Source organism: Sorex fumeus, unplaced genomic scaffold, assembly GCF_029834395.1.
Source record: "Sorex fumeus unplaced genomic scaffold, SorFum_2.1 ptg000111l, whole genome shotgun sequence".
Classification (NCBI taxonomy): Eukaryota; Metazoa; Chordata; class Mammalia; order Eulipotyphla; family Soricidae; genus Sorex; species Sorex fumeus.
In genome coordinates, this window is record NW_026606168.1 from 9,665,979 (window position 1) to 9,810,157 (window position 144,179).

The following is a 144,179-nucleotide window of genomic DNA, read 5'->3' on the forward strand; positions in this document are numbered from 1 at the left end:
TTAGTGCTTCCAAAATCTAACTTTTCGCATTGTTTTTCTACTGGGAGAAGGAAGGAGACTTGTAAGTTACCGGGTCCAATTCCTCCTGGCCCTAGTGCCAGATCTGCATCCTGGCTTCTTGGGGGATGAGGGGGCAGGTGTACTGTGGAAACCACAGCTTTTCCCTTCTTCATCTGCATTCTCCTGCCAGCCAGACAGGAAATCTGACTAAGCAAAATCAGTTTCCCATCACTCATGCCTCAGAATCACTAGGCTGTTGTTTGCTGCGAATTTTTGGAGGGAGGCAGCAGAACTTTCTGGAAGTAAAATGCTGTACCTTATTGGAGGATGCTTTTTTTTAAAAAATCTTTTTCCTCTTTCATATTTTCCAAGTATTATTAACATTGTCCCCTTTTTTACATGGCTGTTCTGAGAAATAAACGTCTATCAGACTAGAGGAGTTAATTACTCCAACCCTGTAACATGACGATGCTTCTGTATCTCGAGAAAAAACTTCAGTGGGGGGGGTGGGGGGCTATGGGAGGGAACCCGGGGACACTGGTGCTGGGAAATGTACACTGGGTCGAGGGGTGGTTGTTGGAATACTGTATGACTGAAATCGAATCATGAACAGTTTTGCAAGGGTTTATCTCACAGTGATCAATTAAAAAAGTTAAAAAAAAAACCACTTCATCATCCAGGTTCAGAAGCAAAAATTCTTTTTTTTTTTTTAAAGAAGCATGACCAGAACTGTATGAGGTGAGTTTTATGATTCCCTTTCAAAATGCAGAGACTTCTGCTCCCTAAGCAGCTGCTGCTTTTCCTTGCAATGTAGAACACTGCCCTCCCAATCTCCTAGTGAACACCAGCCCCAAATGTGTGCTACAGGAAAATCTGGTTTAGATAGAGTCTGAGAGTAGGTTTGTAGGCCATGTCCCATGTCAGATGACTAGGAGAAGCCCGGCAAACAGGGAGGGTGAAGACTCTTGCGTTTATCTCAAAAGGGGCCTGTGGGACAGTGATAGGATAGTGGGTAGGGTGCTTGCCTTGTACACGTTGATCAAGATTTGATCCCCCGCACCATATACAGTTCCCCTTAGCCCTGTCAGGATTGAGCCCAGAGTGCAAGCCAGGAATAAGCCCTGATAACTGCTAGGTATGACCATCTTGGGGGGGCGGGGAGTTTGTCTCAAAAGACAATTCAGAGAGTGAGACTCAGACGTGCTGTTCTACTCTCCCAAGCTGCCTCCACACCCCCATCAGATATGCGGAGGCTGACAACTTCCCCATGCCCCCACTTTCCTTCTGCTGAGCCTCCCATTCATGGATGGGCTTTTACTGGCCCTCATGATTGGAGGACAGATGTGGAACCCACAGACCCCAGCCGCAAGACGTGGAGCTACATGGAGAGTCCCTCCCACCCCAGTCTGTCCAGAGCCAAGCAGAGGTCAATGTAGGGGGCCAGAGAACTCTCAAAGTTTGCTTGACAGGAACTAGGACAGGATGGAACAGCAGAGGCAGGACGGGGGCAGCAAATTGATGAACCAGGTTCTGGGGGTGCAGAGAGGAAAGTGTGTGTGTGGGGGGTGGTCCCTGGCTCAGGCATGAAGAAGAGCACTATATGGAACCTATTATGGCAAATTATCCAAGGGAAGGCTGAGCCTGTCTTCCCCACTGGTCCAGGACACACAGGTGTGGGAGGTAGAATGGGCCCCCATATCCCAGCCCTCGGGGACCCACACCTAGATCTCCCCATCTCCCATGGAGAGTGAGCAGAACTCATGAGTGTGATATAGTCTCCCACAGCAGAGGGCTCTCAAATGATGCCATCAGCTTCCAGAGCAGTTGGCTTGGTGGCTTTAAAAGGGAGATTATGGGACAGAGACATAGAACAGTGGGGAAGGCACTTCCGTGATTACAATCAACCCTGGTTCAATCCCTGGCACCCCACATGGTTCCCGAAGACCCCCCCCTGCACTGCCAAGAGTGATGATCCCTGAGCACTGGGCCCAAAGTGAGCCCTGAACACTGCCTGGTATGCCCCCCAAACCAAAACTCAGTTTTTTGAAGGCAGTTACACTTGTTTGATCTAAACAGTTGAGGACCCAGCACGTTCCCTGGAAGTTAGGGTCACACACACAGACACACACACACACACACACACACACACACACACACCCTGACCCCTGCTAGCAATACACACGCAATACTGTCCCTCATGGACCCTGAAGGAAGCACACTGTGGGGACAAAAGACTGGGCACTGTAGGGAGCCTTGGGAGCAGCCACTAAGTTGTGTGCAGAGTGTTCTTGGGAAGAGCATCTCACACCTTGGAGGTTGCAGCCCCGATTGACACCCTGATTTCTACTTAAGAAAGCCCTGAAGAGAGGACACAGTCGTCAGGGGCCTGCAGCCCTGTGTGCGTGACCCAGGGTGTTGTTTCAGGGTCCTGCCTGAGTGCTCAGGTGTGCACGAAGCAAGAGAACCAGCCTTGCGGGCAGAGAAGTGCGTGGAAAGGCGCAAGGAGGAGATACGGCGTGCAGAGGGCCTGGGGAAGGTGGGAGTGCAGCTGGCATGGAGTTGACGAGGGTCCTGCCAGGAGAGGAAGAAGCGCAGGCCCTCCAGTGAAGCAGCCTTCCTAGGAGGGAACCACCACATCTGCACTCTCCTCGAGGGCTGCTTTGTCTGTCAGGTGTGCAGCTCCAAACTCAGACCAGCAGAGAGAGGCCGGGACAGACGGGGAGACCATGGCGTTGAGACCCCAGGAGGCATCACCATGATTTCAAAGGCAAGTACTTGACTTCTGTGCCATGCACTGTCGCACGTGTTTCTTCTCTGCAATTTAACCTTTTCCTGGAACCTCATTTCATCATGTGTTACTTGCTACCAGAGACCCCAAACCAAGCACTCCCCCTTGGGGGGTCAGCTTCAAGTCTGCAATGACTTCAGTAAAAGCACTGTCAGCTTCCTTAACGCCGTCAGAGAGCCGTTATTTGGATTTTATTTCTTCTCTTTGGTTAAAAAAATTTTTTTGGAAGGGTCACCCCAGTTTTTCAACTGGTGAATCACTTCCATGTTTGAATCATTTTTATAAGATTCAGAGGGACTATTTTCGCCTTGGAGATAATTAGCAGTTATATAATAAACACAGGAAGAACAACTAGCTTTATAAAGAAAATTCTACATTTCTTTTTCTTCTCCCATCTCCAGGGCCCTTTAAGCACCATGGGAAATAATAAAACATGTTTCACGACAAGGTTATCGTTATAGAAAATGTTAAATCCCTAGTACATTGTGCAATAAAGTATTGAGTCCTTGTTTTGTGAGAGGAATAAAAGAAGTGTGGCAGAATGCTGTTGGCACATCCAAATGTGGAAACAATTTGCGGCCCTCTAAAGACAATTAGCAATATTGGGAGATTCTGTGAGGTCTGGTGGAGGAGGCTGGGGGGTTGGGGACTAGGGGGTCTTGACAAAGGTGCCTCTGCAGAGGAGTGGGTACATTGCTCGGGGCTCAAGCCCCTGGCCTTGAGCCCTCCTTTGGAAGGAAGAGTAAATTTCCATGAGTAGTGAGATCTGAGCAGAGGAAGGCTGGCAAGGGGCAAGAGAAAGCTGGCATGAGAACCTAGCAGATTCGGACAGCCTCATGGGAACCAGCTGGGCTGAAAGTGGGACTCACAGCAGGAAGCAGGGGAGAGAATGGTCAGGAAAGCAAACCCTGGGGAAAGGTTTGGGTTTCTGATCCCCTGCCCATTGGCTAAACCAGGGAAAGTCACATGCGTCCTTCAAATGCCAGGAGCATGAGCACGACAGGAAGGATTCCCGGTGAGTTGTGTTAGTTAGCATTGGTATGAGGAGCTTGTTTGGGACAAAAGCAAGTCAGGAACTGCCCAGGGCAGTGCCAAGGTGAAGGAGAGAAGGTGGCCTTCGAAGCACAAAGAGCCCGTTGAAAAGATGGGTACAAGGGTTAAAGCACGTGCCTTGCATGCAGCAGACCCCAGTTCAGTTCCCTGGTATCATATATGGTCCCCCCAAATGCTGGTAGGAGCCATCCCCGAGCACCACCAGGTGTGACCCAAAGAAACAGACAAACTTAAAAAGCCCCGACAAAATACAAAGAAAAAAAATCAAATGGATGTCATTCCTCTCTGCCAAGCTACCAAAAGTTCTGGCAGGCACTCTGCTTGTTTGGTGGGGGCAAGTGGTCTCAGGTAACCTTTCTCTTGGCAGAAAATGTAATTGGATGTGGGCACACGCTGACATTTTAAAAGAATTAGTTCGTGACTAATGGAGAACCCCGGAGATTAAAAATTAGTCACATCTGGAACAGCATGTAATAATGGTGTGAAAAGGCTGCTCTCTGGGGACTCGTTGGAGCCAGCTTTTAAAGCGGCTCTCCAGGAGCAGATTCAGGCCAAAGAGAAGCTGCTGGAACTCTAAAGTTTGCACAGGTTTCCCTGTATCTTCTCACTGAGCGAGACGAAAAATCTTAAGCACCCATGTGGATCGAGTACTGGAAACCCACATATGTCAATGCTTAGCACAGTGACTGGTTGAGTCCTTGCCACTGGTCCTGCTGTTGGATTAGGAGGAAGAGACGATGATGAGAACAGAAGAGCCGGGAAGGGGGTGGGGTGGGAGATGGACTAGCTCTGTCTGCTTAGACTGCGTTGGCAGACATCCCAAGAAGGAGAAGACTCGGGGCTCCCAGCTCCCCTCCATGCAGGGACCAACTTGGAGGCTGAGGTTGGAGGAAAGGAGTGGGGTGGAGTGGCTAGGAGGGATGACCCTGCAATTCTGCCATTTCTGGTTTCCTGCCAGGCAGCCAGCCTGGGCCCACTCAGCTTCTTGGTCAGAGAAAACTCTCCTGAGAAAAATGCCCCCTCTCTTACTTCACCTTTTACTGCTTGGTCTCATGGTCAGTTCCTGGAAGTTTCTTAAAATTACTATTATTGAGAGAGCAAGTTATGCTCTTGCTTGAATCATGCTCGCAAGGAGAGACTGGTCTGGAAAATCTGAGATCTGGTTTCCCCGGGGGCTGGGGGTGGGTGGGCGGGTGCTCCTCCTGCTCCCAGGTCTCGTTGGGGATGGATGGGCGTCACTTCCACCACCTTCCCTGGGTGTCACTCATCACACACAGGACGCCAGGCATCTCTTCAGACCCACAGAGGCTGGTGTCACAGCGAGAGCAGAGGCCACGCCCAGGAGACGAGGCTCCAGCCCAGCATGTTGTTCCTTAATAATTTTGAGCAAAATCATGTCATCCGTTGAGTCTGGATCTACTTGCCAGCCATATTGGAACAGTGGTGCTTTTCCCCAAGGCCTTGCCATATTGTCCTGAGACTGGAAGGAAGGAGCATTCCCAGAGCATCCTTGCTGACCATGTGACATCTGCTTCTGCTAGCTTAAAGTCTGACCCACCAGCTCTGATCTTCCTTCTGCATTTTTTTGTTTTGCTTTTTGGGTCACACCCAGCTATGCACAGGGGTTAGAATTGCTCCTGGCAGTGCTCAGAGGACCGTAAGCGATGCTGGAAATCGAACCTGGGTTGGCTGTGTGCAAGGTAAATGCCCTACCTGCTGTGCTATATGCAGCCCCTTCCTTCTGCATATTATATCCTCTCCTAGAGTTAATGGTTCACTGTGGAAGAAGAAATTAAGTGTTGCCAAGGAACAAAGGCATTTGGGTAGCTAGAGTGAAAGTTCATCTTCCCCCTGAAGGAAGGTTTCCCCCTTGGCAGAAGCCTCTGCTTTTTCTACTTGGTTTAAAAAAAAAAAACAGCAGATTCTGCCCTTTCCCACATCAAATGCCACTCTGGCCACTGTGGAGCGTCTTCTCTTCCCTATGGAGTCCTGGCCTTAAACCAAACTGTGCTTCTCTTACTGTGTTCTGTAGCATGAAGGCGTTACCCAGAGAGCTCAGCATTGTGTAGCACTCACGAGATTGGACTGTACAGGCTGCTTCATACAGTACTTTGCTACTGGTCATCCTCAGAAGAAAGACACAGACTTTTTTTTTCTCCCTATGAAGGCAAAGCCTTCAGGCTGGAGATATTATGCTGTGATTTGGATAGGAAATGAAATCACCTTTGCTAACTGGCTCTGAAAAAAAATTAAGACTAAGAAATGCTCTCTGAAAATGTGTCTGGTTTGAGGGTACAGGGGAGGCCTTGAAAAATATTTTGAAATTGGATCCTAAATTTTTAATCCAAAATCTTGTTATTCCATTTGGACTGTGAATTCCTTGGAGGCAGGGATGGCCCATGTTTTAGTTTTTGTTTGTTTTGGGGCCACATGCAGCAGTGATCAGGACTTAATCCTGGTCCTGCACTCAGGAATCACTTCTGTCTGACAGGACTTGGTGGACCATATGTGGTCCCAGGGAATAATCCTGGGTTGACTTTGTGCAAGACCAGTGCCCTACCTACCCATTGTACTATCACTATGGTTCCATTTTAGCCATTTTTGTATCCCCCTGATGTAACAGAGAAGGAGCACATCCCCACAATGAACACAAAGGTGGAATAGATCCTTGTTAAATATGTATCAGTATCAAATAGAACGGGCTGGAGCGATAGCACAGCGGTAGGGCGTTTGCCTTGCACGCAGCTAACATGACCGACCCGAGTTCAATTCCTCCGCCCCTCTCGGAGAGCCCGGCAAGCTACCGAGAGTATCTCGCCCGCACGGCAGAGCCTGGCAAGCTCCCCATGACGTATTCGATATGCCAAACACAGTAACAACAAAGTCTCAATGGAGACGTTACTGGGCCCGCTCGAGCAAATCGATGATCAATGGGAAGGCCTTTACCTTTACCTTTTACTTATCAAATAGAAAACTTGGTTGTCTCAACCCCTGGGACCGGGCCCCACCAGGCCAGAAAATATTGGATCCCCAAATACAGGTATGTGAAGCTCTGCCAGGTTTTGGATAATATTGAGTTGTCCTTGCTCCTCCCGTAGGGAGTTTAGTTTTATTGAGTTACTCCCACAACACTGCTCCTGAGGCACACCCAATTCCATCAAGCACTAATAATCCTATAATGCTTTTCTCTATATGTCATTTACATGGTTTAGCAAAGTCCTTTTTGTATAGATGCAGGAATACATTGATGCTATGCTTTTGTAGCATGCGAGTTAATTGACTCCAAATAATATTTAATCCTGGTCATCTGTCATATTTAAGTGACTTAAGCCTCAGTTGTCCTTACTTCCTAACACCCCCAAAAGAAGGGTCCCAATGAAGGACAAGGATGGACTCATGGCAAGCTGTAAGCTACCCTGGCATCGAAAGAGGACAAGCTAAGCACCATAAGTATAATAAGTCAAGAGCATGGTCATGGAACAAACTCTGTCATGACCCAGAAAGAAATAACTGAATCAGGATCCTGCTGGGGTTAGGAAAGACTAACCTGGCCTGAGAACTGTAGTCTGGGATATATAGCAAGATGTTCCCAGGAAGAGTCAACCTTTAAGCTTAATATATCTCTTACTGTGTTCATACAAAATGACTAGAAATATTATAAGAAGTAAATTTACTATGATTGTTTAAATGGATTACTAGCTGAGGAAAGGAGAAAGCAATACACCCTGGATGTAATCCCACCCTTGAGTTAATCTCCTAGTAGTCTAGAGTGCTGAACCCTCAGATGAGATCTTGTCCTTGAGTTAATCTAGAACTTCCCATGAAGGGGTATCTTTACCTTGGTTTGTTGTTATGACAATGTTAAACCCCACCTATGTGTACCCCAATCCTTCATGATTTCTATATAACTATGCTGTGAAGGGAAAGAGGGAACTAGAAAGAACTAGACCATGAGTAAGAAGATAAGGAGATAAGGACTATGAGGATGAGGATGAGGGAACTATGATTACTGATACTATGACCAAAACTATGATAAGATTGTGCAGTAAGGGAGAGATCGGGCTACGGTGGGGAGGAGAGAGAAATAAACTTACTACTAACAAGCCTAGGGCCCTGTTTCTTCATTCCCTGGTTCTTCGTCTGTCTGTCACTGTGGGCTGGCCAGGGGAATGGTTCTCAGCCACTGAATGCTTGAGTCCCATGCGTGCTCATGCCTTACTTTTGAAACTCACAGCCAGGAAGTCTTAGGGGAATACCAACTCAAAGAGATGGATTCCAAGTATGTTCCTGGACACCCCACTGCCACCATCTGGAGGGAGCCCACTGTTCACTCTTCCACAGATCATAGCTAAACACTATGAGCAAAACACAGAATCGCAGTTAACTCAGAACTCTGAGAAGTAAGTCAAAGCAGATGGATTGTGCAGAAGAAACTGAAGCTTAATGAACTACCAAGCATGAATTCCCTGGACTCTGTCCTGGCTTTGTCCAGCGAGTGAGCTGAGATGCAGAACTACTCAGAAGCAGTTCCTGAGGACTGGAGGAAACAGCCCAGAGTCAGGGGAGATGGTAAAGGAAGTAAGGCATTTACCTTCCTCACAGCTAAAGCCAGACAGATCTTCAGCATCACCTAAGGCCCCAGTACCACCAGAAATGATCCCTGAGCACAGTAAGGAGTAGTCCCTGACCACTGCTGGGTATGTTCTCTTTTCCCCAACACAAAACAAGAGACACCCCTTTTCCTAGCCAGAAAATCCAAGTCTCTGCAAGCCGGACAGTTGGGGAAATGCTTACTTTTTTGGGGTTTTATTTATTTATTTATTTATTTATTTTTATGTAGGAGTACTGATATTTATTCAGCCACTGATTAGCTGATTGAATTGTGCATGAACTCCACCTTTTTTTTCCATTTTTTATAATTTTATTTATTGAATCACCGTGAGAGCAGTTACAAAGCTTTCGGATCTAAGTCTCGGTCATACAATGAAACACCCGTCCCTTCACCAGTGCCCATTCTCCACCACCCAAAACCCCAGTATACCCCCATCCCACACCCTCCCCCTACCTGTGGGGCAGATGATTTCCACATTACTATCTCTCTACTTTGATCACATTCAATATTTTGGCACCAGACCCACCATTATTATTTGAGATTTTACCCCAACACTCAGATCTGCTGAAAAGGCAACAGTAGACAATTTGTGTTCTATTACTGGTTATGAATAACATATGATGTCGGGTGGCTGCAGTAGTGGCCGCGTGATTTTGAAATTCCAAAATTTTAACACTTGAATCTGGAGGGATTTCTGCCCAAACCTGCTGGTTTCTGAGATTTGCTCCTGAGTCTCTGGGATCATGGCCATTGAGCACCTTGATCAGGAGCCAGAAAGGCCATTCGTGGGCAATGACTTGGGGTCTCGTTGGGGTGGGGAGGACAGAACCGGCTCCACCCCCATCCCATGAGGCCCAACATGTCTCGTCACCGTGGGCCCAAACCTGACTGTCCAGTGGCCTCTGGAGGACGACGGCCACTGAGCCACCAGGGGGAAGTAGGTGGAGGGACAACACCCTTTCCCCCCTGGGGTGGCCTGGTGACAGTAACCTACTGCGTGGTCCAGACACATTTCTGCCAAAAGCCGCTGGGTTTCGAGATTTGTTTCTGCGTCTCTGGGATCATGGCCATTAAAGAGTTCAATCAGGAACCAGAGAGGCCAGGCCTCCAATTATATAGTTGAGCTGGAGGTGGTTTGTGTGTGTGCTTCCCACATACCTAACTTTTGGCCGTTTACTTTCTTGGTAAACTTTGCCTCAAGTTTTTGGGGTCTGGTCAAAGACACAGCAGCAATTTTGGGGTATCTGGAAGTCTGAAGGTGCCATCAAGCTGCTGATGCACACGCCTCACAGCTACAGATTGACCTGCTGGCGGCACCATACCCCCTGGGTCTTATTTTTCTTCATTTTTTTTCCATTGGGCTGGAGCGATAGCACAGTGGTAGGGCATTTGCCTTGCACACGGCCGACTTGGCAGACCCAGGTTCGATTCCTCAACCCCTCTTGGAGAGCCCGGCAAGCTACTGAGAGTATCTCGCCCGCATGGCAGAGCCTGGCAAGCTACCTGTGACATATTCGATATACCAAACACAGTACACAGTAACAATAAGTCTCACAATGGAGACGTTACTAGGTCCGCCAAGCAAATCGATGAACAACGGGAGGACAATGCTACAGTGCTTTTTCCTGTCAGCTCAGTTCAAAGACAAAATGCACCCCCCAAACCACACTTCCACCACCACATGGGCACCTTAAATCCACAGGAGAAATCCTGAACCTCTGTTTTTCAGAAGTTTAGAAAAGGGGCCCTAATATGTGAGAGAATGAAGGGAATCAGGCCCTCAGGGTTTTCTCCCCTCTTGCTGCATTGCCCTGGGGGCTGACCTGCTGACATGACTATTTAGGGACATCCTAACAGCACTTGACAGAGCCCCCCATCTTTCTAGAATCTTCAACCTTTCAGGAAAGAGTTTCTGGGAGCTGAAGAATTTGAACAAACCTGCACAAATGAGAGCAGGTAAAGGGAATTACAAGCCTGAGCTTGGTGTATTTCCTAGGTTCCTAGGAATGGAACACACCAAACAGCACACCAAAGGCTTTGAAAACGGAAGTGACCCAGAACTAGTACCAACCGAAACTGAGACAGAACTTTGAGCTTAAAATTATCAGGCTTGATTTTCTGCCCAAATGAAACAAACAAAATCAGTATGTCCTGATTTTAACAAGACACAGAGCCTCAAAACAGACAGACCGTCCCAAGTATCCAATGTCTAATATGAAATTACTCAGCAGGATAACAAGCAGGAAGGAAAAAAAACAAAAACCCTGACTAATTCTCAAAGAAAAAGATAAGACAGAATTATTAGGGAAGAAATATTTTAAAGCAGCTATTCTAATCATCCTTCACAATAGAAAGGTAAATGCTCTCGAATGGAAAGATAGAAGTTTTCGATTTCAGGGATTATTTTTTAAAAGAACAACATGGAAATTGAAGAGCTGAGAAATATGAAAAGCTTCACTGGATGGGCGTGAGAGCAGCATGCAACAGCTGAGCAGACTGATCCAGAAGACAGAGCATTGAATGAATCCAACCTGGAGAAAAGAGAGGGGGGAAAAATGATGGTAGAGCAAGCGTCAGGTGGTCTGTGAGAGAGTTAGCTTCATGTTCTTGTCAGCGGAGTTCTTAAAGGAGAGGAAGAAGCAATCAGAGAGAAGCATGTTAGGAAAATAAAATAATAATGACTGAAGGCTTCCTACATTCAGTGAAAGACGTACATTTTCAGAGTCAAGCAGTTGAGCCAACTCCGAAGGGGATACAAGTGAAGAAAGGGCAATTGAACATCCCAACATTTCCTAAATCCGAACTTCACCTGTTCTGATGCTGCAGACAAGGAGCTTATACCACCGAGCAAGGGAAGGAGAGAGAAGGGATCTCAGCATACTAACTCCCAGGGTCATAAGTGCCACTGCCTGAGCCTTAGTTCTGGAAAATTCTCAGGACTGAACTGGTCTTTTCATCTTTATGCATCTCTAAGTAACAAGCGTTATCATCTCCTGTGTTTCCCCTTTCTGTTAAAAAATTACTTTAAAAAAATCACACTGCAGGGCCAGAGCAGTACTACATTGGGTAGGGCACTTGCCTTGCACTCGGCTGATCTGGGTTTGATCCCTGGCATCCCATATGGTCCCCCAAGCACTGCCAGGAATGATTCCTGTGTGCAGAGCCAGTAGTAACCCCTGAGCATTGCTGGGTGTGACCCAAGAAGAAAAAAAAAAGAAAATTTAAAAATAGTACAATTGAAGAATCAACCACATTCCTGCCAAGATCTGTTTCAATACTTATAATGATGAAAGTAACTGAAAGGGAGATAATAGTGCAAGTAACTAAAAGGGAGATTCTCACCAAATGGAACCCAAAACCGAAGCTTTGTAGCGATAAGATTCTGGAGAGCCCTTAGAGCACACGGGAAGCCTGGAATTCATTACAATGGAAAAGGAAGCTGTGCGTAAATCTTTTCCCACCCCCAATACGTGCATTTTCAATGTCATCAAGTTCTTTGGCATCCCAAGAAATGGAGTGGCGACCACCACCACCTCAGATCCTGAGAGAGACAGAAAGTCTGTCAGAATCTGCTCGTGGTCCCACACGTGTAAGCTCAGTCTGAGCTACCATTCATGTACACCTAGCAGCTCACAGCAGCTTCCACTTCCTGAATTATCTCATTTCATCTTCCTTGCCAGTATCCTAAGAGCTAGCAGTCATCTCCTCTTTCCTCAGAGGAGAACAAATCTGGGAGAGGTTAAGAGTTTTACACCAGATCCTCCCATGCTAGGGTAGAGGAAAAGCTACTCTGCTGGTTTCTAATTCAGTCCTCTTCCCCCGTCAACCACCCCAGGGGGTTCCACCATACACACACCCACACCACAAACCAGGGATATAAGCGGTACAGATCCAAGCTGGGCGCTACTGGGCAGAGGTCCAGTTACCTCATGTTGGAAAGGCAGGCTGTGATAGATTAGATCCTTCAGCTTCTCCCTTCTGAAAGGAACATGGTGTTGAGACTCTGGCTCCAAGACGCTCTGTCCCTCTTCCAGTGCCTCTTTGCCCCAGGCAGGCTGCTTGGCGTGGAAAGGTCTCTGGTGTTAGACACACAAAGTTCTCCAGCCCCAAACCCTGCATCTGAAGGTTCTCTAGAAACAGTCCTTCCTCCCTTCTACCCCGCCCCCCACCTCACCCCCCTCAGATGTCTGTGAACATGCTTGGTTCGCTTCAAGTGGGCTGCAGGGTTTGGTGGTGGTTCCCACAGGTCTGCCTCGAGCAGTGGCCCTCGATCATTGGCTCTCCTGGGCGTTCCTCTCAGCACCAGGAACAGGGCGGGACTCACACCACTGCTGTCCTGGTCACTTGGTGGCCTTTGTTCTGCTCTGCTGTGCCCCGAGGTCATCCTTCCCTCCCTTTGGAAGCTGTGTCCAGCTCATTTATTCACACATTGCCTTTTCCATTTTTGAGAGAAGCACAAAGTAGTCTGTTTCCATCTGATAATCCTGAGTCATGGCATAGACTGTTGGCATGTCAGAGCAGCAGGAAAAAAGACAACAATGTCCTAAAGGTGGGTGGGCACTAGGCTTTCTCATCTGTGTTTCATCCTTACTGACTCAACTGGAAGCAAAATGCAGTGACCTTGGCCTGGAAACAGGATGGACATGGGCAGGAGTCACTTGTGTGGGGTCTGGAAGGACAATGGATGGCTGGGCAGCCTGGTGCCATCAGGAGCCATCACCCCTCTCTGGATCTCCATTTCCTTCTGTATAAAGATGTCAAGAGTGGCCTGGGGGCACCTGAGTCTCCCATTCATGGGTAGAAGAGAGAACAGTGGAGTTATCCCCAGAAGGATCTTGGAAAAAGTATAGCTGGTCCACACCCTAGATCCCAGACTTGCCCCGCTCCACCTCACGCACAAGTCAGTGGGTTGGTGGATGGCATGGCCTTGCCCCACCCCCCCACCCCTCATGGGCTCTCCCCTATCTTGCTCTTTGGTGGAAAGGCTTACTTTGTGCCGTATTATTAGAGCATCACTCAAGGTGCATGAGTCCAGGAGTCCAGCTGAGCTCAGACACTGCGGATGCTGCCAGTGGATTTGAGGCTGGGATCATTGAGTAGCACTGAGCAATTCTTTTTGTTGTTGATTTTTTTCCTCCTGATTGGTTGGTTGGTTGGTTGTTGGTTGTTGGTTGGTTTTAGAGCCACACCCAGCAGTGCTGACTCCTGACTCTGTAAACAGGAATTACTTCTGGTGGGAGTCGGGGGACCACAGGGGTGCCAAGACCTAACTGCCACATGTAGGGCAGCAGCCCTCCCTCGCCCTGCTGTCTCCAATGCCTGCAGCAATTCTTGACGTGTGTGTGTGTGTGTGTGTGTGTGTGTGTGTGTGTGTGTGTGTTTTCTGTGGGCGAGGGGGAGGGTTGCAGGGAGCATAGGAAAGGATGCAAGTTAGGCCAACGTCAGGAATCCTGGGGAGTTTGGAGTTAGAGAAGGGACCCAGATGCCCCTTGCACTCAAGCCAAGGCCAGGTCCAGAGGTGTGGCCCAGAGGAGTTGCCTCACTGTCTGCTCCTTGGCTGGGTTTCTGCAGTCTGGTCTGCTGAAGGTCCCAGTCACAGGCCGGCTGCAGGACACAGCCCAGGATGGCTCTCACCAGGGGCTCCTGATCTCTGCAGGACACCTTCAAGCCCAAAAGCATTCCTCTGGGGGAAAGGGCAAGTGTGTTTACCCTTCTCCCGTAGAACACTGAGACCTGTGGGCTTTAGACTGATCTTAGCTGTGTAATGGTCTACAGACCCCTGGAGACTCCAACACAGGAAGGCCTCAGGGTACACACAGAACTCAGCCTCCTGGGGTGGGGTGGAGGGGGACAGACTCATCGCCCCAGTGCCTCCTGTCAACTGGCGTTTCCCTTGCTTCCCTGGGAGAACCAGCTCTTTGTGCCTCTCCCAGAAAATGAGCAAAATGAGGTTGGCGTGGGGCGCGAGGGAGGTAAAACCATCTGCAAAACAAACCCCACTCTGTTCTGCCTCTTGCATCAGAGCCTCTCCTCGCCTCATTGTTTAGCCTGGAATGTCCTCTCCACGCCCCCAAGTCCTACTCATGTATGAGGCTCAGCTCCAAGCCCAGCTCTTCCAGGAAGCCCTCCAACATGCTTCCACCCCCGCTGTCATCCCTCCCTCCCAAGTCCAGGCATGCATGCTGCCGTTTTCTTTCTGGACAGTGCTGCCTCTATAGTTGTATTTGTTAGCATCCATCTTGATTGGGGTTTGGTGTGGGGGCCACACCCAGCTGTGCTCAAAGAGTGATCCCCAGCAGCAGCTCAGGGGACCATGTGAGATGCCAAAAATCCGAAGCATTCTGTAGTTTCCCATATTCCTGGCCTCTTCCCACAGCCTAGAAGCAATTTTCGATCAGGCGCCATAGCTGCAGGAGTCCAAGTTGTTTGCCCAAAGTCATGCCCACTGTCTGTCTTCAGTAGATGCTTGAGAAACAATTTGCGAAGGAATGTTTGGGGGGTGAAGGGGTGGTTGAATCTAAGCACCGAGACCTTCCAGGGCTGCAACCATTTCTTAGGGTGCTCTCTGTTTTTCTTCTTGTGCTTTGGGGTCTCGTGCTTTCTTGTTGACAAGAAGGAAATGACTGCCGGTAGCAGAAAGGGCCCATTATGGTTTGCTCCGCTATTAATGTTTCCCCCTCTCTCTCCAGGCTCAAGGCATGTTTGACCTTCGAGTGTGGCAGATAACCAGCGACTATCTGGAACCACCTCTGGGTGGACTGGTGAGGTCTCTGGCCAGGAAGGGCAAAGCTATGCCATTCGAGATTTCTAGAAGCTGGAAAGTCTGCTCCTCAGAGAGAGTCCCGGCATGCAGGATCTAGTTCCGGTTCCCCTTGGCTCATCAGGCAGGAGACTGAGGGCTCAGTCATCTCACCTCAGGAGAGCTGTTTTTCTCAGAGAACTGTGGTGAGGGAAGATCTCTCTGCCCTAGAACCTGGACTTATCCCTGAGGAAAGAGGCACAGAGGGGAAGACGCGTGTCCTCTCAGCATTGTGCCCAGCGGAGGGGACGTTTGAGATGACAGATGATGTGTTCCCAACTTCAAATCCCCATGTTAGCCCCGCATGCTAACATCTACCCCCACCCTGCCCACTCCTCTGGCAGCTGAGACTTACCTTGGCGATGGTTGGTGGGTGCTTGGGAAATCACGCACACGTGGGAGCCAGAGATTCCTCCAGGAGTCACATCACCCACCCACGCCCTGTGCTTGTGTGATTCCCCAGGGCACGAGGGAGTGGGGCTGACGGACACCCATACCGCCCATGGCCTTAGGCCTCCTGGGTGGTCCCCAGCTACACTGTTCCCATCAGGCCCAACCGCCTCGCCCCTGGACCAAACTGACTCCGTGCCTCTCCCGGCTCAGTTTGTGGCTCGCACTCTCCTACCTTTTCTCCTCAGATCAGGCTGAATCCAGAATGTATTGTCCGCATTTAACTGAAGCAAGATAAAGGCTTTGCCGTAGCCTAGCCAATCATCATAGCTCTTAACTATTAATAGGATGGTTCATGATTAACTGCTCATCCCTTCCTCGCAAACATGGCAGTCAGCATTCCCATCCTCCGGAGGACCAGATGTGGCATCGGGAATCCAACAGAAAGATTTATGCATGACAGAGTGTTCTGGAGAGAGAGGGGCAGATTCCCCCACAGAAGCACGCAATACAAATGCTTATGCTTCTGTGCCATGTAACTTGGTTGGAGTAAGCTGGGCAGAACTTGTTGTCACCCCTTGTACACAGCTCTGCCATAAACACCCTCATAAGTTCCTCGGTCCCCACTGTTGCCATCTGAAGGGGCAGCCAGTTCAGTAGCTGCATCCTGCTGTGTTCCCATGCTGACGTGTCCTGAGCCTTTCATATTTCATATCCCATCCCCCCATCCCCACACTGTAAGAATCAAGAGTTGGACTTTGAAGTCCTAGATGCCACGAGCCATGTGTCACTGGTCTTTCATACCGTCTGCAAAGGATGGTGGCCAAAGTCAAGATGGGCTCTGGGCCCAGGTCTAGCTCGTGCCAGGCCTTCTCTCCAAACCTCAGGAGTTTGGACTGAGGACTGGGACAGAGAGCACCAGCCTGGGCGAGGTCCAACCTGAGGTCAGCACAGGTCAAGGAAGGGAAAGCTATTTCAGAGCCCTGAAGCCTCTCCCCACTGTCGGCATGCCCAGAGGTGGTTTCTACCAGCCAAGAGGTAGACACTTTCTCCTCATCTTTTTCTTTTCTTTTTAAAAACTTTTTTTAAACGTTCCCCTCTTCACCCTTCTATGTTGGGGCCTATACCCAGGAGCTGCTCCAGGCTCTGAGCTGGGGACCATGCGGTGCCAGGAATCAAATACAGGTCTTCTTCAAGCATGCATGCCACCATGTCAGGCTATTTCTCAGGGCCCTCCTCTGACAGAATTGGACACTGTGAAAAAGCACTGTGGGGTGGACTGAAAGGAGGTGGGAGAGCTGAGGTCCCAAGCCCCCATCTCCCATCTCATACACTTCACCGGGGCTGAGATTCCGACCATGGATGGCCCCATCCCTCCTCTCAAAGGGGCCTGTCTGTCCCCAGAAGAGCGCTCTTAACTCATTCCTAGAGAGAGCCACCTTCCTCTCAGTGCCTGCGCTGAGGATGCTCTGAGGGAAAGCCAAGGGCATTCAAAGACTCTGGCCAAAGAGACTTGTGGTCCAGCTAAGGCACAAGCTCAGAGGCGTGGCTCTGCACAGCTGGGCACAGACTAGCATGTGGCCAGGCGCCCGGTGACTGGGACAATGGGCCTTCTCCAAGAGCTCCGTTTTTTGGCACTGACCTTCCTATGGTCCCCTGACAATTTCAGGAGGTAGCTCACCTTGTTGAGACAACACACTGACATCATTCTGCCTCTTTTTCTCAGCCATATTCTGGAGCTGCCCCTAAACCCTATTCCTTCCTGTCCCCAGAGCGACCTCAACCCCTTTGCCTCTGCCCCAATGGCAACAGAGGTGGAATGTGAGTTCTCTGTGTGATTGTAAGTTTTCTAGGATCCATATTTTACAAAAGAAACACATGCAGTACTGGGAGAAAGATCCAATTTATTTCACATCTTCCTTTTCTTTCCTGTTTTTGTTCTGGGGTCACGCCCATTGGTGCTGGGGACATGCATTTGCATCCAGCAGAGTGCCCTGGGGTTGTTTTCCGGGGGTGCTTGGGGGACCAGATTGTGCCCAGGTTCAGACAGAGGTTCCAGAAGAGGAAGATTGTCTGTCCCAAGCTCCTTTCCCAGAAATTACTGTCTGCAAGATGTGTATCAAATCATTCCTGCTTTTAATGTGTGTGTGTGTGTGTGTGTCTGTGTGTCTGTGTGTGTGTATAAAGAGGGGGGTCACTCCAGCACTGTCCTCCTATTGGTCATCGATTTGCTCGAGCGGGCACCAGTAACGTCTCCATTGTGAGACTTGTTGTTACTGTTTTTGGCATATCGATTATGCCACGGGTAGCTTGCCAGGCTCTGCCGTGCGTGCAGGATACCCTCGGTAGCTTGCCAGGCTCTTCGAGAGGGGCAGAGGAATCGAACCTGGGTCAGCCATGTGCAAAGCAAAACACCCTACCCGCTGTGCTTAGTTGGTTAAAGTGCCTGTCTGATAAAGAGGAGATCCTGGGTTCGAATCCCAGCGGTGCCTTGACCGAGCAGCCCGGCTCACTTCTTTTGGGCTGGAACAAGATATAGATATAGATATATAGATATCGTATTCAATATGCCAAACACAGTAACAAGTCTCACAATGTTACTGGGCCTGCTTGAGCAAACTGATGAACAATGGGAGGACAGCGACAGTGACAGTGATACATATATGTGTATGTATATGCATGTATATATACATATAACTTTATTTAAACACTGACTTACAAAGTTTATGATTAGTTACAGGCATTCCCACCACCTCTGTCACCTTCCCTCCATTGTTGTCACCATTTTCCCAACCACCCCTCAAGCTTGCCCTCATACCAGGCCCACGATAGTTTATTTTTATATTGCTTATTACCACTAATAGCTAATGGAATGATCAAAAATATTTCTGTAGAAGAAAATTTGTGAAAATTGTTGCATCTCACCATGGGGCATTAAGTCCTTTTCTGAGGCTTCACTGTGTTGTTGCAAGCGAAGCCTTCTGTGTTAATGCTTTTGTGAGTAGAAATTGGTTGGCTTCTGTGTTATCCCATCCAATCTGGTGTGCTACTACTGGGACGTCAGTGTTGCAGAGTTTGGAGATGTTGTTCCAGAAAATCCAGAATATTTTACTGGGCAGGCTAGAGGCATGGTGGCAGCTTTGGGGTGTGGGAGCAACAGCTGGGGCCTAGTTAGGATAAGAGCTGGCCCTCCCCTCCTCCTGAGATTGCCCTGGAGATCTCAGCCAGGAATGGGTGTCTGAGAAATTTCTGCAACTAGTTGATCTCTCTTCAATAATTATTTATGAGTGAATTGCTTTATTTGTTTGTTTGTTTGTTTATTGGTTTGGGAGGCACACCCTCTGGTGCTCAGGTCTTACTCTTGGCTCTGCACTCAGGAATCACTCCTGATGGGCTGAGGGAATCACATGTGGAGTTGGAAATTGGAACTAGGTCAGCTCTGTGCAAGTCAAGTGACCTGACTGCCAGCTATTCTTTCACTACAGTGATAGAAGAGTTGGAAAGGGAAGAAATTGCTTTTAGGCTTTACAGCATTGGAGCTCGTGAAAGAGTCCCAAGAAATGTTCTGAAGATAGGAGAGGAAACTATAGAGCCCAATGCCTTCTTTTATCTGCTGATTAATATTAAAGGTGACTGGGAAATCTTGTGTTTCTTATATTTTTTTTTATCCCAAATTTTGAAATCGGGTGTTCAAGATTCAATCCTCAGGGCTGGAGTGATAGCATAGCAGGTAGGATTTGCCTTGCATGCGGCCAAACAGGGTTCAGTTCCCAGCATCCCATATGGTCCCCTGAGCACCACCAGGAGTAATTCCTGAGTGCAGAGCCAGAAATAACCCCTGTGCATTTCCGGGTGTGACCCAAAAAGGAAAAAAAAAGATTCAATCCTCCATTCTACCTAGTTGTGCATGGTTCATGACCTCCTTGGACATGGAGGGCAGCTGGATCCCGACGGGCTGAATCATTCCACCTCTCCATCAGCCCCCCGCCCCACCTTGACTCTGAACTCCAGATGACTCTTGCTCACCTCAAAGAAATAGTCTATCCATCTATAGGCAAATTTCATGACTTCATTTTTCCTGACAACTGCATAGTAATCGATTGTGTAGATGTGCCGTATTATCCATTCGTCTGTTCTTGGGCACTCAGGTTGTTTCCAGATTCTGGCGATGGTGAATACTGCTGCAGTGCACATAGGAGTGCAGATGGTGTTTCTGCTGTGTGTTTTTGGGACCCCAGGACATATGCCCAGAAGTGGTAATGTTGGGTCAAATGGGAGCTCAATTTCTAGGAACTAACCACAAGTGGGTGGGGGGCTGAGGGTAGGTGAGATAGAGAAGAGACCGTTATGACAATAATAGCTAGGAATGGTCACACTGGACAAGATCTGAGGGTTAAAAGTAGGTAAGGGATATTCTTGATAACCTTTCAGTATCAATATTGCAAACCACAATGCCGAGGAGAGGAAGAGAGAGGAGAGGAAGAGAGAGGAGAGGAAGAGAGAGGAGAGGAGGGGAGAGGAGGGGAGGAGGGAGGAGGGAGGAGGGAGAAGGGAGAAGGGAGAAGGGAGAAGGGAGAAGAAGGGAGGGAGGAGAATTTGTGCCTGCCATAAAGGCAGGCAGGGGCTGGGGAATAAGGTTGATGGGAGGGAACCTGAGGACACTGGGGCTGGGAAATACACTGGTGGAGGGATGGGTATTGGGATACTGTATTACTGAAATCCAATCATGAACAGCTTCGTAAGGGTCTATCTCACAGTGATTACACAAATAAGTTATATATATATACATATCACTGTATCACTGTCATCCCGTTGTTCATTGATTTACTCAAGCGGGCACCAGTAATGTTTCCATTTGTTCCAGCCCTGAGATTTTACAGCCTCTCCTTACTCATCTTTCCCAACGCTGCCATATTGGAGGCTGTTTCAGGGTCAGGGGAATGAGAATTGTAATATATATACATATATATATATACACTACAATATATACTCCAGTTCAAAGATGTATATATGTATATACATATATGTATATACATATATACATATATAGATGTATATATGTGTGTATGTGTGTATTTGTGTATGTATATGTATGTACATATGTATATATATGTACGTATATATACGCATCTTTGAACTGGAAACTCCTCTTCCCTTTCCAATCCACCCTCCATACTGTCACACCCAGGACCCAACCTGTCCCCACAGCCCAGTCATGCTGCTCCTGCTCTTGACTTCAGAATGCAGTTCATCTCACCCTCAGTCCCCTGTCTCACCGCTCCCAGCTCCAGAACTCCTATTCCAGGTGCTGCTCCCCACACCTGGGACTGGAAATCAGCTGTGAGGCCAGAGAACTGGTACGGCTGGTAAGATGCTTGCCCTGCACGCTGCCAGCCTGGGTTCCATCTCCAGCACCCCATATGGTTTCTCGAGCACCACCGGGTTGATTCTTGAGTGCGAGCTAGGAATTAGCCCTGAGCATTGCTGGGTTCCCAAAAGAAGGGAAGGGAAAGGAGATGGAGGGGGAGGAAGGGGTGGGAAGGTACAACTCAAAGTGTGCCCACCCACAGTTCCCAGAGCTACTCACCTCCTCCTCTTTGCCTTGTTTCTTCTGGGAGACAAGTCAGAGAAGGATCCCGAGGGTCACTCAGTCTCATCTGTCTCCATCTTCAAGGAGATTTTTATGGGTCCCTTGGGTCTCCTTTCACCCCCAGCCAGTGTCCAGGTCCCTTGAGGTGAGCCTGACACAGCCCCACAGCTGCTGCAGGACCAGCACAAAACACTCAAGTCGAGGGGCTGGAACGATAGCACAGCGAGTAGGGTGTTTGCCTTGCACGCGGCCGACCTGGGTTCGATTCCCAGTATCCCATATGTTCCCCTGAGCACCGCCAGAAGTAATTTCTGAGTGCAGAGCCAGGACTAACCTCTGAGCATCGCCATGTGTGACCCAAAAAGCAAAGAAAACAAAAAAAACAAACAAACAAAACACTCAAGTCATCCTCCAGCATCATCCTCTGACCCAGAGGCCCATGACACAAGGCTGGGCTGGGCTTGACCCCCAGGAAAGGGGCCCAGGGGCCCACCTGGAAAGGGGAGGAGCTCACAGGAGCTCCCTGGAAGGAAAGGCATAGAAATGCATGGACATCCTAAGAACTCATTAGAAAAGAACTCTTCTCTGTGCACTGTAGAAAAGAAATTGAGGAGGTTCAGCAAAATAGCATAAGGGTTAAGGTGCTTGCTTTGCATACCCCAACCTGAGTTTGATGCCCGGCATCACATGGTCCCCACAGGCCCCCTTGGGTATAGCCCTGGAGGACCCTTGAGCACTACAGGACTCAAGCAGCAACCTACCTCTGGGGCCCTAGCACTGAACAACTGCCAGGAGTGGCCTTTGGGCTGTGAGCACCAATGAGGAGCTCTCCCGGATATGAAAGGAAGGGGTTCCATCCCCATCACCAGCCCCATCCCACCCCAAAATTTATAGTACTGGAGGGATAGGACAGGGGTGAAGGTTCTTGCCCTGCCTGGAGCCAACCCCGGTTCCATCCCCAGCACCACATACAGGCTCTAGAGCACGGGCAGGAGCAATCCCTAAAGCACAGAGGCAAAAAGCAAAATAAAATGAAATCATCGCCTTCGAACTGAGTCCCAGGCCTGTACCCCAGCTCCCCAAGGGAATCCTTCCTGCCCTGCACTGAGCTGCATCTCTGAGGTCAAGGGCTAATCCGTGAACCTCAGGGTGGGGAGAGAAGCTGCAGCAAGTGTAGAAAGGCCCAGAGCTTCAGAGGGGAGTGGGGGGGGGCGGGAGGGGGAGCTTCCCCTCCCGCCCCCCCCCACCTTGCCCTGCCCCCAGGTCTCTTCAGAGCTGGAGGGAGGAAGGTGCGGGGCTTCCTGCTCTCGCCCAGGCCTCTCCTTGGCTTTCTGTCTCAGCGTGGAGAATTCGCAGGGACGGCTGGTGTTCCAGACAGGTTTTCTGTGTGGGTTTGTTGTTGCTGCTGTTAACCACGGCTGCAACCATCCCAATGCCAGGGCCGCCACCGAAGCACTAAGGCGTCCGCCCCGCGGCCCCTGCAGCTGTCACACGAGAAAATTAAATGTTTTAGAGAATGCTCTGCCAGAGAACTTGTCCTAATCCAGTGCATGACAAACGGGTCCCCACCCACTTGGCTGCTGCACCTCCCGCCAAGGGCATTTGCAGATGTGTTTGACTGCAACAACTGGTGTGTGTGTGTGTAGGGGTGGGGTGGGGGTGCGTAGAGGGGTTTAATTCATCCTATGACCTGGGGCCTGGGGCCTGTCCTTCTCCTGGTAAGTCTCTAGGCTTTGCTCTTGCCTGGGACCCAGGGGTGGAGGTGAGGATGTCTCTTCCTGTTGCCATGGTAACGGGTGTCCTACTGGGGTCTAGAGGAGCCCCTTGGACTTCAGGCTGCAGGGGGCCCACACTTCAGCTAACACGGGCCTCCTCAGCTTGCCCTCACAAGGGCTCCAGGGAGCTCAGGATTTACTTTTGTGCCAAAGAACTACCCAGAGCCACCTGTGCCCTGAAACGGCCCTGTTGGCACCGTGGAAATGGAAGACAGCTGACCTTTGTCCCCTTGCCTTCCCTTCCAGTGGCTGCCTGGGCCACTGCCTCCGAGTTCCTCCTTACCCCCTGCCTGCATCCACCCCTCCCAACTGCCCCCACAGGCCCAGTCCCCTTTTCTGAGAAGCCTCTCCCAGCGGCACGCCCTGACTCCCCCACCCTTGGTGCTCAGGCCTCCCCTCGGGGTCAGGGTGCCGATGTCCGGGTGGTGGAAACCAATCTGTCCAGTCCCCAAAGAAACAGGCTTTGAAACAAAGACGTTGAGGGACGGAGGGCAGTTTTGTGGCGGGGGAACCTTTCAGTGCCAGATTTGGGGCTTTGGGTGTAGCTCTAGCCTTTAATCTGCATCAACAAACAAGCCAAAGACTGTGGGCTCTGGGGAATGGATTGACTCATACTGAGCCCCAAGGACTGTGTCACAGCCCTGAAGCCACGGAGCTGCCACCGGGAGACAATGTGAGGGATGTTCGCAGGCTGGGGAGCTCAGCGCAGACCTCTGCGTGCACGGGTGTGCCCCTGCATCCCTCTGCCGGCTGACCCTGGAGCCATGTGAGAACACGGTGTGGGGGAGGGGGCGGGGGGAGCAAGGAGGATGTAATGAGGGGTGAGGTCTGTCCAGCCTTCCCCATCTTCAGCCCCGCCCCTCCTCCCAGTCCCCAGCGGGATTCCCAGTGTTCTCTCTGTGTGTGGGGATTGCATCCCCCCCACCCCGCTCCAAGAGAACAATCCAAATCCCTGAAACGCCCAGGCTGGATCTCACTGAGAGGGGCGGGGCGTGCCTGGCAGAAAGGGAGGAGGGCCAGTGTGGAGCCTGTTGTCATGCTGGGGAAAACCAGGAGACCAGGGGTTTTGCCTCAGAAACAAACCAGCAGGGGTTCCAGAGGTTGCAGACCCGTAGCACAGTGGGCACAGTGGGCACTTGTCTTATACATGTCTGCCCAGGTTCAGGCCCCGGCACCCCAGATGGCCCCCTGAGTCCTCCAGGAGTGATCCCTGATTGCAGAGCCAGGAGGAAGCTCTGAGCACCACCAGGTGTGGCCCTAAAGCAAGCAATCAAATCAGGGCCCAAAGTGATAGTACCAGGGTTGACCCCAGGATCAGTCCCCAGCAGTACCTGAGCATCCGCCTCAGACTGAACCACTGGTTTCATTGGTGGAGCATCCCTGGGGGACGCCCTGTGTCTTCTGAGCATGGCTTACAAGCCACTCACCATCACCATCACCCTGCCACCAAAACAAGAGGGGAAAAAAAGACTACATGTGCCCCTTCTGCGAGTGCTCACAGCATCTCTCAGCTTCCTGGAAGACACAACACAATTTTTTAAATTCCCATAGCACATGGTATAATGCTATTCCCACAAAGCCCTACAAACGTAGGGCAACCCTCATCCCCCACCCCCACCCAGCCCCCCTCAGAGCACAGAACCCCGTCGCGTGCATATAGGCATTTCGGGTCATTTCCCAAGATTCATGTTTTCCTGTTTCAGAGCCTTAACTTACTGGAAGTGGTGTTAAGTGTTCCTAATTACCATCGGGCTCCTCGGACAACAGTTTGTTCCCAAATACATTTGGGGGACTTTTCTTAAAAAGCACTAACCCAGAAACAAGAGCGAGTCAGACAGAGCCAGTTTGTAGGCTCTGAAACACTCCCAAGAGAGGGACCTTTATGAGGCACCCGTCGGAAGCAAGTGAGTGATCCGTGCCGGGGGACGAGGCCACGCAGTGCCCAGAGCGGGATGAGAACCCCAGCGGAGAAGGAAAGCGCTGTCAAGATAATGCGGACTGAAAGAGAATTAAGAAGTGGGAAAATGAAAGGCAAATTCAAAGGCAGTTCAAAACAAAATAGCCAATTAAACCCAACTAACAAATACACTTGGAAATTAAATTTGACTTTGGAAAGGCGTAAATGGAAAATGCCAGTGCAACGAGGTGGGGTCAGTGCTAACAGGAAATCCATCTCAGCGGCCCACCAACTCTCGTAGCTTAGCGGGGATCTGAGTGGGTCAAAGTGCTGCGGGTCTAAGTGAGTCTGTATGGGGTAGGCAAAGGTCAGAGGAAACAATAACAAAATGCTGGAGCTTGCAGGTCAGCCACATGCAAGGCCAACAGCCTCCCCACTGTCCTATCACTCCAGCCCCATTCTCTATATTTAAAATGAAGTATAAAAGCTGCGGACAGGGTGATACCATTTCACCGAAACTCTTCAGTGCCACCCTCGAGAACGTCATGCAACGACCGGAATGGGAAGGAATGGGAGTGAAGATAGACGGTCAGCAACTACACCACCTCCGCTTTGCTGATGACATTGTTCTAATAACAACAAACATTAGCCAAGCGGCACAAATGATGGCCAACTTCAACCGTGAGTGCGGAAATGTCATACTGCAGCTGAATCTCATGAAGACAATGTTTATGAGAAACGATCTTGTTCCTGACGTTCCATTCGCTCTCAACAGAACAAACATCTCCGAATGCAACAGTTATGTGTACCTAGGTCAAGAAGTCAACATGACAAATGACCTGGCACCTGAGTTGCGCAGGAGGAAGAGAGCGGCTTGGAATGCCTTCAAGAGCATCAAAGAAATAGCTAAGAGGACGAGAACCTCCGTTCTGGGTACATCTCTTCGATTCCACTATTCTTCCTGCATTAACATATGCCTCAGAGACCTGGGCCCTACAAAAACAGGATGAGAACGCTATTTGGGTCTCCCAAAGAGAAATCAAAAGAGCTATGCTTGGAGTATCATGCTTCACTCAAGTGAGAGAAAGAATCCAGAGTTCCGACCTCTGTCGATGATCAAGAATCAGGGACGCTGTTTCATTTGGCAAGATGTTGTAAATCAGATGGGCTGAACACATAATGAGATTTGGAGACGACTGCTGGACTAGAGCCATTACTGACTGGATTCCACGGGACATCAAAAGATCGCATGGCTGCCCACCTAGACTTTACTGGTGCCTGCTCGAGCAAATCGATGAGTAACAGGATGTCAAGTGATCAAGTGATGAAGCTGCAGTAATCAAAACATTGTGGAATTGATTCTATTTGCTAATATCAATTCCATAATGTTTTGATGGGTACTTGAACATTGTTTGACTGAAATGCCATCATGAAAGACTATAAGTCTGTAAATGTATCTCATGATGATTCATTAAAATAAAAAAATAAAAATAATAATTAAAAAACACTGTGGAATCAAAATAAACCATGTGAACTTCTGGACTAGAGTTGAGATTTCGGGGCTGAGGAGAGAGCACAGTGAGTAGAGCATTTGCCTTGTACCCATCCTACCCAGGTTCAATCCCCGGAATTCTGTATAGTCCCTCAAGCCCTGCCAGGAATGATCCCTGAGCACCCCTGGGTGTGGTCCCATAACAAACAAAACATAGTTGAAAGTCCAGAAATTAATCTCTGTCATATGAGTAGTAAGTTTATAGCAAAAAAGTCAACAGTATAAAAAATGAAGAAAAGACTCTTTGACAAATGATATTGAGAAAATGAACTGCTTCATGCAAAAAAGAATGAAACCTTTGCTTGTCTCACACCATGCAAAGGTTAACTCAAAATAGATGAAAAACTTAGTTCTAAATCCATAAAATGCATCAAAGAAAATGTAGGCAAGACAATCTATGGTGTTTGTTTAGGTGGTTTCTTTAATAATTCTATCACCGTGAAAAACAAAAGCAAAAGTAAACAAATGGGATAACATCAAACTAAAAAGCTTTTTCATTGCTCATAAAAAATCACAAAACAAAAAGATATCTTATTGAATGAAAGAAAATATCACACCAAACATGGGATCACTGTATCACTTACATCATCTGTTAATCTTCGATTTGCTCGAGCGGGTGCCAGTAAAGTCTCCATTCATTCCTGTCACGTGCTAGTGTAGCCCAATGGCGTCTGCTCACTCCAGGAACACGAAAAGCCTCAAACCAATTGTTCAGGGTCTTGACGAAGAAGTCTGACTGTCTCGTAGGTGGACAGTCGCAAATCCTTTTAACATTCTGTGGAATCCAGTCGGTAACAGCTCCAGTCCAGCGGTCATTTCTAAATTGCATTATGTGTCCGACCCATCTGATTTTCTATGCCTTAGCAAATGAGACAGCATCCCTGATTCTTGATCGTCGACGGAGGTCAGAACTCCAGATTTCTTCTCTAAACATGTGATAAAGTGATAATATTTAAGATATATGAATTACGCATAAACACCAACAATTAAAACAATTTAAAAAATTGTTAGGATCCGAAAGATGGTGAACTATGCCTGGGCAGGGCAAAACCAGAGGAAACTCTGGTGGAGGTCCATAGTGGTCCTGACATGCAAATCGGTCGTCTGACCTGGGCATAGGGGCAAAAGACTAAGAACCATCTAGTAGCTGCTTCCCTCCAAAGTTCCCCTCAGGATAAAATTTTAAAAGAACAAAACAATTTTTAAATGGGGATAATTACTTCAAAGGCATACAGATGGGAAGAGACACATAAAAATTTTTTTTCATTACTGATTATATAATTGTTTCTCTGTAAAAAAAATCATGCATACTGCTAATAACTTTATTTTACTTTTCTCACATGTAACTTGTTTTTAGGTTTTATGTTGTTGGGTTTTGATTTTTTGTTGTTGTTGTTGTTGTTGTTTTTGCTACCGGCAGAGGGACAAAGTAACGCGGGTTCCGGGGCCGAGATCTCCAAGCCTACTCAGATTTGGGCCGAGCATCCTCCACCCAGATCCTCCAAATTCCAGTAGGCGGGGGTCACACCCACCAACTGGCCCCCTGGCGCTGTGTAATCCCATCAACGGCCAAGACTCAGAGACTATAAAAACCAGCTCCCTGAACCGCGCGACATCCTATTATGACATCTTATTATCTCATTCCTACTTTGGACAAACTGGCAGGCTACCGAATGTAGCCTGCCCACACGGCAGAGTCTGGCAAACTCCCTGTGGCATACCCAATATGCCAAATACCAGTAACAATGATGGGTCTCATTCTCCTAAAGAGCCTTGAATATAATCTCAGGGCTAGGATGAAGGAGATGCTACTGGGACCTGCTCGAGGCAATCGACGATTAACAGGATGATTTGTGATTTGTGATTTTGTTGTTGTTGTTTTTTTTTGCTACTCAGGGCTTATTCCTGATTCTGCACTCAGGGATAATTCCTGACAGTGCTCAGGAGACCAAATGGGGTGCACATGGTCAGCCATGTGCAAGGTAAGAGAATTACTACACTGATACCTCTCAGACCCCTGCAATTTATTTTTGAGACTAAGAGTCTTCTTGGATATATAGCACAGCAGGTAGGGCTTTTGCCTTGCACGCGGCTGACCCAGGTTCAATTCCTCCATCCCTCTCAGAGATCCCGACAAACTAATGATAATATCCCACCCACACAGCAGAGCCTGGCAAGCACCCTGTGGCGTATTCGATATGCCAAAAACAGTAACAAGTCTCACAATGGAAATGTTACTGGCGCCTGCTCGAGAAAATCAATGAACAAAAGGAAGACAGTGCTACAGTGCTACTGATTATCAGGGAAATGTATATAAAAATGACAATGAGATATCAATTTATACTAGTGAAATGACTATATTAAAAGAATAGAAACAATAATACTGTGGGGATGTGGAAGTAAAAGGAACCCTAATTCCATATTGGTGGAAATATAAATTGTTTTAGCAAACACTTTAGCAAACTTTAGCAAACCATAAGGTTTAGCAAACCTTATGGCAAACACTAAGATGATTTGTCAAAAACTTCAAAAGAACACTACTACATAATTCAGACTTTCCACTCCTAGGTATCTCTCCAAAGAACACAAAGACACTAATTCAAAAACAAATGCAGACTTATTTATACCACAATTTATAATAACCAAGATAGAAAACAACTCAAGGGCCCCATGAAAGATGAGTGGAGAAAGATGCTGAAGTGATACCTATACTATGGAATACAACACAGCTCTAAAGAAGAGTGAAATATAGCCTTCGACTGCAACATTGATGGAACTTTATGAAATATGTTAGAGAAAGACATATACCTGCTGATCTCATTTATGGGACGTAGAGAAACAAAGATGACAATGTCCAGTGAAAACAGATACTGAGACTCTGACCACAATTCTGAGGGCTGAAGTGGGTCCAGAAAGTGAAGTGGACTGAACAGTCCCTGTGGACAGTGAGGGAGGGATGTTGGCACTTTGGTGCTAGACATGGGTAGTAACATGGTGACCCGCACCCCCTGCCTCCATAAACACATACACACATGTATACTCATGAAAACCAATGTTGGGTGGAACAATAGTACAGCAGGTAGGATGCTGCCTTGTATGGAGCCAGCCTGGATTTCATTCGATCCCACACTATGCCCTAAGTCTGTCAGGAATGATCCCTCCCTGAGTGCAGTGCTAGGAGTAACCTGAGCATCAATGGGTGTGGCCCAAAACAAAATAATAATGATGATGATGATGATGGTGATGGTGATGGTGATGATGATGATGATAAACCAATGTTGCCTCAGTAAGAAGAGAAAAAGGAGGTAATGACAAGGAAGCAAGAGAGGAGGAAATGTCCAGGAGGAGGGAATGATGAGGGCTGCCAATGGTGAGAGGTCAGCTAAATTACTCATCACACCAGCAGGTCATCAGTGACTTGCTTCTGCTGCTTTCCTTGATGTTTATTCATTCACCCCTCTCTGCTGCTGTGGTTGCCTCAAGTCAGGATTCTTCTCTTTCCCTTGTTAGTGTGGGCGGTCTTCTCCTCTTCCTCCTTTAGTTGCTCCTAGTCAAACTGACATTTTTTTTCCAGCAGCAGAAGATGAGCAAGTTCTCTGTTCTGCAGGCGGGCGTTGTTCTTCCTCCCTGCAGGGTGAGGCCTCTGCCGCGCTTTCACATCCTACTCCTCCACAGCAACCAGAGACCTGCCAGGAACTTTCGCTGCCCTTCTTTCTACTTTGGTACTTTTGGTTCCAGACTATTATTAACATTTCCCCCCCTTGAAATATGTCTCTCCTAGTTGGTGCACCTCTAGTACACATTCCCAACCTATAATTATTCATCCAAAAGTAACTAATTATGTACTGTAAAGACTCTTTGTTCATCACAATTTTTTCCTTTATCCTTTTTACCGTGCAGCCTTCCTCCCCCTTCCCCCTTCCCTGAATCATTTAAATAGATTCATGTATTGTTTGGTGAGATCTTTTGTTTTATTTTGTTTTGTTTCAAGGCTACAACTGACGGTACTTAGAGCTTACTCCTGGCTCTGCACTCAGAAATCACTCCTGGCAGTACTCCAGGGACCCTTTGGGATTCCAAGGTTGAAACTTGTGTCAGCCACATGCAAGACAAATGCTCTACCTACTATACTATTGCTCCAGTCCCTGATAACTTTTCTTGACATCTTTTACTAGGATGGAATATGTAGATGCCATGTCCTTTGAATTCTTAGCTAGTCCTCAAATATAATTCCTCTACATTGGCAGGGTCTTGCTCCAGGTCCTGTTCCAGGGTTCTTCCATGGGATGTTGCTAAGTGGTCTGTGTTCTCAGTAATCATGGCTCACTTCTTCCATCTCCTTCTCCTCTGCTCTAAGCACTCACAAAGAAAAAGGTGATGATCCCACTCTCTTCCCCCTCTGAACTTGTACTTACTTTCTGGAAACCTTAAGAACTCCCCTTCTTGAGACTTGATGCACTTATCCAACTGTGTTTCCTTTAGCCTTCACAGAGCTGACAGAAACCTTCCAACTCCAGACTAAGGCATTTTCCTTTGGGAAATTCTCTTCCTACCAACCCCTCACTCTTGGCCATCCACGTACTTTGACTTGCAAATCTTGCCTTTGGGTTTCAGATGTCTCTGCTGTTCTTGTTCGTAAAGTTGTGATTGTATTGTGTTATTGAGTCTCTTCAGGAGTGTTGTGGTGACTTCTGCCTGCCCTCTGGGCACAGCCTCCATACCACCAGGTAAGGAAGGAAACCCACACGTAATGGATGGTAGCTTTCTCTCAGTGCCCCAGGAAAAAGATTATAATTCCCATTTTTCTTACACCTCCCAATTTCAGAGAGACCAAACTCAACATCCCAACTTCACTTCCTTTTTGTCCTTTTGCTGGGATACACACTGGCGGCCTTATTCCATTGCCTTCTTGAGGTAACAGAAGAAGAGTCCGTTTGGAGACCAGATGCTGGTGCAAAGAGAGCAGTCTGTGATTTCTCTCAGACTGGCTCAACAAGGTATTAATGAAGGAGTTCTGGGCTCTCCTCCAAACACACACACACACACACACACACACACACACACACACACACACACATATCAATTCAGCAACAAGCCACGGGCTACTGCCCTTTGAGAGAAATCCAGAAACCTCTCAACAGGTGTTCTCACCCCAGGTAAACATGAATTCAGGTTCATGGAAGCCAGTAAGGAAATTTAGGGGCTTGTTCTAGATTTAGGACAGGCTTGTTCTAGAGTTCCCACCCGTTCAACATCACTGGTGAACAGGGAGGAGGCTCACTTGCTCCCTGCTTCTCCCGGGAACAGGAAACACTGGGTTTACACATCCAGGGCCCCAGCTTTTCTGAGAGCTCCCCACAAACTGACCTGTGTCGTGTTGGTCTTAGAGTTCTGATAGATCCAGTGTAATCTGGCTACCCGAGGAGGCCAGAGAGGGCAGTGTGACTTTGTTGACCCTCTGCTCAGCTCAGAAACCATAGCTGCCTGCCTTTCCTGTTCAGCTGAGTCGGCCACACATAAATGTACAAAATAAGGAACTGAACCTCATCCTTATGCCATACAGGAAAAACAACTCAAAGTAGGACCCGGAAGCATATGTCTCTTAGAAGAAGACATAGTAGCAAAGCTTTATGACATCTGTTTTGATGGCCACTTTATGGATCAGAGAACAAAGGCATAGGCACCAAGCAAAAATAGACAAAGGGCTGAAGAACACCTTACTAAAAAGTTTCTGGAGAAGGCCAGAGCCATAGTACATTGGGTAGAGTGCTTGCCTTGCACACAGCCAACCCAGTTCAATTCCTAGCACCTCATATGGTCCCCTGAGTCCCATCAGAAGTGATCCTTGAGCATAGAGCCAGGAGTAAGTCCTGAGCACCGCTGAGTGTGTCCCAGAAAAACAAACAAAATGTTTATGGATAAAGAAATTAGCAATCCCATCAAAAAGAAGTGAGTGGCTAGAAATAAGTTTAACAAATGAAGTGAAAGATTTGTACATTAAGAACTACAAGTCATGGGGCTGGAGTGATAGTACAGTGGGTAGGGCATTTGCCTTGCATGCGGCCGACCCGGGTTTGATTCCCAGCATCCCATATGGTCCGCTGAGCACCGCCAGATGTAATTCCTGAGTGCAGAGCCAGGAGTAACCCTTGAGCATCGCCAGGTATGACCCAAAAATAAATTAAAAAAAAAAAAGAACTACAAGTCACTGTTGAAAAAAATGGAAGTCACAAGAAGAAATTCTGTGATATTCTATTGCCTGGTTTGTAAGAATGAGTATTGTTCAAATGGTCTTTCGACCCCAAGCTTATATAAATTCAATAAAATCCCAATCAGAATTCTAATATCTTTCTTCAAAGAAATAGAGAATTACTGAAATTGATGTGGAACCGCAAAAGACCCTGTTAACCACATAATGCTGAGGATTAAAAGATGAGAGGTAGCACTTTCTCCAACTTAAAACAATGTACTGTGTGTATGTATATAGATATATTACATTATATAACATATTATCACTTAATCACTTAATCCCCGTTATTCATCGATTTACTCGAGTGGGTGCCAGTAACGTCTCCATTCATCCCGGTTGCGTGCTAGCGTAGCCCAATGGTATCTGTTCATTCTAGGAACATGCAGAGCCTCAAACCGATCATTCAGGGTCTTGACGAAGAAGTCTGACCATCTTGTAGGTGGGCGTCCACGTGATCTTTTGATGTCCCGTGGAATCCAATCAGTAATGGCTCTAGTCCAGCGGTTGTCTGTAAACCTCATTATGTGTCCAGCCCATCTGATTTTTGATGTCTTGGCAAATGAGACAGCGTCCCTGATTCTTGAGCGTTGACGAAGATCAGATCTCTGGATTCTATCTCTCATTTGAGTGAATCGTGATATTCCAAGCATAGCTCTTTCGATTCCTCTTTGAGAGACCTGAATAGCGTTCTCATCCTGTTTTCGTAGGTTCCAGGTCTCTGAGGCATATGTTAATGCAGGAAGAACAGTGGAATCAAAGAGACGTGCTCGTAGCTGGAGGTTCTTTGTCCTTTTAGTTATTTCTTCAACACTCTTGAAGGCATTCCAAGCCGCTCTCTTCCTCCTGTGCAACTCAGGTGCCAGGTCATTCATCATGTTGATTTCTCGACCTAGGTATATATAACTGTTGCATTCGGAGATGGTGGTTCCGTTGAGAGCAAATGGAGCGTCAGGAAAAAGGCTGTTTCTCATAAACATTGTCTTCGTAAGATTCAGCTGTAGTCCGACCTTTCCACATTCACGGTCAAAGTCGTTCAGCATTTGTGCCGCTTGGCTGATGTTTGGTGTTATTAGAACGATGTCATCAGCAAAGCGGAGGTGGTGTAGTTGCCGACCATCTATCTTCACTCCCATGCTTTCCCATTCCAGTCGTCGCATGATGTTCTCGAGGGTGGCACTGAAGAGTTTTGGTGAAATGGTATCACCCTGCCGAACCCCTCTCTTGATATGGATGATTACTTCTTTGTAGAATGGTGAGATCTTGGTAGTGAATCCGCAATAGAGCTCACGAAGGATCCTGATGTATTGAGTTTGTACGCCCTGATTGGCTAGGGCTTCCATGACCGCTTCTGTCTCAACAGAATCAAAGGCCTTCTTTAAATCAATGAACGTTAGACAGAGCGGCATCTTGAACTCCCGAGAAACCTCAATGAGCTTAGTAATCGTGTGGATATGGTCGATGGTACTGAATCCTTTTCGGAATCCGGCTTATTCACATGGTTGTCCTTCATCTAGTGTTCTGCTAATCCTATTCAGGATGACTCAAGTGAACAGTTTGTAGATGACAGACAATAGGCAGATTGGGCGATAGTTGCCAATGTCGTGGATGTCTCCCTTCTTGTATAGTAGTACAGTCCTGCTGGTTTTCCATTGGGATGGAACCTTGCATTCAGACAGGTAGCGTGTGAAGAGCCGAGCCAATGTATTGATGAGTACTGATGGTAAGTTCTTCAGGTGTTCAGGTCTGATCTTGTCTGGGCCAGGTGCTCTTTGTTTCTTTACCGACGAGATGACATGTTGGATTTCGGAAGGGAGAACATTGGGAATGACATATCCATCATGTGGTATGTGGTATGTGGGCAAGTGGACGTGGCTATTAAAGAGATCTGAGTAGAAGTCATGAATAATCTTCTCCATTGCCCTTCTGAAAGATGTGATAGATCCATCATGATGTCGGAGGGCAGTCATCTTGGTTTTGTAGTTGGTGAAGGACAGGCGGGCATTACGAATGCTTTTCCCAGCTTCTGCCGCATCTACCAGTACTGCTGCTCTCCTGTTTTTGAGGTCATCCTCATCAAAGACCTCCAGGCCCCAGCCAAGGCCATACTGGGGCCACTCTCCACACACTTGTATAAGCCTCAGGCATAACAGAACTGGCAGAGGAACCCAGGTGTGTGGGACCCGGGGCTGAGATCTCCAAGCCTGCACGGTTTGGGACTGGACCTGTCAGTAGCTAGACAGTTAAACCCTCCAACTGCCGTGTAACCCCAACAACGGCCAGGATCCAGAGATTATCACAACAAGCTCCCGGGAGCACGCAGCTATTTATTTACTTTTCTCTAAGTTTTCCGAGTACCTTTAAATATCCCACCCTCACAGCAGAGCCAGGCAAGCTATCCGTGGTCTATGCCAAATAGACCAAATTGATATGCCAAATCCAGTAATAAATGGATCTCATCTCGTTCCCCTAACCCTGAATACGGCAGAGTTGAGAAGGATATGGAAGGAAAGGCTGATAAAATACCAAGGCAGAAATAGGCTGCCAAAACAAAGAAAAACAAAAATGATTGTCTGTACTTTTAATGCTCGTATGCTGGCATCTGCTGCATCCATTGAAGACCTTATGGTACAAGCACAAAAGATCAAGTACGACATCATTGGTCTGACCGAAACGAGAAGACATCAATCACATCATGCCATTTTCGACACTGGAGAAGAACTGTTCCTTGGAACATGTGATAAAAGAGGCGTCGATGGTGTCGGTATCCTTGTCAACACAAACTTAGCCACGAGCATTGATTCATTCGAATGCCTAACAACCCGAATCAGACTATTACACTTGAATAGATGTGGCTCACTACCGGCAGTTTCTATCTTTGTTGTCTATGCACCAACATCCAATTATGGTGAAAGAGAAACTGAGAAGTTCTACATGGAGCTGGAGAAGTTCTATAAAGAAGATCACACCTTCTACAAGATCATTGTTGGTGATTTTAATGCCAAGATAGGACCAAGAAGATCAGTCAATGAACTCCACATCGGGACCCATGGCCTAGAATGGAACGAACAAGGTGACAGACTGTCTGAGTTCATCATGTCAACCAAAACCTTCCATGGCAACTCACAGTTCCAAAAGGCTGAATCTAAACGTTGGACATGGGAATCTCCCGATGGACGGTTCCACAATGAAATAGACCACATCATATTCAATCAGGGCTGGAGGGATAGCACAGCGGTAAGGGCGTTTGCCTTGCACATATTCAATCGGCGGTTTTGCCTAACCGATGTTGCTGTTGTCCCAAAATTCCAAACGGGATCAGACCACCGTCTTCTTCGTGCAAAATTCTACCTCACAGAACGAGGAGAAAAGAATGCAAGGTTTAAGAAGAGGACTCCCAGAACGACGACCAACTGGGAGCTCTTTGGCTCTGTTGCGGCAACATGGGAAGATGTCATCATTGACAACATTGATGAGGAATACGATTGAATGATTCAGCACCTCCATGATCGTGCGAGGAATGCCAAGAGAGAGATAACCACAAAAAAACCGCCTTTCTTCGAACACTCTTGAACTTATTCGCCAATGTGGCTTGGCACATGCCTCAGGCAACCACAAGCGAACATCCGAACTGGAAAACCAGTGCAGAGAAGCCATCAAGGATAACATATTATATGTGTGTTATATATAATATGATATATTACAGTATGTGCACAAAGTTACAGATATATCCAGTACTACTTAGCTCTTAGAAAAGATGAGAACTTGCCTTTGCCACAGTATGGCTTGTTGCAGAGTTGGTGTGTATGTGCGGGGCAGGGAGGGTAGGGGTGGGGTGGTCACACTAAGTGAAATAAGTCAGGAGAAGAAAAACAAATACCCAGTGATCTTACTTTTGCATGTGAGATAAAGAAAAAAAACAAGGGTATAGACAAAAACAGAAGAAAGCAAACCTTATACTCTGACCACATAATTAAGGAGAAGAGATGAAAACAAGGAGGGGACAAAGGGTGTTGGTTGGAAAATATTGATACTGGGTGATTGGCATAGTATGGAAACATACTTTTTTTTTGATGAGGAATCAAATTGAGTCCCTAAAACATATAGTCTTGTTAACCAAAGTTTCCTCAATTAAAAAATAAGAATAAAATACTTATGCACAACAAAACAAACTAACCTCAGAGGGAAAGGGCAACATGGAGAATGGAGAAAATGTTTTTTTGCGAATTATTTATTTGACAAAAGGGCTAATCTTCAAAATATATAATAAATTCCTACAACTCAATAGAAGAAAATGTAATAACTCGACTTTAAAAATAGACTAAAAACTTATAGACATCTCTCCAAAGCAGATACAAAGGGCCAACAAATATATTATTTTAAATGCTTATGTACAGAAAAACTACAAAGAAATACCGCCTCCCATTTGTCCAGATGGTAATGGTTATTGTATATATAGATATGTAAAAAAACAACAGCAAAAATAAATAACCAAGTGGTTGGGAAAAATGGGGAAGCTTGTACATTATTGACAGCCTCTATGAAAAGAGTAAAAAGTTATCCAAAAAAAAAAAACCTATCACATCCTCCACCCAGATCCTCCAAATTCCAGTAGGCGGGGGTCACACCCACCAACTGGCCCCCTGGCGCCATGTAATCCCATCAACGGCCAAGACTCAGAGACTATAAAAACCAGCTCCCAGAAGAGAACAGTGCAGTCTCCTGCCCCTGGGCCTGACTGTCCTCGCCGGGGCCCCTTGGAGGGGAGCGGGTTGAGCTTTCCTCCCCGCCCCAACCAGGGCTCCGGCAGCCAAAGACCTCCAGGACCAGCCACCACCGTGCTGAGACCACTCTCCGCACACATGGAGGTACCGGCAGAGGGACAAAGTCACGCAGGTTCCGGGGCCGAGATCTCCAAGCCTACTCAGATTTGGGCCGAGCATCCTCCACCCAGATCCTCCAAATTCCAGTAGGCGGGGGTCACACCCACCAACTGGCCCCCTGGCGCTGTGTAGTCCCATCAATGGCCAAGACTCACAGACTATAAAAACCAGCTCCCGGAACCGCCCGACATCCTATTATGACATCTTATTATCTCATTTCTACTTTGGACAAACTAGCAGGCTACCGAATGTAGCCTGCCCACACGGCAGAGTCTGGCAAACTCCCCGTGGCGTACCCAATATGCCAAATACCTGTAACAATGATGGGTCTCATTCTCCTAAAGAGCCTTGAATATAATCTCAGGGCTAGGATGAAGGAGATGTTACTGGGGCCTGCTCGAGGCAATCGACGATTAACAGGATGATTTGTGATTTGTGATTTTTGTGATCACATAATGAAGCAATCTTCTTTCTCTTTGAAAGCAGGGTCTCAACCGCCTCTATGAAAGCAGTAAAAAGTTATCTAAAAAAAAAAAACTATTGATGGGGCAACTGCAACCTCATGGGATAGAAGGCATTCCCGGCTCATTCTTCACGCCCTACCGAGGTCACAAGTTGCCCCCCACAAGCGGCTCTCCCGCATGGCCATGGCTCCAGAGCCGCAGAAACCAATCTCGTAATGATCTGGCTCTTGGCAGAAATTTCTCCAGGCTTAATAAGTAAAATATCAGAAATCCAAAATCACACGGCCACAACTGCGGCCACGCAACATCACGTGGTTCTCATAACCAGCTGTAGAAAACAAATTATTTCACAATGCCTTTTCAACAGTGCTGATTGTTGGGTGTAAACTCTAAACAATAATGGTGCGTTTTTTGTCAATATAATGAATGTAATCAAAGTAGATAGAAAGTTATGTAGAATTCATCTGTCTCACAGGCATTGGGAAGGGGGGGTATACTGGGGTTCTTGGTGGTGAAAAATAAGTACTGGTTAAGGGAAAGGTGTTTGATCATTGCATGACCGAGACTTAAACCTGAAAGCTTTGTAACTTTTCCCACGGTGATTCAATAAATAAATATTTTTAAAAAACCTTTTGGGGTGACCTCTAATCACCCTTGTAGGTGTTACCATATTTGAACCCTATCAAATATGGTAGGACAATTCCAGAGGACGGGTATTTAGTGTCTTATGATGTGTCACTAGGGGGTCCGGAAAGCGTCCTGGAGTGTGGCGACGGCTGGGTAGTGGAAGTAGTGTCGAGAGTGGAAGTCTGCCAGTGGGGTATTTATCTGGGTAGGGTGGGTCTCCTGTGCACAATTCGATCCCTGGGTGGTTGATGGAAGCAGACAGGGCAGGGTAGGGTGGGGCTCCTGATTAGAATCCCTTTGTCACCTTGTTCTGTGGGTCTTCAGTTGTGCGTGGGTCTCGGCCGGAGCTGCCGCGCGGGTCCGGAAAGCGTCCTGGAGTGTGGCGATGGCTGGGTAGTGGAAGTAGTGTCGAGAGTGGAAGTCTGCCAGTGGGGTATTTATCTGGGTAGGGTGGGTCTCCTGTGCACAATTCGATCCCTGGGTGGTTGATGGAAGCAGACAGGGCAGGGTAGGGTGGGGCTCCTGATTAGAATCCCTTTGTCACCTGTGGTTGTGGGAGCAAGCAGAGAAGCTCTGTCCCTGGGTCCGCCGAGCCTGGAGTCCAAGGTCTCAGAGAGTTCTGCTTACCTTGTTCTGTGGGTCTTCAGTTGTGCGTGGGTCTCGGCCGGAGCTGCCGCGCGGGTCCGGAAAGCGTCCTGGAGTGTGGCGACGGCTGGGTAGTGGAAGTAGTGTCTATACCTCTCGGAAAGACTGGCAAGCTACCGAGAGTATTCCGCCCGCACGGAAGAGCCTGGCAAGCTATCCGCTGTGTATTCGATATGCCAAAACCAGTAACTACAACTGGTCTCATTCACCTGACCCTGAAGGCTTCACCGACATGGCAGCACTGAGAAGGATGAGAAAGGAGAGGCCGACAAAATCTCAAGGCCGACCTAGGCTGCCACAACGAAGGAAGACAAAAATGATCGTCTGTACTTTCAATGCACGTACGCTAGCATCAGATGCATCCATCAAGGACCTGATGGTACAAGCGCGAATGATCAAGTACGACATCATTGGTCTGACCGAGACAAGAAGACACGAATCTCACCATGCCGTTTTCGACACTGGAGAAGAATTGTTCCTCGGAACATGCGATAAAAGAGGTGTTGGAGGCGTCGGTGTCCTTATCAACACAAACTTGGCCAAGAGCATTGATTCATTCGAATGCCTAACAACCCGAATCGGACGTTTACATTTGAATAGATGTGGCTCACTGCCTGCAGTTTCTATCTTCGTTGTCTATGCACCAACATCTCATTATGATGAAAGAGAAATCGAGAAGTTCTACATGGAGCTAGAGAAGTTCTATAAAGAAGACCACACCTTCTACAAGATCATTGTGGGTGATTTTAATGCCAAGATAGGACCGAGAAGATCAGCTGAAGAACTTCACATCGGAACCCATGGCCTAGAATGGAATGAACAGGGTGAGAGACTGTCTGAGTTCATCATGTCGACCAAGACCATTCATGGTAACTCACAGTTCCAGAAGGCAGAATCTAAACGATGGACATGGGAGTCTCCCGGTGGACGATTCCACAACGAAATAGACCACATCATATTCAATCGACGGTTTTGCCTGACTGATGTCGCTGTTGTCCCAAAATTTCGAACGGGATCGGACCACCGTCTCCTTCGTGCAAAATTCTACTTCACAGAGCGGGGAGAAAGGGCTGCAAAGTTCAAAAAGAGAACTCCCAGAACGACCACCAACTGGGAACTCTTTGGTACTATTGCGGCAACATGGGAAGATGCCATTGTTGACAACATTGACGAGGAATACGATCGACTGGTTCAGCACCTCCATGAATGTGCGAGGAACGCCAAGAGAGAGATAGCCACAAAAAGTCGCCTATCTTCGAAAACTCTTGAGCTAATTCGCCAGCGAGGTTTGGCGCATGCCTCAGGCAACCGCAAGCTAACGTCCGAGCTTGCAAAGCAGTGCAGAGATGCGATCAAGGAAGACCTCAAAGAGAGAAGAGCAGAAGTACTGGTAGATGCGGCAGAATCCGGGAAAAGTATTCGTAACGCCCGCCTGTCCTTCGCCAACTATAAGACCAAGATGACTGCCCTCCGACGTCCTGATGGATCCATCACATCCTCCAGAACGGCAATGGAGAAGATTATCCATGACTTCTACTCAAATCTCTTCGATAGCCATGTCCACTTGCCGACATACCAAATTCCACAGGATGGGTATGTCGTTCCCAACGTTCTCCCTTCCGAAATCCGACACGCCATTTCGTCAGTAAAGAAGCAAACAGTACCCGGCCCAGACAAGGTCAGACCTGAACACCTGAAGAACCTGCCGTCAGTACTCATCAATACACTGGCTCGGCTCTTCACTCGCTACCTGTCTGAATGCAAGGTTCCATCTCAATGGAAAACCAGCAGGACCGTACTACTGTTCAAGAAGGGAGACATCCATGACATTGGCAACTATCGCCCGATCTGCCTATTGTCTGTCATCTACAAGTTGTTCACTCGAGTCATCCTGAATAGGATTGGCAGAACACTAGATGAAGGACAACCATGTGAGCAAGCAGGGTTCCGCAAAGGATTCAGCACCATCGACCATATCCACACGATAACCAAACTCATTGAGGTTTCTCGGGAGTTCAAGATGCCGCTCTGCTTAACGTTCATTGATTTAAAGAAGGCCTTTGATTCTGTTGAGACGGAAGCGGTCATTGAAGCCCTAGCCAATCAGGGCATTCAAGCCCAATACATCAGGATCCTCCGTGAGCTGTATTGCGGATTCACTACCAGGATCTCACCATTCTACAAAGAAGTGATCGTTGATGTCAAGAGAGGGGTGCGGCAGGGTGATACCATTTCACCAAAACTCTTCAGTGCCACCCTCGAGAACATCATGCGACGACTGGAATGGGAAGGAATGGGAGTGAAGATAGATGGTCGGCAACTACACCACCTCCGCTTTGCTGATGACATTGTTTTAATAACACCAAACATCAGCCAAGCGGCACAAATGCTGGCCGACTTTGACCGTGAGTGTGGAAAGGTAGGACTACAGCTGAATCTTACGAAGACAATGTTTATCAGAAACAGCCTTGTTCCTGACGCCCCATTCGCTCTCAATGGAACGACCATCTCCGAATGCAACAGCTATGTGTACCTAGGTCGAGAGGTCAACATGACAAATGACCTGGCACCCGAGCTGCGCAGGAGGAAGAGAGCGGCTTGGAACGCCTTCAAGAACGTCGAAGAAATAGCTAAGAGGACGAAGAACCTCCGGCTCCGGGCACATCTCTTTGATTCCACTGTTCTTCCTGCATTAACATATGCCTCAGAGACCTGGGCCCTACGCAAACAAGATGAGAACACCATTCAGGTCTCCCAAAGAAGAATAGAAAGAGTTATGCTTGGAATATCACGTTTCACTCAAATGAGAGAACGAATCCGGAGTTCTGACATCCGTCGACGATCAAGGATCAGGGACGCTGTCTCATTTGCCAAGGTGTCGAAAATCAGATGGGCTGGTCACGTAATGAGATTTAAAGACGACCGTTGGACTAGAGCTGTTACTGATTGGATTCCACGGGATGTCAAGAGACCGCGTGGCCGCCCACCTACCAGATGGTCAGACTTCTTTGTCAAGGTCATGAACGATCGGTTTGAGGCCCTCCATGTTCCCGGAGCGAAGAGATGCCATTGGGCTACACTAGCACGCGACAGGGACAAATGGAGACGTTACTGGCGCCCGCTCGAGCAAATCGACGACTAACGGGAAGTTAAGTGATTAAGTGAAAAAACCTATCACATAATGTAGTGATCTTACTTCTCTTTGAAACCAGGGTCTCAATGCAGTACCATTCACAATAGCCAAGATGTGAAAACCACCTAAATGCTCACTGACAGGTGTATTGCTAGGAAATAAGGTGGGAGAGCTATAGATGCAGAGATATGTATGGAATGTTATTCAATGTTGAGAAAGAAAGAAATTCTGTAACATGAGCCAACATAGATTTACCTTAAGGGTACTATGCTAAGAGAAATAGATCTAGTATAGATAAACACTGTATGATTTCATTTATCTGAGACACCCAGAATGGTCCACGTCACAGAACCAAAAGGCAACAGGGCCTGGAGGTGTTGGGGAAATGCAAAGTTAGGAATCAGAGGACAAAATGTTGCCATCAAGAAAACTAAATACATTCAGGAGAGCTGCTTTCCAGTTGGAAAACCAGTAGCCAGAAATACTATAAACATTCACGAGGGTGGACCTCACACTTTGCAATCTTACCGCATAACCTTTATTTTCCTGAGAAGAAGATATAAATAACACATAAGCAGGTATTCAATTTATTCCTAACAGTTTTGTGAGGTGACAAAAAGAAAAACAAGAGAAAGAGCCAAAGAAGGAAACAAGAAGGAAAGAAGGAGGAAGGGAGGTTGGGGGCATGGCGAAAGAAAGAGAAATTCAACCCAGCACCACAGCTGTAAACCTCTCTTGAAACAAACAGAAAAAAAAATAATGAAGTCATTTGAGCCTGGTTCTGTGGGGTGACCTGGCTGGGGACAGGACTCCAGTGTGACATTCAGTTCTGGCATCTCTGCCCTGCCAAGACAGACCATTCTTTTCAGGCATGGTGTTGGCAGAAATCCCTTTTGGTCCCTTCCACTGGGCCTCAGGAGAGGCCAGCCATATGGAATCTTGCTTTCCCTCTGGCTTCTGACGCCAAAGAGGAATGGTCTAACATCTTGGCCTCACATCAACCCCTCTTTGAGGTTCTGTGTTCATCTCTGAGAGGCAGAAATGGAACTTTGCTGTCCAGAAAGTCATGTTCTGACACATTTACTCACTCTGAGCCCTCACTAAACTGCACAAGACTGAAATGTTCTCTGTCTATCTCTATCTCTGTCTCTATCTCTGTCTGTCTCTGTCTGTCTCTCTCTCTTTCTCTCTCTCTCTCTCTCTCTCTCTCTCTCTCTCTCTCTCTCTCTCTCTCTCTCCACTCTCTTGTTGCTATTGTGTTGGATTGGTTGGTTGGTTTGGGGGTGACACCCAGTGATGCTAGATGAGGGGCAGGGTCATTCCTGGCTCAGAGGACCATGTACTGAAGACCCAACCCAGGCCTCCTGCATGCAGAGGAATGCTTTCCTTTGCATTTGCATCCCTCCCCTTTGTTTTTAAGCCTTGGAGTCCAATGCTGCTCTAAGTCTTTTTGTCATTTTATCAGTTTGAATCTTTTCTCTGCCCTGTCCATGTCCTTGAATACTCCTGACTCTCAATGATTTAGGCCAAGAATTCCTTTTTCTGATGAAGACCACAGATTCCATGCTAGGAATTTTTCAACTGCAGCAACTTAGACAAGTTCCTTAACTGTCCTAAGTGCTGCTTGCTCAACTGTGAACTGGCTACAGGAACATTGCCTTGCTCACTTACCAGGCTTATCCCAGGGCTCAAATGACATGAGAAAGCACCTTGAGAGCCTAAGTGCTCCATACTTGTATGCATTTCTTTTGTCTAAAACACAGTGGCTCAAGTTCCTTAAGTAGACTTTGTGGTATTAACTTACTTCCATGGATTCAGCCATTTCAGACACAAGTGGAATTTTTCTTCATATATCCATTCTGTTTCTGAAAACAGTCCCATTTCTTTTGTTGTCATTGTTCTTGGACCACACTCAGTGGTGCTGGAAGACTATTCCCAGCTCTGTGTTTGGGATTTTCTTGCAGCGGTGTTGGCAATTTGGGGAATCCAATCCAGGTCGCTACCATGGAGCCTGTGTCTCTGGGGGGGGGGGGGTGCTCAAGCATCACGTTGGGTGGTTCTTGGGGGGAACTATATGTGATGTCAGGATTCGAACCAGTGATCTGACACAGCTATGTATGAGGCAAGTGCTTTAACCTTTGAGTCATCTCTGGCTCTCCAAATCACTTTTTTTATTTATTGAAAGTTCATTACACCAGGCAGGAAAGGCTCCTGTACAGTCTGGCATGGTTACAATAGAAAGCCTGCTGCTTTTGGAATTTTTAACCCATACTGACTCTAATTGGTGGTTTGCATGATAGACATGCAGAGGCCTTCTAGGTCCCCCTTAGAAGAAAAGCTTATTGCCCAGCTCCAGGGAGTTGAGTCTTGGTGTGCCCAAGCTTCAGGAGCTGCCTGACATGGGCCATGCTGATGGGCAGTCCTCAATCTAGAATTCCCCAAGAGGTTTTCCATGACCCAATATCCTGCACGTAGGACACTCTTCCAGTGTTGATGTTGTCCCAGAATCAAGCCATTTCCCTTCAGTGCATTTGTAGCATTATTTCATTTGGGATTTTGCTCCTGTGTCTGTGCTCACTTGCTATTTTGGCTTTGTCCATATCAAGACAGGGGCTTCAGGGGCTGGAGCAATAAAGGCTACAGCAGGTAGGGTGCTTGCCATGCATGTGGTCAACCTGGGTTCAATCCCTGGCACCCCATATGGCCCCCTGAGCTCTGCTAGGAGTGATCCCTGAGCACAGAGCCAGGAATAAGCCCTGAGCACCACCAGGTGTGCCCCAAGTCCACTCTTTCCCCTCAAAATTCAGGGGCCTCAGGAAGACAGGAATGGTGTCTAGTTTTGTTCTCCATCCTATGCCTCGCTTTTAGCATGATCCCTGGAAGATAGTAGGCCCCTGGTTACCATTTGTTGAATAAATTTATAGATGAGTGGACAGAGGGGTGAGTGATTGAATAAATTAAGACAAACGAAAAAGAATTATTGGTGTTAATTGGTGAACTTGAAGTTTTCTGGGAATTAAAATCAATTCCCAGAAACATTAAAATATTGTTAAAACCAACAGTGGCTGGGCAGATGTCCACAATAGCAACTACTGGAGACACTTTCTCCCTAACCATTGGAAAGAGGAAGGTGGCAGGATGGAAAGCAACAAAACATCAACAGGAGCCAGCGTTCAAGGGACTAAGCACATACTTTGCATGCATGAAGTTCAGGTTCAGTCCTTGGCACCCCTGTTCCCCTCAGCAATGGCAGAGTGGTCCCCAAGCACAGAGTGGGAAGCAGCCCCTGAGCACTGCCGGGTGCAGATCCCAAACAAACCAAATAAAAGTTGGAGAATATTCTTGTATTGGATGCTATTCTCGAGTGTCCTAAAGTTAAGCAGCTGGAATTCTTTCTTAAGGACCAATCTATTTAACTTTTGGGAAGGAAGCATCTGCACGTTAATGGAAAAACTACTTCTCATTATAAGGCTAGCACACAATGTTCTTGGCTTATCTGATCCGCTGAAAAAGAAGCTCAGATTGCTCCTGCTGTCCTCACTCTAGAAATCTCTCTGTCAACAAAACAGGGCAGACTAATAGCTTTTTTTTTCAATCATAAAGAATTTTTAAATTTATTTAGCCACATTCAGAGAAGACTTTATCTTAGGAAAGGGAAAGAAAAAAAAAAGGAGTGCAAGGAAGCTTCCAGATTATGGAAAGCGTCTCCTAAAGGGGGATTCCTAACTCAAAAAAAAAAAAAAAGAAAAAGAAAAAAGGAAGTTAAAAGTATTGGCCCATCCTGAGAAATATCAATTGTCAGCAAAGCCTGCAGAGCCACATTGGTGTCTCAGATGAGGTTTAGGAGGCCAGAGATGGAAAGACTCCACATGACCACATGCTAAGCCACTAAGTTCAGATGAGAGGTCAAGTCTTCCAGCTATTCAGAAGTTCTGTTTTCGTGGAACAGGTCAGAGAGGTAGCTCAAAGGACTGAAGCTACAAGCTATACATGTTGGGTTAGATCCCCCAACACTTTGTGGCCCCCAAAGTGGGGATGCCCACCCCCCAACTAAACAAAAATTCTAATACTCAGAAAGCAGCAACAAAGTGCAATTAGCTAATCAGTGGATTAGTCAAAGATTTCTAACTGGCACAGGGCCTCACCGTAAGGAATACAGGGAGGAGGTCCCTGCCTTAAGCTCACTCTAGCAATCCAACTGGAAAATTAAGGTCTAGAAAAGCTGATCTCTTGGCCGGGTATGGCATCAGATTTCAGATAGCTTGTGGTTGGTCCAAGCCCTCCCATGTATTTTCTCCATGAATCTTCATAAGTCTATGAGATGCCATATTACAGTCTCCTGAGAAAAGTTGGACCCAAGACGCCTCTTAAAAAAAGAAGTCTCAGTTCTGTCTGACTTCAAAGCTCATAATCTCTGAGTTTCTGAGGCTCACTGAGCCCAGGTGGAAGGAAAGCTTGAGGCCACGCACAGAAAAATGAGGCCAATTGAGGAAGGGAGCTTGGCACTGAGCCTCAAAGGGGGGTACCACTGAGATGGATGGAAGAGGCAGGAGTGAAAGGACAGCACAGTCAGCTCCTTGGTAGGGTGGCAGGCAGTGAGGGTTGGATGGAGGCATCTGCCTTGCCCACCAGAGCAACATGCCCACATTTTTTGCCAAATCCCATCACCCCGCAGGAAGGCTTTAAGAGGAAATAGGAAAATGGACCGAGTGGACAAGAATTCTGGGTCTTTGCTTCCTCTCTGTGATTCTCTGATCCCTAGTGCAAGATCCCAGGCACTACCCCTCCCAGGTCTCCTCTGTGCCATAAGCCCCTGAAACCTACATCCCAAGGGGGGCACCGTGTTGGCTCCAGGGGAGCTCCAGGCCTGTTGGTTCTGGGATCAATAGAAAGGTGTGTGGGTGGGGGAGGGGAGGCGGGCGGGGACAGTGTGGCAGGAGGGTGAGGGGGGCTACACTCCCACCCCCAACCATTTAAGCAAGAGGCCTTCCAAGGAGGAGAGTGTCAGTTCTGGGGGCATATGCAGGATTTTTAACTCTTTGTTGTTACCGTTGGGCTATTTTTAGGGTTGGTGCTCAGGAGACGCACCCCAGAATGACTCCAGGTGATTTTCCCGCCAAACCGGCAGGCGGTTCGACGCGCCCGCCAAGGATGTGGCTCTGCTGGGGCCCTGTGAAGTTGGAGATCACCCTGCGGGTCTCCAGCGCCACAGCCCGCGGTGGTCTTCACGCTCCCACACAACCTTCTCAGCCCAGGAGCCACGGCAGGGAGGAGGGATGGGCAGCCCGGGGACCTGCCAATCACTAGGGCCTCCAGGTCCCCTCCAGGGCACGGGCCATGCTGAGCCTCTCCAGCGGAGCGGACAGAGTCGGGGTGCGGGGCGGTGGGGACAGACGCACCGACTCCTCGGGCTCTTGCCGCTCTCCCCCTCCGCTGACGCGCAGTGCCCAGGCCACCGGCTGGGCTGGTGCCGGGAGCGGGCGCCCGGCCCTCCCCCGCGCATCTCCGCTCGCTTCTCTGCCCGCGTCTGCCCGCAGCCCCCGCCCTGTCCTCCGGGCAGCTCGGGCGCCGCCACCAACTGCCCGCCGCGTCCCCAGGCGGGTGACTCAGAGCGCCGCCGCCAGCAGCCCACGGCTGGTCCCGGGCGGGCATATAAAGGCGCCCCGAGCGGGACGCGGCGCGCTCCGAGCATGGCCCGCGGTGGCGGCGGCGGCGGCGGCCCGGGAGGCGCGGGCTGGGGGCTGCGCGGGGCGCTGGCGGCGCTGGCCCTGCTGGCGGCGCTCAACGCGGCGGGCACCGTGTTCGCGCTGTGCCAGTGGCGCGGGCTGAGCGCGGCGCTGCGGGCGCTCGAGGCGGAGCGGGGCCGCGAGCAGCGCCAGGACAGCGCCCTGCGCGCCTTCCTGGCCGAGCTGAGCCGCGCGCCGCACCGGGCGCCCGCACCCGCCCCGGAGCCCGCGGGCGCCGCCGCGCGCAGCAGGCGCAGCCACGCCGGGGAGCCCGCGCCGCACGTCCGCGCCGAGAGCCACGACATGCTGATGATGATGACCTACTCCATGGTGCCGGTAGGCGGGGGGCTGGAGGGCGGGGAGCCCAGAAGGCCCCCTCCCTGCCCCACGGGGCCCCTCCGCACCCGCCGCGCTGCGAGGGCAGCGGACAGAGGTCTTCGCCCGGGCAACTCTCCGGGGCTAGCCCCTGAGCCTGGAGCCAGCCCGCCCCCCCCTCTGTGACACGGGGCGGGAGGCTTTGCAAGTGGGCCCCACCTTCGGGGCTGCACGTGAATGAAGGGCATATGCAGCGAGTTTGGTCTTTTTTAAACTTCGTTGGCATTTTGGTGGTGGTGGCAAAAGAGTTGACTTGGTGTGTGTTAAGGGGCTGCGTAGGCCCGTGTGAAATCCGCTGGCGGCTCCGGCTGCAAACTCAGGTAGGAGCTGAGCCTGATGTGCGCAGGAAGGATTTCTTTTCCCTTATTGGTTTTGGGGGCCACACCCCAAAGTGTTAGGGGCTACTCCGAGCTCGGTGCTCCGGGGAGAAAAGACTATGCTGCGGATAGACGAGCCAAGCATCTCCCCCTCTGCCTACGGCAGAACGCCTTTAAATCTCCTTTCCTCCTAGCATCCGGCAGCCCCAGAACTCAGCCCCATCCAGAGACAGAAAGAGCAATCCTGAAAGAGCAAAGACTTTCTCCTTGGACGCCTAAGTCCGTGGTCTGGCTTTTCACAGCATAGGATCTCCATCCCGAGATGGCCCATCTCGTTGATACCGTTACCTGTAGACAATCAGCCCTCATTTTTATTACCTGGGACCCGGGTACTGAGAAGGCTGTTCCTGCATCCGGTGTTGTTGAGAATGGGAGCCCTACAAAGCTATTTTCCTACCATCCCAAGTTAAAGCTGAGACTCTGATGCAATGGGCTCTATGAAGCTGCTGCACCCAGGGCCACTAATCTAGCACTTGCATGTAGGGAGAATCCATAGTTTCTTACATCCTGGAAGGACCTTGGCTGCATTGCCCCCACCCCCCACTCTCCCAAAGAAAGCAAAAAATGATCTTTAAAGCGACAATTAAAATATCTTCTTTCCTGGTTTAAGTTGTTTGCCTTTGATAAGTTTACTCCGTAATTATCTTGCAGTTACGTTTAGACTGAAGCTCTCCATTGCACTGCCCCGATCTTTCACTTCATTACAAGGGAGATGCCAGTGCTGTCCCTATGAGCAAACTGCAGGATCCTGGCCATTCAGACACAGATTCCCTTAAGGCTTCTGCAATTGAAGCTTTTTGATTCTTATTTGGGCTGAAATGTCTTTTAAAGTGGTAATGAAGGACTATCCATTTCAGACACCTTCTGACAGAGATCTAATTTTACAGTCCTGGCTTCATTTTCACTCTTGTTGTCATTTGAAAAATCTTGGCTTAAGCAAAAATTTAAGCAAACAAACAACAATGATAGCAGAAGACTTCTGGGCTGGAGAGAGAGTACAGCAGGGAGGGCACTAGCCTTGTTCACGGCGGACTCAGGTTCAATCCCTTGCACCCCATAAAGTCCACCCTACTCTGACTAGGAGTGATTCCTGAGACTAGCCTGGCATGGCTCAAAACCCAAAAACAACACAAAAAGACTTGTATAAATTGTAGACATCTTAGAGGAACTAGCTTTCTCTTTTGTTTTCTTACTGTGTCTGTTGAGGGTTTTTTTTTTGAGAAACTTCTCTAGACGTACCTCTGAACATTGACATTTCATTTTTGTTTTTGTAGGAGTTTTGCAAGAGGTGCTCATGGATCGGGGGGCACAACAGTGTGTGCCCTGGTGCTCGGGCAAGGAAGGGCATTCTCAGCAGTGCTTGCTGGCCACCAGAGCCCAACTCAGGTGTTGGGGACCATGCAGTTCTGGGCATTAAACTCTGAGCCTTGGGCATGCAACGCATAGACTCCATTCCAGGGAGCCAACTCCCTGATCTTTAAGCTCTAAGATTTACTTTTTAATCTAATTTTGTTCCTTAATTAAATTTTTAATCTAATATTATTTCTAAGGAGAGACTTTTATGTGCAAATTACCTAACTCAGGAGAATTGAGAAACTCATATTTCAGTCACGGTGAGCTTCCACTGCCTGCCCCGTCAGAAGACAGATGCAGCCCTGCCAGGCTTAAGCATTTATAGGTTCCCACTGACTCACGTCCATGTGAGGGAGTGGGGTGAAGGGGTGGAAGGTGAGGGGGTCTGTGCATGCAGACCAGGAGAAGACAATCATTAAATTGCTGCCTTTCCCCCCCACCCCCCGCCCCGGGTATTTTCTCAAACAACAGAATTAGAGATGTTCCCCTAGGAACACCTTAAAATGCAGATTCCAGGGCCCCACCCAGAGAATTAGGGGATCTGTAGCCTCTAAACTCTGCAGTCCTAAGAAACCCCTGTTATAGGCTAAGCAGACACACACCCCCACCCAAATATTCCACAGAATCAGAGTTTTGTCTCAAATTAAGGAGCATTTATTAGCTGGCCAGCACTGCTCTTTCTTAAACCCAGTCTGGATGAGATAGGCAATCCTGAGAGCAAAAGGCTATATATATATATATATATATATATATATATATATATATATCCTGAATTTCACTAAGCAAGCAAGTAAGCAGGTTACAGAAGCAAGAAAGAATAGCAGTCAGTGAAGCGTGCATCCTGACCCAAGCCGCAACTCAGACATGGCAAAGACATGGCAAACCCTATCCCGAAAACAGACGCTACAAGTTCCTTTGTTCTGGGAACAGGGCACAGTAAATCCCATTCTTCTTTGTGTTATGTTCCCCCTTGTGTTTTTCGGGTAATTTCCTGATTTTAACGTCCCCCCAACCCCCATTTCCACCCGTTCCCACGGTCCAGCCCTGCCTTTGGTGAGTCTGAAGCAATGCTGTGGAGGAACCTCTCAATCACCGTCCTCGTGAGTGCTTGAGGCCTCTGTGGAGGGGTTCTGAAGCCTGAGACTCTGCGTTTTCTTTGCCTCCAGGGCTACCTACTCTGTCATCACTAGATCAGCACTTTGAGCTGCATGCTCCTGGTATGTGCACCCTAAAGGTGTCAAGGGGGCATCAGAGGGGAGCTTTGAGCATCCATCGCTGCTGCCTCAGTTACACCCCCATGTCCCCCTCCACAGCAGGCTCCGCTAGGTTCTTGCTTCATACCCCCGGGGTGTGCTTTGGGCCGAGCAGCCACTTTTCTTGCTGAAAGGCCTTTCCCTTTCTTCTAACGGCCTTCACAGAGTTTCTTCTTTATAGTCTTGGTGTACCCATAAGGAAACCCATTTTCAGCAAGAAAATTTCTGTGGAGCCTCTCTAGCAGAAAGTCCCATAGGAAAAGGGACATGGCGCTCTCCTTACAAGTGGCCAAACTGGGTTTGATCCCAGGCATCCCTGAGACCTCCAGGAGTAACTCTTAAGCTCAGAGCCAGGAGTAATCTCTGAGCATTGCTGGCTGTGTCCCCCAAACAAACAAACAAACAAACGGGCCACTAAGAGAAACTGTCTGGTTAGAAACGTGGAAGGTACTATCACCCCAGTTATGGATAAAGCCTCTGACCCCTCCACTCTCCAGAGACTGCTGGAGTAAGTGGAAGGGGAGAGGGGTGCAGGAACCCTCCTATCCCCAGGTCTTATTATGTCTGTAGACATCTGGGAACAAAGAAATAAGCTGTATGTCAACTTATGTCTGCTTTTCATACCCCTGAGCACCAAACTGGGAGTAGCCCCTGAACACCACTGGGGATGGGCCCAAGATAGATGCCCTCCCCCCTTGCCTCCAAATGGTTCGTTTCTTCAAGATGAGCCTTCTCTGGCTAACAGACACTTCCAGGTTCCGAACAACCCGAACAACCCGTCGGTATGGCCATTCTGGCTAGCAGCTCCTGAGCAGAAAATGCTTGTCAGCCAACTGTGAATGTAAGTCATTAAGGACTGAGGAAGCGAGTTGTTAAGTGCAGAGAGCTCGGTATGTCCCAAGCACATAATTCTTTCCAAGCAAGTCAGTGCCTTGAAGGAAAGTAATAAAAGGGCCCCTGGGCTCCAGTGAGTTAAAACAGTATAGCGCGAGTCTTCTGCCAGGAAACCCCCGCAAGAGATGCTGCTTCTGTTCTGGCTTAGCCCTGCTGCTTCTCCTGCTCTCTCGCCGCTTTCTTCAGGTTCCCACCCCCATCCCTCCACCCCAGTCTACGCTCACTTCTCACCATGCACCCCTTGAGGAACTCCAAAGGGTGCCAGGAGTTAAGCAAGGAAAGGAAGGAAGGAAGGAAGGAAGGAAGGAAGGAAGGAAGGAAGGAGGAAGGAAGGAAGGAAGGAAGGAGGAAGGAAGAAAAGAAAGAAGGAAGGAAGGAAGGAAGGAAGGAAGGAAGGAAGGAAGGAAGGAAGGAAGGAGGGAGGAAGGAAGAAAAGAAGGAAGGAAGGAAGGAAGGAAGGAAGGAAGGAAGGAGGAAGGAGGGAGGGAGGGAGGGAAGGAAGGAAGGAAGGAAGGAAGGAAGGAAGGAAGGAAGGAGGAAGGAAGAAAAGAAGGAAGGAAGGAAGGAAGGAAGGAAGGAAGGAAGGAAGGAAGGAGGAAGGAGGGAGGGAGGGAGGGAGGGAGGGAAGGAAGGAAGGAAGGAAGGAAGGAAGGAAGGAAGGAAGGAAGGAAGGCAGGCTAGACTTGCTAGATGAATACATGAGTGAATTCAGTTTTAATCTTTATAATGGGGGATGCCTTTCTGTCAAGTTATAGCAGAGAAGCCAACAGTCAGAATATTTGGATGCTATATTTGCACCTTATGGCTATGTGCCTTATTTCAACTTTGGAACTGAAATGTGTGACTGTGAGTGGAAATTCCACGTGCTGAGGGTCACAGGCAGTTTTCCAACAGTAGGGGGTGGGGGCTGTGTCCCTGAGGTCCAGAGCTCACAGTGCTCTGAGGAGTTAGCTCGTGTGGATTGTTGCTGTAAAGAGTTCAGTGGGCAGAAGTCTGTGCTCTACTTTAAGAGAAGTCAAAGATTGGCTATTTCGTGTTATCTCCGGGCTTTTATTTATTTATTTATTTAGGCTTTTTGGGTCACACCCGGCGATGCACAGGGGTTACTTCTGACTTTGCACTCAGGAATTACTCCTGGCAGTGCTCAGGGGATCATATGGGATGCTGGGGATCAAACCCAGGTCGGCCGCATGCAAGGCAAATGCCCTACTCGCTGTACTATCACTCCAGCCCCCATCTGTGGGCTTTTAAATTGACAACAGAATTTTCCTTTTTAAATGTGTAGATGGGCTGCCACAGTGTGGGGGGAAAACAACACTGAGATTTTCAGGGCTAACCTACATCCATACTCAGGTGGAGGCAATCTCCTCAGAAAATCTGAGTGCTTCAGAACACAAATGGCATCATTCTACTGGCCTGAAACCCCAGAGTGCTGGACCGCCTTTGGCATTGATGATTGAGTAGGGCTTCTTCCCTCGTGTTTGGTTTGAGTTTGGGTTTTGTTTGGCTTTTATTTATTTGAAGGTGGGAGAGTCACACCTGGCAATGCTCAGTGGTTAGTCCTGGTGGTGCTTGGGAGAACAGGTGGGATGCTGGGGGTCCAACTTGAGTTGGCCACGTGCAAATGCCTTCCCCGCCAGACTATCTCTCGAGCCCCCCGGGGCTTGGTTTTGTTGGCTGCTTCTGAGAGTCATCTCCACCTTAGTGAAGGAAGAGCTCCCATCCCTGGCTTTGGAAGCCTGTGTGCCCATTCTGTGGGCTGCTCTCAAAGAGGGGAGTCTGGATCTGCTTGGCATCAGGGTGCTACCACTGCCAACAATGCAATCTCCCAGGATGCAGCAGTGAGTGAGATGGAAATGAGTGTGGAGCTCTAAATGATCCTCTGGGATGATGGGGGCAGGGGTGGGGTAGACTAGACTACCAACAGCCATTGCGTCTGTCGCCTTGAATGCTCTGCTTTTCATGGAACCCCTGAAATGCCTGGGGTCAGGGCTGACCTCCTTCTCCCTCCCTCCGGGCTGAGTTACTTACACAGATGGAATGGAAGCGAGGGTCAGCAACAAAGGGCCCCAGCTAGTCTGCGCCATGTTTTCATGTGACCCATGGGTAGAGAATGATTTTCACCTGCACACACATTTAGAAGAGAGTGTCGGGGGCAGGGAGGGGGGATGGGGATCCGTGTGCCGTGCCACGTGGAAATGAGGTCGAACTTCAGTAGCCATAAATAAATCCTCGTGGGCTCCATGGATGTCCCTTTGCTTTCCCAGCCCCCCATGGCTGCTCTCACCAGGTAACTGCGCAGCTGGGTAGCTGCCACAAGTGCCACCCAAGCCAGCCTCATGGCCATATCGATCATTCCCTTTCTTTCAGACCATATCTGTAATCTTTCCTTAATCCCCTTTTGTACCTACCCATTAGACAGCTTTTATTTTTAATTTTTAAATTTTATTTTCACAAGGTTTTTCACATGAATTGATTACATTCAATATTTCAACACCAATCTTACCACCATTACACCATCCCACTGCCATTATTTCGAATTTTCCCACCACCACTCAAGCCTGCCTGATACAGGCAGATGCTAGATACTTTATTTTTTATTGCTTATTATGAATATCTCGGAGAGCCTGGCAAGCTACTGAGAGTATCTCGTCCGCAACGTATTTGATATGCCAAACACAGTAACAACAAAGTCTCCAATGGAGATGTTACTGGGCCCGCTCGAGCAAATCGATGATCAACGGGAGGGCCTTTACTTTACTTTATTATGAATATCATGAGAGGTCATGCGGCTGCTTTTGCGGCTGCATGCTCCTGGAATTCTAAAATTGTAAATGATTGGGGTCCAGAGGCATCTCTATAGGGAGCTAGTCCATTTTGATTGAAGATTTATTGTGAATCTCTGGATCAAGGCTATTAATGCACTGAGATGGTGCCCAGAGGCAGTTTGTGGGTGTGACAGCCAGGACCCCCAAGCAGTCAGGGAGATGGGAAGAGGTGGCCTGTCCCCGCTGCCACCACGTGGCATGGAGTCTTCAGTCCCTGCTCCCACGTACCTGGGTTTTGCTTCTGGAAGTTTGTAGCCACTGGGGGTTCATTTGGAGTGGGCGGAGAGGGAACACCCACTCCATCTGAGGTGCCCTGGTGGAATCAGCTCAGCACGGGGTCCGGAGAGATCTCCAGCAAGCTATTGTCTTCCGGGATTCATTACTGAGTCTCTCCCATTAGATAGCTTTTAACCCAAACCAGATCTTGTTGCAGACTCCGTCTGTTCTGGGCTAAAGAGACAGCTTAAGACTTAAGATACTTACCTTGCAAGCATGCTGCCCCTGTCCCATCCCAGGCATAATACCTTGACATTGTTGGGAGTAGTCTCTGAGCACTGCAGGGTGTGGTCCCCAAAACAACAACAAAATGTGATCCCTTGAGCTTCATCTATTCCTTTCAGTGAAGAGAGACATTCCCCTTAAGACTTACACCGCGTGGTCCCCCCACTGCTTATTCTAGAGCAGGCTTTGATGAGAAGTCAAGCCAGGAAAACAGGAAGTGGGAGATACACTATGGAAGCCTTGCCCCCCTGCCCCCCTCCATGCAGAGCTGGTGGAAGTGAATGGATTCATATCCACAATTGTAGACAGACACTGGGGTGTCACACCCCACACCCTGTGGCTGGTTTGCATGCAGAAGTCCTTTTTAGCTGACAGTGAAAGGTAGAGCGCAAACTTGAACTTGAAGAACAACTTCCTCTAAGGTGACATCTAGTGTGGCCAGGAGGGAGGCACCCCAAAACCCAGCTCGGGCCCTGTCCCAGGACACTGAGGAAGCCAGGGTGAGCCGACCCCCTAGAACAGCATTTGGACACTACTTCATCAGCCCACACTGTTCACATGTGTCAGATGGTGGGCAGGGAGGGAGAGCTCTCGAGGCCCATATGGCTCTGACAGGGAAACAGGAGCCAAGCCTGAGCTTCGGGACCTAGGAGAACAGGTGCTTGTGTTGACCGCACTAACAGTGGGGGACCACTGCCGCTGGCTCTGACACTATGATACAGCTTCAAGTCTTGGCTAAAAGCAGCAGAGGAGAGGGTCATGGGGAGCCGCCCACTGAGCTCGCCGGGTGCAGTGCCCATTTCCTCTGAGCCTTCCACTTTCACTCTCATAATGCAAGGGATAAAATGGATTTCTTTGCAAGTGGGTGAGGGTTTGGGTTATATCCAGCAGTGCTCAGGGCTTACTCCTGGCAGTACCTGGAGGCCCAAACTCTCCAAGTTCCTCTTCTATAGGGTCACTGATGTTAAGGTTTACAGACCAGCAAGATAGATTGTCTGCACTCCTCTGATGGGTCTGTGTTAGCTTCTGAGTAATCCTGTAATTCTGGTAGTCCTGAAAACACTATTCAAATGCTTTCATTTGGGGAAATTGAGATGATTTGACAAACCCCACTCATCACTTTTTTTAAATTTTTATTAGTGAAACACCATGAGGTACAGTTGTAGACTTACAAATTTTTGTGCTTGGGTTTCAATTATACAATGTTTGAGTACCCATCCCTCCACCAGTGCCCATTTTCCACCACCACTAATTCCAGTGTCCCTCCCGCACTCATCTTAAAGAAAAATAGACATTTCTTTTCTCTCCACATTCCTCAACTCCCCTCCCTACTTCCTCCCCACCCCCAACCCCCCTTAAGAAATCCTTGGCCAAAGCTCTGTTGACATTCAAGCTTAATTTACATGCATTTTATCTCCACACTAAAGGTCACTTTGTGTGAAACAAACTGCACTTTGCGGTGGTGATTTGACCACAAAGGGAGCATTTGTCAACCCATCCTTTGCTTTTATGAGGCCCTTTGGGTCTTAGCAATGCCAGGGTTTTTTTTTTTTAATTTTTATTAGTGAAACACCATGAGGTACTGTTGTAGACTTACAGATTTTTGTGCTTGGCTTTCAGTTATACAATGATCCAGTACCCATCACTCCACCAGTGCCCATTTTCCACCACCACTGATCCCAGTATCCCTCCCACCCCCATTCCCCTCATCCCACCCTGCCTCTGTAGTAGGGCATACCCTTTTGTTCTCTCTCTCCTTTTGGGTGCTGTGGTTTGCAAAAGAGATATTGAGTGGCAGTCATGTTCAGTCTATAGTCTACTTTCAGGATGCATCTCCCATCCTGGGAGGATCCTCCCAACACCCTTTATTTGGTGCTCCCTTCTCTATCTCAGCTGCCTTTTCCCCTAGCATGTGCAGCTGGCACTTTACTCCAAGCCATGGAGTAAACCTCCTGGTACTTGTCTCGGCTATTCTTGGGTGTTAGTCTCCTATTTTGTTACTTTATGTTCCCCAGATGAATGCAATCTTTCTATGTCTGTCCCTCTCTTTCTGACTCATTTCTCTTAAGCAATGCCAAGTTTTAAGTAGATACAATTTACTTCTAGTTTAACAAGAGACACAGAGTAATCAGAATCTGTACCCAAAGGTAGAGTTAAAACTAGAGACCCTTGGAAGACCACTGAAGATACAATTTGTGGGGTTTGTTCTGAATGCACATAGAGTCATCTCATCTGCCTCTCAAAGTGGTAGATGAAAATATCATGTTCACCAAAGTGCTTGGGAGTATTGGGGGCTCTACCGGGGCTGTATGTAGAAACTAAACAGCTGTGCAGTGCATTGTGAATGACTGTACCCAAATTAACCATGAAGAATTTAACAGAAACAAACTAATCCCCCAGGTTTCCACTACCTTCATGGTGAGTCTAGGCTTTGTCTCTTTAGAAGGCAGGAAATGCCCTCCTAATCTAACAAATGCTGCGGACCTGAAATCAGTTCCTCTGAAAGAAAAGAAGCTCTTTAGAGCATCACTTCTCAATTTGGGGCTACATGAACATAGATATAGCGGGTGGGCCACAGCTAAAGTCAAGTAGGTGAGTGATTACAGTAGAGAAACAGGGACGGAAGGGGACCCCAGGTGGCAGAAGTTTGAGAACCGCTGCTTTAGAGGTCCAAACTCACCCCTCCACCCCCAGGTCGTGGGAGGCACTTCTGGCAGTGTTCAAGGCTTATTCCTGACTCTGCTCAGGGCTCATCCCTGGTGGGCATAGGGGAACCATGCGTGGTGCCAGGAAGCATACCCAGGTCAGACGTGTGTAAGACAAAGGCCCTACCCATTGTATCATCACTCTGGCCCCTAGAAGACCAATCTTTGCAGTGAGGTGTATGAGGAGCATCAAGGCAGTTGAGAGGAGAAACACCAGTCCACAGTGAAGTGGTGAAGGACAGTTTCATGAGGAGACAGAACTTGGAACGGGCCATGGAGGGCTAGTGAGATCTGGGAGGACAAGTGTCCCCAGCATGGGTAGTAACTTGAGGTCTAGGATCAGGAATGAAGGTGGTAGCACGAGGAAGCTGGGAAAGCAGGAAGCTGAGTGACCCTTTCCACAGCGAGTTTGGATGAGAAGGGAGCCCAGGGGAATTAGGTCAGAGAGAGTCTTGAATTTCCATTTTGGGAAGTTGAGTATGAATCTGCCAGGCCTGGTGGTCTGGTAGAAGAGGGCCTGGCCGGGCAGTGCAGGAAACCCTGGGCAGCAGAGCCCCCAGGGCGAGAAGAAAGTGAGGAACTTACTGCATTTGTTTGGGCAAGAAAGTAGTCCATTCTGTGTGGTCGTGAGGTGGCATCACAAATGAATAGTGAGGTCTACACCCTAGAAATAACAGCAGGTCAGAATGGACTTACTTGGTGAGCTGGAGAGATGGTACAGAGTGCTTGCCTTGCTTGTAGCCCACCCAGATGGTGCTTAACTTGCATGTAGCCCACCCAGATGCTGCTTGCCTTGCTTGTAGCCCACCCAGATTTGATTCCCAGCATATAGTCTCCGAGCCCACCAGGGGTAATTCTGAACACAGAGCCAAGAGTAAGCCCTGAACATCCATTGAATGTAACCCCAAAAACAAAAACAAAAAAAAAAGAGAACTTGTGCTTTGTACTTAGTAACTATTGGTTATAAGAGAAAGGGTGCTGTTCCAGATCCTTCCAACACTGCGACTCTGAGAAAGACCCTGGCATCATGAACAGAAATGAGGAAGCCCCGAAGTGGGTCAGCTGAGGAGTGAATAGACTGAATTTGTGTTGGCACAGAATAAGAGCTAAAATAGAAGGGGGATTAGGGAAGGGAAACTGAGGGAGGAAGAAGTATTCCAGAAAAGGAAAGCATTCTGTTTCCCAGAACTTGTCTTCTCCAGGAGAGAGTTCTTCACGGGCCTGCATAGTAGAAGCCAGGCCCCAGATCTTGTATAATAAGCACAGAATCATCCTGTCTGTTCTCGTGGCTCTCCCTTAGCTGTACGGCCTCTGACACACCACTCGACCTTCCTGTGTCTCAGTTCCTTCCTCAAGAAATAGTGGTAGCCTTACAACTAAAGGATTCACTTTAATATTTTTGTCAGGTTCTTTGCATGGTGCCTAAAATTTGATATATGTTGGCCTATTCTGGATACTTTAGAAATTTCTAGATGCTTTCTTTCTGAACTTCAGGGAATGTTGATGCCTTGTAAATACAATGGAAATAGAATGAGAATGAACCTACCAAAGTAAGGACAGGTTTTAAGATGACTCTAAGTTTAGGATTCCCCCCCCCTTTTTTTTTTGGTTCTTGGGTCACATCCAGCAGTTCTCAGGGCTTACTCCTGACTCTGAGCTTAGGGTTCATATCTGGCAATTCTTTTTTTTTTTTTTTTTGCTTTTTGGGTCACACTCGGCGATGCTCAGGGGTTACTCCTGACTCTGCATTCAGGAATCACTCCAGGCAGTGCATATGGGATGCTGGGAATCGAACCTGGGTCGGCTGCATGCAAGGCAAATGCCCTACGCACTGTGCTATCGCTCCAGCCCCACATCTGACAATTCTTGAGGAATTATATGGGGTGCCTTGATCAAAGTAGGTCAGCCACATGCAAGGCTAGAGTTCTCCCTACTACACTATTGCTCCAGCCCATTAGTTTAAAATCTTTTATGACTGAGCCAAATATAAATACTTCTGGACAAGTATCTCCAAGAGCTATACATCTGGTTGATGAGTTCCCAAAGAAAGAACTGTATTTTGCTTATTGGCTCTGGAAAGGTTAATGATACTTTAGTTTCCAAAGATTTTCACTCACCTCCAATGGGAACTCAGGTGAATTCATTCTTTCACTGACCACCTCTTCCTCAGCCCCATCAGAAGGGAATATTTGTCAGAGCGGGTCCCATCCAGCCAATGTTCTGAAAACATTAAGTTGTTTTGTTGTGTGAGTAACTCCCTGATTCCAAAGGACCTTGTCCAGACAGCTTCTGGAGTAATTAGTGCCCTGGCGGAAAGGGTTGAGCAGAGAGGAGGATGACAAAACATCTTCACAAATTGTTTTTGCTGTGTGTCTCCCCAGAGAGTGCCCCCAGACAGAGTTTCAGGATAATGGTTTTGTTCTTCGTCCGTTCCCCCAGCATCGGACAAATTACTTTAGCCATGGTTTTTGTGTAGTACTTTTCTGATTAATAGGGTGAAGAGAACACTAAGATTTTAAAATATATATATCTAAAATTATCTGAAGACACTTGTCAAAGGGAACAATGTGAACTCACAATGTGTTACTAAGGGTTAGTGGGAGACTATGCTGTCTGCATTCCCTTTTCAGAAAGCTCCATTAGAGGCCTAAGAGAGACAAGTGGCTCTCAGCCCACTTCAGAGCACTCAACTCTCCCTCCCCAAGCCCCTTTCTGCATCACATACAAAAACTTTGTTTCTGTACAGTTATGGTCTTGAATGTGTTACCTTGTCTCTTCAAATCTCCCAGGGTTCTTTGCTGTACCTCAAGAAAGGTATTCAAATTTCTCCTCAGCTCAGTGAGTCAAGCTTAAGACTTTGCCATCTGCCCATTTCTCAAGTGGAGTTTGGGAGGTTGAGTTCTGGAGCATGCTGAAAAATATAACCCTTCCTGGGAATTCATGTCTCCACCAATGAGGAGCTGGGGCCAGGCCTTGGAAAGATGAATTCAGAGGTCCGCACCCCCACCATGTCCCCGCCCCCCGCACCCCTGTCAGAGTCACTCATTCATTTGAGCTGCAGTCACTCACTTCCAGCTACATCCCAGGCACTGTGTAGTGCCTGTGAGGCAGAATCCAAGGGAGCGTGTAAATCTCTGTCCTCATGGGCAGGCCAAAACAAAAGCAAGTAAATGAGGCCTGAGAGAGATGAGTAGTATAGTACATCATATATCACTTAAACTTGGGGTTATCATCTGAGAAAAGTGGGTCATGACATCATGGAAATTATTTCAAAGTTGTGTGAACATCATAGAGTTTGATTTCCCAAATCTAAAAGATATCACTTAGCATATCTCCAGGCTATTGAAGGTAGAATTTATTGGGACCAGACAGCTGTGTAGTCCGTGAATCAATGCATGATTCTTTGAGAAGGTGATAAGAGCACCGGTGTAAATCAGATTTCTGTTCTTTCCCTGACCATCTATCTCTTCCTTTGCCTTATCAGTATAGGCTGTTTGTTCAATCAGGCAAACAAGACAGTGTTCTGGAAACATGAACCATTTAGAGAACACTGAACTAGGTATGAGGATGAGGGTGGGGGAAACAGATGATGTGTTTAGTTATATTGGGGAGCGGGGCTCCCTGTGAGGAGGTGACATGGAGCAAAAGTTTGAAGGAGATGAGGGAGACCCTGTGGGTAGCTCAAGAAGGGCTGAGGACCGTCTGCAGAGCCTGGAGGAGTAGTGAGAAAGAAGGTCAGAGGTTGGAGGATCACTAGGTGAGGAAGAGCAAGGGAACCAGTTCTTGTAGGGCTTTGAAAGCAACCATCATTGGGACACTGGCTTTTGTGGTGGGGGGGCGCTGAGGAGCCCCACGATCTGACCTGCCTTTTCAGTGATTCACTATGATGAGACTAGACTGCGTGGGGTGGGCAGAGTGGGCCATGGAGACCTGGGAGGCCATTGAGATAAGGATGCTGGTGTCTTGGGCTGGGTAAGTGGACAGAGTCTCGACTTTGTAGGATGGTAGGGCTGAAGAAACTTGCAACATCCCAAAGTAGCAACGGAAGGGTAAGAGGGAATGAAGTGACACCCAGTGTTGTGGGTGAGCCTTGGAGAGAGCAGGGTGCTCATCGGAGAGTTCACGACTGTAGACAAGGCTGATTGGAGGGACATGTTGGGAGTTCCATTTGGGGCATGCCAATCTCAGCTTTCCACTGGATGGCCAAGAATCAAGTCTGGGACTGGGTCAGAGGCCAACCCAGGGAATAGTGAGGTGCTCTTCATGATGATAACAGTCACTTCCTGGATTCCAGAAGGCTCTAATCCAGAGTCTTTCTAATCCTTATCAAATCCAGACTAAATTCCTAAAGCTCTTTTATAAAATGGCCAAATTAAATTAGCTGATTATTGATCAGCCAAATTAAATCAGTCAACAATCAATCACAAGCCTTTTGTGCCCCAGAGATTTTTGTCTCACGTCTCGTAAATGCAGGCCCCCAGCGAATCAACTGTTTGCTGATGAATAAAGGTACTTGTAAGTCGGTCAGAAACATCTCAGAAAGAGATTTAAAAGAAATCTTAAAGCAACTGAGTAATGCAAGAGTCAGTTTAACGAAGGCTCGAATGCTCCAGGCCTGCCTCGGGTGGGTGGCCTGGGTGCGCCTGGTGGGTGAGAAGGAGGGGAAAGGAACCCTCAAGGAATTTCTTGGCCAGTGGGTGGAAGAAGACAAATCCTCACTCAGGACCAAAGCAAGGGATGAAAGGATGCTAAGAGAAGTGAACATTAAAATCCAGTGGGTGAAGAGGAAAAGGGTCTGAGAAGGAAGTGGCATTTGCACCTCGCCTGGAGGGACAAGTTGTACTTCTGCAGACCCTTGGAGGGCCAGTGGCTCATTTTAGTTGTCTCACAATACTGGTGGGCATAAAAGTGTCTGGAAAGTATCTATGTTGCCTTTATCCCTGAAAACTAATTTGGACACCGAGTTGAGAGTGTTTTCTTTCCTCTATCTACTTGGTCCTTTCCACCCTTGAGTCTTCTTTTTTGAGTCACTTCCATTGAAAAACCTGCTGCTTTTCTTCTCTGCGTTGGACACCTCCCTCCATCCCCTACCTCTTGGTGACCCTAAGATTGTCCTCATAATTTCATGTGTTAAGTGATTTTGTTATGATGTGACTTGCTTCCTGTCTCATGTGTTTGGGTTTCTTTCTTTCTTTCTTTCTCTCTCTCTCTCTCTCTCTCTCTCTCTCTCTCTCTCTCTCTCTCTCTCGTTGTTATTTTTGTAGTTTGGGGACCACACTTAGTGGTGCTCAGGCTTACTTACTCCTTACTCAGGGATTCCTTACAGTGAGATTTGGGGAACTATAAGTGGTGCCAGCCATTGAACCCCGGTCTCTGCATGTAAGGCAAGTGCCCTAGCTGGTATACTATAACTCTGGCCCACATTTGGATTTCATTAGTTTGTTGGAGACAGGTGTTAAAATTTTCACTAAATTTTGGAGATTTAGCTGCTATTATTTCTTCAATTATTTTTTCTACCAGCCAGGCCACTTAAAGTTAACTCACTCACTAAGGATGTGTTCATATTTGGTGGTGGTGGTGGGGGGGGGGGTTGCGCCACACCCAGTTGTGCTCAGAGATTACTTCTGGCTCTGTGCTCAGGGATCATTTCTGGTCATGCCCAGGGAAAAGGTATGGTGCTGAGGATGGAGGGGGAGGTCTGCCATGTGAAAAGCAACCATCCTATCCACTGTACTCTCTCTTCAGCCCCATCTATTCACTTTTTGCTAATTGTTTTTGTTTGGGGGCTATACCTGGCTATACTCCTGGCAGAGATCAGGAACCATATGGGATAGTGGGGATGCAACCTCGCTCAGCCGCATGTAAGGAAAGTGTTTTACCCACAGTACTGTGTTCCAGCCCCTTTAGTGCTTGGATTTTAAGGTCTTATCATATTTCATTCTCAAAGTCTAATCTGTTCTTTTTATTTTTGCTTTTTGGGTCACACCCAGCGATGCACAGGGGTTACTTCTGGCTCATGCACTCAGGAATTACCCCTAGTGGTGCTCAATCGACCATAGGGGATGCATGGAATCGAACCCGGGTTGGCTGCATGCAAGGCAAACTCCCTACCTGCTGTGCTATTGCTCTAGTCCCTCTAATCTGTTCTTAGTCTTGTCCCAATCCCTTTTCTCAGACATGGTAGTCTTTATTTCCAGAAGTTTGAGTTGAGCATTTTTCTGTATTTTTTTGTTGACTAACTTCTAACTTCTTGAACATTTAGAATACAGTAGAAAAGCAATTTCATGGTCTTTGGTACTTCCTTCAATTATGTTATTTCAGGGTACATCTCCATTGATTGACTCCCCCGCAACACCATGATTGTGGCTTGTATTTCCTTTTTCTTTGCAGGCTTGGCAATTCTTTACTAGAGGTTAGACTCTGTGACTTTTATCTCGTCTGGTAGTTTTGTACAATTCGGCACCCCTGATTGCTCAGAAGAATGATCACACAGACTTTGCATAACTTCCACATGACTGGACCTCCCGGAAACTGCACATTATGAACTTAAGCCAAAATTTTTTACTGTCTGTTTAACACACAAATTAGGAATCTAAGGTAACTCCCCCCCCCAACCAGAGGGACAGGAGATATATTTTGTTTTTTTTGGGTTTTTTTCCTTAAATTTTTATTAGTGAAACACCATGAGGTACAGTGTAGACTTATACATTTTTGTGCTTGGGTTTCAGTTATACAATAATTGAATACCCATTCCTCCACCAGTGCCCATTCTCCACCACCACCAGTCCCAGTATCCCTCCCACCCCCTTCCCCCCATCCCACCCTACCTCTTGGCAGGGCATTCCCTTTTGTTATCTCTCTCCTTTAGAGTGCTGTGGTTTGCAAAAGAGACATTGAGTGGCAATCTTGTTCTGACTATAGTTACTCTCATTACGCATTTCCCATCCTGAGAGGAACCTCCCAACACCTTTTATTTGGTGCTCCCTTCTCTATCTGAGCTGTCTTTTCCCCTAGCATGTGTGGCTGTCCTCAAAGCCATGGAGTAATCCTCCCGGTACTGATATCAGCTATTCTTGGGTGTTAGTCTCCTATTTTGTTACTTTATGTTCCCCAGATGAATGCAATCTTTCTATGTCTGTCCCTCTTTTTCTGACTCATTTCACTTAGCATGATACTTTCCATGTAGTACCACTTGTATGTAAATTTCATGACTTCATCCCTTTCTGACAGCTACATAGTGTTCCATTGTGTAGATGTACCAAAGCTTCTTTAATCAGTCATCTGTTCTCGGGCACTCAGGTTTTTTCCAGATTCTAGCTATTATAAACAGTGCTGCAATGAACAAACAACTGCAGATGTCGCTTCGACTATACTTTTTTGCCTCTCTGGGGTATATTCCCAGGAGTGGAATTGCTAGGTCAAATGAGAGCTCAATTTCTAGTTTTTTGAGAATCGTCCATACTGTTTTCCAGAAGGACTGAACCAGTCGGCATTCCCACCAGCAGTGAAGGAAGGTCCCTTTCTCGCCACATCTGCGCCAGCACCGGTTGTTTTTGTTCTTTTGGATGTGGGCCAATCTCTGTGGTGTGAAATGATATTTCATTATAGTTTTGATCTGCATCTCCCTGATGATTAATGATGTAGAGAATTTTCTCATGTGTCTTTTAGCCATTCAGATTTCATCTTTGAGGAAGTTTCTGTTCATTTTGTTTTCCCATTTTCTGATAGGGTTGGATGTTTTCTTCTTGTGGAGTTCAACCAGTACTTTGTATATCCTTGATATCAACCCCTTGTTGGATGTGTATTTGGTGAATATCCTTTCCCATTTTGTGTACTGTCTTTGTATGTTGGTCACTGTTTCTTTTGAGGTGCAGAAGCTTCTTAGTTTAAGATAGTCCCATTTGTCTATCTCTGTTTTCACTTGCTTAGCCAGTGGCGTGACATCTTTGAAGACACCATTAGCTTCAGTGTCATGGAGGGTTTTGCCGACTTTGTCTTCAATGTACCTTATGGATTCCGGTCTGATGTTGAGGTCATTAATCCATTTTGATCTTACTTTTGTACATGGTGTTAGGCAGAGATAGGAAATATATTTTGAAGCCAGAAGCCTCATTAGATGCCGAGAAAGGGAAAATAGCCATTTTGTCATTTTCAGTGAAGGCTTAATCAGTGCATATTGGGATTTTAGAAATAAACAAGTTATATGCTTCCCTACCCCTCAAATGCTTGCAACTTGGAGGGAACTAACCCATGAGTAGGCCATGGGGAAGCATCCTGATGTAAAACTTGATGGGGTCTCTGAGACCACTCAGGTGGGGACAGGTGTCAGGGTTTCCTGGGAAAATGATATTGAAGCTACAACTAGAGTAAGACAAGGGCTGAGAGAATGGGAGTTGTGTAAGTTTTTTCTGATGATTAAATTAGTATGTTCATGATAGGAAGTTGGAAAATACCGAAAGATGGAGAAATAGGAAATCAGGTAGGGCACTTGCCTTTCATGCAGCCAACCCTGATGGGTCCCCAGAAACCATGGTCCTCCCTGAGCAACACCAGGTGCCCCTACTTTAATAAAAAATGGAAAAATGTAGAAAATATAGAAAGATGCAGAGACTGCACTAATAAGTAATCTAATAAGTTAATGTAGTGCGGGGACCCTGTGGTCCTATTTTGGCTTTTCTTCTTTTTTAACAGATGAAGGATTATGGTGCAAAGAGCAGAAAGGCGCCCCTTTCCCACAGAAGGCAGGGCTGTGTCCTCAAAGTAGGGGAGGGTAGCTTTCAGGAAGTGGGGCAAGGGGGCAATTTGGTGACCTGGAAAATAGAGGCCAAGATGCAAAGTGAGTAAATTCATTTTGGCTTCCTTTTTCTTGACTGACCAGGGAGCACTGTCTGCAGGAGGAGAGGCAGCACAGAACCAGGAAGCAGAGCCTGTCCTGTGCAGGGTCCAAGTCTCTTCCCAGCAGAGGGACAGATGGAAGTCAAGGGATGCTGGGAAGGAGTCTTGGAGAGAGGCACAGTCTTCCTGGCGCAGAACTGGCTCAGCAAGTTAGGAGCCTTATGCGCCCATCCCCCCAACACACAGTACACACACACACACACACACACACACACTCACACACTCACAAACACACACCACATATATACAACATACACAAAACATACAACACACACATGTACACTACACACACTATCCTCTCAGATAACACATACACAACGCACAGACTCACTCACTTGTACAAACACAACACATATACTACACAGTCTCACACACAACACATACATGCACTATATTCTCACACTAATTAGGGCTGGAGAGATAGCACAGTGGTAGGGCGTTTGCCTTGCGCGCAGCCAACCCGGCCGATCTGGGTTCGATTCCTCCGCCCCTCTCAGAGAGCCCAGCAAGCTACCGAGAGTATATTCAATATGCCAAACACAGCAACAACGAGTCTCAAAATGGAGACGTTACTGGGCCCGCTCGAGCAAATCGATGAACAACAGGAGGACAGTTTAATACAACATACACTCACATATGCACACATATACAGCACACACATTCTACAGACACACACCTACAATGCACACTCCCACACTCACAGAAGCACTCACCAGACACAACACACTCACACACCAGACACGTAATGCACACACTCACACATACTTACCCATTCGCATACACTTTTACACACACACACACACACACACACACACACAGAGCGAGCAGGAGGAAAACAGTGAAGGATCTGTGGCAGCCTGCTCAGCAGACAGGGGGTCTGAGAACCTGGGACTTGTCTCTTGAGAGACTCTTCGGGGAGGCTGGGGAAGCTCAGAAGGGGTTCGAGTGGCCAGGCTGACTGATAACTGTGGGGGGAGGTGCTGATTGTGTTGTACCAGCCCCTGCCTGGTGTCCTCCTGCTGTCCCCCTGCATCTCATTTAGGATCAGTTATAAGTTGTGCTGTGATGAGTCACGTTACTCTGGTTAAGATGGAGTGGACTGAGGATTTCTCAGGAAGAATCAACTGGTTTATGCTCGAACCAGGAAACTGTAGGTTTCCATAACACCAGTATCAAAGACACCTACTCAGCTCAGTCACACTTTGGGGGTCTGGGGAGCCTGTGTGGGGTCCCCACAGCCATAAGGAACAAGGCAATTACCCCCAGCCCTTCACTCCCTCCATCTGACTGGGGTTCTGAGGCTCTGGGAGGCCTGGAGACACACCTGGGGCGGGGAAAGAAATGCTTCTTGGAGGGTTTCCTTCCTGCATTTCAGACCCCATATTAGAGCCAGGGCTTTGGGGAAAGGCTGGGTAGGGGTCAGCTATGCCCTGAGGCCCACAGACAGAAGAGCTGTCCAGGGTTGTGGATGTGGGAACTCAGGGCTTCCTCACTGCCTAGACCTTGACTGATCTTTCTGGGGCTTGGGGACCTTGGAGGAAGAAGAGGCCTCAGCTTCCCCCTCCCCCCCAACCCAGCCCCTTTCCTTCCTCTGTGTTCAGTGGTACACTTTCTGTACCATTGTGATCCCAGCCCCTTCCCTTACTCCAAGGACACCCTGTGAGACGTTGGACTTGCATGTGCACAGTCACCTGTTCAGGGAAGAGTTTCAGAATCATCTGTCTAATCAATTCTACCTTCATTTTATAAGGAAGTAACTAAAGCCAACTCCAGCCCAGGGTTTTCTGATTCATTGTGGGTCACAGGTCGCCACCCCCAATGTTTACTTCCCCTGGGCCCTGGGTTAGTGCCTGGTGCTCACAGGGATGAGCCCAGAGCATCCCCTCCTCCCCTGCGGGCTAAGCCTTCTGTAGAAGCAGCTGCCCCTCCCCCCTGCACCCCCCCCCCACCCCCCCCCCCCCCCCGCCCGCAGCCTTCTCTGCATCTCTGTCTCTGTGTCCGTGGACTCTCAATGGCAGGCTGATTATTCAGCCCTCTTGAGCTGTTTCTAAAGAATCATCTGCATGCACATAATAACAGCAATCTGCATAATTAAGGAGCCTCATAAAGAGTATTCAATTGTCTACCGGAAAATGGAATTTAAGTTGCAAGAGAATAGGTCAGGTCTGAAAGGTGACTCAGAATTGGAAAGTGTTCCAGGCAGCCAAGCGGAGCCTTCAAAGAAGCCCTAAGAGGACACAGTGGCTTAGCCACGTGCACTGCAGAGCTAGTGGGCGATGACAGGCAAGTCTGAGCTCTAGCTTTTTCCATGAGTCCATCCCGGGAGCCAAAGGTGAGAGGAAGGCGGCCAAGAGGGTTTGGGGGAGGCAGCCAGCAACCAAGGTCCCGTTCTATGCTCTGGCGTGCGTTGGCTGCTCCCTGCTTTTAACTCTGTTTATGCTGATGAGAAACAAACACTTTTGATGAAACCTTCCATTTTGGCACTGGTTTGAAATAGATGCATTTTCACTGAGTCCAAACTGCCTCTTCTGTTCATATTCTAAGGAGGCTGAAGCTCAAACTTGCATGTCAAGTGCACTGTCTGCACTGTAGCACAGTCCTCCCATTGTTCATCAATTTGCTCGAGCAGGTACCAGTAACGTCTCCATTGTGAGGACTTGTTGCTACTGTTTTTGGCATATCCGCTACACCATGGGGAGCTTGCCAGGCTGTGCCGTGCAGGTGGGATACTCTCGGTAGCTTGCTGGGCTCTCCGAGAGGGGCGGAAGAATCGAACCTGGGTTGGCCGCACGCAATGCAAACGCCCTACCAGCTGTGCTATTACTCCAGCGCAGTCCTGATAATTCCCTTTGCCAAGGCTAGGCAGGACGTAGAAGTAGGTGTGAAGGGGCAAGCACTCAGCTCTGGCAGCTGGTTCACCCACTTTCTGTGCCTTTATGATCCCAGCCCCTTCCCTTACTCCAAGGATGCTCTGAGATGTTGGACTTTCATGTGCACAGTCACCTGGCTAGGGAAGCGTCTGAGAATCATCTGTCTAATCAATCTTAATGTCATTTTAAGAGGAAGTAACTAAGGCCAACTCCAGCCCAGTTCCTCAAGAGCTGTACCAGTGTTCCTTGTTTAACACTGGGGTGGTGGGGGGCATTGGCAATTTAAAGTGGAAAAGACTACAGCTAGTAAACAATTTAAAAATCACTGAACTTGAAAACTGCCCTAGTTCATTCTCTGTTCGTCTGCCTAGAAGCAGGGAAATCAGTCTAATTTACTCCCAGTTGATGGAGTCACTGTGAAAGTGTGATTTAGGGGTTCCTAGGGAAATCTAGGTCATGAGACCCATCTTTTGTTTTCACATAATGCTGACTCTTGTCTTTCTGAACCCCCAGCTACAACAAAGGGACAGTTGCCCAATTATCTCAACATATCAACATAACAGAAAACCTAAAAAATAATAATAATAAAAAAATCCTGCCAAAGAGATAGTACAGTGGGTAAGGTGCTTGCTTTGGGCCAACCTGGGTTTGATCCCCAGCAGCCTATCTGGTTCCCTGAATCCCACCAGTAGTGATCCCTGAGCAGAGTCAGGAGTAAGCCCTGAGCACTGCTGGATGTGCAACCCAATCTCCCCACCCCCAAAAGTATTTTGTTCCCTATTCTCAATCTCTTGGAGGGAAAAAAAGATTTATGTGAACCATTTCGTTTATGACTCTTCCAGCTATGATGTTTGTTTGGACAAAATGGCAACCAGGACCAAATGGCAACCAGCTGATGAGATGGCAACATTCCCAGAATCAGGAATTACCCTGTCCCCAGCGAGGAAGACAGGACTTATGGCCCACCTGGAGCCAGGAAGCCACCATACTGTATTCCATGCCTCCTCACCATTGCCCCCCTCCCCCAGATAACGGGAGCCAGACCAAGCACACTAATTCCTCTAGTCATGGTTCCCTTTTCCCACCCAAGACAACTTAAAAATCTCACTTAGTCTTTCCTAGGGTGGGGCTCTACTTCAGCCTCGACCACGGTTCGTAGAGTCCAGCCGGAAGGACCCCCCCAAGTAAACTTCTCCTATTTCCTTCATTTACTTATCTGTGTCTGTGCCTGCTGAGGGCATGGACCTATCACCAACTACTCTCTCTGCTTCTCAGGACATATGGAGATAGACTTTCTCAACAAAAAAGCTGTAGTAGTCTTTTGTGGCCACGCTTGCACCTTGCTTTGACCACCTCATGGCTTGCCCAGCTATCAGTTTTTCCATATTAGTTTGTCGAGACTGATCCCCTCATTTTTCATCCTTCATCCTTCACCGAATACCTTCCCCTGAGCGTTCAGTTTGAGTGCAGGAGAGTTGCGTGACTGTCACTATTGGAAATTCTTATTTTCATTCAGATTCTTATTATCAGAAGAATTTTTTTTAATTTTTGCCACACCTGGCAGTTTTTAAGGCTTATTTCTGCCTCTGAGCTCAGGTATCACTCCTGGCTGGGCTCTGGGACCAGCTGAGGTACCAGGGATCAAACCCAGGTCTCCCACATACAAGGCGAGCACCCTTCCTTCCCACTGTGCTCTTTCTCTGTCCCAGGGAAATGTTTTTTCTCCATTTCTTTTATTTCTTCTGTATTTTTGCTGAGTGTTTGCAGAGGTGCTGCAATACTAGGCTGATGCGCAAGGTAGCTGGGACAATTCCTTGTAGCAAGTTCAATTCCTTGCTCCAAAAATCCATTTCCGGAACCAGGGAGACAATACAGTGGTAAAGCATTTGCTTTGCACCTGGCCTACTCTGCTTCAGTCTCTCGTTACTACATAAGACAACCCCAGGGTACCACCAGGAGTAATAGTCTGAACACAGAACCAGGAATAAGCCCTGAACATTGCTAAATGTGGCCCATTTATTGTCCTGGGAGAGAGGATGGACCTGGATGTTAAGCTGATATGTGTGAGGCCCTGTATTTAATCTACTGTACTGCATGCCTCCCCCAAACACTGCTGGAAGTGGCCCCCATCACAGTGGGGGGGGGGGGGGGCGGGGAGAAAACTCTATTAGCCAAAAAGCTGAGCAGCATTTCTGACTTTCTTATGGCCACTTCTTTTCATTCTGTGTATTTCACCGACGTACAATGGTCGCTAGCCCATTTGTTAAAGGACTATTCCGGAGTGAAGATTAACACAATTTCCTGGTAAATGTCTAAATTGACCCTTAGCAGATAAATGCAGCCCATAGGTCACGAGATGAAAGCTCCTTTTTCATCTTTTTTTTGGTGGTTGTTATGAGAGTAGGGGGTTGGCGGGAGGGGGGGGGGGGGCGGGGGCACCTCAGACCACTGGCAAGGAGGCTAGAGAAAAGCTCATTTTCCTGATTGATGCTCCTGTTGTTTCCAAGTCCTCTTTCTGTGGGGATCCCCCAGGCAACAAATGAAGTATTGTGCAGTCTTTCCTGGCCCTGTCAATGGGCAATTAGACATTTTTTTTAAAGACAATACATTTTTGTCCATAGTGTAGTTGATTACATTCATTTATAAAAATGATGGGGAACTGTAGATGTGATTTTTTTCCTATTTGGTGTCATTAAAGATCATCATCTGGAGGCCATAATGGAAAGTGTTAGCACACCTGGAGCGGGGGCAGGGTTGGGTTTGAGCACCCCCTCCCCAAGGAGGCTGTGTGGCCTTGAGCAAATGACCTCATCCAGCTGCTCTGAGCTTCCCTGCTAAAAGTCAGAGAAAGACTGAGCACCCCACTTGGGGAATACTGAGCACCCCACTTGCATTCAGAGACCTGGTGGGGTGGGAAGGGAAGGGGTACTTCAGAGGGAGGAGTGCCTGGGTTGTTCCAAGGCATGACCAAGTGTCTAGGTCATTACTAGACAGGGGATCAATGTGTCTGCTTCATTACTTGTCCTCAAATGGTTTGTGCACTTCTTAAAATGCCTGTTATGTGAAATATATTTCACAATAAAATTGGGGAGGGGCACACCCGGTGATGTTCAGGTGTTACTCCCAGGTCCATACTCAGGAATCACTCCTGGCAATATTCAGGGGACCACATGGGATGCCAGGGCTCTCAGCTGTGTGCAAGGCAATCAATAGCCCTATGCACTATACTATTGCTCTGACCACTTATATTTTACAACAAAATTTTAAATAAGCACCTATTAGTGAATAGACAGCATTAGCAACTCTCGTACAATGCTCATCGGAAAAATAATAGAGGGGAAAAAATAATGTAAGGACCAGAGAAATAGCAGAGCAGGCAGGGGGTTTGCCTTTATGTGACTGAACCTTAGTTCAATCCCCACACAGGGTCCCCTGTGTCCCACCAAGAGTAATCCCAGAGTGCAAAGTCAGGGGTAAGCCCTGAGCACCACCAGGTGTGACCCCCAAACCAACAGGAGATTCTGTTGAATAACTGTTCTCAAAGACCTTTAGCTATTTGAAGGGTTTCCTTGACATTTTAGGTCGACGTTAACTCGAACTTCTGCATTTGTTATTAAAGTCCCCAAGTGAATTTTTTTAAATCACCGCTCCCCATGTCTGATTGGGGTGAGTTCAGGGCCACTGTCAGTGTGGGACTGTCCATGACTAACAGCGCTCTCTCCCCGCAGGTCCGGGTGATGGTGGATCTGTGTAACAGCACCAAGGGCATCTGCCTGACAGGTAAGCCCTGCCTCCGGCACCCACAGGGTGGAAACCAGGTTACCCTGGGGCTAGCAGCAGAATGAACAGCACCCCAAAGTCTTTCTGTTATAAAAACATGTTGATTTATTTTTACCAGATGTTGTTAATGGGCTGAAAATTAATTATAATGTTATTATGAGAAAATAATATTTTTGATATTGCTATAGAAACAGAGCTTTGGAAAATAACTGAGTCTTGGGTAATTAGAAACGCGTGCTACCTTGAAGTGGGGCCATAGATGCGAACTCCTTATTTTCATTAAGTTTTGAAGGAGGGAAGAAGCAGGGAAAGATTGATGCGTGGTGGTAGGTTTCCCTTCTGAGAGGAGGGCGTTGGGCATCTGGAGGGACGGGTGGCCTTGGAACAGGGTGAGTTTGCACATTGTGCATCACTTTGGCTGGTGTCCTTCAATATAGTCCAATGGTGTAAGTGTATTCCCCTCCTTATGATTTTCTTCATGCTCTTTCTATTTGTATCATAAGAATGCTGTCTGTAATACATGCGTTGTTTGCATGCTCACGGAGGCCTCTGGTGCACAGCAACAATGCATACTTAGTAGTTACCTTTCTGAAATAATCAAAGTTAGATGCAGATAGATGTTTGACCATACAGGTTTTTAAGGACCAGCTATAACTGTTCCCCTACCTGGCACCGGGCATGAGTGGAAAACTCTAGCTGCTTCCTTGGAAACCCATTCTGTGTGCCAGGAGAGAAGGGAAGCTGGATACCTGCCATCTCTCGGTGAAACTAGGACAGATGGACAGGGAGGAAGGACCTCCCGTTATGACTAAGAGGGGCAGCCAGCCTTGAGACAGGAAGTGGAACGGACACAGAAAGAAGGTCAGGCCTGGATCAGAGAGAAGAGCCCTAAAGAGATTGGCCCCAACTCCTGCCTTCAGAAGTTGGCAGTTCCTAGAAAGGGCAGTTCCTAGAGATATTGCCCCCTTCCCTGTGCACTGTGCCCGCCCAGACTCTTTTTTGCTGTTCTTGGTGATGTTCGGGGATCGTAGGGGGTGCTGGGGAATCGAACCCGGGTCAGCCACATGCAAGGCAACTGGTGTCCCTGTTGTGCTGTGGCTCCATCCCCACCCATGGCATGTCTGGCCTCACCAAGGGCCTGCAGAGGCTGACTTCACAACGCTGCATGCCCAGCCCTTTAGAGGAAGCCTTGAGCTCCAAGGAAACAGAGAAATTGCATTTGTGTACAAATGCTCTTATGGGGTGAACAAACACACAGTCCTTGTGGAGTTTAGAAACAACCCCGAGTCTTTTTTAAACATCTGATGCTTGGTCAAGCCTCCTCAGACCGGAGCCCAGGCTCTGAGGCAAGGCCTGTCTACACCTCCGGAGTGCGAGCTCTGAGGAGAAGCCTGGTGTGTGGGGGGGGTGCCAGAACCCCTCACAGAGTCCCCCATGAGTGTGGCACATGTCAAACCATGGGGTGTTGGGATGGGGGGTGAGACCCTTCCTAGAGGCGCCCCAAGTCCTAATCTGATTCTCATTTCGGCCCTTTTGGCCACAGAGAAGAAGCACAAATCCTTTGACTTCTTGGGAAATGCTGATTGAATTTTTCAAGTCACACTTCACCCTCACAGAAAATTAAACATCTCCAGCCTGGTCCTTTATTCTCTGTCTCCCGTGGCTGAGCACCTTCCTGCCAGCTCTGGAAGCACCCCCCCACCCCCCGCCTTGCAAAGCCCCACATGTGGCAGTAATGAGAGCTGGAGAAATGCGCAGATGGATGGAATTATAGGCACAAAAGCCTTGTGAAAGCCCAGGGAAAGCCTATTCCTCTTTTTTTCTTTAACTTTTATAGTGACACAAGTAGAGCCGGTGGCCCCGAGAATGTGAGGGAGGGAGCTATTGAGACCACTTAGGGGAGATTGCCAGGGAACCATGGTCACCGTGACCGCACGGGAAACCAGATGAGGAGGTTATTTATTGGCACCTCAGAATGCTTTTCAAAAGCCAGCACCTTCCTCCTTTCATGCCTGCTTGAAATTGCACCTCCTTTTACACAGAAGGCTCTTCAGTCAAAACTTTGTGGAATGGGGGGAATGGGGAGTGGGAGGGATACTGGGACCTGTGGTGGTGGAAAATGGGCACTGGTGGAGGGATGGGTATTTGGTCATTTTATAATTGAAATCCAAGCACAAAAATGTGTAAGTCTGCAACTGTACTTCATGGTGTTTCACTCATAAAAATTTTTTTAAAAGAAGGGAAAATGACCAAAAGAAAAAAAAAATAAACAGAAGGTACCTAGCCAAAAAAAAAAAAACAAAACAAAACCTTGGTGTGAAAAGTACGATTTGCAGGTGGTTCCTTGGGAAAGACCAAACTGCAGGGGTGGGGGTAGGGGGGCGAGAGGAGCCAGGACAGACTAGGGTAGCATCTAGGACAGGGCAGAGAGCAGCGGCCCCTCGCCTCCTGCCAGGGCTCCGCTCTGCCTTTGTTCTGAAGTCCTCTTTGAAGGATCAGTCCCAGGAGGCTGGCCCAGCTGTGACCCGGAAACACCATGACTGCTCCTTTCCCTGGAGTTGGCTCTCGTTACCAAGGGGACATGGACAGATGCTGGGTTGTCCTGTGCCGCCTGGGTGATGCTGACCCTGTCTCAGAGCCCAGATTTCCTCGGGACCCTGAAAAGAGGCCTGCTGAAAGAGCGGCTATTTGGGGCCAGAGCGATAGCACAGTGGCTACCTAGGGTACTTGCCTTGCATGCGGCCAGCCTGAGTCTGAATCCCGGCACCCCATTTGGCTCCCTGAGCACAGAGCCAAAAGTAAGCCCTGAGGGTGACTGGGTGTGGTCTAAAAAATCAAAACCAGAGTGGGTGCCTTAGGAAAGGCAGCGTCCTGGGTTATACTCCACTCCCAGTCGCCTGCTCGTCGGGACATACAGGAGATCTCTGACCTGCCCTATGGCTGTGGTCCTGTTCCAGAGCCCGTGCTCCCATCCCAATATCCATGTTCCCATCCCAGCACCTGTGCTCCCATCCTAATAACCATCCTCCTATTCCGGCATCTGTGCTCCCGTTCCCATCCCAGTATCTGTGTTCTCATCCAGCACCTGCTTCCATCCCAGCATCTGTGCTCCTATCCTGGCACCTGTGCTCCGGTCCCAGCATCTGCGCTCCTGGCCCATTAATCATGCTCCTGTTCCAGTGTCTGTGCTCGCACCCCAGCACCTGTGCTCCTGCACCAGAACCTGTGCTCCCTTCCTACCACCTGTGCTCCAGTTGCATCCATACCCGCAGCCCCCCAGGCACCCCGCAGCAGTGTGGTTTTTCAGCCAGAGGACCCCCCCCCCCCCGCGGGACCTGGGGCAGCCCTAGCATGGAACAGACTGCAAGCCCAGGCTTTTGCCCTAAAGTTACCTGGTGGCACCTTTTCTGCAGTTATTGAGTGCGATGGTCAAGTCTGGGACCCACAAGGGCTCCTGGCATGCTTTAGCATGGCAGTGGCATCTGCCATTGGCCGTTCTTCTCAGACGGTAGGGGCTGGAGCTTGTCCAGGTTGTAAGGAGCCCTCACCCGACTTCAAGAGGTCCCAGGTGAGGCTGGAGCGATAGCACAGTGGGTAGGGCATTTGCCTTGCATGTGGCCGACCCGGGTTCGATTCCCAGCATCCCATATGGTCCCTCGAGCACCGGGAGGAATAATTCCTGAGTGTAGAGCCAGGAGTAACCCCTGTGCATCGCTGAGTGTGACCCAAAGAGCAAAAATAAGTAAATAAAATAAAATAAAGAGGCCCCAGGCATGCTTTAGCTCTAACTCTGCTTCTGAGTTTTGGACACAAAATTCTATCATCCCCTTGGACACAAAATTATTTTCTGGAGGAGCTTCAGGACACAGTCCCACAGATCCCCTCCACGGCTGTGGGTCTCCCTGTTCCTTTTCTGCTGTCTCATCTATCCCCTGCCCACTCCAGATGTGGCGGTGACCCCACTTCCTCTCCACATCCTAAAATTTGGCCCATTTTTCTCTTGCCTTAAGCCTATTAACTCTTATCCTGTTAGGGACCCTCTAGGGGTAACTGATCCTCTTCCCAGAAAATAATCTTGTGGTATGTATATGGGATAGAGGTGTGGGACTATTCCCGGGACCCTGGCATTCCATAAACCTGCGGTGGGTGGTTTCTAAGGTTTCCAAGTCTCTAAGTTCAACTGAACTTCAGGTTCCTTGCATTTGACCAGCATTCCAGATGATTTTGTGGACTCACATGGCTCTGAACTGTAGCCACTGAGTGTCAACAGACTCTCTCAGGAAACCCTAAGGTAAGCATTTCACTCCTGGCCACAGCTAAGATGTCCTAAATAATCACTACTGCCAGGATTTGGAAATGGTTATTGGATAGTCCTGGGATTTTTTTTTTTTTGGTGAGGGGGGATGAGGAAGGGTGAACCTGGAGGTCCTCAGGGGACACTCCCAGTTCTGTATTCCCTGCGGTGCTTGGGAGACCCATGCAGTGTGCGCACTCAGCCAGGGTCAGTCACATGCAAGGCAGATGTCTTAATCCCTGTACTTTCTCTCGGGTTTCTGTCCTGGGAATTTTTGAAACGACAGTTTGGTTGATTCTTACTAATTCACCTTTTTGGGTGTTGAATCCACATGTCTGAGTTTGGTTTCGTCTGTGTCAGGAATAATTGATTTTTTTCAGGCTTGTGTCAGCTGTCCACATCACCTTCTTCAGAGAGAGAGAGAAAGAAAGAGAGAGAGAGAGAGAGAGAGAGAGAGTGCACGTGTGCATGCGTGCCCGTTGTATGTGTATGTTGGGCCTGTCTGCAGGTGCACATGTGCGCACACACACCATCTGGTGGTAAAGTCATGTATCCACAGGCGACACAGATCCTAGGAAATGTGGTGCCGCGTCCAGGAAATTCTTTTTGTGCTCTGGGGGGCCTCTGTATTAAGAGCAGACCAGCAAACATGGACTCTGAGATGCCCCATCCCTGTAAACTCGCTTCTCAGCAGTAACGCACCCTCTCCAAGGAGCCTGCTTTTTGTCACCCGCCCCTTAGTTCTCAGAGGCTATTCTGGTCTCTGTGTTCAGGCGTGACCCCTGGCACTGCTCGGGGGACCCTAGATGGTACCAGAGATCCATCTGGGGGCTGGACTCACACAAGGCAAGCACCTTCATCCCTGTGCCATCTTTTCAGGGAGGGGATTTCTGACCCATGGTGATTTATAGCCTTATTTCCCCACTTAACACCCTTTGACAAATTAAACCACATTCCAGTGTCAGCATGTTAAAAGTCCATGCCCCAGGCAAGCAATAGCACAGCAAGTGGGATGTTTGCTTGGATTTGATCCCTGACATCCCAGATGGTCCCCTGAGGCTAGGAGTGGTTCCTGAGCACTGAGCCAGGAGCAGTCCCCTGAGCATAACAAAACAGGTGTGACCCAAAACCAAACAAGAGAGGTGATCCCACTGAAGCGATGGCACAGCAGGCAGGGCACTTGCCTTACCTATAGCTGACCCTGGTTCGACTCCCAGACTTTTTTTTTTTTTGCTTTTTGGGTCACACCCGGCGATGCACAGGGGTTACTCCTGGCTCTGAACTCAGGAGTTACTCCTGGTGGTGCTCAGGGGACCATATGGGATGCTGGGAATCAAACCCAGGTTGGCCGCGTGTAAGGCAAATGCCCTACCCACTGTGCTATCTCTCCAGCCCCTGACCCCCAGACTTCTACGTGGACTCTTGAGCATTGCCAGAAGTAATTCCTGAGTGCAAAGCCAGGGGCAACCCTGAGCACCACCAGATGTGGCCCCAAACCCCAAAACATAAACAAAAAAGGTCAACCCCCGATTCCCTGCAACCTCACAGGAATCATCCACAGCTCTGGGTGTAGCTTTCAGGGACACCCCTCCCCACCACCACCACCACACATACACCCATGGCTCCCCGCTGCACCCATCAGCCTGCTTGCTCTTTTTTTCTCTCTCGGTCTGAATCCTGCATATTCCCCTCTGTAGCTTTGCCCCTTGAAGGGATGATGCCCAGCCCTCAGCCCCAGCATCTCCAGTTTCGGGCGCGGGGGGTAGGGGGAGGGGCAGGCATTGTTAGTTCCCCACCATCTCCCCCACCCCACACCCCAGATCCCAGGGAGCCCTGCTGTACCTATTTGAGGGATAACTACTCTCTAGTCCTCTCCCAGACCTGCCCCGTGGCCAGAAAGTCCCGACTCTTGGTATTCTTGAGTGCTCACACTGGGTGGTTAAGTCAGTGATGGTTTTCTGAGTGTTCGGGGTCTTGGGTTCAGGGGAAATTTTTTCCACTCCAGCTTGGGTAGCCAGCATCTGAGGGGAGCAGCCACCAGGGGTCTTCTCCAGGACTCCTCATCAGCTGATCCGTGCACGCAAGTACCATCAGCAGTGAGACTCTTGTTAGGGGCAGCAAAACATTAGGCTGGTAGCTTAAGCGTGGACGCTCATCGGAACGCATCCATGGCTTGGGTCATTAGGCACTAAGGAAGGTGTTGGTTACCCGATCTGGGCCTGCGATCTTTCCCAGGCTGCCGGATGAGAGGAAGCAGAGACCCAGCCAACAGCTTCTTCTGTCAAGTCCCCCAGGTCCAGCTGACAGACTGGGGTTCAGGAAGCCCGCCTCAGCCGTGCAGGGCCAAATGAGAGCCAAACCTCATTTAAGGACATTGACTTCAAGATGTCTGATCTCTGAACTTCAGAAATTATCTTTGTCCCATAGACATACTCATGATTAGCAGATCTCCTATGTCAGGAACTTTTGGGCTAACATGTTAAGTTCTAAGTAGGAAGCAGGGGGCAGCCCCGTGGGACCAGTGGGTGGTTGGTATACTTTTTGTTGGTTGGTTTGGTTTCGGGAGCTTTGGAGCCACACCCAGCAGTGCTCAGAGGCTCTGCCTGGCTGTGTGCTCAGGGATTGCTCTTAGTAGTGCTCAGGGGACAATCTGTGATGCCAGGGATCAGTCACCCACAAGTCAAGCACCTTAAACCCTGGCACCATCTCTCTAGCCCTGGATTGGTACATTTAAATATATTTTAATAGGCTAATATGGGTTAATTAAGCTACATGTCAGCGTGAGCCACCAATGGTCTGTGCACGGGTAAGGGCTTGTGAAGGTGCCTTTGTTTTGGTGGGTGTTGGCTTTGCCTTCTTCCAACCATGACTTACCATGTCTATTTCTCTTTTTTCCCCTCGTAGGCCCACCCGGCCCACCAGGTAAGAGGAGCTGTGACTTTCCTTGGGGAAGGTGTGGGAGGGGGCATCAGCCTCAGGAAGCGGGTCTCAGCACCACCCCTCTATGCTTCGATGCAGGTCCTCCCGGAGTTGCCGGCTTTCCAGGTCACAACGGTTCAGACGGGCTCCCCGGGCCCCAGGGCTTGAAAGGCGAAAAAGGATCCAGTGGAAAAAGAGGGAAGATGGGTAGGTTGGCAGCTGTTCTCTGTCCCTTGTTGCTTGTCTTCATTGTTTGGTTTTAAACAGGACCAGATGCCAGCGTTGCATCTTGCCAGGGCCGTCTGTCCTTACTGTTTTTATTTATTTTTTGGGTGGGGAGTGAGGGGTGTCACTCCTGGCAGTGTTCAGTGCTTACTCCTGGCTCTGCACTCAGGAATTACTCCTGGCGGTGCATGGGGATGTCAGGAATCGAACCCGCCATCTGCGATGCTGTACGAAGGCGCATTCTTTCTGGAAGCTGCTGTGTGTGTGTCCCGCAATACTGAGGCATTGAATCCAGCTCTTGTTTGTGATGGTTGTAGGCAGGGACCCTCCCTGGGCCAGGAGGCAATGCCCTCCCCATACACCAAGCTCTTTCCACAGTCAGTGCCTGCCTCCACCCACCCAGAAAACTCTCTGACTTGAGATCAGTTTGTTCCCTGTATCCTGGGTTAGTCCAACACAGAAATGTACCCCAGAGGGTGGCATGTGGGTACCAGGTCCCCGCCAGCAGGGCCTCCTCTCCGAGAGTCAAAGAAAATCTCAAAGACATGGCTGGTGTCCCCCTGGCACTCACCTGTCCTGCCATGAGCAGCAGCCTACTATTACCCCCTCCCCACCCAAAGGCCCTCAGCGTGGGGGTGTCGTCTGTGTCCAGGAGCAGTATGAAGTTAGGGCAGGTGTGGGGTGTGCTGAAGACTGGGGGACTCCAGGAGTAGGGTGCTCTGAAGGCCTCCCCGAGAAGCATCAGCACGGGCCTGGAGCACATCCGTGACAGCTCACGGTGGGCTTCTGGAAGGCTCTCTTCTTCTGGGGACGTTGGCGGGGGGCGGGGGGAGTTTGAGCATGTGCCTGCACGTGGGAAGCAGATGTGGTGGTCTCTGAGGGGAGAGGAGTTCCGGAGAGCACCCCTTCCAGTTCCCGCAGCCTGAGGGCAGCTGTCAGGTTGGAGACCAGAGGTGGACAGGAGAAGGCAGGCTGGAAGATGCTCATTGTGCAGATGAGAACCAAGTGTCCAGTGGACAGGGCGCTGGGCAGCAGTGATATAGGAGGCTGGGTAGAGGGGCGCGGGGGGTGGGGGCAGGAGACTGCAGCAGCCAGGCCAACTGGGGCTGATTCTGCTGACCCACGGAGAGTCCGTGGGGGCAGGGATGGACGTGATTTGTCCAAGGTCCAGATGCAGGTCCGTGGAGAGGGCAGAACTTAGAGTCAGGGCTCAGGGACTGGAGTGATTGCACAGCGGGTAGGGCATTTGCCTTGCACACGGCTGACCCGGGTTCGATTCCCGGCATCTCATATGGTCCCCTGAGCACTGCCAGGAATAATTCCTGAGTGCATGAGCCAGAAGTAACCCCTGAGCATCCCCAGGTGTGACCCTTCCCCCCAGAAAAAGATAATTCAGGGCTCATCCTCTGATGTCTGATCCCTGAAGCCAGGATGCGTCCAGGTGGCAGGTCTGGGGAGGGCGGAGGGGCCAGGGGCTGGGGGCTGGGGGCCGTCAGGCTGCTCCAGGTCACGGGACCTTTACGCAGCCAACCTGGCCTGCAAGATCTGTGCCAGGACCATCCAGAGAGGGGACCTGCCACAGGTCTGCCTTGGCTCCCTGCTATGAGCAGAAGGTGATGCAGGGGAGGAAGAGGTAGTGGCTGTGCCCACTCGGGTCTCTGTGTCCACTTGTGACTCCCAGGTTCTTCAATAGTTTCAAGAGTGAAAGTACTAACTGATAAAAATGCTCAGACTCAGAGTGAGAAAGTAGAAAAGTTTATTGAAAAGTAGAAGAGAGAAGAAAAGAAGTTCCCCAAGCGGAAGGGTAACTTAGTATAGGACCAAGTTAAGGTAAGGGAATTTTGTGTAGGCCCTTTTAAGGGCTCCTGGCAACCCTTATCAGTTGGCAGATGTTTACAAAAGATGCCAGAAAATGACAATGATATCGAACTGGTCTAAACTCTCCAGAACCAGTTGCCCATTATTTTAGTTTCCTGTCAGTCTAGGGCCTGGGGCAGAGTTCTATGTTCCTGGAAAGCCCCAGGAATGCTGAGACAGAACCTTGGGGTGTAATGTGTGTCAGGTTAATAGAAGAGAGTTGCAACATCTTAGAGAGAGAAAACTGTGGCTTTCTCTCTCCCTGGCAAGGGAAAACTGAGGCTTTCTCTTTCAAGGGGAGCAAAGGAATGCGTTTTGGGCATGTTTCGGGCATGTGGCCTATTTTGGAGGGACCCTGTAGCCCAGGGAGAGTCACCCTACCATTGCCAATATTGGGGTCTAACGACTCATACATGCTTTCCCATTTATCTAAGTTTTGCTTTAGGGGCCACAACTGACAGTGCATTGGGGAGCAATGATCAGGAGACCACCATGGTGCCAGGAACCAAGCCTGTGCCAGAGGGTCCCACCACCGAACCGCGCACCCTGCACTGTGTGCTGTCTCCTCAGCATTTTCCAGCGTCCAAGTGGCGTGGCCCAGTGTTGGCCGGCAAGGAAGACACTTGTCTTACACCGTCTGTGATATGGCCCATACCGCCTGTGATATGACTGTGTCCTCCATCATCCCCCAACTGAGGCTCATGAAATAAGTGATGCATCAGTGAAAGAATGAATGGCAGGACCTGGTTTCCATCCAGGTGATAGTGGAAGGAGAAGATGGGTCTCAGCAACAGGGTGCACCCTGGGGTGAGAAGCTGATCCTGGGATCAGCTCACAGGAGCAGATCCTGAACCTTTAGGGGCCAGCCTGGAGGGGAATTAAGAGGTGTCAGAGATGCTTAGAAATCGGCCAGGAGGAGGCAGTGGAGCTTTGGGAAGAGAAATCTGATGGAGTTTAAAGCCACCCTAGGGAAGAGAATGAACTGGCGATGCTCCCTGCAGTCCTGGTCCCTAGGAAGGCTGGACCTGAGGCAATGGCTTTGAGTTCTGGCTTCTGGCTTCTATGTGCCCCCCCCCTCCGCCCAGCTGCGTGCCCTTAATCACCATGTAAGTTACTTAATCACCAGGGGTTCCCTCCTCTAAGCAATAAGACAACCCCAGATTTAGGAAATGAGTTTATAGATGTTTACTTAGAATACAGCCCGTGGGAAGGCGGTCTATTCCTGGGGATTATTATAGTTGTTGCTGTTTTCAAAAGTAGACAAGGAAAGACTTTTTGTTTTAGACCAGAAGAGAATTTTAGGTGGAAATGCCTGTGTTTGTTGTTTTTGTTGTTGTTGTTGGAAAGCCCCAAGTTATATTTAGAGAAAAATGAACCACAATGGGAAGCCAAATGTCTAAAACTTACCTACAGAACCGAATACTATGTTGTTTCAAAACCAGGTATGTTCTTTGCACCCCCACCTCCTACCCCCTCTCCCATCTCCTCCCCCAGAGCTTAACTGCCATCCTTCTGATCCTACCCAGTCTTGGGATGCTGGCCGGCCCCTGACAGCCCCAGGGATGGCCCAAGACAGATAGTCCTGCCAACAATATACTGTACTCCCTTGGCCCCCTGACACAAAGGTGGAACAGTGAACCCCGGCAGCATCTCACCACCCCAAACTCTAAAGCTGGTAGAATGATTGGATTTGAGTGGATCCTGCTGGGCAAGGGGTATTTCGGAGAGCCACTTCTAGCCGTGGAATAGAGGAGCAGAATTTGGCTTGTCTTCTGGGCAGAATATGCTGACTTTTTTTTCTTTTTGCATCACAACCGGCGATGCACAGGGGTTTACTCCTGGCTCTGCATTCAGGAATTACTCCTGGCAGTGCTCAGGGGACCATATGGAATGCTGGGAATCAAACCCAGGTTGGCTTCATGCAAGGCAAACACCCTACCCACTGTGCTATCACTCCAGCCCCCCAGAATATGCTGACTCCTGTCCCAGGAGTCATGGGACAAACAAGGCCCTCACCAAATCCAGGGGTCATGGAACATCACCCAGCAGGCAAGGTGGAAAAAACCATACCATCTCGTCACCTGTTGGTGGCCAGGGGCATTGCCTCAACAAACAGGGAACACTGTGATGGATAACGGTCACTGCATGTGTATACAACATCCCCATTTCCTCTTTTCTTTCATCTTTTTTTCTCTCTATTCATTTTTCTTTGTTTTGAGGGTCACACCTGGCCGGGTTCAGAGCTTATAACTGGCTTTGAGCATAGGTATCATTCTTGGGAGGGCTCAGGAATCATGTATGGTGGCAGGGATAGAATCGAGGTCTACTACATGCAAGGAAAGTGTCTTACCAGCCCCCCCCCCCCCCAGTGCTTTGTTTTGTTTTCTTAAGAATCACAAACACCCAGCAATGAATCAAAACACATGCCACAGAGGTGCTACATGGTTAGGGAACTTTCCTCATTCACAGCCCACTGGGATTCGATCCCCAGAACCCCATATGGTCCCCTGAGCTTCCAGGAGCGATTCCTGAGCACAGAGCCAGGAGTAATCTCTGAGCACCGCTGGCCCAAAACCAAACCTCAAACAATAGCACATCCTTAGACCTTGGATAGTATCCGTTTGGACACTCAGCCTGGGTGTCGGGGGTGAGGGCGGGGGCTCCCTTGAGCAGCTGCAGTGAAACCTGAGCTCTTTCCTGCTTCTGGAGGAAGAAAAGGCCAAGGAGGAAGGAATGAAAGGCAAGAAGGAGACTCAGCTGACAGTGCAGAAAGGTTCTTTGTAAGCAGGAGCAATGGCTGAGAAAGAAAACCCAGGGGTCACGGGAAGATCCATTTCCCTGAGCTTTGCTAAATCTGGGCATGTGAAACCTTTCGCGGGTATCAGTTATCCTCCCTGCATTGTGCCCGCCCGACTCTGTGGCAGCGTTCTCACCTTTTGTGTCCTTCAGAGAATGCACCAACTTGCTTATTTTAATGGCGGCTCCCACAGAGGGCGCTGACACAGGGCTGGTCTAAGGTGATGGAGCCACGTTCCAGCAAGATGAGCTGGAGAGCATGGGCAGGACGAAGCCTTGGCCATCAGCACCATTGAGACAGAGCCCCTCATCACTTGCCCCACTGTTAACTGACTTGGGCAGAGCAACAGGCACCCCGCCCACTTCAGGATCACCCCTGGCAGAGGCGGGGAGCCCCAACTCTCAACTATAGCTGAGTTGCATGGCCCTCGTGGACATTTTCTTTATGGTGGGCTTCAGTGAGCACCTGTTCCATTTCTTGTCTGTGACATTTACTCACTGTGGTCAGTACTGGTGTTTTCCCCAACACTGCTGGTTTCCTGGAGCTAGTTTGTAGAGGACCCCTTGATTGTGGGGGTACAGATAACCATCTCTAAATGGTTATCACTCCTCCAGCATCAAGGAAATGGGACAAATGCTCCAGATAATTTCTAGGAACAGCAGCCTTTAATGGCAGGTCCGAGTATTCCAGAAGAATCTGTGGCATCCTGTCAGGCCGTGCCCTCCATATTGCTCAGGGCTGGAAAGAGCTCATCAGGTCTAGAGGGGGCTTTAGCATTGAAATGAGCCTTTGGGATCTGAGTCTTTGAGCTAGTTCCACTGACTCCTCTGGTGTTGGTAGGAGGGAGGGTATGAACCATCCAGGTCTGGTTTCCCTGGAAACCTAGAGAGAGGATAGAGTTGGAGAAAGGGTACCAGCCAGACCAATGGGGCATGGACAAGGGGTATGCGGGTGGTCATTGAGGCAGAACCTGCAGGCAGGGGTAGAGGGACTGGCAGAGCCTTAGAGGCAGTGATGGACCTGCACCCTCTTGGAGATCGACTGAGAGGAACCAATTTGCTGGCACTGAGTGTGCCTCCAGCATGTTCCTGTTGCCTGAGAGTGTTGCCACTTTGAGCTCCATCTCTAGGGAACAGTGTCCCAGAGATGCTTTTTTTAATGAGTATTTATTTTTTAATGAGTATTTATTTTTAATTTTATCTTCCCCTTATACTTTATTATAAATACTGTGGTTTACAAAGCTGTTCGTGATGATTTGTCAGAGACATTCAATATGCCAACACCAGTTCCACCACCATTGTACCTTCCTGCCACCATTATCTCCGATTTTCCCAACCATGGGGGCTTGTTTTCATGATTGGGGGCTGCGCATGTGCTCAGTGGGGCTCACAAACTTTAATTCTGGTGTTCATACAGACATTGGGGGGCAGTGGCTACCAGGGTCTGTGCATGTGGTGCAGGGTTCACACACATGATTGTGGTGCTCACACACACTTACTTGTGGTGGCAAGGATGCCAGACTGCTGCCAGGATCACGTTTGCAATGGGGGTTTGGGCGGGTGCTGAGGGTCCAACTCTCAGCCTTGTCCCCACCACCGACCTTCCCCCACTCCACTCCATGCCTCGAAGCTGCCTGCTACCCCACTGCTCCTTCTAACGCTCACCCAAAAACAGCTGGACTGACTGTGCTATTTTGATGAGTGGCATTTCACGTGGGAATGTCACCAAAAAAAGGGAATTGGGAGGTCCTTAGCTGCATCACTTATAGCATCTGAGACCGGCTTAGTGCTGGTGTTACACACCGAGTATCTCTTCACCCTGACTTCTTTTTTTTTTCTTTTCTTTTGGGTCACACCCGGCACTGCACAGGGGTTACTCCTGACTCATGCACTCAGGAATTACTCCTGGCGGTGCTCGGTGGATCATTTTGGGGATGCTGGGAATCGAACCCGAGTCGGCTGTGTGCAAGGCAAACGCCCTACCCAGTGTGGCATCGCTCCAGCCCCATCCTGACTTCTGATGCGAAATTAAATTCTTCCTCTTCTTGCTGTGATGGTCTTTCTTGGGGTTTCTCCTCTCTCTAACCTTCTATTCTAATGCCTCTAAGAATGTTCTAGCAGACTCTGTTGGAGCGGGCAGGGGAATTCACCACTCCCCTCTGGGTTGCCCCAAATGAAACAGCCTGGTGTGGGGTCTGGAGGCATGTCTATGGCATCTCGTTGTGTGCTCTCTTCCGAGAGATTTATTGTTGAGCCAGTCCCAGCAGCCGAAAACCTCCAGAACTCAACAGCCGCCATGCTCATGGCTGCTCTCCACATATTTGGACGAGCCTCATCCATAAGTGAATCTATTCCTGGATATCTCATACTTTATACCACTAATATACCAAGAGTATCACACCACATTTCATGGGGTATAAAGTAGAAGGTAACCAATCTTAGGGGGAAATATATTTATACAGATTATAGACATAAGCACACAAGGCTCAACCTTTAACAACATGTTACTAATCTCTGATAGAAGGGCCTAATGACTACTGGGTGAAATACAACAATCTTCACACACTTTCCTCTAAGAAACTTTTTTTTGGATCATTTTTAGCAGATTATCCCTGATAAGCAATACAAAATAAATTATTTCGGTTCTGCTTTGGGGACAGGGTTTGGCGTTCCGGATGGAAACATCCGAAATATAGTGGTGGGAAGGTGGAATGGTGGTGGGATTGGTGTTCGACCATTAAATGTAATCAAATATTGTGAACAACTTTATAAAAACAAAATAAAATCAGAAAAGAAAAAGAATGTTCTAGCAGAGCCACCCGGAAGTACTGCAATGGGATGTCTGAAATAATCAGTGTTTCGACCCACCTATAGCCACGCTGCTGTGACAGCACAGCTCCTGGTGTTGTATGTTCGGATTGGGAGCTGCTTCACCCTCTGGGTACCAAGTACTCATCCCAAGGTAGCATGAGCAGAATCTCCCACTCACTGAGCAGATCTGTCCTTTTCTTTTCTCAGGACCACCTGGTGCCACCGGAAGTCCAGGGCAAAAGGGAGACCCTGGCGAACTGGGGTTGACCGGAAACGAGGGCCCAGCAGGGCAGAAGGGTGAAAAGGGGGACATGGGGGATGTGTCCAACGACCTGCTCCCCACAGGTAAGAGGTTGCCAGGGTTCCTCGGGGCACACAGGTGCAGACACCGCCCAGCATTAGGGAGGCCTGTTCAAGGGCTCCTTCTCACATGCTGTATGAGGCTGTCTGTTTCGCCACGTGTTTTCACAGTTCTGTACTATCTTAGTAAACTTTGCGGTGGAGGTGAGGCCAAATCGGGGGTATAGGGGCCGGAGCGATAGTACAGTGGGTAGGGCGTTTGCCTTGCATGCAGCCAACCCAGGTTCAATCCCTGGCATCCTATATGGTCCCTCGAGCACTGCCAGGAGTAATTCCTGAGTGCAAAGCCAGGAGTAACCCCTGAGCTTCACTGGGTGTGACCCAAAAAGAAAAAAAAATCGGGGGTATAAACCCTAGCAGCCCAAAGAATCTGGAGCCAAACATGGCGGTTGACTGAATTCATGTGAAGTAGCGGCCAGCACTACCCAGAACTAGATGGCTCCTAGTCAGGCGACTGAAGACCAACCAGCTTCCACAAAGTGACTTCACAGTCAAGGTCAAACCCTTTTCAAGCCCTACCTTTGAGTATTTTGATATAGAATGGGGCTAAAAAAAACGTTGTTGGTCACTTTATTTTTCCTTTTATTTGGGGTGGTGGTGGTGAGAGGGGATTGGATAGGGAGTTTTGGCCTCACACATCAGTGCTCTAGGCTTACTCCTGGCTCAGTGCTCAGGAATCACTCACTCCTGGTGGCACTCAAGGAACATGCAGGGTGCTGGGCCCTAAACCAGAGTCGGCCATATGCAAGGCAAGTGCTGTAACTTCCTGTTCTCTCTCTCTCTCTCTCTCTCTCTCTCTCTCTCTCTCTCTCTCTCTCTCTCTCTCTCTCTCTCGTCTTTTCCTGGCATTCAGCCCTGGTAGAGCCCAGAGTTGGCATCTGTTAGGCTCAAAGTAGAGGAGCAGAAAGTCACAGGAAGAGACCACGTGGCGGAGAGGTGACAGCTGAGGGTCTTGCAGGAGGATGAGAAGGGACAAACTCTAAAGCAGCAACCGGAAAATAAGCAAAACCTGGCATCTGCCCACAAGAATCTAGGCTGTAAGATGTTCAGAACCAGAGCCCTGAGTCAGCCACCCCTGCCTCCAGTCCCCAGTGAACAGGGAACATGTACTCAAACACTCCCGAAGCAACAAGGAAAGATTTCAGGTTGCTTCCCCGGCTTTTCTATGCAAACTACACAAGATCTCGGAAGAGTTTGCACAGGGGCGGTAGCAGTGAATGTGCTTTGCCAGTCCATGATCCGGCTACACTGTGTGTGTGTCTGGGATCCATCCATCCTGGAGGCCCTGCTGTCAGAGGAAGTAGAAGGTGTGGAAGGGCTGGCCTGTGTTTGCTCTGTCCTTACCATGTGGTCTGTGACCGGGCTGGCCTGTTCGAGATGGACAGAAGTGGCTTGTTTGTTCAGGTCGAGAGACCATAGCGCACCAGTCTCAGTGCAGGACAAAGGAGGGACAGCCCACTCCCGGGGCCCGTGCTGTGACCATCCCAGAAGCAAGTCCCTCCCCAAGGCTACACAGTCAACCAAGGCCAGAGACCAGCAGCCCAAAGTGGGAGGGGGCATCCTGCTGTTGTCCCAGCACTTAAGTTGGTGACTGCAGTGGGCCCTCCCAGCATGACCTGGTCAATGAGCCTCGCCTTGGGCAGGAAGAGCAGGCCCAGCCCCATTCCTTTCCCTACTCGAGGTTCCAGCGCTGGCCCAGAGCCCCTATCTCTCCTCCGGAGCGTCTCCTGCCTGGCTGCAGAGTAGACGGATTTCAGAGCTCCTCCTCCGGCCATCTGCCTCCCTGCCCTAAGGATCGACTTGGTCTGGTCTGAGACCAGGCACTCAGAGTGGGTCAGAGACCCCGAGGGGAGTCCAGTGGGAGTTGTCATGGAGACCCCCCTGACATCAGCCAGGAAAACGGGATGTCTCTGGCAGAGGTGGGCCGAGGCTGAGTTCAGCCCGCTTCCAGCTGGGACCCTGGCGGAGCCCTGAACTTCCCGAGGATTCAGGAACCCCAGCCCACCCCAAGGTGTATGGGAAGGGGGCGCATCACGCTCTCAGCCCATGGCACCTGCGCTGTGCATGGGCCTGTAGCTCCCACAGGGCTGCACAGACAGCCTGGGGCTGGGCAGGGGGCAGGCCCTCCTTGCATGATGAGTCTGGCCCTTTAAACGCTTTCTCGTCTGTCTGTCTCTCCAGGTATCAAAGGTGACCCAGGCCCACCTGGCCCACCTGGACCCCCAGGGCCTCCAGGGCCCCCCGGCCCCCCTGGAAACAGAAGATCCAAAGGCCCTCGGCCACCCAACATATTCAATGGCCAGTGCTCAGGTCTCTGCCTTCCGGGAACCTCCCCTCCCCCTTTGTGCTCATGAGTGACCCCAACTCTTCTGCTCCACCTAGGCCTCTGAGGGAGAGCCTGGGCACAGCAGTCACAGCTCACTCCCCAGAGGCAAGCGCGGGGCCTGGAGCAAAGGAAGGCCCCCCACCCCTCCCACCTCCGCCATCACCCAGATACCTCTGCTTCCCAGCCCAGCCTGGATGCTCACTGAGGGGACACAGGGGCTGGAGAGAAGCCCTCCCACACCTGCAGTAGACACTGCACCCTTGCAGTGTGCTGGGCATGGCCCGCGCCGAGCCTGGGTCTCCCGACAATCCTTGGGAACCCTTCAGGTCACCCCTTGGCAGGTCTGAGTTGAGCTTCCAACACCTTCCCTTTAGCGGTGGGAATTCACCACCTCTGAGAGCCCACTCATGAGGGCAGAGAATGCCCACACTCTGGCAGCCCCCGGGGGCTCGATCCAGCCAGATTGCTCCAAGTCGGGGGAAGTGGGGACCCTACGGGAAACGGAGAGCCCTATTGAGAGGAAACAGCCCCCCAAGGAGTCCCACCAGGGAGCACTCCTTAGCAGAGTCAGAAATGCATCACTTGGTGAAGCCCAGCCCCCAGACCCCCCACAAATAAACACCCACCCAGTCTTGGTGTGCCTGTGTTAAGGGCTGCAGGGATCTGAGGGCTGGAATCCCAGTGTGTGTGTGTGTGTGTGTGTGTGTGTGTGTGTGTGTGTGTGTGCGCGCGCGCGCACGGGGGGGAGGGGAGGGGGGCCAGATCATGGTCCCCCAACATGCTGAGTGCCCAAGGGTTCTGCTGTTCCAGGGGAGACATGTGCTGTTCCCAATGATGACACCTTGGCTGGGAAAGCAGATGAGAAGGCCCACGAGCACCGCTCCCCGAGCGCAGGTAGAGAAGGGGAGCGACCCACCGGGAAATGTGAATTCGGGACACCCCCCCACACTTGCCCCGTCCCTCAAGTCTTCTCCAGCTCCAGAGAGTAGCTTTGCTTTCTCATCCTCGGCTAGAATCCACCATTGCTTCCATCGGAAGCCCGACACAGGTGCTGAAGGTGTCGGAGACATTCGGGACTTGGATTCGAGAGTCCGCGAACAAGAGTGACGAGCGCATCTGGGTGACGGAGCATTTCTCAGGTACGTGCACCTGGCCCTGCAGTTCAGGTTACAGAGAGACACCCCCCACACACACACACACACACACATACATGTTCCCAGTGTTCTTCCAGTTTTTTTTTCTTTTTGGGTCACAGCCAGTGATGCGCAGGGGTTCCTCCTGGCTCTGCACTCAGGAATTACCCCTGGCGGTGCTTGGGGGACCATATGGGATGCTGGGGATCTAACCCAGGTCGGCCACATGCAAGGCAAATGCCCTACCCACCGTGCTATCGCTCCAGCCCCTAATCTTCCAGCTTTAGACAAAGCATGGAGCAGAAAATGAAGCCCACCAACCTCCCACACCACATCAAGCAACGAAGGAGAAATCTTTGCTTTCTTTTGCACCTGGAGCCCAGGGCTGGGGCTGAGCCACCTTGCATGCTCACCGTCCTCATGTGGCCCCTCTCACAGCGCCCCCATGGGGTGTGATCAGGAATGGCTGGTAGGCACCTCAGTCTCCCAGAGGATTGGCCTATCCCCACCTGGGCAGAGCAAAAGCCGAGGAGAGGCCGTGATGGAACCATCCCCGGATGTCCGCAGTCCCTCGAAGAAGGCCAGTGTCCACCTGATAGTTGGCGTCATAGGCTCTAGACTGGGGTACGGAGTGGGGAGACTGATTCCTAGGGAGGAGCAGAGGCGACTCTGGGGCGACTGACGTGGAAAGATGGTTCAGGAATCCACAGAAGAAAACAAGACCGAGTGTGGGCAACCTGAGCCTCATCAAGCCAGACCAAAAGGACTGGAGCACGCGGGGTAAGGCGCTTATGGGGGCTCAGTCCCCGCCACCACCTTCTCAGGAGCGATCCCGGGGCACTAAGCCAGGGGTAAGCCCCCAGCACTTCCGGGTGAGGCACAGCACACCCCCCCCCCCACCCGAGGAGAACAAAACCCCCACACCAGTCCTAAGGATCCTTCTAGAACTCCCTCTCGCTCTTGTCCCTGCTCCTTGGTCCTCCTTCCCAGGGGCACTGCCCAGCCCGACCCAGGCCTTCCCCCCCGCAGGCATCAGGGTGAAGGAGTTCCAGGACCAGCCGGCGCTGCTCAATGGGAGCTTCACGCTCATCCACCTGCCCTACTACTTCCACGGCTGCGGTCATGCCGTCCACAACAGCTCGCTCTACTACCACAAAGGCGGCTCCAGCACCATCGTCAGGTGGGCGCGGGACGTGGGTGTGCCTCAGGGGGGGACCCCGCGAGGTCCATGCAGGGTTCAGAGAGTAAGCACACCCCCGGGAGGAGAGGTGGGGCATTGGGGTGCCCACCTCGCAGTCTCTGCCTGCCCGGACTCCCGGGGGTGCATGGAGGGCTGTGGCACCCCAAGACCCTGTGTCAGGAGGTGATCGTCCTCTCCTGGGGTGCAGCAGTGAAACGTTTCATGACTCAGCCACAGCACTGAGACCGAGGCATCCAAATGCCATCAGAAGTCTCACCTCCCAGGAGTGGGCCCTGTCACCTGGTGGGCCCCAGCAGGCCACCTGTCCTGTCCACTTTCCTGGCTCCCCCCACTCCCATGAGAGCTACTGGAGTCTCATCTTTGAGGTTGAAGTCTGGGGCTCTAGAGGTAGGAGTAGGGCATCCTGCAGAAATGCGGGGACTGTGACCTCAAGTCCAGTTCTACCCCCTACTCCCACCGTCCACCCCAATCCCAAGCACAGTTCCAGAGGCATAGAAGCTGGTTGGGTCATCTCTGAATGCCACAGACAGGGCTCTCGGGAAGCACCGGGCTCATACCCTCCCCTACCTCTCAGGGGGAACAGTGCTGCCCACCCTGATGGGAAAGTGGAGCAGTGTGGCTGGGAGGGTTCCTCCTCTGAGCCCCACCCCGTCCCGCGGGACCCCTCCTCTCTCAGGGTCTCCCCACCTGGGCAGTCCTGTGCCCCCATGAGGACACTGGCCCTCACCTGCTCGCCCTCAGAGCTCACAGCGGCCTGCCAGGTTCCTTCCCGTGATGACCCCGCCCCCGATCCCAGAGCCGTGGGCTGTGCTCCCCTGGGCCAGTGGGGAGTAAAGGCAGTGGGAGATGAGGGCACCCCAGGAAGAGATCATGTCGTGTAATGAAGCTGAGCTGGTGCCCTGAATCCATCCAGAGACCTCCATGCCAGGCTAGGTCACAGGCAGAGGGAGCCAGCAGGAAACAAGAGGCCAGCAGGGGTGCAGCGGCAGGCAGCCCCGAGTTCCAGCACTCGGGGAGCAGGGGCTCCTGCTCCCCGCAGGCTCTCCCCCACCTCAGCCTGACATCTCCAGTATTTCTCTTCTCCAGCTCCTGGCCAGCGCCTGATCCACTTAAGCGTCTGGGGTTGTCTGCTGCCCACGAGCGCCCCCTGGTGCTCATTTCCTTCATCTGCCTGCCCCTGGGCGTTCCTTCCCGACAGCCAACGCCTTCTGAATCCCAATCCACTTTCCAAGAGGGTCTAGATGTGAACTCGGCCCCCTCAGACAGGATGATCACTTGCAGCCTCCCTCCCACAGCCCCCAGTAGTTCTAGAATGTGAGGTGATCATCCAGGTCCTGGAGGGTTTGTGAGCCCAGGCTGAGGGCATGTGGGCTTTGTGAATTGGTGCCGACTCTGGGCAGGTGCCGCCACCACACTGCCACACAGTGAGCTTGTCACTGCCCCACACACCTGCTGCTCGAAGCATTGTGAGCAGAAAAGGCCCAGGAAACGATGAGAAATGCAGAGCCCCAGGCCCACCCCAGTTTCATAGGGGACTGAAGTAATTGTTCTTGTGCACACTAAGGTGACTCTATGTCTTTTTTTCTCTCCCTCCCTTCATTCCGTCTTTCTTTTCTTTTTTCTCTTCTCTCCTCCTCCTCCTGCTGCTTCTTTTTCTTCTATTTTTTCTCCTCCTGCCCTTCTTCCCCTTTCTCCTCCTCCTCCTCCTCCTCCTCCCCCTCCTCCTCCTCCTCCTCCTCCTCCTCCTTCTCCTCCTCCTCCTCCTCCTCCCATTTCAGATTTGAATTTGATAAAAAAACATCCCAAATGCTGAAGATTGAAAACGCCTTCTATTTTGATCGGAAATACCTCTTTGCCAATTCCAAGACTTACTTCAATTTGGCCGTGGATGAGAAGGGCCTTTGGATTATTTACGCATCCAGCGTGGATGGCTCAAGCATCCTTGTGGCCCAGCTGGACGAGAGGACATTCTCTGTGGTACAGCATATCAACACCACCTACCCCAAGTCCAAGGCCGGCAATGCCTTCATTGCCCGGGGGATCCTCTATGTCACAGACACCAAGGACATGAGGATAACGTTTGCCTTTGATTTGTTAGGAGGGAAGCAGATCAATGCCAACTTTGATTTCAGAACTTCCCCATCTGTCCTGGCCATGTTGTCATACAACATGAGAGATCAGCATTTGTATTCTTGGGAAGATGGCCACTTAATGCTTTATCCCGTGCGGTTTCTGTCCCCTACGCTAAACCAGTGATGAGCTGTATATTGTTCCCCTCGGTACATTTCTGAGTTTCTCTGGGAACATTCACATCCCACCATAAAAGTTGGTTTTAAGGGAAGTGAGGGGGTCCAGGGGAGCGGGCACGGAGTAGGGAGGGCATTTGCCTTGCATGTGGCTGACCCAAGTTAATCCCTGGCATCCCATCACTTCCCTGAGTGATCCCTGAGCGCAGAGCTAGCAGTAAACCCTGAGCTGTGACCCAAGCCTTCCCCCACCCCCGCCCGACCCCTGCCAAAAAAAAGGGACTGAGCTGTGATAACCTCACAACACAGTCATATGGTTCCTGGGCAGATTCTACAGGGGAAAAGAATAGATGAGAGTCAAAATGACTACATACTGATCACTCCTTCAAAATTCGTTGAGCAAATCACCTCCCCTCCCCTCCTCCCTACACACACCCCAGTTCCTAGGAAAGGGCTGACTGAGATGGTGGTGAAATTCCCTCTACCTGCAGGGAATTCCGTACTTCTTGGCTGGTGCTGCTTTTGCCAGTTTTATATATTAGAGTGTGTGTGTGTGTGTGTGTGTGTGAGAGAGAGAGAGAGAGAGAGAGAGAGAGAGAGAGAGACAGAGAGACAGAGAGACAGAGAGAGAGAGAGAGAGTCCTGTGCTGAGCAAATTGGCCTCAGAGTTGATACACCCCAATCCTTTGAGGTTGTATTCTTTAGTGCTGAGTCTTATCTGGAGCCAGGAAAAGCTAAACTGACCCTGAAGGCAGTGCCTACCCCACCAGGTACCACCTTTCTCTTGGCTGCACCTGCCTCTTGGCCTCCATGGCTGCACCAGATTAGCAGCAGCCTGGCAGGGCAACAGCCAGGCAGAGCCACCAACTCAGATGTTCTGGTTGCCGCCCCTTTTCCCACCATGCTGATTGGCAGCTGCGGCTCCTACAGACCCTTGATATTTGCCCTGTTCCACTAGCCCAGGCCTAGATCTGCACTCAGCACTAAAGACGGTGTGAGCCCATGGGATCTGCTGGCAAGAAGATGGGTGGCTTCCTATAATCTGCAACAGAAACACGCACTTGGCCAACCCCCGACCTAGCCCTGGGCTTCTTCAGCTTTGAAGTCAGGCCCCCTGGGTGAGCACTTGCCAGAATCTCCCAGATCCCCTAGGCAGTTAATCTTGAGTTATATTTGGTCATTGCACATTCAGAAAGCTTTTTACTGTTGCCAGAATTTTTTTTTTTAGGACACCTAGGTTCCATTATGTGAACCTACACCACAACCCACAGTTGAAGGAAAGCTAAGAGCTATCGTGCAAAGGGAGCTGATTCTTCAAATGACTGTCTCAGCCCAGCCTATTTGCTAGGCTTTGTTTTGTTTGGGACAAAGAAAGGGTCATTTCTCTCTCTTTTTTTTCTTTTTGGGTCATACCCGGCAATGCACAGGGGTTACTCCTCGCTCTGCACGCAGGAATTACTCCTTGGCGGTTCTCAGGGGACCATATATATGGGATGCTGGGAATCGAACCCGGGTCAACCGCCTGCAAGGCAAATGCCCTACCCGCTCTGCTATCATTCCAGCCCCAAGAAGGGATCATTTCTATGGCTTGTGTTTGGGTAGAGAGAGTTTGGGTGAGGCTCCACTGAAAGCAAGCGAGAGCCCTTCGGGCTTCAAGGCAGTGGGGCAGTAAACTGGATTTTTGCTTTCTACATTTTTAGCTGGCGTGGCCAGCTTCCCTTTGCTGCCCGGAGAAAATCCGTTTGAACTTGCTCCGAAATTGCCCTGGAATCACAGACTTTTGTTACCAACAAGGTCCAGGCAGGGTCTGAGAGAGGTGGGAAATGGAAGGGCCTCAGGCTCGGTGTTGGGAAGGACAGAGGGAAAATCTTAGGGAAGAATTTGTTAACTGGTTGGCTTGGCTGATGTGCAGGATGGGAAGAGCTGCTAAAACTTTTTCACTGGGTCCAGATCCCTTCTCTCTAGCCCTGATTCCTGGCTTGGTTAGCGGAAGCATTTTAAAACTTAGAGGATGTAGGATGGAAAAAATAGGACAGAGATTAAGGTACTTCCCTTGCGCGCCATTGAACCCAGTTCAATCTCCAGTCCACACTCCCAGCACAGCCAGGAGTTATCCCTGAGCACAGAGCAAGGAGTAAGCCCAGAGTATCATAGGACATGGCCCCCAAACCAAATTCCAACCAAAACTTTTTTTAATATGGAGACACTTTCACGATTTTTTTTTTAGCGAGGTCATTTTTGGTTTGGGGGTCACACCTGGCAGTGCTCATGGCTTACTCTTGGTTCTGCACTCAGGGATCACTCCTGGTGTTGCCGGAGATCGAGAACCTGGTCAGCCACGTGCAAAGCAAGAGCTCTAACCACTGTAGAGGTATCTACAGCTCAGCACACTTAAGTACTTTTGTTCAAATACTTTTACTTAAATACTTTTAAATCTTACTTAGATGTAAGATTTAAGTATTCACATTTCCCCACCCCTTGAAATATTTAGGCAGCTGATAGGAAATTATCTGTTGTTTTCTCAAAACACTGGTTTGATTGTGTCATGTCCTCTACAGCTTTTTTTTTTAATGCCCTTTTCGTATTCATGTTGTGTAACTAAGTAAAATAGAGTTTAAGTAAAATAGAGTTTTATGTGCAACATCAGCAAGTCAGATGAGTGCTAGTCTTTTAAAAACTATTTAGGTCTATGAGTCACTGTTTCTAGAAACAGGATATAATTACGTGGTAGTAATATTAGTGATAGTGATAGCAAATATATATAATCCTAATTGTATATATGGCAACAATCAAAAGAAGATAATTATTAAATTAGTACTTATCCCCATTGGAAAAAGATGAAAGGTTTTAGAGCCCCCAGTCTTGAAACCTGACCTATCTTGAAGCTGGTAGGAATCATAGACACATAGATCTTATTTCCCCTGTAGGAGAGTATATAAGGACAACTGAGTATAACCAGTTGTCAAGGTTTAATAAGCAATTCTTTATGTGTTAAAAGTTTGTCTTTATAGAGTGAAAAAAATTAAGATTGTATTCTTTCCTGCAAAAATCCCTTGATTAAAAGGAAAACGCATTTGGACAGTTATAGATATTCCAATACAGAAAGTGTGTCCTGATGTTTCCAAATAAAGATAGTCATTTTAACAGCTTACAGGATCACTTCAAACCAAAGTTGCTTGCGAAACACTTTTCTAATATCTGTGCTTCTGATGTCAGAATCAAACCTAATAGTTCTTTCATCTAAAGTAGATAGATGTCCCCAGGAAAGTAAACAAGATGTCCCTCCCGGCCTTCAACCTAGACCAGACCGTATTTCAAAGCCTTTGCCTCCCCCTCCCCCGACTGATAATGTGTCCTTTTGAAGGCTTCCAGGTGCTCATGGATCAATGGTGCACAGAACCCAGGTGTTGTATGTGTGTGTGTGGGGGGGGGGGGGCAGGCAGATGGGGGAGAGGCATCCTTGGATGTAGATTTTAAAGTGAGGCATTCCTTCAAGGCTGCAGCATGAAAAGTCAAATTCTCCAAGAGCCAGGGGTCATTTTCCAGTGACCAAGATTGGATGGGACTGGCACCCCTTGAGTTCATAGCAACTGAAGTATGTGATAAGGCCTTGCTGTACTTACACACACACACACACACACACACACATACACACACACCTGGCATATCTGTCATTCGTTAGAAGCCATTTCTGGGCCTGTAACTGCAGATTCCAAACCATTCTAAATAATAAGCGAATAAATACTATGTCTCTTTTTCGGTTGTAATTTATTTAATTCAAGTTAGTCAATAAAATAATCATTGCTGATAACAATCATGTATTGAAAAAGACTGTTGTTAATTTTCCCTCTTGTGAATTTTCATGTCATATTAAAAGGAAAAAGAAAAACCCAACCCAAGTTCATTTGACACCAGTATTACAGTGGTTGCTCCACTCTAAAAATACTGGAAATTTTCTAGGTCCCTCTGAAGACTTAAAAATCATTTCTGAGGACAATATTTCTGCTTCAGAGCCCGGAGCCAAGGGAAGATGCTGTTTCCTAAGACTGCCGCTGAACTAAGCCACTACCAGAAGACGGACATGGTCCTCATAGTTGGAATGTTAGAATAATAATTACCTTTTAGAACTTCTTTTCTTTATTTTTTTTAAAGGTTTGTTTTGGGAAAACACTTGTAATGCTCAGGGTATACTCCTGGCTCTGCAATTAGGAATTATTCCTGGTGATGCAAGGGAGACCAAATGGGGTGCCAGAGATTAAACCTGCATCAATGGCATGGAAGGCAAAAGCTACCTGCTGTGCTGTCACTCCGGCCTGAGTACTTCTTTCAAAGCTCATTACAATGAGACAAGATGAAAAAGAGGTTTTTAAGAGGAATATGCGAAACCCAGCACCATCAGGCAGACAACAAGGAAGTTGCTGTCACAACCATAGGCTAACACCGCCTGCTGTCAAGTAAATCCACTGCAAATGTGCAACACCACTTGTTATTCTAAATTTTGCTGCCACCGTGGACATCCTTGAGTCACGGAGACAACTGAATAGCTCCTACCTGGTATTGCCTGGTATGTGGAAGGCACTTCTGGGTATTTTGCACACAGCATTTGACTTCACCACAGATGCTCAAGTAGCAAAGTCTTGACACATCATCTCAACTCAATGTCTTAATTCTCTGTACAGATGTGGTGGAGACACAATGCAATCACAGCATGGACCCCACCTCAGGGAAGGGATTGGATGAGGCTGGGTTTGGCATATTCCTTGGCCCAAGCACTGAGTGAATGTGCCATCAGCCCCTCAGAAACTGCCACTACAGGGGGTAGAGCAATAATATAGCAGGTAAGAAGCTTGTCTTGTATGCAGCTGACCCGGGTTCCACCCCTGGCACCACATATGGCCCTGGAGCCCCATCAGGAGTGATCCCTGAGCTCCTCCAGGTATGGTCCAAAGAGACAAAAGAGAAAAGAACCCACATCCATTGCAGGATCCGTTTTCCCATTCCCCCAGGAGCCACTCTGTTACCCAATGGCCAGTGTGAGAGTGAAAGTCCAGGTCAGAAGGCAGCTCCACTTGGAACTTCATTCCTGAGGCTCGGACAGGTCTGCGCTGGCCCCTATCACGACAGACTTTTCCTTCATTCCCTACCCTTTCCTTCCATGCTGTGGATGCCAAGGACCCTCCTCACTGGCATCCTGTGGACTGCTTAACTTCATCTTGAGTTTGTTTTCCTGGTGAAGAATTGCCAGGCAAAGTACAAGATACCCAGACAAATTTTAATTTCAGCTTAAAGGGGCTGGAGCAATAGTACAGTGGGAAAGGCATTTACCTTGCATGCCGCTGAGCTGGGTTCGATCCCTACTATCCCATATACTTCCCTTAGCATTGCCAGGCACACTTCTTGAATGCAGAGTCAGGTCTGATCCCTGAGCATCACCAGGTGTGTCCCCATAACTATATATATATATATATATATATATATATATACATATATATAAAGAATAATTTTGGATAAAGAGCAACAATAGCAAGTTTTTAGCCAGAGTCAGAGATATGGCATGGGACAGACTCAAAGGTTATTTGCTTATTCTGAAATTCAAATTTAACCAGAAATCTTGTGCTTAGTGTTGTTAAATCTAGCAACCCACAGCATATGCTGCCCTAGAAAGACGCCTGAGATGGAGCTGGGGGTGGGGCTGGAGCTGGGTCATTCACGAGTTCTTGCCACAAAAAGCCCACTGCTGGTATTAGACTGAGCAGACAAAGTCACTCAGACGAGGGGTCCAACTGCTCATTGTTCACAGGTGGAAAAGTTGTACTAAATGCCAAAGGAAGGGATGCATCAGCCATTGCTGTATCAGGCGTTCTTCAGTATGGAGAAACTGAAACTAAAGGCTCATGAGATCAGGTGGTCATTGCTAAACTTAACTAACATTCTAGAAAAACTATGAGAAGAAGCTGAGAATGACTCATTACCAACTGAAAACTGCACGAGAAGGTGGCGCCTCAGCAGCATATAAGGAGGTTCTCAGCTACCAGGCAGGAGAAGTCAAGGGTTAAATGGCAGAGAGTCCAGGACACTCCGGGAAAGGTCTGCTGGACAAAGACTAGGAACTGGACGGGACAGGGGACTTGCCCAGGGTGGCTGCTTGCAACACCCCATTTTTATTTTGTTTTTGTTAGTATTTGGGGGGAGGATGTTTGGGTCACACTTGGTAGTGCTCAGGGTTTATTCCTGGTTCCACATTCAGGGATCATTCCTGGCAGGCTGGGGCAGAGGGTGGGGGTGGGGGAGCAGTGGGGTGAGCCATATGGATGCCAGGGACTGAACCTTGGGTCGGCCACATACAAGGCAAACACCCTACCCACTGTAATATCACTCCAGCCACTAGTTTATTTATATTTTATAGGGTTTTTTTTGTTTTATCAGTTGATTCAGATTCTGTGGTTTACAATCCTATTAATAATGTTTTCTCAGGCACATAAGTTCAACACACCCATTACCAGTGTCCCCAACAACATCCTTCTCCCACGGACCCCAAGTCTCCTCCCCCTCCACTCCCATCCTCCCCGCAAATCAACCTTTGTATCTAATAATCTGGAAGTCATGCTTTGTAGGTAGTTTTCCTGAAAAAGTCTTGACAGTGAGTCCTGACAGCTATGAGCCTGGCGTAACCCACCACTCCCTAGCCCAACCCCCGCCGAACCAACTTACTTCTGCTGCTGTAGCCAACGACAAACCACAGACAGAACCTCCAAGGGACCAACAGGCTTGCATTCCCTTGAGGCTGTGTGTAAATATCCTCACATTGATTATTTTCACATTACCAGTGGTTTTCTTGATATTTAAATATGCTTTTAAAGAATGCAACGTCTTGAATCTTACAAAGATCTGAACTGGCTTTATTCAGCGATTCATAAACTGGGCAGATTCTATCCTAGCAGGAACTACAGGGAATTGTACGAAGTAAAAGGTGTGAAAAGGCAGCTCGTAGAGGAAGGAGGCTGTGATGACCTTCGGCACCCCCTGCCTTTGGGGGGCAGGAGGTGCCAGAGGTTGGGTAGATTACCTGGCTAGTGCTGCCAACTGGTTCTGGAGTCACTGGTTCAAATGACTATTTCTGGGAGTCCATTCTTGGTTAGGGGACAAGGCCCGTACAGAGGACTCCATGTTGGGCTGTTGCCTTTTAGCTAAGGCAAGCTATTGGTGGTGGCAGACTGTATACAAACAGATGTGGGCTGCACTCAATGGCAGTTTACTGCCCCTACTGTGATACTGTGATGGTGTAATATTATGATATGGTGCGATAATTATGGCAGTGAGAAATACACTTCTGGCTTTCATGCCCTTTTCCATGCTCTGGGCTCCTAAAACCCTGGGCATTCCCTGTCACAGTTGTTCTCCGTGGTCCTGCCCTAAAGAGGTGTGGGGACCCCTGTTCTGGGTCAAGAGCCACAGAGCTGCTTTGTCAGCTTTCTGGGGTGACTTGGAAGGTCCCTGCCAAACCTCTGAGTGGCGGATGCTGAGGGCTAAAGATTGCCAGCAGGAGAAGGGCTGGAAGTGGGGTTGATTGCCAGTGATCTCCTCAGGCCTGCCTGTCCTGAAGTCCGGTAGGAACCCACAGGAACAGTGTGCTGTGTTCACAGTGCTAATTCTGTGCGGGGCCCCAGACACACGTTAGTTCACCTAGTCTGCACAGGAAGCCCTTAGGCACATATTGTTGAATTCATGTCCAGACTAAAAGCAATGAGAATTGGGCCCATTGCCCCTCAGCCTGCGCTGGGTGGAACAAGGATTCGAATTCAGAGTCTGGTCACAGAGCCCACCTGATAAAAAACGACTTTACTCCCCCTGGGTAGAATGCGAAGACTTCTCCATTCATGATTTCTCTGACAGTTTTAGTAACAAGGACTAAAAGTGTCCCCCACTTGTCTATTTTCATCTTATGTGTGAACCTTACTCCATACCTCATGGCATCAGAATTAATTTCTACTAACTGCACCTTTTCCTTCTTTTTTGTTTTCGGGCCACACCCAGCTATGCTCAAGGGTTGCTGCTGGCTCTGCACTCAAGATTATTCCTGGTGCGCTTGGGAGACCATTTTGGGATGCCAGGGATCAAACCCTGGTCAGCCACATGCAAGGCAAGTGCCTTATCCTCTGTACTAGCTCTCCAATTCCGACACCTTTCCCTTCTAACTACACCTTTTCCTTAACCTGTTTCCATTATGCACCAACCGACCCACTGACCTGTTCTCTGAGTCACATTTTTTAAAAAAATTTTACAAACAGCTGAGACCATAACTTAGTTTGGTATGATTTCTTTCACATAGCATTATGTCCTCAAGGTAACTCTGTGTGGCCACAAGTGGCAGGATTTTCTGTTTCATAGCTCAATAATATTCCATTGTGTATGTGTGTCTTTGTATGTGTACACATGTGCCTGTGTGCACTTATACACAGAGCACTTTATCCAGACATCTGTTGATGAACACTTAGGCTGGATCCAAGTTTCGGTTACTATAAATAATGTGGCAGTGCACATGGGGAGTACAAACAAATATCTCTTTGTAATGGTGGCTTCGTTGCTTTTAGAAATAAACCCAGAAGTGGAATGGCTGGTACAGATAGAGCTCTATTCTTTCTTAAAATAATTTTAAAATTTTATTTTCAGAAGGTTGTTCACATTAATTGATTACATTCAATATTTCACACCAATCCCACCACCATCACATCTTCCCACCATCATTATTTCGAATTTTCCCACCACTATTCAAGCCTGCCTGCCTGCCACAGCCAATGCTAGAGAATTTATTTTTTATTTGTGTGTGTGTGTGTGTGTGTGTGTGTGTGTGTGTGTGTGTGTGTGGTTTGGGGGCCATACTTAGCATGCTCAGGGTTGACTCCTTACTCTGCGCTCAGGGATCACTTCTGGTGGGTTAGGGGATGGGATGCCAAGGATCAAACGCAGGGCAGCTGTGTACAAGGCAAGTGCCTACCAATGGTACTATTGCTCTGGATCTTCTTGATATTTTTAGGAACTTCCATCTGTTTTCCAGAATGGTTACATCAGTTTATATTTCTGCTGACAATGTGCAAGGTTCCCCCCCCATATTCTCATTAACATTAATTTCATGATGACCATTTTGACAGGCATAAGGTTTGGATTTATATTTCCCTAACTAGTGATGATGGTCCCTTCTGTCATTTATTTGCCGACTGGCCTTGTTATTATTGGAAACTTGTCAATTCAGATCTTGTGTCCATTTTTTATGGTTTTTTTTTGTTTTTTGTTTGGGAGGCCACACCTGGCTTACTCCTGGCTCTACACTCATGGATCGCTCCTGGCAGTGCTCAGGAGACCATAATGGAGTGCCGAGGATTGAACTCATCTGGGTGCATGCAAGGCAAATGCCACACCTGCTGTACTGCTGCTCCTCCCCCTGTGCCCATTCTAAAAACCTGGTTACTTTCTGTATTTCTTTATTCTGTTCTTTCTTATTTCCTCTCACTTTGGGGACACACGTGGTGGTTACTATTCCTGGCTCTGTGTACAAGACTGACCCCTGGAGGTATTCAGCCGACTCTAAGTGGTGCCAGGAAGTGAGCCTGGTCAGCTGCATGCAAGGCAAGCACCTTAACCCCTGCACTACCTCTCTGATTGTAAAACATATTTTCTATGGAATTGTATAAATTTTTTACATAATCTTTTCCTAAGTCTTTATTGCATGACTCAAAGTATTTTGCATCCTGTAGGTAGCCTTTTCATTTTTGGGGGGGTTCTTTTGCTTTTTAATTTGGTGCAATTCCATTTGCTTGGTTTTGCTTTTGTCTTTTAGCATCAAATCCAAAAATTTATTTTCAGGACTGTCAAAGCATTTTATGATTGGGGAGGTGTTTATTTTTCTTTTGGTTTATCTTTCAGTGACTATTTTAAAATTCCTTTGAGGGGGTCACACCTGGTGGTGCTCAAGGATTACTCCTGGCTCTGGACTCAGAAATTACTCCTGGCGGTGCTCAGAGGACCATATGGGATGCCAGGGATTGAACCAGGATTAGCTGCATGCAAGACAAATGCCCTGCCCGCTGTACTATCACTCCAGCTCCTGTTTTAGGTTTTACATTCAAGTTTTCTATTCATTTTTTCTGGGTTTTTTTTTTGTGTGTGTAGTAAGATAGTCTTTGAGTTTCATTCTTCTATGTGTGTCTGTCCAGTTTTCTGAACACCATCTATTGAAGATAAATCCTCTGCTTATTTTATATTCTTGCCTTCTTTGTCATATATTGGGCATATAGGTGGGTTTATTTCTTGGATGTCTATTCTCTGGTACATGTATATTTTCATGTTATACCATAGTATAGTTCCTATAAACTCATCCGAGCACCTCCTGGAATAATTTCCAAGTGTTGATACCATAGTTTAGTTACCATAGCTTTGAAATTTGGGTATCTTTTGTTTAATATACTTTGAAAGCAAGAAATATAATAACTCCATTCTAACTTTGCTTTGATTATTTAGTCAAGCTCCTCGGTTCCATATAAATTTTATGATTGTTCCATTCTGTGAAAATTGCTTTTTGAAATTTTTCAGGAATTACATTTAATTTGTAGATGACTTTAGGTAGAATGAACATTTCAATACTAAATTTTTCCCTCGGTATAGGATTTTTTTCAATTTATTTGTGGCTTCCATTTCATCATTTAGTTTCTAGTTTTCAATGTACAAGTTTTTTTTTTTTGCCTTTTGGGTCACACCCGTCAATGCTCAGGGGTTACTCCTGGCTCATGCACTCAGGAATTGCTCCTGGCGGTGCTCGGGGGACCATATGGGATGCTGGGAATCGAACCTGTGTTGGCCATGTTGGCTGTGTGCAAGGCAAATGCCCTACCCGCTGTGCTATCACTCCAGCCTCAATGTACAAGCTTTTTGCTTCCTTGGTCAAATAAATTCCTGGACATTTCATGCAATTCTTGTTGAATTGCTTTTGATGCAAGCAAAATGGAATTTTCTGAATTTTTCTTTCTCAGCGTATACAGATAAGTAACTCAGTAGCATATAGATATGTAACAGAGGCTGGAGCTGTAATATAAAGGGTAGACTGTTTGCTTTGTACACAGCCAACCCAGGTTCAATCCCTGGCATCCCATGTGTTCTCTTGAGCACTTCCAGGAGTCAGTCCTGAGAGCAGACCCAGGATTAACCCCTGAGCATCACCAACTCTGATCTCCCGAATAGAAATTCAACTAATTTTTTTGCAGGTTGACTTTTTACCCCGCAATTACTGAACTTATTTGCAAATACTAGCATTCTGTTGGCCTTCATGACTTTTAGCCATCTCTGAGGTTTTCTACATAAAACACACATCGCTTGTAGATATAGAGATATAGTTTACAACCTTAAGGTTTGGAAACTTTTATTTCTTGTTGAATTGCTGTAAGAATCCCAGTACTCTGTTGAATAACAGGAACGAGGATATGCATCTTTTTCTCATTTCTGATTTTAGAAGAAATGTTTTTATTTTCTTGCCACTGAATATGATGATAGGTCTGGGTTTATCATATGTGGCCTTTATTATATTGAGTTTTGTTACCTTTATACTCAGTCTATTGCATTTTTCTCATAAACAAGTGTTGATAAAGCAGTAAAATGCTTTTTCCACATGGACTGAGATAAACATGTGATTTCTATTCTTTATCTTATTAACATGGTGTATGTGCCACAGTAACTGGCAGGTGATGAGCTGTCCCCACAACTTTAGAACAGAATAGTGGTGTGTGTGGGCTGGAGTGATAGCACAGCGGGTAGGACGTTCGCCTTACACGCGGCCAACATGGCCGACCCGAGTTCGATTCTCCGCCCCTCTCGGAGAGCCCGGCAAGCTACCGAGAGTATTCGATATGCCAGACACAGTAACAACAAAAGTCTCCAATGGAGACGTTACTGGGCCCGCTCGAGCAAATCGACGATCAACGGGAGGGCCTTTACCTTTTTACCTTTTAGTGGTGTGTGGTGTTTGCTAATATAGATGTGAGGATTTTCACATTGACACCCATTAACAATATTCCTGTATCTCTGCTTGTTTTGGTCATTTTTTGGTTGTGTTGTCAGGATAATAGGTAATACTGATCTTATACAGTGTTGGGGAAAAATAATAAAAGGATATTTCACCTTCATTTAATATTCCAGCACTTTATATTTTTTGCCCACATATTGAATATACAGTTGTATACTAGTTTCAGGTATATGAGACCTATATGTAAGACCAAATAGTGCTTTGACATTTTTATACATTGAGATAAATACACCAGTACTTACCATTCACCTGACTTCTGTATCTGAGTCTGGGTTTTATTTTTGCTTTGTATTTTCTTCCTTAAATTTCAGATGTAAGTGAAAATATAACATTAGTCTTTCTCTGCTTATTTCACTTTGTATAAAACCTCCAAGGTATACATCCTTGTTAAAAGATTCCTTTTTACTTAGTTTAAACATAAGTCAGTTGCATCAAGGCAAATGCTCTACGCACTATACTACTGGTCCAGGCCTTCCGAACATTCCTTTTGCAAACAAGCAATACTATAGTTGAATATCAGTAGTAACATAAATATCCTCGTTATGATCTCATTATCACTGTCACTATCACTGTCCTCCCATTGTTCATCGATTTGCTCGAGCGGGCACCAGCAATGTCTCACAACAAATTGCGAGAACTCATTGTTACTGTTTTTGGCATATCGAATATGTCATGGGTAGCTTGCCAGACTTTGCCGTGTGGGTGAGATATTCTCGGTAGCTTGCTGGGCTCTCCGAGAGGGGCGGAGGAATCGAACTCAGATCGGCCGTGTGCAAGGCAGACACCCTACCTGCTGGGCTATCGCTCCAGCCCTTGATCTCATCCTAGAGGAAATATTTCAGCTTTTTCACCATTCAGTATGTTGTTGGCTGTGGATTTGTCTATGTGACCTTTATTGTGTTGAGGTATATTCCCTCTATAGTCTACTCAGGGATGACTCCTGGCAGGGCATTTGGAGTGCCAGTTAACCTTGTGAAAAGCAGATGCCTTACCTGCTGTTCTAGCTTTCCAGTCCTGTTCAGTTTAACAAGTTGTGAAACACTACAGTTCATGAGTTTCAGTACAAAGCTGAACTCTGGGCTTTTTCCTCTCTAGAGAACCTGTGTTCTTTTGTATGTTTGGTGGAGGGGGGAGGAGAGGAGGGGTTGGCATTGTTTTTGTTTTTTTGGGTCAAAACTGGCAATGCTCAAGGGTCACTCCTGGCAGTGCTCAGGAACCTTATGGGATGCCAGGGATAAAACTGGGGTCAGCCACATGCAAGGCAAACATGCTACCCACTATACCATTGTCTGACCCTGAGTTCTCTTTGGAACACATATTTCTCTCTTTTCTCTACCCTCACATTCTCCCTCTCAAAATTTGTTTCAATAAATACTATTTTGCGTCACCAAAGACAAAACCTAGCTGAGCTCTGTCAAAGGCCTAAGTGCAAATCTTAATGCAAACCTGTCCGGTGGGGCAGGACCACGTCAGCTCTGACTGCATCCAGCCTCTGTGGAATGTCTCACCTCCGTGCGGCCACTCCCTGCTCTTGCTGTGATGGGTTGAGGACAGAGCCTGTTTTAAGCTTCCTGCTTGGATAAAACTCATGTTCTCTAAGTCCAGTGTGCTCAGCATCCTCTGGCCCTATGTTGGCATTTTTCATCTGGTCTTTCTTGCTGTACTTGCTGTCTCTGCTTCCAGTCTCTGCTTCTCCTGAGCTCTGAACATCTGCAGTTCTGCATTCTGTAGAGTTGGGTCTCCCTGAGGTGAAAGCTGTTTCCTTCAGGGAAGTTTCTCCCAGGATAAAATTTCTCTGTTTCATTTTATGTGGGTTTTTTTTTTTTGTCACACAAAACTGCTCCTTCACCCACTTGGACACCCAGGGGAATCAATATGTCTTAAGAGCACTTAAGCAGCCCACTTTCTTCCTTTCAAAGTATTAGATCTTGTTTTCATCTTTCCAATTGTCGTTCTCATTTTTATTATTTTCTTCCTTCCCCTGGCCTTTGTCTTTGTTATTCTCCTAGTTCCTTTAGATCTAAGCTATAAGATTTGATTCATGATTGTTTTTGCTTCTGAGGGAAGTTTATATTATAAACCTCCTAGGACCATCACAGCAAAAAGTGACGTAGGTTTTTATAACTTCATTTTAATTCCTCTTGTGTATTTTTAGGTTCTCCTTTGATCTGCTCATATTTAATAGCATAGTTTCCAGAGACTTGTGACCATCTCCTTTTTTGTTAGTTGATTTTTAGTTTCATACTATTAACACATAAAAAGATACACACTACAATTATTTCAATCTTCACAAATGTACTGACTTGTGTCATAATATATGGTCTGTACTTGAGAATGTTCCATGCTCCCTTGAAGAATATGCCTTGTTTTAGGTAGAATGTTATAGGAATTTCTCACCTAATTTGTTTCCTTGTTTTTCTGCCCATGTGATCCTCTAGGTCATTGCTCTAAGAGGGTGTAAAAAGCCCCTTATTATTATTACATTGTTAGTCTCTTTAAATATTAAACATTGTTAGGTCTTTATTTAAACATTGTTAGGTCTTTAAATATTTGTCTAATTTGATGGTCCTATATTGGATGTATGTATTTTATATCTTGACGTATTAATTTCTGTATATATCCTGTTCCCTCATTTTTTTCCACTGGAACATTTTTATTGATAAATAAGTATAGCAACTACTACTTAAAATGTTTTGTTCTTTTAGGGCTACACCTGGCTCAGGGGTGCCAGGGATCAAACTGTGGTCAAGTAAAGTGCCTTATCTGCTGTATTTTCTCTCTGATCCCTTAAACTTTTTTTCTGTTGTCCTTGAATATAATTTTCCACATACTCTAAGTCTGTTTATAGATTGCGTATTTTAACTAAACCAGGTAGCATACAGTTGGGCTTTGGGTTTTGTTTTTCTCCTTGCCTGCAATCCTGGCATGGGCTGGATTTCCTTAGCCCACGCACAGCCCTGGAGATTAAGCTCTTAAGCTCAGGCTCCTGCTGGTGCTGGTACATTGCATTGTCCCTCCTAAATAAGCCATCTTCTTGGCCCTTTCTTGTTGGGGACCCCTAACAGCAGCGTTGTCAGGATCACCTCATTATGAGTGGGTGGCACCCGGGTTTGAAATTGCAGTCTTAAGCTTGCTGGGCAAGTGTTTTTAGTCATTGAATCACCAAAGGATCATTTGACTTTTCTCTTTCGTCAATTTCCCCATTCCTGAGTTCAGTCCACGGGTATCTAGAGTGATTGTTAAAATACAAAAGCATGCTGCTATCATCTCCTGAATTTCTGTTGCTATATTCAGTATTTTAGTGAACTTTTATTTTTGAGGATAGAAACAGAAGAGCTCCTTTCAACATTTCTTATAGGGGCTGGAGAGGAATAGTTCAATGGGCTGAATGTATGCTTTGCAGGAGACCCAGGTTCAACCCCCAGCATGGCATAGGGGACCCTGAGCACTGGCAGGAACACCTCCGAGTAGAGTTGGGTATGGTCCAAAACAAACAAAAGCTCCAAAGTACCCCCCCAAAATAACGCAAGACTAAAAACCAAAACAAAATAAAATACCCCACAACATCTTCGTAAGGGAATTATAGAAGTAGTAGTGAACTTGTTCATCATTTATTTGCCTGGGAAAGCCCTTCCCTTCCTCTATATCTGAAGTTTTGCAGGCTATAGTATTTTTCTTTACTGAGTTGTTTTCATCTTTGAGTATTTTGAGTGATAACATTCTCTCCTGACCTACAGAGTTTGTGCTTTAGAAATCTTAAAAGCGTGGTAGGGTGTTGATGTGGGAAAATGGTATAGCTATATATCCAAAACATAGGCTCAACAACAGAGAAAACATAAAATCTAAGCTGCAACCGCCAGAACTTTGTAAAGGGCCTATCAAGGTGATAGGCAGGGGTGGGGAAGAATATGAAAATACTGATGGAGGGAAGTTGACACCGGTGGTGGGACTAGTGTTAAAAACTTATATGCCTAACACTCAACTAGAAATAACTTGTATACTGGGGACAGAGAGAAAGCACAGTGGTTAAAGCACTTGCAGTTATTTCTAGTTGTGTGTACACAACCAACCTGGATTTGATCCCCAGCGTCCCACAGGGTCCCCCAAGCACTACCCGGAGTGGTTCCAGAGTGCAGTCAGATTAAACTCTCGAATATTGCCAGATGTGGCCTCAAAACAAGAATAACAACAGCAGCAACAACAAAAAGGTGGTATCTACCAGAACTAACGTTAGCAGGATACAGGGAGAATTTAAAAGGTGGCATTTGGGTCCTTGAAGAGATTCTCACAGTTTCTGCCTCTCTAGGTCACACACGGCAATGCTCAGGGGTTCCTCCTGGCTCTGCACTCAGGAATTACTCCTGGCGGTGCTTGGGGGACCATATGGGATGCCGGGACTCAAACCCGGGCCGGCCGCGTGCCAGGCCAACGCCCTCCCCACTGGTCTATTGCTCCGGCCTCCTCTGGCCTTTTTCTTTTCTTTTCTTTTCTTTTTTCTTTTCTTTTCTTTTCTTTCTCTTCTCTTTCTTTCTTTCTTTCTCTCTCTCTCTTTCTTTCTTTCTTTCTTTCTTTCTTTTTCTCTTCCTTCCTTCCTTCCTTCCTTCCTTCCTTCCTTCCTTCCTTCCTTTCCTTCCCTTCCCTTCCCTTTCTCTCTTTCTCTTTCTCTCTTTCTTTCTGGAGAAGCGTTCACTGCTGTACAATCTCTCTGGTTCTAGGAGGTGCTTTCAACTGGCTGCTTTTGTGCAACAATGAATGGTCTCCACTATCTCCGGTCTGGTGGATCTGCTGAAACCAGCCCCATCATTTCTCAGAGAAATTTTGGGGGCTTGTCTCTCTGATATGAACCTCAAGCATTTGGGGTGCGTGGTGTGTAATACAAATTTGTTGCTCCCCAGGGAGATGACCTCCTTGGGATAGATCATAAATGCAGACCAACATGCCCAGGGAAGATTCCAGGGGCACTTTGTCTCCCTTGACACAGTCGGTGCTTTCCCCCGTCTCATAGGGAGTTCTCTGGGTTTTTTTTTCCCATTTAGTCTTGGGAACTCTTATTTTGTTGAGGATTAGGTCTGTGGAAGGAGATCAGGATTTTCCTGTGCTACCTTTAACCACCTTCTTAACTATGGTACACTCTTTGGATTTGCTCTACTTCCAGCAGAAATCTGACACAAAAGGCCTCCTGAGTTCCTCTGTATGGAATGTATCTGTTACCTCATTAGTCTCAAGATCTCTGACTTTATTTGACCATGTTATGGTTTGATGCGAATTCTTTCATGTTTTCATTCTTTTAGTGTTTGTGACGAAGTTTCTGGATCTACAGTTCCTAGTCTGCACAAAATTGAAACATTTGGGCTATTATTTCATCAATTGTTTTCTATTCTCTTCCTCAGACTCCAGCTACACTCGTATTGGGCTGGAGAGAGCTGTGATGTCTTTGTGGAGGGGCTATCCTGGGACAACCTGGTCAATGGCTGAGTGCTCAGGCTGGTGAGGTAGTGCTGCTGTGGTCAAACCATGCTGTGAGCTACCAGTACCTCCCCATGGTGCTTGGAAGCATGCAGGGTTACAGCAATGATGCTGGGGCTGGGGGTGGGGGGTGGGGGAGGTGGAGGTACAGGATGTGGTACCTAGCACTAGGGGCCTACGCATGCTTCAAGCTGCTTTTTACATGTTGTCCCAGTGTTTATTTCATTTTGGATAGTTTCTATTGCCCTGGGGGTTTTCGGCAGGGGGTAGGGGTGGAGGGTGGGGACCACACCTGGCTGTGCTCTGGTCAGGATGGAACCAGGATCAGCAGCATGCAAGGCAAGAGCCTTATCCCCTGTACTACCTCTCAGGCCCTGCTATGTCCTCATAATCATTCTTTTCTTTAATGTTTAATCTACTTGGAATCCTATCCACATTTTGCAACTTGGCATTTTATTTTTCTAGAAATGTGGTGTTTTTCCTTCATGTTTTCCATATTTCCAGTTTAAAAGATCAAGTCATGAACTCCTTGGACACTTAAAATAGTGATTTCAATATTCCTAACAATTTTACCCCCATGATAGGGTCATCTGGTATTTCTCCTCTAGGGTTCATACTGTTCAATTTTTTTTGTACCTGGTAATATTTTTTATATGTTAAAAATGTTTTATATGTTAGAAATATGTTTTATGTTAAAACTATGACCATGCCTGATCATACTATTATGTTTTTATATGTTTATTGGGTGATGAGTGTACTTGTGTTCCTATAAACATTCAAGCAATTTGCTGGACATTTCAGTTTGGAAAGAGGCTGATGCTTTTGGAACTTGGCTACTTGAGACCTGGACAGTGTTTTAGTGTACGATTAATCTGCTTCTTTGGAATACTTTTCCGAGTGCACCATGAACTGAGCGTCTATGGTAGGCGAGGACATGGACTTTGTGTGTGCAGTACTTCACGGTGAGGCTTTCCTTGGTTCTGTCATTCAGGTACCCTGATCCATGTAAGCTGGCATTTAAAACCTGCAGAGGCTTCTCTTCTCTGAAATGGTAGCCACTGTGTATTCCCTAGAATACTATGTATTCCTATTCGCCACCCACCTATGACCTGGAAACTTCTCCAGGCCACTAGTTAGGTCAGTGGCAATGCTCCTCTCAGGATCACTGTCTTTCATTACAATGGCCAATTATTTTCTAAAGTCTCTTACAAGTTTACTTGATAAAGCTCTCCCAGTAGTGCAATGCTTGAGCGGAAGGGACCAGGCAACAGTTTACAATGCTGAAGTACCTTGTATCTAACTCAAGACCTTAGACATGCTGGGCTATCACTTAAGGTGGTTTGCATTATGGTTTGATTGCGGGCGGTAGGTGGTGGGGGGGTACATACCCAGCAGTGCTCAGGACAGCATAAGTGGTGCTGGGGGCCTAAACCAGGGTTGTCTACATGCAGGGCAAGTGCCTTACCTACTGTATGGTCTCTCCCTCCTTTTAAAAGCTCTCGCTAAGAACATTTGGGCTTAAACTCTGCTACCCTGGGTAGCTTGGGCCAGTTTGCTTTTAACACACTGATGCTAGTATGAATCTTCACTGGCTCACACTTGAATACAGTTGAATTAATACATATTGCAGTGCCAGGTGTCAACAATAGGGATAAATAGTCTTTTGCAAACTATTTTATCAGGCTCTTATTATTGTGCCTACTCTGACTTCTCTTATTTTGGAGCAAGATAAGAACCAAGAGACAGTATGGAGTTTGGGGAAAGAAATAGGATCCAAACGATTTGTTTGGTTTGTTTGGGGAATTCAGAGCTACATAAAGAGCAAAGAAGAAATAAATGTAAGAAAAACTCTTAATTGAGCGCATGGATAGCTATTTAGAGTAGAAACAGTGACAGTATATTTGAAATTATGCTTGGAAGCAATGTTATATAGAAGGGAGGAATTAAAATATAATATGCACTACCTATAATGGCATGTTATTTGAAAGTAACAGAAATTAGCTTTAAGTGGCTACTTTATATAGTCTGCAAAAGAATCCCTTCATAGAAGTATAATTTATAGGGACTAGAATGATACTACAGCAGGTAGGGTGTTTGCCTTGCACATGGCAGACTCAGTTTTGATCCCTGGCAGTCCATATGGTCTCCCAAAGCCCACTCTCAAAATAAATTATTTTTTAAAAAAAAGTATAATTTATATAATAATCATAAAGTGCTCAATTAAAATAGGGAAGGCTATTTTAATTGAGAAGTCTGGAGAGAGAGTTCAGTAGGCTGAGTACAAGCAGGAGGCCCAGGTCCAATACCAGCACTACATGGACCCCTACCACCACTGCAAGTAGCTTCTGAGCATTACCAGAACTGTCCCCAAAACCAAAGTCAAAGAAAAACAAGGTAGAAGGAGAACTTAAACAAGTGTTAGGAGAATGAGCATGAGGGGTTGATGCAGCAGATTTGAATACAGCTAGGCCAAGAACCACTTTAAATGAAAATGGTCTAAGTGTATCAGTGAGATACAGAAGTCAGCAAAGATTAAAAAATATGATACCTACTTTCAATATAATAAATTAAAAGGAAATGGAGTAAGATAAGCCAAGTAAACACAAATCAAAAGCAAGCTAAAAGTTATGAAGTTTGTTTTGTTTAAAAGTAATGGAAGTACAGTGGTTAAGGATAAAGGACATAACATGATCAATCAATTCATTTTTCAAGAACATAACCTTTCAAACAAGACTGGAAAGTGCAAAGTGAAAATAGAAGGGCAAGGAAAAATGGAATAACTGGCTACTCTAGTTGAGGACTCTGACACCCCTTTATCAGTAGCTGACAGAATATCAGCAAGGGTATAGTTAACAGCATCACCAATCACCTGGATACTTCATCTAACAGGATTTTGCTGTTGTTTTGGGGCTACACCTAGTGGTACTTGGGGCACTATGAAGTGTTGAAGATCAATCCCAGGACTCTCATGTGCAAGGAAAGTGCCCTTCCCCCTATACCATCTCTCCAGCCCGCTGAATACATGTATTTTTAAGCTCACATGATTAAGCACCAAGATAAGCCAAATTTAAAAGTATAGAGAACACACAATGTATACCCTGACCAAAAATGAACTTAATACACCAATGCATGTCTCAATTTCATAATTCTGTCACCTATACCTATGGTTTCCATATCTGTCCAATTTTTGTGCCTCTATATTCACGTGTTCCTTCATCCCTCCCCACTGTCAGCAGCAATAAAAATAAATGCACCGTTTGAGTTTCTGTGAAGTTAGTTCTTACCAACAGTTCTAACATCCTTCTGGCTCACCGGTGTATTATTCCATTACCTAAAATGGCCCAATACAGAAGGTACTTACTATTATTAGGCAGTTCATTCATTGACAAATAGCTTCAAACACCTCTAAAAGATGTTCTCAACTGTTGAAACATACCAAAGAATGCCACGACAGACTAAACTAAGGTAAAACTCTAACAAATAACATTTATTTTTCTTTTACATATGTATTTCATAGCTCAAACATCACATCGCCTTCGGAGAAAGGTGCTTTTAGGCCGTTATAATTTACTATTTACTGCACAGGCATCAAACATTCTCATTAACATGATGAGACAATTTGCTGGTAAACACTTATAAACACAGACATTGGTTTCAATAATAGCTCAAGAACATATTTTTTGGTCATGACCAAGGAAATACATCAAAATATGACAACAGTGGCTAATATCTTACAAGCAAATAATATTTAGCTGCAGAGTTTATACAATAGGCTGTGGTCATAAATAGTATCACCAATCTCATCAACTATGAACAGGCCACAAAAAAGCCTATCTTAAATATGACATGAAATACTCTACTGGCGTAGTTTCAACATAGCTTTAGAATGTTGCAAGTGTGGAACCCTGATGTGCGAAAAGAAAAATGTATTCAGTCAGTACGTGTTGGTTAACTGCAAATGTCAATGTCATTTTCACATATTCCATTCCTAATATGAAGGCAAATATCTAGGAGGGGGGGCAAAAAAAAAACCCCGAGCAGTCCAAAAGAAAAGAAAAAAGTAAATGTGCAAATTGAGGAGGACATTGCACTCTTTTGCAGTACTAGCTCTGTGGAAACACTAACAGGAAAAATATTCAGCAGGAAAGGATGGAAATGACCTCACAGCAGAGAACTAGTCACCGCACGCTGCTCAGTGCTTAGCGATTCTGGGTCTACGATTCTAACACGGTAGGACTACCCTTCGCTCAACAGAAGAGACTGCAGGCATGCTTCAGTCAGCAGGAAGACTAGGGAGGAACACGACAATATTTTCTTCCCTGTACAAAGACCTTCCTTGTTGTAACTGATGAATACGCAAACTTTTAGCCGCAAACGGTTTCTGAATCAGGTTTGCTAGATGCTTTAAGAATAGCTATCCTTCTCAGAATAGGAGGCTTGATTTTTTAAATATTTTTTTCTTATGTCAGCATGATAACAAGGTACATGCAGCCATTCTACCCACCTGTACAGGCAACAGTCCGCTTGGATTGGATTTGACAGAGATTCCCTGTACTGTTTTAAATGTTTCAGCCACTTGGAAAGAAGGAATGCCTAACTTCAGTATTTTTTTTTTTCAATTGAGTTGTTTATAAAAATAAAACCTCTATTCTTGAGTCTATAGAATGTCAAGAATTCTAGTTGGGAAGTTAAAAGCATTGGGTAGAACCCTGGTTTTCAGCGTCCCGTCTGCCCCACAGGAGAAGATCCGGTTGCCCTGGGTGATGTCAATCTGCGTAACTCCAGCCCCAATGTTCCGGAAGATGGACTGCTTAGCGTGTTCACTTTTAAATGAATGAATCAGGCCATGGCCTGTCAGTCTCCAAACCTGGTTCAAAAATGAAAACAATGGGTATGTCATAAAATCATTTCTACTGCCTTGACCCAAGTTTCTCCCTACCGGCTGGCCTTCCAGTTACTGTGCCATGACTGACAGCTTACCTAAGTCCCTTCTTTGCCACTGCTCAGGTTCTCTTGTAGTTTTATACCCAAATATACCCCAAGTCCAGATCAATTACATCCATTGTCAAGGCTGGAGCTGCAGAATATTTAAAAACCACTACCACTCTTTTCCCAGCTATATAATCAGGAAGTGGTAAGGAGACAAAGTAGTGACCAGACCACCCCTAGCCCCACAAAAAATTCCAGGCATTAAAATGATACACTTAAGAATTTGACAATTTGGTTTTCCAGACCATCTGGAAACCTGATTAGAATTCTAGGCTGTTATAGTCTACTATTTACTATACAGGCTATCAAACAGTCCAAGTAACATGGGACAATTTGCTGGTAAACATATAAAGGCAGATACTGGTTTCAATAGCTTAAGAACACAGTTTTGGTCATGACCAAGGAAGTACATTGTTTACAGCTGTACCTATTTCCTTCAGTCAAGTGATCAGATTTTCTAATAATGCGGGTAGGGCTTTGCCTTGCACGCAGCCCACTGGGCTGACCCGGGTTCAATTCCTCCGCTCCTCTTGGAGAGCCCGACAAGTTACTGAGAGTATCTCGCCTGCACGGCAAAGCCTGGCAAGCTACCCATGATGTATTAGATATGCCAAACACAGTAACAACAAGTCTCACAATGGAGACGTTACTGGGCCTGCTCGAGCAAATCAATGAACAACAGGGGGACAGTGCTACAGTTCTTAGAAAGCAATCTGATCTCTCTAAGAGATCCTTGACACTCCAGAGTATGTGTGTTTTGGTTTGAATTCTAACTGGTCTTTTCTTGGTTTGTTTTGGACCAGACTTGAGTTATGCGGGGGAGAGAACCCAGGTAGGCCACGTGCCAGGCAGGTCCCCACTGTACGATCACTCCAGCCCCTGTTCAGACTCACCTTTATGTTCCCCTCTGCTGAGCCCGTAGTAAAATATTCCTCACAGGGGTCCAGCGCCAAGGCCTTGATGGCCGAGTCGTGGGCCTGGAACGTGTGCATCAACTGTCTCTGGCGGATGTCGAACAGACACACCCAGCCCTTCCTGCCTCCCGAGATGAGCAGCTGGTGTTTGGGTGCGTACTGGAGCACCGTGGCCCCGTGGTCATGGCACGTGAAGCCTGTAGGGAGACACCCAGGATCCTTCACAAACTAGCCCATTCTAGCGCTGCCGTTCCCGCTGAAGGGAGAACGCGGAAGGGTGGTTGTCACTGTCCTTTCTACGGGAGGGCGAGAGTGTTCATGTGGCCACTGCTTTTCTGAATTGATCTTAACACATTGTGCTGAGGAGTTGGGACCTTACACCCAAGCTAATGTGTGTGCCGCCTCATTGGAAATGTGAAGAAGTGACCACAGTTCTCCTGAGCTCTCCGTTAAGACCCCCAGGGTCCACAAACGGGGAAACGATCTATTGGTGAGTTCCTACAATTCCCAGGACTTGCCACATGGTGATACAGTATAAGTCCAGGAAGCGTGTCTGGCAGGCACAGGGCCCTGGGTTGGATCCCCAGCACTGCACGGCCTCTCCCCTCCCCCATGCCAGGGTTTAAATTTAATTTTATTTGCTTTTTGGGTCATACCTGGCGATGCAGAGGGGTTACTCCTGGTGGTGCTCAGGGGACCATATGGGATGCTGGGAATCAAACCCGGGTCGGCCGTGTTGCAAGGCAAATACCCTACCTGCTGTGCTATAGCTCCAGCCAGCCCCAAATTTTAATCAAAATTAAAACTATGATTAAAGCCTTAAACTAATGAGCTATCAATAATTTGGAATGAAATAAAACTGGAAATGATGAAACCTTTCAAAATGTACATCAGCATGTTAAAATCCTAAAGTTTTCTACTAAAATTTCTTTGCTTAAAGAAAAATATTTGAGCCTCAGGGATGTGCTTCCCAGTAAGCTCCTGAGTGTGCCCCCACCAAACCAAAAGAATATGAAATGGTAGAGTTTTACTATTACAGTAAGGTGAACTTTGGGGGCTGGGGGGCAATAAAGGGGATTTAACCCAGAATCTCAGATTTTAGATGAAGTTTACTTTTGTGTTTTATTCTTTTACTTGTACTGATTTTTATGAGTATAAATAATTCCTTAAACAGCCAGGAGCACCATTCTCTATACATTTTTTTTTTGTCACACCTGGCGGTGCTCAGGGCTTACTTACTAACTCTGAGTTTAGGTCTGGCAGGCTGGAGGGACTATATGGGATGCCACGATTGAACCTGGGTTAGCCATGTGCAACACAAATGCCCTGTCCACTATACTACCTCTCTGGCCCCCCTCCATACCCTATTTTATATGAAGAGTATAACATGACACTAGGTTAGCTGGAATTCTACAGCTGTACTGATTTCCAGTAAGCTTAGATAATTTTAGTCCAAGCACTTTCCCGCTTTTACCCTGCTGCTAAACCCAGAACTCGCTATTAAAATCAAGGAGGCACTGTCCCACCACCACCTGCTATTTCCCGGCTGGCACTCACCATGAATGAGGCTGTTCCCAGGGGAGATCAGCGTGTCCCACAGGCAGACGTTTCTTATAAAGAGACAGTCTCAGTCATTCTTAGGCACACAGTATCCTCAAGTTTAGTATCTTGACTAATTTTTTTTTATTTTTTTAATTCACTGCCTCATTCACTCACTTCCATAAAGCAGCAATCCTAAACTGGAACAAGACTGGGGGAAATCACTCGCCTCGGAGTTAATCCTTTCTGAATCACATAATCCCCGAGTCTCATCCTCCAGTAAAAATGAGACATGATTTCCTGCATGGAAGGGAAGCTCTCTCTCCCCCCACAGTGACAACCCCCGAAGGGGTCCGAGAAATGGGTTCCCAGGCAAGTGATGTCAATGAAGAGGGTGTCTTAAGTTCTTAAGAGCCTGAGAGTCTTAACAGAGAAAGAATTTAAGACTCCATGAAGGGTAAGCTTCAGCTTCCTCTTTTTGGTTAACAAATAAAACAAAAACTACTTGAACAACGATCACTGTGTTTGTGGGATGGGGAACGCTACTAAATAGAAATCCATAGTTCATAGCAAGCTTCCTGCTATGAAGCTTGTTTGAGCAAGCTGTGAACAATGGCTTATTATTTTGTTTCTCTACCAACCTACCTGTTGTCATTAGACTGTCCAGATGTGGCGACTAGACTTGAAGAGGTAATAAAGGCGAAGTCACTTGTGGCTTTACTGTGGCACTGCCAACTCTAGAAAACACAGTGGAACTAACGTTACCTAAAAACCCAATAAAATCTCTAGAGCACAGAATTCTGCCGATAAAGTACACATGAGCTAAGAACAGTTCTTAAGTGTAAAGGTGATAGAACAAAGGACCTGAACGCATGCTTTATATTCGAGAGCCTGAGTTTAATCCCTAGCACCACATGGTTGCTTTTTTAAAATTTTTTTAAAGTGGCTAAATTCTTCACCATAGTCCTAGGTGAAGAATTTAGCAAACTAAAACAAAGTCAAGTGGGGTACAAATAATCAAATTAAGACTACCCACAATAGGCTCCATGGATGTTCTGGAACTGTGGGGACCATTTACAAAGTTAGGCACTGCTAAATCATGTGGATAAATAAAAATTTGGAGGTGGGGATCTAGAAGGAAGCTGTCAAAATTGAAAATAAAATTCTGTTTGGAGGGCTGGAGCAATAGTACAGGGGGTAGGACATTTGTCTTACATGCAACCCCCAGCATCCCATGTAGTCCCCCGAGCAATGGCAGGAGTAATTCCTGAGTGCAGAGCCAGGAGTAACCCTTGTCCATCACCAGGTATGACCCAAAAAGCTGTCGCTGTCACTGTCCTCCCGTTGTTCATCGATTTGCTCGAGCGGGCCCAGCACGGCAAAGCCTAGCAAGCTACCCGTGATGTATTTGATATGCCAAACACAGTAATAAGTCTCACAGTGTTACCGGGCCCACTCAATCCAAAAAGAAAAAAACAACTGTTTTGAAAAAGCTCTAACTGAACGCAAAATGGCAGATTCAAAATCATATAATATCTTAAACATTATTAAAAATATGGGGCTGGAGCGAGGATACAGAGGATAGGGGCTTGCCTTGCATGTGGTCAACCCAGATTCAATCCCCGGCATACCATATGGTCCCCTGAGCAACATCAGGAATAATTCCTGATTTCAGAGCCAGGAGTTACCCCTGAGCATTGCTGGGTGTGGACCCAAGACAACAAAAAAGAAATGTGTGGATAGTCAGGAAAACCAAAATATAAAGCCACTCAAGATAGCATTTCCTTCCACTCTCTTCTTCCAAATATTAATTTGTATTAAAGTTGAGTCTTACTATTGTATCCAAAATAAATTTCTCCAAGACTGGGGAAATGGTCTCCACAGTGCCAGAACATCCATGGGGCCTATTGTGGGTAGTCTTTAATTTTATTATTTCCAAGACCGGAGTTAGGTCCCCTAGTTTGATCCCTGGCACTGACTGTTCCCCGTAACACTACCGGAAGCGCCCCAAAACGTGCCACTAGAAAAGAATTCTCCACAAAATTCTGTCATTAAGATACTGGTAAATAAACAAAAATATAACATATACTGTATCTTAAATAGGACCAGAGAGTGGGAAAGACCCTGAAATTTTTCAAATAAAAGAATTGCCTTCAAACTGAAGGAAGAATGCTATAGGTCATTTCAGTTGAAAACTAGAGGTCTGGACTGGAGAGACAGCACAGTTGGTAGGGCACTCGCCTTGCACTGGGTTCAATTTCTGGAACCACATTTGGCCCACTGAGCAACTCCAGACGTCGCCCCCAAAATAAAATAAAACTAGAGGGCTGTGGTTGCTGAAGAACTGTTGTTTCCTCTCCCCACAGGTATCTTAGGCTCAGAAACGGACACTTGGCTAATAATGGGGTCTCCGTCAGTGCTATGAGAACACAGCGACACTTACCATGTAAGGTTTAGGATTTGATGCTGTTTGGTTTACTTGCCAGATACTCAGGAAACCTTCTCCATCTGCAACACCACACTGTAATAATGACATCAGTATTACACAAAGCCAAGTACCCCTATGACACACAAAAACACTGAGAAGAGCAATTTCACTTCCTGGCATCCACCCCTATAGCCCAAAAACAATTACTTAAAAAAGACATCTGCATTCCAGGTAGTTCACTGCAGCACTATTCACAATATATCTGGAAACAACCCAAGTGTCTAAGAACAAATGAGTGGGCCAAGAAATTGTGGCATAGGGGCTGGAGCGATTGCACAGCGGGTAGGGCATTTGCCTTGCACGTGGCTGACCCAGGTTCAATTCCCAGCATCCCATATGGTCCCCTGAGCACCGCCAGGAGTAATTCCTGAGTGCATGAGTCAGGAGTAACCCCTGTGCATCACCGTATGTGACCCAAAAAGAAAAAAAAATGTGGCATATAAATTTGCTTTTTGGTGTTGATTTGCTTCCATGTACTTATAAAAATCCGCAATTATTTTCAGACAGCATAGCAGTAGCCTCCAAGAACTAACCTTGTTGCCTTGTGAATTGAAATAGAGCCTGGTGACTCTCGCATTCCCAGCTTGGCGGAAGCAGACAAGTTGCTGAGGGCGCGTCCATTCGAACATTCGGACACTGCCATCCTGAGCACCTGTGAGATCTGAAGCGTAAAAGGAAAAAGAAATTAAAAACCAAAAAGAGTTCCAATATGCTCCATTCAGTAAATCAACTGCAAAATGAAAGAGGCCACATTTTATCCCCTGGATCAGAGAAGACTTACAGTATTGATGGACGGGGTGTGAGGTCATTCTCTTAACGTTATGTAGATTCCTTTTCATAAGCTTTGAAAGATAATAAGGAACAGGTTTGTTTTGTCCATCATAGAAGTGGTGAAGGACGTTCTTCAGGCCAACTCTAATTCTGAAAATGCTTATCTCCTTACCACTAGATTATTGCTGAAACCAGCACTGCTTTAAATTTGTTGTTGCTGTTGTTGTCGTTGTTGTTTTGTTTTGAGGCCATGCCCAGCAATGCTCAGGGCTTATTCCTTTCTCTGCACTCAGAGATCACTCTAGGTGGTACTCAAGGAACCATATGGAGTGCTGAGGATTGAACCCGTGTTAGGCGCAAACAAGGCAAGTGCCCTACCCACTGTCCTATCACTCTGACTCCTGTTTTGAATTTTCAAATCCACCTCATTTGTCTGAAGAGATCACAGCACCTGGCCTGTGTGTTTCTGGGAGGACACCAAGAGCCTTCTCTAGCAGTAAAGGTGTGCTCATGTGAGCACCCTGTGTAGAGGACAGCCAGTAGAGCTATAGCACAGCAGGTAGGGCGTCTGCCTTGCACGCAGCCAACATGGCCGACCCGAGTTCGATTCCTCCGCCCCTCTTGGAGAGCCCGGCAAGCTACCGAGAGTATTCGATATGCCAGACACAGTAACAACAAAGTCTCCAATGGAGACGTTACTGGGCCCGCTCGAGCAAATCGATGATCAACGGGAGGGCCTTTACTTACTTTACTCACAACGAGAAGGGCCCCTTCAACTACAGTGACTAACCACGTCCTCCGACGCATCCTCCCAAGCCCTTGTCCACAGAATTCCTCTGACTCTGCTTTCCCACTCCAAGGCCTCTGTTTGCTCATCTATAAGCAATACTGGGAGCTAATAGCAGCACCTCGTAAGAGCAAACATAGGTGCCAGGTACAAAGACACTCCCACTGTTGGCTATATTCATACATTAATGCCCCCTGGCCCTGATCTGTGGGACCTTCCCCCTATCACTTATTTTGGAGGGAGCCCGGCCCCAGAGAGCATGTCTCCCATTAGCCACATACCACGCTGGCTCCGGTGCTCGTCTGTCCAGTGCCCAGCCACGGCATGGATGACGCTGGATGTGCCTGCGCTGTGGAATGGGCCGACGACGTAGGCTGATAGAGAGTTGTGGTGGACCCACGGTAATCGATGTCATCTGAGCTGTGAAAAGCATCTACATGTTACTCTGCCAGCTACATTTTTCTCTTAACTCAAACTCTAAGGACACAGCTGCCTATTATCTTCATTTAAAAAAATTATTTTTTTAAGCACAGTAGAAAGGACATCTGCACCTGGATGTTCAATGCAGCACTGTTCACAATAGCCAGAATCTGGAAACAACCCCAGTGCCCCAGAACAGACGACTGGTTAAAGAAACTATAGTACATCTAAACAATGGAATACTATACAGCTGTTAGGAGAGATGAAGTCATGAAATTTACTTATAAGTGGATGGACCTGGAGAGTATCGTTCTAAAGTGAAATGAGTCAGAAACAGAGGGACAGACACAGAAGGACTGCACTCATTTGTGGAATATAAAATAACAATCTGAGACAGACACCCAAGGAGAACAGACACAAGGGCCAGGAATACTGCCCCATAGTTAGAAGTCTGCCTCCTGAGCTGGGGGAGAAGGCAGCTGGAATAGAAAGGGGATCACTAAGCCAATGATGGTTGGAGGAATCGTTCGGGATGGGAGATGTGTGCTGAAAGTAGACAAAGGACTAAACATGATAATCTCTCAGTATCTGTATTGCAGACCATAATGTCCAAAGGTAGAGAGAGATTATGGGGAAATTGTCTGCCATGGAAGCAGGGGGAGGGTTGGAAATGGGGAGTATACTATGGACATTGGTGGTGGGGAATGTGCACTGGTGGAAGGATGGGTGTTTGATCATTGCATGACTGAAACTCAAACATGAAAGCTTGTAACTATCTCACAGTGATTCAATAATAAAAAATCAAAAAAATTAAAAAAAAATTTTTTATTATGACACCATGATTCACCAAGTTGTTCTTAATACATTTGTTTCAGGTATTAAAATGTTCCACCACCAGGGGCAGAGCTATAGTACAGTGGGGAGGACCTTCACCTTGCATGCGGCCAACCTGGGTTCGATCCCTGGCACTCCGTTTGGTCCCCAGAGCACTGCCAGGAGAGATTCCTGAGCCAAGACTAACCCCTGAGCATCACAGGGTGTGACCCCCAACCCCAAAAATGTTTCTTCACCAATCCCACCACCAGTGTGACCTTTCCTCCACCAATGTGTCCAGTTTCCCACTCACCACAACCCAGTTTGCTTCCTTAGCAGGTGCAAACATATATTAAAAAACCTTGTTGTGGCAGCCATGTGGTGCCAGGGACCAAACCAGGCATATGCTCTACTACTGAGCTGCATCTCATCTTGGACCCCTACACCTTTTAGATTTTTTAAAAAACATATATTTCCTTAAGAAAAGTAGAAGGTTTAATCACCTCTTACTTTAGTGCTGGCTAACGTATTCCTTTTGGGTAAAATAAACATTTTCCTTTTGGGTAAAATAAACATTTAATCTAATGTTATTTGGGAGCAGCTTCACTGAGGCATGGTTTAGAACAAATGCTTTTTTAAAAAAGAGATTATCTTTTTACATATACAGAAAACAGTGTATTTATTGTAGAGTGCCCCATGTATCCAATCCATAAATTTCAAAGAAATTGTAATTTGCCAAGCATCCCCAAAAGGGTCAGAGAGAGAATACGGGAGGGAAGGTCTTGCTGTGTACATGGCTGACTAGTTCAACCCCCAGTCCCCTGAGTAGTCTCAAGCAGAGCCAGGAATAGCCCCTGAACACGGAAGGATGTGGCCCAAACCAAACCACCTGTGAAAAAAGAAATTCTAGTTTATGTATTTCTTACAGGTATTGTCATCTAAAATAAAGGTAACTTTTTATGATTGGACTAATAGGACTTTGAAGTCTTATATTGAAATGTAATTACATGCTGACAAAATAATAATAATAAAAATAATAAATTTTATTCTCCCCTGACCCTGAAAGAGCCTCCAATTGTTGGGAAAAGGTGAGTAAGAAGAGACTGCTAAAATCTCAGGGCTGGGAGGAATAGAGACGTTACTGGTGCCTGCTCCAGTAAATTGACGAACAACAGGATGACAGTGACAGTGATTCTCCAGCAAGGAGAGATGTTATCGGATGTTATCAGGGCTCCAAGCACATAAAATTCCCAAGTGTCTGAAGATAATCAAAAGGGAGGGTAAATGGCACAAAACCTCCAAACAAGGATGCATTGCTGAATGCTCTTGCTCAGGGCCTACAACTTTAGTCATAGTTCTCTACATTTTTGTCTGTAAAAAAATTAGAAAAAAAGAAAGAAAAAAGAAGAGACCCTGAAAATTATCTATTAGGCACAATCTATCAGTCTAACATATTTTTACATACTACTTCTTACTTTAGTCATCCAGATAACCTGAATTCACTTAATACTGTCTCACTCCTGATTTCCCTGGGACTAAAATGCCGAAGTGACAGCTGACTCCAGATACCATGACCATAGCCAGGCAGTATATTAAAGGGGTGAGGACACGTGTGCAAGGCAATGAGCTTGACCTGTGACGCCATGTAGACTCCAGTGTTATTTATTTAAAAAAATAAAAAATAAATTTAAAAAAGCTTGTTTTTATTTGGTTTGGTTTTGGGGACGTACAAGGTATTGCTTAGGGGACCACAGGTGGCGAGGGGGATTCGAGCCCAGGTAGGTCACATGCAACACAAGCACCTTAACCTCAGTACTAGCTCTTCTGCTTGATTTTAAAAAGCTGTTTAAAACCACTATGAATAGTTTGAAATCTAATGGAAAAAGTGTACATAATTTTTTTCAATGATATAAGTAGAGTGTTTTACTGTCAGATAAACCAATTATGTTTTTGTTTGGGTTCTTTTTTGGGGGGGGGGGGAACAGGCTCAGACCTGGCATGCTCTGGAGAGACTCCTGTGTCTGCACTCAGGAATCACTCCTGATGGGGCTGGGTACTAGGGATTGACCCTGGGTTGGCCATGTGCGAGGCAAGTGCCCTCCCCACTGCACCATCTCTCCAGTGCCTAAATCATGTTTCTCACCTACCCAGATAAAGGGAGAATAATATAATTCCAATTATGTATACAGGCACTACTGTGTTCTTGGGAGGTGGAGGTGGGGGGAGGGAGGGGAGTGGGGGTGGTAGGAGGGAATACTACACTTAAAATTGACTCCAGAAGATCAACCTTTTGGATTCTCTGTCAAATTCTTCTCCAATCCATATATATGACTGACAGGCCAATAGGGAAGTAACATCGAGTTCTTGCACGTCATGCGTTGAAGCCAAAACAATTTCATTACTGTTTGCCTGTAAAGCAAAGGCAGAGTCAATAGCTTTCAGCAACTTTACTATAAAGAAGCAGTCTTTAAAATGACTGCAGATTTTACCTTATTAACAGAAAATGCCATGATCATATCAGACTCCTTATGAATGATCTTCGCTTTTCCACCTGGATATCCCAGATCGGCTTCAACCTGCAAAACATTTGTCAAATATGTTAGTGGTGGGCAGCATAGCTCCATGTAGATTATATACACCCCCGTAAAGAAGGGTAAGAAGAAAATGGAGCAGGAGCAGCAGTAAGAAAAAAGATGCCAGTCGTTTTAGTGTGTTGAAAATTATCTTTGAACCTAAATTGTCTGATGCCCTGCAATCACCCCAGTTATAAGTATTTTCATAGTGACTGCAGGAAAATGACTGTCACTTAAGGTGGCCAATATAGTTAATGCAGTTTTTATTAGTACTTAGAGTAGTTCTGTGTCTCTTTTGCTCTTCCAAACGTACAAAGGTTATGCAGTAAGGCACTGGGTGGAGGAAGTAAAGAGAAAAAGACAAAGGAGTCCCACCTGAAATGAAGCATTTTTATATAAGGATGCAGAGAGAGGACCAGGAAGTCAATGTGATAAAGTACAGGTAGAAAGGAAAGGAGGAGAATGAGAGGGCCACTAGGGAGGAGGAAGAAAGCTGAGGCAGGATGGACTGTGGAGGAGGAAAGAGAAAACCATCACATTTCAGAACAGGCAGCGTGAGAATGAAACAGGGTTTAAGAGAGAGAAGAACTGGACACAGTGACGTGGCCCCGCCCAGTGCCACTGCAGTGGAAGGGAGCCACGTGCACTCCGGTTAGCCAGGGTTAGCCTGAGAATCGAGGGGACTGAGTCCCCGAGCTTCAGAGGATGAGCTAAGTACAGGAGTACGGAACTCTACCTTCGTGTGGGATTCTTCGGCTACCGAGCTGTGTCTGACCTGCTTCACATGTTCTTCTACAGACTAAGTCACACCACACCGTCACAAACACAAACACATGCATGGAACAAAATTATAAAGAGAATGAAAAATTTTAAACTGAAACCGTCGCTCCATCACTGAAGGATGGTTAAATTTAATTTCCAAGCATTCCTTTCAAACGCACAAAATTAAGAACGTAAATACATAAAATGTGATGTCATGAAATAAATGCAGAACAGGCAAAATTAAGGTTAATAAGCATACTACATGCACGATGACAAAAACATTTGTAAACAGGTTATATAACTAAGTTCCTATTTAAACTGTAATCTCTAAAAATAAAACCTACTTGTGCACACAGGTGCGTTCTATACTACACAGATTCCAATCCTACATGGATTTGCTCCAAATACAAATTAAAGCAACTAACTTATTTCTAAATATAGCTAGAAAATATTGGTTATTACTTTCCTCTAACTCATGCATCTATATTGTCAGCAATTAGTAATTTATACCATTTGCTCTCATCTTATTCTCTAAGTAGCACTGTAGCACTGTCCTCCTGTTGTTCATCGAGTTGCTGGAGCAGGCACCAGTAACGTCTCCATTGTGAGACTTGTTGTTACTGTTTTTGGCACATCGAATACATCATTGGCTAAGTAATTTTAATAAATGTGGCATACTTCTGAGTGTGATAATGTTTGTCTTTTAACACATTGGGAAATTTTTTTTCTTAATGAAAACAATTTTTCAGCCTGCCTGGCAAGTTCCCCATGGCGCATTCGATATGCCAAAAACAGTAACAACAAGTCTCACAACGGAGACATTAATGGTGCCTGCTCAAGTAAATCGATGAACAACGGGAGGGCAGCGCTACAGTGCTACAGTGCTACCTGTGCTACTCAATACAGTAGTAACTAACCACATGTGACTGAATTTAAACAAAACTAATAAGTGACTTTAGTCACACAGGCCACATCTCAAGGGCTCAAAGGCTGGTGACGACTATATCGAACAGATCCAAGTTTCCAATGTTCTACTGGGCAACCCTGGACATGATGATAATTTCATCCAACAATTTAAAATTAAAACGGAAAAAAAATTAATTAAAAAAATAAAATTCAAATGGTATAAAAGGCTCTAAGATTCTGTCTCCCATTCAAACTCTCAGTCATATTCGACTGTCGTTTCGGAGCTACCTAAGGCTTAAACCGCCTTGAATATGGAAATACTCCCGGGTTTTTTTCTTGGCCCACTCATGCAGAGCGTCCCTGGTGGTAGAAAAAGAGCACACACCGCTTAAGGGCTACGGCATCCTAAAGGTACAGAGACCGGAGTGGGCATGTAGAAGAGGGGTCTAAGAAGAGAGAGGAAGACCTGGATGGGTCTTGAATTCAAGACCCAAAGGTCCCAAGACTACCATGGATGGGTCATGGGTCCAAGGAGCCTTGATGCTGGTTTCCCAGAGTACTCCCAGGCGCTGACAGTCCAAACGAATCAAACTGCTGTCAACCTTGTTCTTCAGGAAACTGACCCTTCACTGAGCATTCTGGGACTAATAAAGCTCCAACTGAGCAAGGAACTTTGGAATCTACTTCTCAGGCACCTCTACCTTTTTTTTTTTTTATGTATTTTGGACTCAGCATCAGTATGTGAACTGCTATAGAGAGATGCTAAACGAAAAGAGCCAACCAATCTGACTCTGATTTCTCTAGCATTGTAGCACTGTCCTCCCATCGTTCATGGATTTGCTTGAGTGGGCACCAGTAACGTCTCTATTGTGAGACTTGTTGTTACTGTTTTTGGCATATCAAATATGGGGAGCTTGCCAGGCTCTGCCATGTGGGCGGGATACTCTCGGTAGCTTGCCAGGCTCTTCGAGAGGGACAGAAGAATCGAACCCGGGTCGGCCACGTGCAAGGCAAACACCCTTACCTTTTGTGCTATCGCTCCGGCCCCTGATTTCTCTAATACATCCTAAATCAACATTCCAATCCCATCAGTCTCTTTATGATTCTTTAAAAACAGCGCTAAAGAATCGTTCTAGTTAATTTCCCTCATTCTTCATGGCAGTCCACAGTTTTTAAGCCCGCTGAGAAAGTAAAATGATAGTCACAAGGGCTGGCCACAATCACCGTCCAGGTAAGTGGGTGAAAAGAAAGTGTCCAGCAGGTACTGCTGCCCAGGAGACAGGAGGAATGGAGAAGTGGGTGAATATTTTACGCTGGGAAACAGAACCAGCTCATGTGTGACTCTCAGGTTTCACTTTCTAAGCGAAATATAAGTTTGCCCTGAAGTTGATCCTCGTTGGTTTCTAGATGCTAAATATTTCTAAATGTTTTTAAAGGGCTATATTTTAAAAGAATTTTTATTTATTTTCTTTTCTTTTCTCATGGATTTTATTTAGCAAATCATGGATTATATATCTGACAATCCACTCTGAACACTCGCCAAACTAACCATTAGGTCATTAAATGCTCAAATTGACTAAAATGCTTTCTCTGTCATCTAGAGAAGAGGTCATTTGGAGTTCTAAAGTGCCAGTCTCCCAAAACCCACCTTCTTCCTAAACCCTGTATTGCATTACATTACTCATGTACGTTCAGCTCAAACTATTCAGTATTGTGCAATATCAGGCTCTCTGCCTACTTTTTAAAAAGCAATCTCCCTTCATCTTATATTTGTCATTTCTAGTTTAGTCTCTCACAAAATTACTGTGAAGCTTAAAGTTTACCCTGAAGGGGGCTGGAACGATAGGGTGTTTGTCCTATACCCGGCCAACCCAGGTTTAATTCCCAGTATCCCATATGGTCCCCTGAGCACCACCAGGAGTAATTTCTGAGTGCAAAGCCAGGAGTAACCCCTGTGCACTGCCAGGTGTGACCCAAAGAGAAAAAAAAAATTTGCCCTGACGCTTATCCTCTTCCATTTCTAGATGCGAAATATTTCTAAATGTTTTTAAAGGGCTATATTTTAAAAGAATTTTTATTTCCAATTAGATTCTTTTTGGAAAATCATGATATGAAGCACAGTCATTTATATATTAAGGTCCTCAAACCAGCCATCATAATGTTTATTATATGTAAAAGCCCACCGACAAGTACTATAAAGGAAGTACCCATGTTCACTTGCTCGGACATGATTTATCAAAGAACCTGAGTTGTTTTATTGTTATGAAATTAAAACTAAAGTTTTAATTTTGGGCAGGGTCACACCTAGCAATGCTCAGGAGTAACTCCTGCCTCTGAATTCGTGGGACCAGGAGGTGCTGGGACTTCTACACGCAAAGCATGCACTCTAGCCCGCTGAGTCTAGGACCTAAAACCTCCCTAAGCCCTAAAACCAAATTTGGTTTGCAAAAAAGCCATTATAATTTTTTTACCCAATGTATAAAAGAAAACACCTCCCAACTAAGAAGTGAAAATAAATCAGGTACTGATTTTCACTGGAGTTATTAAAACTAAAGTTACAACAGAAAAAAATACTGTTCCAAATTACCTCACTCTGTTTTCTTTTCTTTGTGAAAATATATCTAATAAATGTCTCTTGAAGGATTTCTTGTTTAACAAGGAAATGCCAAAGTCGTTTGACTGGAAGAGCTGAAGAATCTCGTGATCTATTTAAAAATGAAACAAAACATATACTGTGTTAGTCTATAGAAAAATGTGCTTCTTATTTCAAGATACTTAAAAAAACTATTTATTGCAAATGAGTAAAATGAGTACAGCTCTTAGCTCAACAGTATTTTGGTTTTTAAAAATCATCAAAACACTGGTGGTGGGATATGTGCACTGGTGAGGGGTCAGATGTTGGAACATTGTGTGATTGAAACCCAATCATAAACAACTGGGTATCTCACCATGACTCAATTAAGAAGGTTATTCACCAAGAAATAATTCTCTAGTCACTGGTCTCTGGAGGAAGAGACTGATCTAAGAGCCAGGTGAATCTCTTCTTCTCCTTTAAATTGTATTCTGGGTCGCTGCTATCTCCTAGTCAGTGAATCCAATCACAGCCATCATATCTAACAGCCTAATAAGTAAAAAAGCCTTAGTCTTTTCAGTCTATAAGCTATAGTCAGTTAGAGCCAGGTACTGCAAAAGCAGCTACTTATCCATTAGAAACTAGATGGACAAGAAGAAAACATCAGAACTTCCATTAAAAACCAATCGATGTCATTGTGTGACTGAAACGTAAGCACGAAAGTTCATAAGTCTGTAAGTGCACCACCTCATGGTGATTCATTAAAAATAAATAAATAAACCCAATCACTGTAATGTTGTTACATTACTGACAAAGACCAAGCAGACTATTTGCATATGCAAATAATTGTTCCAACACTTTCCACAGCTCTTAACATAATGATAAAAATATAAGAAAGGGCTTCTTTTCTTCCTGATTATAAAAGTAGTATGTCTACTGAACTATTTTTACTGGAAAGAGATCCCTGTACTAGAAGCCCTATTACAGTTATGACTGCTCTGAAGACTTCTGGAATAGCTTGTCAGCTTGTCAGCTGGTCTTGGAAAGCTGAAACTGAATTCTGCCCTCATCAGCTTTATTAGTGTTCTTACTTGAATGGTGTGTTCTCAGGTTCTAGCATTGCTTTATTTCGAAGAATAGCTGGTCCAGCTCCAACGGAAAGGTCAGTTGGATATGTGTTGATATAGTTAGGGGGTGGGCCTTCAAATTGGTCCATTTTGTCTTGCAAGATCTGTTCCCAATTCTCCAAGTTCTTTATCACGGCAATACCCAGTGGTGATGTTACAGGCAATTCTGAAAGGTAACAGAATATGGCATTTTATTTTAAAATGCTTATCATTGCATAGTTATGAAATTCAATATCTCAATGAGCCAAAACTTCGGAAAATCTAATTAACCTAATATTTTTTAGTGTCTCAATGATTCCAAGAAAAAAGATCTCTAGAAAAGATTCCAGTGTCTCCAGTTTTTTCTTTCAACTTTCTAGGCGATGAGTGACTCTTGTATTGAATTAAATCACAGAGCAGAATCTAAAATACAAGACCTCATAAAATCTCCAATGTGGTATTTTAGTGCCAACTGCTTTTCTACAAGGTATTGAAAAGAGTAACTTGATGGCAACTTATTATATTTAATAACATGAATTTCCAAGTTCCAAACTTACCTGAGAATTCCAATCCAGCAATGGGAAAGAAATTCTTGACATTGTGAAGTGCTAGCTTGATCATTGTCAGATGCAGAAGAGCCCAGCTGTTCGAAGGGAACAAGAAAAGAAATTCTCCTTAACTCGAAACCAGGAGAGAAACATAGCAATGACCCTTGCCATTGATTAGCTCAATACCCAAACCCAGGAAAAAAAATAGTGTTCTTTCCTAATAGTTAACTACAAAATGGTGCCTTTGTAGTCTCTGAAAATAAAAAATATATATGTAATACCTGAAAACTGTGTAATGGAAAAAAATCATATGGTTTCATGTAGTCTAACAGTCTATGAATAAATTATATGTTCTAACCATGGATGAATGGACTCCATAGTTCTGGGCCGGGCAGATGGCTCAGTTCTCTGCAAACAGGAGGCCATGCCCCATCTCTGGTCCCATCTGGGTCCCTAAGGATTGGTTGGAGCAAGCACAGAGGATTGGCTGGAGCAAGCACAGAGTAGCCCCTGAAAACTGTGATTTTGTGGCCCCTCAGTTTTGTAGTTTTCCTTACTAAAAACGTTGGCACCCTGCATTAAAAGTTATTCTTGGCTTGCTCTTTAGGCCCATGTTTTTCTTGGGCACATATTTCTCTTGCTGGTCTTGACGTTTCTTTACTTATATCCCGGAGAAGCCTGTGTTCTCTTTTGAGCACATTTCCCCTCTTTCCTCTCACATCTTTCTAAGCAAATTTTGTTCAATAAAAATTACCTTACGGGGCTGAGAGGAGGGTGCCAGCCTAGCATATAGCCAACCGGGGTTCAATCCTGGCCTCCCATAAGATCCCTCGAGCACCACCTGGAGTAACTCCTGAGTACAGGGCCAGGAGTAAACCCTTGGCATTGCTGGGTGTGACTCAAAAAGCAAAACAAACAAACAAACAAAAAAACCCACCACAAAAAACCTACCTTCCTACCTTACTTTACCCCCTGAAAAATTAAATAAATTTTTCTTTAAAGCAAATATTCCGTACAAAATTCCTAACCTGAAAACATAAGTCAGTTCTTCTGTACATTATAAAGTGGTTTAAAATCAGAATTTTAACACAGAATTTTTTACGAGAGACAAAGGGGAAAACATTACCTATAGGAATTTGGGTCATGATGCTCCTGTATTTGTGTATCTGAAAAAAAAGCATCATCTTCATCTTCATCGCTATGAATACTTTCATCAGAATCATATATGACACCGCTATCAGACAAAGGAAGGAATGGCTGCCAAAAAAGGGCAAAGTTATTCTTTTAATATTTACATGAATAATTTCTGTCTTCATTTACTTATCACTACACATTTTATTTTTTTGGTTTGTCCTTTGGCCACATGTGACAGTATTCAGGGGTTAAATCTGGCTCTGTGCTCAGGGATCAATCATGGTGGGGCTCAGGGGACCATATGGTATGTTGGGGATTGAACCTGGTTAAGTCTCATGCAAAGTAAGGACTCTAACCACTACAGTATCTCTCCAGCCCCCAACAATAAACATTTTCAATGGTATCAGCCTATGTTATTTTCTGTCACAAATTATACTATGCCTACAAAGATCAAGAAAATCAGGTAACACTGGTTCAATAAAATGAGCAGCCAGACACAAATTCTTTTAAAAATCAAGTCTTTTTCTTTATATATCAGCAATAGTTTAGAAGTTCTACATGAAAAGGACATTGAAAAACAAAAGACCAAAGGAAAACTTCATAAAGTTGTTATAATCTATAATTCTAGATTATAAAAGAAAATTTAAAAAGATTCCTGAAATTGTTTAAGGATACTGAAAAAAATAAAATCTATTTAACTTAAAATTTTAATTTATATAGTTAACTTATACTTTAAAAATAAACAACAATAAAAATTCCAGTATTTATTTTCCTTTTTTGAAATTTTACAATGATTCTTAATTTCCCAGGGAATAAAATAAGAGGATTAGGAGCTGGAGCAATAGTATAGCAGGGAGGGCATTTGCCTTGCACGCTGCTGACCCAAGTTCAATCCCCTGTATCCCATATGGTCCCCGAGAACCGCCTGGAGTAATTCCTGAGTGCAGAGCCAGGAGTAATCCCTGAGCATCACCGGGTGTGACCCAAAAAGCAAAAAGAAAAAAAAAGTGAAAGAGAAGAAGAGGAGCAGGAGGAATAAAGAAAGAATAAAATCATGAAAATAAATATTTATCAGTGAAAAGACCTGTCTTTGCTTAAAAACTATACAAAACCCCAAAAGAAAGTAGGGACCGGCTGCCCCCCACGAGCAGCTCTCCGGCACAGCCACGGCCCCGGAGGCACAAGGACTGAGCACAGAGAACCAGCCGCTTGGAGCAGAAAAGCAAATGGACTATGTGTTAAACCGCGCCACCAAGCCTGCCCGGAGGGGAAAGGGTGTTGACCGGCCCGCCCACTCCTCTCTGGAAAGAAAGATGGCGGCCGCACGGGAGCCTTGTGGACAGCAGGTTTGAGCCGGGGGCAGGGGGCAGCAGGCGCCTCATGGGAAGGGGGGCGTTCTGGCCCGTCCTTCATGCCCGACCGAGGTCACCAGCTGCCCCCCCACGAGCGGCTCTCCGGCACGGCCACGACTCCAGAGCACTGAAACCAATCTCTTAACTATCTAACTTTTAATAGAAATTCTTCCAGGGTTAATAAGTAAAATAGCAGAAATCCAAAACCGCAATTGCGGCCGCGCGACATCATTTTATTCTTAAACCAAGTTGTAGAAAGCAAATCATTTCACAACGCTGTTTCAGCATGTCTGATTGGGGGGGGGGGGGGTCGTAAACTCTAAACAATAATTGTGCATCTTCTATCGAAACAATGTATCTAGTCAAAGTAGATAGAGTATTAACTAGAACTCATCTGCCTCACAGGAATTGGGAGGGGTGGGAGGTGGGGTTCTATTGGGGTTCACGGTTAAAAATAAGTATTGGTAAAGGGAAATGTGTTTGATACTTACATGACTGAGACCTAAACCCGAAAGCTCTGTAACTTTTCCCACAGTGATTCAATAAAGAAATAAACTATTAAAAAAAATAATAAAAATTAAAAAAAAAAAGAAAGTAGGGACATGACTATTTAAGTATTTCGAAACTTCTGCCTGGAGAGGGGGTTGGTAATGATGGTTGTGAGGTCTCTCTCCAAAGAAGACCATCCAAACCAATCTCTTTAGAAAATAAAAGCCGGCCTTCAAACTTCACCCTGAAAGGCCCTCCCAGCATCTTGGCCAGGTGAGTCTGAGGTGGCATGCAAGTGCCTGGGGTGCCGGGGACCACCGCAAACACATCAAAGACGAATTTAGCCTTCCCCAAACAGAAGTGAGCAGTTCCAAAACCTCAAGGTAAGAACTAATACAGTTTCCAATGCAAGAGGCATGAGAGTGCATTTCCTTTTATGTGAGTGTGTGTGTGTATGCACGTGCGCGCGTACACACACACACAGACACAGACACAGACACACACACCCTCTCTACCCTGCCCCCCCCCCAAGATGACAGACAACACTATGGCACACTTCATAAGAGAAACATGGGGCCAGAAAAGAGTCCAGTGCTTAGGGAGCATGCCTGGATGCGTCCCATGGGGTTCGATCCCCAGTACCGGATACCTCCAGAGCATCACCAGGTGTGGGCTGAAGGCGTGAGCACTGCTGGGGTGGTCCTGGTGGTCCCCAGCACTAAAGGGCCCAAGCAGCATTGCTTCCTTAGACCCGAGTGCTGAATCACTGACTTGGCTGACCAAATTACTTGGAGTGACACCATGCCCCATGCACTGCTTGAGGGACTCCCCCCACCCCACCAAAAGGAAAGAAATATTAACAAAAGGGGGGCCATAAGCTATAAAAAATGAAATGACGCAAAGCAAGTATTAGCATGAACCGGTGACCATAATGGGTATAGTTCCCAGGACTGTTCTTTTTAAATTTTGTTTCCTTTGCTTTTAGGGTCAAGCTCAGTGATACTTGGATTACTCCTGGATCTGCACTCAGGAATTACTCCTGGTAGTGCTCAGGGGACCATATGGGATGCCAGGGATCAAACCTGGGTCAGTCATAAGCAAGGCAAAAGCCCTACCCACTGTACTATCTCCTATCTCTCCAGATCTTCCCATCCTGCCCGCCACACACACCCGCCCACAGGACTGTTCTGATTCGGAGGAAAAGCACACGCTGCCTAGGAGAAACAGAATATGTCTGGACTCTCAGGACATGCATGGCCTGAGCAAACCCTCAAACACCCAGTTATCTCCTTCTGCTCGAATTCCCTGCTGACCAAATATCAGAGGACCTATGTGGCTGATGCCCATACTGCAGTTGCTAGAGAAGAGTGCTGCTGAATAGAAGCTAAAACCTGACTTCTGGCTAATACCCAAGTCCTGTAATTTCATGTATTTCACCTGCCACCAAGCATGGTGCTAAACATCAAGTATCTGGTCATCCCTAAATGCTTATTAGTTTTCCAACTTGTGAGATCATGTGTCCCAAGATTGGTGACTCATTTCAGAATCTGCCCATCATTCCCTTATTAAAACACGAATTAACAAGACACGGAGAGCTGGCACTCCTTACGCCCTTACCTTTGCAACAAAGTAATCCCACATGCTCAGTTCTGGAGGAATAAATTTTTCTTTGTAAGATGGTCTCTCTGCGGGCACTGGTGGTGGGGTTGCATCTTTCACGGGCCTTCCAGGAACCAGCATCCGCATGTTAAATCTCCGTCGGTGCTTATCTATGTCTTCAGAAGGAGTAGGGGGTGCTGAATTTTTTTTAAAGGGGAGAAAAACACCAAACATTTTTTTTTAAAAAATCAATTCAAAGAGTTAAATCTCATCATTCTACCCTTACCATGTTTCAGCGTAAGCTCAGAGCTAACATCTGTGTCTAGTTATTCGATCGGTTTTCTAGCATAGTCACGGCACAGATGCATATCCAGAGTATGAATATAGCATATCCTGCCACGAGCAGTCTATGATATAATAAAGATTATAATATAATAATAGGGCTGGAGCGATAGCACAGCGGGTAGGGCGTTCGCCTTACAAGCGGCCAACATGGCCGACCCGAGTTCGATTCCTCCGCCCCTCTCGGAGAGCCCGGCAAGCTACCGAGAGTATTCGATATGCCAGACACAGTAACAACAAAGTCTCCAATGGAGACGTTACTGGGCCCTCTCGAGCAAATCGACGATCAATGGGAGGGCCTTTACCTTTACCTTTACCGTAATATAATAATAAGGATTAAAGTCATTCTATGTGTCATGTGTTAAATATATCAGATTCAATATGTAGAAAAGAGTACTCGAGTGACTATTTCTGGTGATGCAGTTCAAGAAAGATTCACAGGCTGTGTAAGATGTAAATGCAAACTTCAAGGAAGGGCAGACACTCAATGTGAAAGGACAAACAAGCAGCAGAGAAGGCATGGGGTATAGATGGAGAGAGTAAACTACCTTTCTGAATCTGGGAGCTGGGAGGGGAACAACAGTGACAGGCTCGAATTAGGGGAAGACTCGACTGAGGCTGTGAAGCTGGGTGATACTCACTGAAACCCTTATGCTGACGATGAATAAGGTAGAGTCTGCGCATGCATGAAAGATGCAGATGGCCTATGAAGAGTCTAAGCTAGGAGTGAAATGTAGTTCGCGTGGCAGAGAATCTGCCCAGCGTGTGCTCGGCTCTGGGCTCCCGCCCCAGCAGCACTGGGTAAGCCCCCAAAGCAGAGCAGAGCCATGCCAGAGAAGGGCACCACCCACAGTGACTCCGTAATAAAAATCAATAAGAGTCTGAACTCTTCTTACTGGTGGGTGGAAAAGACAAAGAGGCCGAGTTACGAGGAACACAGATGGGCAACACTTCAAGCACTCAGAACTAATTGGATATTAGATGGAAAAATTCAAAGAGAAAATCAACCCAAACCCTCTCCCTATCACAGAAAATGAAAATCGCCTCTCAACTCCTCTCTCACCCCCCCCCCAAAAGCCCAATTCATCCACAAACTGGTCAGCAACTAGCTACAATTTACATTTTTAATGGTTGGTGATTACCCCACTAGACTAACCAAACTTTATCTTTTTTTTTTAATTTTTATTAGTGAGACACCATGAGGTACAGTTGTTGTAGACTTACAAATTTTGTGCTTGGGTTTCAATTATACAATGATCAAATACATATCCCTCCACCAGTGCCCATTTCCCACCACCACGGATCCCAGTATCCCTCCCATCCAAACTTTATCTTTTTAAAGTTGATGTATGAACTCTTTTTACATATATAACTGAGAGGGATTTATTATGCCTCACTATTACACAACCAGCATTTCTATGTAGTTCCGAAACAACCTTCTGAGTTCGATGTCTAGCACCAGCCAAACAATTTAAAAAACATACTAAAACCTCCAAATTATTAGCATCCCCCCAAAGGAAACCCAATGCCCATTAAGCAACCAATCCCCATTCCTCCCACCCTCTAGCCCATGGCAACCACCAATCTTTTTTCTGACTCTATATATTTGAGTCTATGGTATTTGGATTATTTCACTTAGCATAATATAATTCTAGGGATTATGCTGGTTGCAACAGAACCAGCATAAGATTTTTTGTTTAAATAATTCCAGCATTTTTTGTTTTGTTTTGTTTAGGTAAGCAAGATAGTTTTTACTGAAACTGATTTAGAAAGATGTGAGGGGAGAAAAAGAGAAAAAACACAAGTTCAAGAGAGAACCTGGACCTCTCCAGAGTGGAAAAAGAAAAGATACACAGAAATAATCAAGCAAAATATGTGTTCAAGAGAGAACAAGGGCTTGAAGGGAAGGCCGAAACAGAACCATTTAAAGTGGAACTGAGATTCTATATTTCAACACCAACATGGAAATCTTTCTCATAGCATGTAATGAATCTACATCTGACCATATCCTCCATCTTAAAATGTCAGGTGAAAAATTTATTTTAGTCTGTAAAAGAAGAAAGGAAGGAATATATGGAAAACAGAATTTTTAAATGTGCATAAATTAAATAGCTATTTTGTACGTGGCTATAAACTTATTAGTTTGAAGAAAACTGTTTGTACACCCTACATTAATCACCTTTTTCTAATCAAGATCTATCCCTATTCCATTACTTCTCTCCTCACTGATGCTTCACCTTCCCACCAGTTTTATCCCCACAAATACATGGCTTATCAAAAAATGTTTAAATAAGATATTTTCTGACATGAATTATTAATATCCTAATGAATAATTTCATTTTAAACATCACTGATTTCCAAACTAACTCTCAAAACATTTATAAAAAATACTGAACATGGGAAACCATTTACTTTCATATACATTACTGGTATCAAATTTTTCTTACCTGAAATATTTTCTGCTTGTTTTTGAGGTTTTACAACAAGTTTCACACCCCCTCCAAAAACAGCAGCCCACATGCGATTATTTAGTGGGTGAGCTGCAAGTCGAAACAATTCATTGGAGGAATTGGTAGCGAGAGCATGTATCAGCAAACTTAAGTAAACGGCAACAACGGCCTCACACAACAGAATGTTCAGTTTAGGCTGGTCTTCATCTTGAGCTGAACTCAAGAGATTAATAAGTGAGCTCACACCTGTAAGGGTACATAATATTACAGTAAGTATATCAGTGTAACACTCCAAAGGGTGTATTTGTTGGGGGGGGGGGGAATATCCAAGTTTGCAAGTTATTAAAAATTAATGTATATATTAAGCAAAACACATGTCTTCATACTTTGAGCAATAACTAATAACAGGACTAGGTTGTAGTTCAACAGAGTAAAATAAGGATCCATTAGTCTTCAATAAATAGAAGGGGGAGGAGGAAAGGGTTCTTACAGTCAAGGTTCAACACACACAGAAAGACGCGTTCAGAAACTCAAGTCTTAAAAGACAAGGAAAGAGGAACTACTCCACTTTAATGACACATTACAAATAACTGACATGGGACATTGGGGGAGGGGACAACTGTGAGATCTGTGGACTAGAGAAGAGCACTGCATTGATATTAAGAGCTTGGATGCTCTTAAATCAATGAGGCTGGAGAGATAGTACGGCAGGTACAGTGTTTTCCTTGTAGGCCACTGACCCAGGTTTGATCCCCAGTATTTCCTGGTCCCCCATGAACTGCCAGGAAAAATTCTTGAGAGCAGAGTTAGAAGTAAGCCCTGAGCATCATTAGGTGTGGCCCAAATTCTCCCCCATCCCCCCAAAACGAGAGACTGAACATGACCATGTCACTCTAGTGATGCAGAGAATATTTATTTATAGGAAATATCTCTGATATATTAGACATAAAACCTCTAACTAACTCTAATTTTTTTTTAATTTTCATTAGTGAAACACCATGAGGTACATTTTAGACTTACAAATTTTTGTGCTTGGGTTTTAGTTATACAATGATCAAGTACCCATCCCTCCACCAGTGCCAATTCTCCACCACCACTGATCCCAGTATCCCTCCCAACCCCCCCGCCCCAGCCCACCCTGCCTCTGTGGCAGGGCATTCCCTTTTGCTCTCTCTCTCCTTTTGGGTGCTGTGGTTTGCAAAAGAGGCATTGAGTGGCAATCATGTTTGGTCTATAGTCTACTTTCAGCATGCATTTCCCATCCTGGGAGGATCCTCCCAACACCCTTTATTTGGTGCTCCCTTCTCTATCTGAGCTGCCTCTTCCCCCTAACGTGTGCGGCTAGCCTCCAAGCCATGGAGTAAACCCCCTGGTACTTATCTCGGGTATTCTTGAGTGTTAGTCTTCTATTTTGTTACTTTATGTTCCCCAGATGAATGCAATCTTTCTATGTCTGTCCCTCTCTTTCTGACTCACTTCACTTAGCATGATACTTTCCATGTAGTACCACTTGCATATAAATTTCATGACTTCATCTTTTCTAACAGCTACGTTGTACTCCATTGTGTAGATGTAACAAAGTTTCTTTAACCAGTCATCTGTTCTTGGGCATCCTTATGAAGGATTTTTAAACTTTTTTTTTTTTTTGGTTCTGCTCAACACAGCTGCTGAATGAAACTGGAACTTTCTGAATCTTCAGACAACGTGACAGAAATTTCTTAAGAATTCCTCCCTAATTCACAGGAAGCAGCATCATCAAAAATATACACCCTATACCAAATCCACAAAGAATAACAGTGAGGAAACCACTTAGCATCTTTTTCAAAATGTACTGTCTAAGGGTCAGGGGCAATGATCAGTAGCTGAGCTACTTACCTGTGTAGGCTTCTGGTTTTGATTCCCTGCACCA

The 144,179-nt window shown here is 46.9% G+C and overlaps 2 protein-coding genes across 4 annotated transcripts in view; one reads left to right on the forward strand and one right to left on the reverse strand.

Moving 5' to 3' along the window:
• The first annotated feature begins 47,792 nt into the window (after window positions 1–47,792).
• Window positions 47,793–96,226, forward strand: GLDN (gliomedin). Its single transcript, XM_056135375.1, has 11 exons — window positions 47,793–47,828; window positions 47,900–48,517; window positions 73,961–74,012; window positions 81,211–81,228; window positions 81,325–81,432; window positions 89,122–89,259; window positions 91,456–91,584; window positions 92,411–92,494; window positions 92,614–92,739; window positions 93,763–93,913; window positions 95,713–96,226. The coding sequence occupies exons 1-11, from the start codon at window positions 47,793–47,795 to the stop codon at window positions 96,188–96,190; spliced, it is 1,938 nt and encodes a 645-aa protein (XP_055991350.1). The 3' UTR covers window positions 96,191–96,226.
• Window positions 96,227–117,177: 20,951 nt separating this feature from the next.
• Window positions 117,178–144,179, reverse strand: part of DMXL2 (Dmx like 2) — a 135,431-nt gene continuing 108,429 nt past the window's right edge. For all 3 annotated transcript variants that reach the window (XM_056135412.1, XM_056135411.1, XM_056135413.1), the window contains 16 exons: window positions 142,268–142,516; window positions 139,497–139,675; window positions 136,031–136,161; window positions 134,914–134,999; window positions 134,342–134,543; window positions 133,266–133,383; window positions 128,927–129,013; window positions 128,725–128,846; window positions 125,486–125,624; window positions 124,428–124,488; window positions 124,180–124,307; window positions 123,602–123,679; window positions 121,804–121,895; window positions 121,177–121,229; window positions 119,599–119,816; window positions 117,178–118,583 (listed from right to left, as the gene is read on the reverse strand). In XM_056135412.1, the coding sequence (XP_055991387.1) occupies window positions 118,374–118,583; window positions 119,599–119,816; window positions 121,177–121,229; window positions 121,804–121,895; window positions 123,602–123,679; window positions 124,180–124,307; window positions 124,428–124,488; window positions 125,486–125,624; window positions 128,725–128,846; window positions 128,927–129,013; window positions 133,266–133,383; window positions 134,342–134,543; window positions 134,914–134,999; window positions 136,031–136,161; window positions 139,497–139,675; window positions 142,268–142,516 (2,153 nt within the window). In that variant the 3' untranslated portion in view covers window positions 117,178–118,373. The remainder of the gene's footprint in view (window positions 118,584–119,598; window positions 119,817–121,176; window positions 121,230–121,803; window positions 121,896–123,601; window positions 123,680–124,179; window positions 124,308–124,427; window positions 124,489–125,485; window positions 125,625–128,724; window positions 128,847–128,926; window positions 129,014–133,265; window positions 133,384–134,341; window positions 134,544–134,913; window positions 135,000–136,030; window positions 136,162–139,496; window positions 139,676–142,267; window positions 142,517–144,179) is intronic.

Excerpts from the sequence above, each read along its gene's own strand:
- GLDN (XM_056135375.1), top strand. The coding sequence starts at position 47,793 with ATGCTGAGCCTCTCCAGCGGAGCGGACAGAGTCGGG. Across the intron at positions 47,829-47,899 it reads GCGGAGCGGACAGAGTCGGG|TGCCCAGGCCACCGGCTGGG; the intron begins GTGCGGGGCGGT and ends GCTGACGCGCAG. Across the intron at positions 93,914-95,712 it reads GGCTCCAGCACCATCGTCAG|ATTTGAATTTGATAAAAAAA; the intron begins GTGGGCGCGGGA and ends CTCCCATTTCAG.